The sequence below is a fragment of the Tinamus guttatus genome, unplaced genomic scaffold (genome assembly GCF_059628265.1).
Source record: "Tinamus guttatus ecotype Peru unplaced genomic scaffold, ASM5962826v1 Tinamus_guttatus_pri_ptg000202l, whole genome shotgun sequence".
NCBI lineage: Eukaryota > Metazoa > Chordata > Aves > Tinamiformes > Tinamidae > Tinamus > Tinamus guttatus.
In genome coordinates this window covers 3675518-3819696 of record NW_028288736.1, presented here as the reverse complement: position 1 = coordinate 3819696, position 144179 = coordinate 3675518, and the positions used below count along the sequence as shown (strand labels likewise).

The window sequence follows — 144179 nt, the reverse complement described above, 5'->3', positions numbered from 1 at the left end:
GTGCTCAATTCCTATGCAACTGCTTAAGGAGGCATTCAGTTAAGATAGCTCCTTACTGCACTAGAAAGTCCACTCTGTGCTATCCCCACCTTTTTCTCCCATGTTTTACTACGGCTCTGGCTTCATTCTAGACTTTTTGCGTAATACTGGTGCAGTATCTATGGTCTGTAGGTCTTTCCAGGATTTCCCAGGGTGGTCTTCTCCCTTTGCTGCCATCTGTTTCTACACATTGTAAGGAATCACTGGACTGACTGCTGTCCCTTGTGAGGGACCAGGTCAGTATGGCACCGTGACGTGCTGCAACAGGATGCAGAACCCAAGCCATGTCGCACATCTTGGGTGAATCACCCTCTACTTTGCAAAGAGATTCTTTGAGCCTATAGTCGCTGCATACCATGTTGACCTGTTACTTTCAAACTAAGAGGGGCAAAATGATAGATAACAGATCTTGAACTAGAAGACAGTGGAGCAAATGAACAAGAGGGATCAGTTGGATTAAAGGTTTTTAAAAATAATCTGGAAATTTAGATATCTCAGCAGATAACAAAACTGTGATTTGCTATCGAAGATTTAACATTTTTCAAAATGCAGATGCTATAAAGTAAATTTCTGCACATTTCACTAGCAAGTTTGCACAGCAAGGAGCGTTGCCCTAATACAGGCAATACTGGTTAAAATGATAACTTAGATGAAGGGAATATGACAAGGACAAACCTGTTTTGCTTCTTTAAAAAATAATAATAAGTCTTGTCCAATCTGTTAGATTCCTTTGAGACTGCCAGCAAGAGCAAGCAGATAAAAAACAAACGACAGAGTATTCCCAACTTCCCAAGTGTTTGACGAATTCCCCATCAGAACATCATTAAGGAAAACGAAGCAGTTTTACATGCATAACACACCGTAAGTCCTGGCTCGGGGAGAGGTAAAGAAACTGCAAACAAAAAGGTTGCTGGAAAACAAAGGGGATTCCTATAACTTGTCCCTTTTCAATGGCACAAAGGCTCATATGTGATCACCACAGAAGCGATGTCAGAAGCGGGGACGAGCCACCCACAGCCGCCCTCCGGAGAGCCATCAATCACTGGCCTCCGCTTTTTCCTCCCTGTCCCCCCGCTGACCCCGGGACACACAAAGGCCCGGGGGGAACAACCCATCGCGGGAGGCCCAAGCCACACGGAGCGGTCGTGCACGGGAGCAGGACGCGGGGCCGGGCAGGCCTGGTGCAGGCGGGAGGGCAGTGAGCTGTGCACCGAGGGCGCCGGGAGCACACGGCGCAGCAGCCACCCATCCACCCCCCGTCCCTCCGGCCGCCAGGTACTCGCAAGGTGCCTGCATAGGGCTCAGAGGGGAAGGCCCCCAAGTGAAAGAGCCTGCCAAATTTAAAGCCCAGATTTCCATTTGCCATGGTGGTTTTCGTGCTATTTTAAACTATTTTACTAGAACGAACACACTGAGGAAACGTTCTGTATTCCAGCCACGATGCATTATCTGCGTATAAATGCATATCTGTATTTCACATATTCTTTTTTTTTTTTGCAGGTCAAAATAAGGTCAAAAGACTATGCATTAGTATTTCTTCTCCCTCAGTAACCCATGACACTTCTCAGTATACTTAACAGTATCCATAACAACCACTATTCCTTGAGGATATTTTAATTACAGCATTCTTTGGAACTGTTGATTGTTTATTGTGACAAGACAAAGAATATTGGAAAAGAAGATTCATTGAGAAATGTGCTTCAAACTAGGCTGAGGAAGAGGTTGCTTTACCCTTGTGTTTGTTTCCGATGCAGAAAAATCGGCATTAGACATAGGCTTGGAAAAAAAGGAAAATATATATATATTTATATTGAAAAGGTCCCTGCACCTACTATTGCTCTCCAGAAAGTGATAATGTTGAACAAATTACTAGCGAGATGAAGAAGTGGGAAGATGTGCTGATCCCAAATTAAAAAAAAAAAAAAAGAAGGGGAGGAAGAAGAAAAAGAAGAAAAAGAATACAGAAACAGTGTCGGTATTTTCTTACTAATACTGAGCAATGTTTTTGCACCTTTAATCATCATGGGCATTTATTGCAGTGGTACAAACACCAGAAGGAGGCATTCTTAATGTAAATTAAAGTAAAAATTACATCACATCTGAGGAAGAGCAAATAGAGGTACAGACTGGAATATATATTTGAGGAAAAAAAAGTATTAAGGAAGTGAGAATGGGAAACTGATAATAAAACTCATTAAAGGGTAAATTAACCAGTTAGAAAAAGAGGAAAGAAATGATCTGATTAGTTTAAAAATAAATAAGCAGATGATTCGTCCCTCTCTCCTTCCTTCCCCATTGTTGGCATCTGATCTAGAGAATAAATCCAGCCACTGCCTTTAAAATATGAGGTGTTCGTTTCTTTTCTGAGTATACAGGATGAATCCCCATTAACTTTAATGGGCAATAATATGTGCTATGCAGAGCAGCATGTATCCTTGTCCTGGAAAGAGAGGGCTCCCTGTCCTGTCCTGGCTCCCTCCTCAGAGATACGGCAGCACAGACACACAAGAAGATACTCAGAATCACAGCTGAAAGCAATTAATGATACTGAACATATATTTGCAGGATCATCTACGTTTGGAAAAACTTGACTGCAGCTCTGTAGCTGATGTCAAATCAAAATTACACCAGTCAGGGGGTTCACGTTTCATGCAGCAACAGCCAGCAGATCCGGCCATGTTTCAGCCAGGGGTTACAGCACCTTCAGCATCAAACTTCAGCCACTGATCCATAAAGAACATTCTGAAATACTCTGGCTGCAATTGCGTTATGAAAAATTGAAACCCCTCGTGGCAGAAGATTAGTAGAGAGGACTTGGACATTGAGGGAAAAAAGAAAAATAAAATAGTCCAGTATTCCCTCACACCTTACTTGAGCAGTGTAAGAGTCTCCTTAGGAGTATCATATACGACGGGACACCCCACAGCTACAAAGTATATGAGTTGGAACTTTGATGTAAAGAACATCAACTGCCCATGCAAGGATCCAGAGAAAGAAATTTCAGAGGAGGAAGAGGCACACTGCAGAAATCTCAGGGAAAAACCTTTCAAAGTGATCTAAGATCAGAGCTTTCCATCCTCCTCCAAGTTAATTTCTTAACCTCCAAGAAAAAGGAGCAGAGAAAATGGCTTACACATGACCTATAAAGAACAGGCAACATCTGAGTGAAAGAGCAAATCAGAGCGAGGAGAGAGTGCTTTTGCCTAGAGGCTGGGTAATGGTGGTGGGACACACAAAATTATGATATATTTTTACTGGGGTTAGCACAGTGGGACCCCACTTTCTAAACTGGAATTCTAGACATCAGCACAAGAAAGAGAAAAACAGACAGATGCCGAGTTTACATGTCAAAAACATCTCAACGGCTACCTTTAAAAAAAAAATGTGCATAGTTTCTCTCTCCAGTATGTGCTCCTTTGCACCCGTTTGTTTCCTTCTTCACATTCTGAGTTTTCTGTTACTTACTCCACTACTGAATCTCACTCTTTTGCCTGTGAGCAGACGCAGCATTACATTTAAATTCCTGTTCTCATTTAGTTTAGTATTTCAACAAGGTACATGTCTTGTTTCCAGGCTGACAAGCCTGCTGAGGAGTGGCCGTGGCTGCAGAACACGTCCCACATACTGAGTGATTTACGGTAATTTGAAGAGAAAAAGCTATTTAAGGGAAGAGAGAGAGAGAGAGGAGGAGAGAGGCACCTTTCTTATGCTTCCCCTTTCTGTCAAAACTGAAAAACAAGTGTCAAAAGCCTCGTTTTGTGTTTGTGTCAGCACTAATTATATCCCGGCTATAGGCCAGTTCTGAGCAGGCGCTGCATCCCCACTGAGGGCAACATGTTTCACATACCTGCGGCAGCCAGAGCCTCCTCTCCCTGCCTCCCGGCGGGAATGCCCGCGAGGGGCGAGTGCGCTGCGCTGCGCGCACAACCCTTTCCTGGCCGCCTGGCACAGCTCCAGCTCCTTTCAGCAAACGCAGGATTCCTGCGCTTCGGCCTGTATCCTGCCCCGGCTCCACAGTCCCCCTGCTCGGTTGCCCCTTCTCATTTTCTGTAATCTCTCATTTTCGGTTTATCCCGTGGAAACAATGGGGACAATAAACTATAAAAATCCTCCCGAGCACAGACATGGTATCTTTGCTTCACAAAGTCTCAGGAACACAACCCAAAACTGAGCAGGCTGAGCTTCTCCTTCGCGCGTGTGAAAGGAGCAGACTTGGGCCCTTTGATAGTTGTCAATTTTGAGTAATCCCGGTAGATACATTTAAACCCTTGTTAAAGGCTCCCACATTCATTAAAAATAAATCCACTAGTTGTTTGCCTGTGTAATTATTGGGGATAATTTGCAATTAAGCAATTGGCCTCTGACGAAGGGACAGGTAATTGATCAGCCTGGTGTGGTATTTTAGGATGGGGAGGGGGATAATTAGAGAAATGCTGCCAGTGAAACCGCTCCCTTCCACTGCATGGTCTTCCCCCACCTTTAAATGAAAACCAGACCTCATGCAGCTGTGCAGGCCACGGGCGCCTAAGCCTATTAAAGGAATCTTCTAATGACTGTAAAACTACCACTAATTGAAATAAAAATATTTTCACACTATTTTCTCATTGTGCAAATGGTTCCAAAATAATTCTTAATGCAATACGTGGTGCACAAACTGCTCTGCCTGACAAGTGCAGCATTTAATTTGCACTAATTAGCCCAAAGCGGGGGCAGTGTGAAATTAACATGATTCATTAATTCTGCGGCATATGTTTTACGCACTCAGTGTTTACGTTGCAAAACGCCTGGCTTCTCCCAACCCCCACGCCAGACTTGGGGGAGAGCTGGGCGAAGCTGCTGGGATTTCCACATCTTTTGGGGGGCATTTGGATGTGATTTTTCAAACATGCCGCTTACCTCGCTGCCAGCTGGCATCAAAGCAGCTGACGGCTTTTACGCTGCGTGGTTTCCCTCCCTCTCCTCAGCTGGGTCCGAGCTCCGCTCCCTCAGGATATTCCTCTCGGTGGCTCAGGTCACTGCGGGATAAGCACAGCCAGAACACCAGGTGAAGTTGCTCAAGAAGCAATTTTCAAACTACTTTATATTCTAAAAAAAAAAAATTAATAAATTTTCTGTATTGACCAAACCTGTAGTTTTCATGATGCTGTTCCAATATTTGCTCCTATAATGATATCAAGAGATGTTCATTAAAGATCTAATCCAAGGCCTCGTGAAAGTCAACAGACAGACTTCCCCCGACTTCATAAGGCATAAATATGCTATCTTACAGTTATGCTATAAAGAACAGGACTCCATGAATCATAGAATCAAAGTAAATTGCCTTCAAGTGAGCTGTGCTGAAAAGCATTAGAAATGTACCAGGCGTAACTAAATACTGCATTTTGGATATTAAGTTGTAACAACTGCATTTACTTTGTTGGACATATTCCCGATACTGAATTTGGTCCACTGTTTGCTCGGGTACAGAATACATCTCTGAAAAGGCCTGGAGCAATGCTACACTGACAACTCAGAGGCACCACAGCCCACAGAATTACCAAGAACCTGGTTTCCTTGGCCTCAGCAGTGTTTGGTACAGAAGATATAGCTCTCTGCTTTGTATTCTGGAAAATACCTAGGGTGTACCTGTCCCTGCGAGCTCCTGAAAATGACACTGGCACTTTCCAAGCTTGTCTGCCTCTTGCACCTAGGTGCTAACCCACACAAATTACTCTTCACTAGCCTTAGAAATACAGTGAAAAGATGTGTGGAGCTTTACCTATGTCCTGTGATCAAGAAGAGATTACAGAGAACAGAAGTTGAGACTGACTGTCTTTCATACCTTAGGGACCACAAGCAAGTAGCCCTGAAGCATCAAAGAGCAGCTCCAGCCTCAGGGGGAAAGACAAGACAGAACAGCAGAAAGGACGTGGGGATTAGGCCATATCGTGTTTGAGGCAACAAGCAGACGCTCAGTCCTAGATGTCAAACGCGTGAGCTGAGGGGGTGGCTTGGCCAGAAGGCCGCATGAGAAACCAAAGCACCTCAGCACAGATACCTGCTGAAGCGGTACGACCTGGAGCTCACCCAGCTGCGGCCCAGGAGGACAGAGGAGGAAGGTGTTTATTTGGGCCCTTTCCCAGAAAAGTCCTTCAAGTAATGTTAAGGGGACAACAGAGAGAGATAACATTTTTACAACCTAACCATGAAGGGACCTGGTGTCTTCCACCATACATATGGTAATTCAGATATGTTTGCAAGAACCAGCTGAGCTAGAAAGCAGTCAGATTTGGAGAGATTGTAGGTTCTGAAAACAACAACAACAAAACAGTTTAAACAGGAGCTTTGAGGGTGGCTTTCCTTATAATTTTTTTTTCTTTCAGTGAAAATCCAGTGTATCTCTTGGTCAGCAACTGATGTCAGAGAAGTAGCAGGAGTGACAGATCATTTTGTCCCCCACGGAGACAAACTGAGCTCGGGCCGGTCCCGTCCGGCAGCTCAGACTGAACGCGCCCACATGAGTCAGTTGCTTGTGCGCAGCAGGGCCAGGCCACGTCGGAGCAGAGCTGCGCACACAGCGTCCTTGGTAGCACAACGCTACCAAACACACAGGAGACTGTTCCCAAACCAGACCTCCATTCAGCAAAATTTCCTGCCTGCCTGGGCATCTTTAGAGGACTTCTATTCATGTCAGTATGTTGCAGGATTCGTCTGGGGCAGACAAATGTCACCAAGAAGTGCTGTTTGATTATGGCACAGTCCTTCGCATGGCTTTTAGGAAGCCACAGATTATAGCATTATCGTGGAGCGTACAAAACATTGCTATGACACTTAGCAAGGATGAGGGCAAAATGAATACTCTCACCTTGAAAATACGTAACTAAAGTGCTGCCTGGTGGGTTAATATACAAAATGGCAAAGTTTAGTGATCTTTCAAATTCTGGTTCCCTGGCAAATGCAAAAAAAATCCTTATGTACAAAGCTTTCTACCAGCCATCACGCTGTACATAAAGGATACTACATTTTCAAGGGTGCTTTGGCTACTTAGAGTATGAAAGGCACTTAAAAGAAAAATTGTATCCTTTGGTAAACTTCTTTCAGCCTTATTTTAAGCCTGTTCTTAAAGTTACAGGCGGGCAAATGCCCTTGCAGGTTGGCAGTATGGTGCTCAAATATCCTGACTCAAAGCTGTGCAAATACAAAAACAGTGGCATTGGTTTATAAGCTAGGCACCTTCACAACGTGTCAACTAACTACATTAATTTCTGCTCCAGTCAAAAATTAAGCAAGCTGCCTCTTTATTTTAAAAGGAGTTACTACAAACTTTGAAATAAATATTATTTCTATGAGAAGATTTTTTCTAGTATTGTTAGAAGATACAGCTGTTGGTACTTTGTAACTATATGGAAATGTAAACTTTGGGTGCCGTTGTGTAAGAGCTTCAATGTGAGTTATTTAACACAGAAAATTAGCCTAGCATTTTTATTCTTTTCTTTTCTCACAAATTTTCAGCAGAACTTTTGTTAAAATGAAAGGCTGACTCACATGGTCTCTATTCCAATGCCACTGTTGAATGACTCCAGTGGGACACTTCCTGTGGGTAGCATGAGCATGACTGACCTGCAGGCAAACACTTCTTATATAACATATTTTAAATGAGCTACCTGATCAGATGATACTTGGTTATTTTTAATGTAGGTAAATCCAAATCACATTTGTGTGCTATTCTATGAAGAAGTTAAAAAGCAAGAATAACTACATAATGCCTTGCTACTTAAGGTGCCTTTTTTATCTTATAAAGTGCATTTCTTAATCTCAAAAAGTGCTTGCTTAAAAATGGATCTGCTTGGTCTGCATAACCAAGTGCACGTTTAATGGGCAGCAAGCTATTATTGTTATTTCTGTGCATGTGTCTATCTCTCGTACTGCTAGCATTTCGACACTCAAACCTGACGAAAGAGGGTATTTTCTAACCTGGCACTGGTGGGTTTTTTTTTGTTTGCAGTTCCATACTACGCCTTTCTAATGCAAAACTTCTAAAATCTTGCCTGCTCTCCTGGAAATGATTTGCACAGCTTTAATACAAATGCTAGACAAAAACGGATGGGTCTGGAGTGTCACATGGCCTTCCTGAGCAGAAGTTGTGTTACTAAATCAGCATATTGATCTGGGAACACAGCGTCCTGGAATCCTGAAAATGTCAGGCACAGTCTCAGTGCTTCACTTCTTAAAATCAAATTAATTTAGCCAGCTTACTCTGGAGGAGGAAATGATGATACCAGATACAGGCAAACTGCAGGGCACCAGGTACTCCAAGCTCTGCTGTTTTTGACCATTTTGAAAGAAGACCCCCCACAAGGAAATAGCTGGGTCACCACCTAATTCTCCCGTGGTGGAAAGAAAAGCCACAGGTAATCTGCATCTCTGCCTATACCGAAACAGGCGTCCTGAGGCCTCATGATTCTCCATGGATCTTTGGGAATTCCAATCCTGACACTCTGTCAGCAGGCTTGAGAGGTAAGATTATATGATTAAGCATGACGATACTAATCCATCTACCTTACCCAGAGGGCACATTTGAGATTAAAGGCTCGTATACTACATGCTCTCCTGCCGCAACCTCCAGTTCTGCTTGTATGTTTAATCAAATATGCTAATGCGCAGGGCCAGGGCTGCAGAACCTGGGCTGAACAGAGCACGGAGGAGGCAGGACCACCAGCGCTGAGAGGTCTGTAGCCACCAGTGCGAGGTACACACAGATATCGGCACAAACCTCTTCTGCAGAAAATAAAGCATGGTCTGCCAAAGGATAGTTACCAAGACCCTATTTTCTTCTTCCCTGACTTTGCAAATGCAAAAGGAAGATGTACTTTGTACACAGCGAAAAACAGCAACGGGGAAGTTTCACAGTCTTGTACTAGAACAAAATTGATCTGTGTTCTCCACTTCAAGTACCGGTATATCCTGTCCTGTCCCCACCAAGAATACACACCCAGTGCTCTGATTTCTACACCGCAGAGACCATGTGCAGCATGCGACCCCAAAGAGAGACAAACTCCAAACCTGCCCTTTCCCACTGCATAGGAAAAATGAGGCTGGAAGGGAGTGCTGGTGGTAAGAAACCTTGCAGAAGGTCATTCAGCTCCCTAGCAAAGAAGGAGTCACTGAGGCCAGACGCAGAACAACTATCCTGATCCTCTCATCTCCTTGACGGGTCTTGAACTCCCCCGACCTGCAGACTAGTTTAGTCAGAGGTGGTATCAGACACGTGCTTCTGGGCTTTGTTACCCTCGAGCTGAGCACCTCTGTTCCATGCTGAATCGCTTACTATTGCTACAAGGTAGGCCTCCAGCTAGATCACCTCATGCTGATACAGGAACGCTTCATCAAGCCACCGCTTACTGGAAATCCTGGAGGTGACCTAGCAATCAGTGCAGTGATCTGGGTCACCAATACAGAAGCAGGTACCTCAGGAGGATGCAGCTACAGAAAGGGACAACAGGACTTTGTCCTGCCTGGACCCTTGGAGATGAACTGGCCAGACTGGTATCTATTGCTAGTGAAAATGCACAGACACAAGCTGTTGACACCCCAAGTTAGCAGGAGGAGGCTAGAAAGCTGAATATGTTACCAAGATGACTGTAGTTCTTCGCTAGGTTTCAGCAGAGGAAAACTGTACAAAGAATTTGCTTGGCAGCTTCCTTGCCCTGCTTCACTGCCGAGGGAAGGATAAAATAAAACCACCCACATTTCCTTGTTAGGATAAACTGGAGGATTCATATTGTTCATATTTGAAATGAGATTATGCAAAGGAGGGCTGGATTGCAGGTTGTTTGATGAGCAAGGGAGCAAAGCTGCTCTGGGTCCCAGCAGGCTCAAACCTCCAAAACTCCTTCAAAGCAATATAAACAACGGTGATGTTGCATTGCCTGGAAAATATTACACCTCCCACATTTGCAGAAACTGTGCAAAAAGCAATACAGAGCCTAGGAACTGACAGGATTCAGGGAAGAGGGTAGGTAACAGGCAGCAAAGAACTGCCTAACACATCGCACGAAGCCTCGTGCACAGGGCAGCAAACACCAGCAGCCCTCACCCATGCCACCCGTTGCTTTGCGCCTGTCCCTCTCGCCCCTCAGGAGCCCCCCATGGTTTTGCTAAATGGGCGCAGCACTGACTGCATCAACAGCCTTTTGACTGCATCAAAACGGCGGCGGTGCAGGAGCCCATCCAGGACCCTGTGTTTAATTCCACTCCTCTTGCTGGTGTCAGGAGATAACCCACATTTCCCACTACCTTCATTTCACTCTAGGATGTTTCTCACCATCTCCCGTTGGCCCCAGCGAAGGCAACTGCTTAGTGGCAGCTTTGATCTCCGCTCTCTAGAAGGTTCTGCATTTGGGCTGCTCAGGCGCACGGAGACGTTCAAGAATATCATTAAATCAAAGCTAATCAGATAGCTTCCTGCTCATCTCAAGATACTGCTCAGATTTCTTCATTTAAAGCCCTGCATAGATTTGGCTTAATCTGCTTCGCAATTCTTTCCTTTCTGATTCCTCCACTTATCTAATATCGCTTTTTCTTTGTCATTTCCCATGCCCTTGTGACACAGCCTTCCTGTAAGTTTTCACCTCATCTCACCATTGATTTTCCAGCCTTGTCTGAGGCCGCCTTCCCTTTCTCCTTTGTGTCTTAATTTCTCTCCTTGAAAAGCCAGATCTATTTCAGCTCGGCTGCCTCTCTCCAGGCCGGGAACAACGCAAGCGTGCTACAGTCACAGTTGTGTCCTATCCAGAGAGGACGCTGCTTGCAGGATGAATTGAGATGCCACAATACAGTCGTTCTTCTCTGAAGCTTTCTATGCTCCTCGGGTGGTCTTGCACTGGACCCTCTGCACAACCTGAGATTTTACAAATTGCAAGTTGGTGGCTTTTGATGCTATGCTGCTTAGATCTTACGTTGAAGAGGATAAATCATTCCTGTTCCTTATTCGTGATTATTTTCCCTGCTATATTGCATCGAGTAAGCTGGTATTACCATAAAATATGAAATCCCCAGGACTGTATCTAGTATTTCTTATTTTTCATGCCCTTCCCCCCAAACACTCATGCACCGAACCTCACTGTTCCTTTGTAGGCAGTCATGGATTTCTATCATCTGAGGATCAGAGCACTAGGCATCCATCAAGAAGAGTAAAATATTCACAGGAAGAGACTACAAGATGAGGAGAGGGTCCAGAATGCATAATGTGTGTCAGAAGAACAGATGTACATAGAAAATAAAGTTCTGCAGACCGCAATAAAAATTTATTCCATGACAAAAACTGTGTATTTTTCCATGACTGTCATAGATTTCATGGAACCAGTGAAATCCAGCCATTTTTAGAAATCCTATGAAATTTACCTTTTCACCTGAATCCATATGAAATCGGAATTTTTCCCTAAGAGACCCCATAAAAATGGCATATTTCTTTAGAAAGCCCCATGAAATTATATAAAATATTGCAGTTTCTTTTAGTCTAGCCTCTCCCCGAACATTTTTAAATGATAACTTCAGTTATTGAAACTTTGCAATTCTCCCTTTCAAAAAAAAAAAGATTAAGCAAAAAAATAACACGAATGAAAATTGTCTTCCATAGGAGAGAAACTAAGAGCCCTCATAAGTATATTACAATTAGCACACAAAGTTTGGATTTATATACATTAATTTGTTGCCGAATTCAAGAGGAATCCCAACAGAACATTCTCCTTTTGACTACAGAGAAATTGATATTATTGATATTACAGGCATTTGGTGGGAACGAAAAAGCACAAAGGCTTGCAAGGAGGCTCTCTACTTCCCTTTTTTTTAGGCAAGCAGATAGGGACTGAAGTTAGAATTCTGGTACTTGAACAACACTGCAGACCTGCAGCAGAGAAAGTGCCACCACAAACAACATTAGGAGGCAAATACGATTTTGTCAATTTACTCTCCAAACACACTATTTGTTAAAATAAATTCCCAGATCTAGCAAAGAGGGGCAGATGCTGTGGCACAAGGATTCATTTACCTCCTACAGTGACTGTTGAACATTTGTTCTGTCAGAAAAAAAAAAAAAATCAATACAGCAATTCAAAGCCTGCTTTGCACAACTTGGTGAGCGTACATCCCACATCCCAGGCCGCCACAGCTCCAACACTGCCTTTCTCAGCTTCATTCAGGCTCCTGAACTTGCCCAGTAAAGCACCAGAAACTGAGGAAGACTCTATCCAGCCTTGATGTAAAAGCAACACCATCCATTAGCGGAATTTTTGTCACTGATGATAACGGGATTAAGCTCAGGCTGTTGACCTAAACTCGGAGATCTCATGGGAGGCAAAATAAAGAGTTAAGGAGAGCTGGTTGCTCCTCTGAGAAGCTCCAGTGCAGACAAGGAAAGAAAGATGCAGCTGCAGGAGGATAATGGCCTAGAAAGAACAGATTAAGACACCCTTAAATAAATTAGAAGCCTTCAAATTGACTGGGCACAATGAATTTCAACCTAGCATTCTTAAATAGCCCTTACATAATCTCCGAATCACTGGACAACTACCTCGGAGAATGCATGAATAGAAGATGAGGTGCTGGAAGGGTGGAGAGAACAAATGTAATACCCACCTCCACATGGGGGGACAGCAGAGCTAAGGAGTTAGCAGCCAGTAAATTTGTCTTCAATCCCCAGAAAAAGAGCAGAAGAAATAATCAAACTATTTATAAGCACATAGAAGATAACATGGAAATGAATAGCAGCTAGTATGGATTTGTAGAGAATAAATCCTGTCAGATCAATTTAATTTCCTTCTGCCATAGGGTAATAGACCTCGTGGACGGAGGCAAAGCAAAAGATATCACGTATCTTGATTTAGCAAAGCTTTTGGTTCTGTCTCACATGTCACTCTCAAACACACGCTAACAAGACATGGCCTGAATGAAATGGTTGCAGAACGGGCAAAAGTGCGGCCAAACACGGTGCGCAGAGAAACCCACCCTTGCCCATGGTCCAAGCAAGCCAGTGGCGGGGACATGTGCGGGCAGGAGGACTGCAAACCTACCGTGTGTACGATTCTCCTCGGTACTCGCATCTCGTTGTGACAGGGCTCGGTCACTGCATTATCGCACAGTAAAAACGGGGTCCTCGGGACAGCTGCAAGCATGGAGGCTCAGAATCTGAAAAGATGCTGAATCCCTAGAGTGTTGTCAAGGGAAGGGATGGAATTCAACAGGAGAGGGGAGGAGAAGAGGCAGCGATGGACTAATTGGAGACACCCAGAAGAGCAGCAGAAATGAACAGAGGTTTAGAATATTTATCTAGGAGAAAAACCTTGGAGTTTTCTCACAAACCTTGGAGTCTTTAGAGAAAAGAATTTGTGACAAGGCAACGTTAAGACCTTAAATGAGCCTTAAAAGAGTCTGTCGCACACAGGATGCTTCCTCGTTAGAAAGCCCAAACACTAATGGGATTTTGCAGCAAGATGGATGCAGGTCAGCCACTAGGGAGAAACATCTGTAATAATTAAGATAGTAAAGCTCTGGAATAGAGCCTGGGAAAGCTAAGGAATCTCTATCACCAGATGTTTTTTAAGAACTGCCTAGAAAAACATCTGCCAGGAAGGACAAGTATAGCTGAGCCTGCTTTGCAGAAGCAGGGGGGAGGGTGGCTTCTTGAGGCCCCTTCTAGCCCTACTTTTCTAAATGCCAAGTGTCCTCTAGTGCTGTAAGGCCTCAAACCACTCGAGCATATACACATACAAGTAATCCCATTGACTTCAAAGCAAGTACACGTGGGATTTAAGCATATATTTAAGTAATTTGCTAGATCAGAGAATATATGGCTAGAATTTCCAATACAGCCAAAGGAAGCATCTTGCAAGAGTGGGCTGCATTTGTTTAAATCGCCTTAGGTATCAGAGCTGCATTTAAAACACGGTTTCCTGGATTTTAGTGACCGTATGTAGAAGGAAATGTTACAGATTCATGCTACAGCCTTTCAGACCATTGTTCATTAGCACAACCCTCCTAACACAGTGCTTGTATTCACTGAGGCTGCCTGGGAGAATAGGCAGAAACAGTCCAAAAGTGGAAATAACAGGTTAAAAATGGCCAAATTTTATACTCCTACTGGCACTTTTTTTTTTCTTTCTTTTTTTTCCAACCAGGTTGCATACAGACATTTTAAATATGTAGCATCTATAATGTTGAGGACACTAGATTATAAACACGCACTGAAAAGTAGAAGGCTTTCTCTAACTGTCTCCCACACCTCCTTCCATATGTTAACACCAAATGGTTTGTTGTACGCTGATTTCCAGCAGAAATCATTAGAAACAGTATTTATTTAGCACACAGTTCTGTGGGATTTCCTATGCTCTAGTAGGTATTCTGCTCCTTGGTGTCCTCCGTGTTTTGGAAAAAATCTGCCTCACGCATCCAAAACGTCATCAACTACCTTTTCACTGTGAAGGATGTAGGTGGTTTTAAGCTACCCTTGTGCAGCCATTGGGCTGGAATACATATGTTTCCAGAGGACTGAAAGAAACTATGATATGCCAGTAGCCTTAAAAAATGGTTGAACAGGCAAAACACACCGAACCTGAGCCTTGCCCTTGACCTGGGTGCAGAGGAGCTGTTATACAATAAATCCTCCGACAAAAATAAAGTACATACGTTACAAACAACGAAAAAAATATGTACCCCCATCTATCCCAGAGCTGGAAAGAAATGATCTCCTCTAGGAACCCATCCCTTCCTAAAGGAGCACCCGACTGAAGACCGGGCACTTCTCCAGGCTCCCTGTTGATGTAGCAAGGGCTGAGGCTGCTGGAGCAGAGGAGCCAGTGCCCCAACCACCCTCGAGGAATAACTCCAGCATGTCCTCCCGCAGCACGCTGAGCTCTCAAGCACACTTAACACACAAGTTCAGGGGGATGCCAATGTGTGTGAGGATGTCACATAGCCAGAACCCACATGACCAAGGACAGCAAAAAGGTAAAATCCGGAGCTGCAGCTGGAAACAGACAGGCAGCCCTGAGGGTTACTGAAATATCACTCTCATGCATAGAGAAAAACCCATAAAATCGTTATGTTTCCAAATTTCTGGTCAGGCACAGGTCAACTCAAGTTTCCCCAAATCACAAATTCCCACAAAGCTGGGAGAAGCGGGAACGCAGAGAACAGCAAGGCGACCAGGACACAAGCACACAGCACAGGAAATGACACGTGAGGAGAACCCTTCACCTTGCGTCCCCCCTTGCTACTGCTTTCCCGCTACCTGGCTCCTAGCCACTGCTGCTTGACTTCTCCATCCCAAGCAGGAAATAACTATGGCTTTTTTTCTGTTTTTCAGAGGGAATACACATGCATGCTCTAGCTTCAGGTTAATCTGAAAGCGTTGCTTGCCTGACCAGCGGCCCCAAGCAGGGCACCTCTGCTGCTCACGTCTCCCATTAAGAGAGCTAACGAATGCTTGAAGTCAATAGCATGCTTCGTGCTCGTGACCGGACATAAGAATTTCTGTTTGCTTCTACAAATGATTAATTTTGAGGCATTTAAGGGTTTGCTATCCATTTTGGAGCAATGTACCTTTAACATATGTTATTATTATGACTTATAGTCGACACGGAGAAACAGAACGGGCCGCAGAGCTATCATTTAAATCCACTGATACTTCACATTTCACACAGCTAATACAATCTTTGAACCTACCAATCCAAATAATGTTTAAAAGCTTGAGTGGCAAGAGACTGTCTGTCTATTCAGGGCTGCTGATACATCTAGTCCCTGTATAAATCACAATATCACAGAAGTCACAAAAACTGTGAATTTCAGTGTCAGCTGTGAAAATATTCCATCTGGTTTCTGTCTCATGGAAAAAATGTTTAAAATCTGTCTAAGTACAGGAAGTTTATTTTTGCTTCATCGGTGCAGCAGAAGGAAGCCGTAAGGCTGCTGAAAGGAGCCCTGCCCTGGCTCCAGGTGCTTGCAGCGTCTCCAAAAGAACATTTCAGGTTTCGTTCAGGCACCAAATCACAGTGTTATTTAATTTCATGCCCTTTATTACAGGCTGAGCAACCAATCAAGGGAATTTGTAAGCATTACTCTGGAGAACACAATAAAAGCAATAATTGCCTCCATAATATCAATTAGTTTAAGCTCACTCTGAGAGTGTATTTTGGGGGTAGGAACATTTCTCCATGCAGATAAATGTGCATTTACTTCCCCGCACGTTAGGAGACTGGTCACAAGCGAAGCCAGCCCTTTCCCTGGAACATCTACCAGATCGAGTTGCTGAACACTAGGACCTTGACTCTTTTATGCCATGCCTGACAGGGACTGATTTTATATTTTCACTTTATTTCTCTTTTTCATTTAGGTCATTTATCTATTTAATGGAAACTGTATAGAAAAATTATGATAAAAAAATACAGGAGAGATATATTACTTTTTAAATCCCCATCACTATCATTACTCCATCCCAGTCAATGTGAAGTTCAGGGAAGAGCCCAATCTCCATTTTACTTGCACCCTTCTTGCCTGCCTGAAAATTCTCAACACCTTGAATCTCTAAACGACATCAGTTAGAACTAGTATAAAAAGAGTCCACGAAGCCAACACAGAGAAAGACAAGAAAGTGCCACAAATGAAATTCAAGATTTTTGAAGGCACTTAAAAGCAATTCAGAGCTGTTTCCTAAGGAATGCAAATAGCACGGGTGCCCAACAGGATCGGGTCCCTTACAGTCCTTCACAAAACCATAGATTTCTTAAGGTTGGAAGGGACCTCTAGAGATCATCTAGTCCAACCCCCCTGCACACACAGGGTCACCTAGAGCATGTGGCACAGGACCGCGTCCAAGCGGGTTTGGAAGATCTCCAGAGAAGGAGACTCCACAACCTCTCTGGGCAGCCTGTTCCAGTGCTCTGGCACCCTCACTGTTAAGAAATTTTTCCTTAAGTTCCTGTGGAACTTTTGATGCTTCAAAGGCCATTTCCTCTAGTTCTGTCAGTGGCCACCAGTGAAAAGAGGCCAGCACCATCCTCCTCACTGCCTCCCTTGAGGTACTTATAGACACTGATTAGATCCCCTCTCGGCCTTCTCTTCTCCAGGCTGAACAGGCCCAGCTCATTTCTCTAGCACTCCCTTCTGCGGGGACAAGCCCTTTCCCCAGTACGATCATCCTTTCCAGCCTTTGGTAGTAGAGCTTGAAGGTGGGTGACCAGCATGAGGAGCATTTCATAGCTCATGGGGGTGAGGATCTAGCTAAAATGGCTTATTAGAGCCTTTTGGACTAAACATCTGCAAGGGACCTGTTTAGGATCAAAGGGAACTCTTGAATGATTTCAGAATTTAATGATAACTTGGATCGCCTAAGTAAGCCTTGCCAGTCCTCGGGTCCTATATCACGGCAAGCCCTTTAAAATGATGCATAAACTCTCCATCCTTCAATCTGAAAGGCCTCTCGCAGGAGAAAGCTCATTTCCAGGCATATTTTCATGCCCGGGTAGAGGTGCTGCTACTGCAGTTTCTTATCTCAGATAAAATAACCTGTGCCCTTCCGCGGGGTGCTCTGTGCTCCCGCCGGCTGTTTCCGCAGCGGGGAGAGAGGAGGCTCTGTGGGCAGGAGGCACTCACCGCCGGTGCTTTCCTTGCCTGGGCGGCTCCCAATTTTCCTTTCCCTACTGCACTTTTTGCACACGGGAAAGAAGGGAAGAGAGGCCTTTAAAAAACAGAAGGGAAGCGCCATGGTGATTTCAAGATGGAGCATGCAATTGCTATTTTTGATTGTGTTAACCCAGGCATAATTATGTAATTATCCACAAAAATTTAGTCAGAGCTTTGCATATCTAAATCATTAACTTTAACAATTGACAGGCTGCTTTGATTAGTATTTTCAGAGACTAGCATAGCATACATTTGTCAGCTTTCCTATGATTAGTTGTAATTTGGAATTTGTTTATGCAAAATGTTTTTATTGCTTGTTTAGGGGGGAGGGAGGAAAAGGAGGGCAGAGGAGGCATGTTTATCCTGTCAGTAAATCCTACACAACTTATTAGGGTTGCTGCAAACGTATTTTTGCTGTGCTATAATGTCATTAATTTGGTGAACCGATACTGCAAACATTGGCTTGTGCTTCTTAATGGGTACGAGAACTCTGAACTGGCACCATTTGCCAGTTTGTCCATTTGTCTTTGGATTTTAGAACAAACTTTAAGTAAATGAATTCAGAAGCACCTAGCACTTTGTGCAACACCATCTTTTAAGTCTATTGCTCTCCAAAAACAACATTGATGCACAGTGCAATCAGTGTAAATATTTTAAAATACTGCCTGTGTCAAATACAATAACGCCAGCTCAGCCTTTTCATTCAACATTGTAATCGATATCATAATTTAAGATGCAGTTTATTAAGCCAAGCAATAATAAATGATTCCATCCTGCACCTGCTCATGGATCAGTTTCTGTTTTAAGCTCTCTGAAAGCCACACAGTTCATTCTCCACAAAGCAAACCCTTATGTAGGGGAGCTGTGTTGACATGAGGGACCGCAAGGACTTTGAAGGGCTGCGCTGGGAGTCTGGGGCGTCTCAAGTTACCACACGGAGGTGAAGTGCCATTCGGGAGAGGCCTGAAAGGTTTCCACTTCCTTAGGCGGCCTCCCAAGCAACGACCTCATGCGACAAAATGCATCTTAAAATGATGCATATGCTGCCTCTACATATTTTGACCAGGAACGCCATATGTCACCATTTTTCAGCATATGATGAGAATAGCCTTTTCTTCCTGATCAGTGAGGAGTTCCGGTAAGATCTTTTCTTGCCTTGCACAGCTGCTAGAGCCTCCAAGGCTTGCAGCATGAAGTGTCTTTGTGTCATCCTAGTTTGTATAAGTCATTAAAAAAATGGGGTGAATTCACTGCTTTTTGTGAGAAGATCCAATCCAGCAGACTTTGCTCGCTAGACTAATTCGTCAACACTCACATGACTTCTGAGAAGGCAGGGAGCACGTTTGGTACCCAAAGACAGTTTCTGATTTACAACTTCATCTGCCCCATTTAAACTTGCCCCTTTCCTCTATGATCCTCCGTACCCCAGTGTTGGGCACAGGATAAATCCAGGCTACGGAGATCCCACATATTTCTAATAACCTCATCTCGTTAGGTGTCAGCATTGCCCATCAGAAGGGGTGTTCTGCTTCAGAGATTCATTAGCAGTTAATGTGAAAGGCACATTAGATGGGAAAGATCTTTTTTTTTTCTTTTTTTAATCCGAAGTCCTCTTATAAATATATAAATAAACACCAGACTCTCATTAGCAGATATTGAAGACTCGTTTTTCAGCATTTGCTGCTCAGGTACCCGATGCTTAGCTTTCAAATCTGGCTTCCTAGGTACAGCTGACTGCTGGCGTATTCACTGCCTCAGCTCTCCAAAGGTTGGCTTGCTGCTTGGAATTCATGGGGAGCAGCCCCGTCTGCTTTGTAGGAATTTTGGCTGCATGACTGAGTACATGAAAATCAGGGAAGCCAGAAGAAAAGAATGATCTGTTACCTGAGTTTCTTTCGCCATTTGAAATCCACTGAAAGACAGGCATCTTTGTAGCACAAGCTGTTGGCAACTCCTCTCTCCAGAGCATATCATCAGTCCCAAGCTTGCAGTCCTTTATTCTTTTAATTTTAATTGGTAGCTCCTGCCTAGAAACCAGTTGGGAATTGAATTGCCTGTGCGTTCCCCATGCTCCGGAGCAATTGCCTGTATATTCCGTGTGCCTTCGAGCAGTTGCCAGCCTGCTCCTCGTGCTTCCTAGTAAATGCCAGTAATCTGTGCACTGGTGTGTAAAACTTACAGCGCATGATTACGTCAAGAAAAAGAGCAGCAAAAACCACAGTGCATGCTGCTACTTCCACCTTAGCTGTAGAATGTGCCCCAGCCTGCAGCCACAGTGCTGTGAGAGGAACTCGGCTGGGGCTGTAGGCATAGAGGCACGTTTAGAGGTGCTGGATTTGCACCAGTTTATCAGTGTCCCTCACACATGGCCCTCCTGGCCCCCCTGGCCTTCTTGTACTGCCCATCTGAGCCCCTCACACGCCCACCCCACCAGGGCTGCCAGTGGGACAGCTTAGCACTGCCATCAGGATGGCCTGGGGCTTGCTGCTCCCCCATGGAGCTGAGCAGCCTCGAGTCCTGCCCGGAGGGAAAGAGCAGAGCGTTTGCTACCCTACAGCCCCTACTCCTCCTTTAGCTGGTAGTAATGGCAGGGGTAGGCGAGGATGGGTGGCAGGGATGAACAGAAGCCATTGATTAAATAGCTGATCTTTCCCTTTTAGAGACACTTGTTCATGGATTCATTTAAAGCCAGTCATTTCCTTTGTCTAAATGGGATGAACTAGGAGAAAAAGGTAGAAATAGGTGCAGAAAGGAAGGATAGAAAACATGACTCTTCTGCAGCATGCTCTCCTTACCAGAGCACCTCTCCAGGCAAACAAGATAAAGGCAGAATTGACTTGCTCCCTCCATGCTTAGACCAAGAGAGGAAAGAAACACTTCTCTCCCAATCACCAAAGCTTTCACAGAGCTCCTGTCAAAGTAAGGCTCTCATTACACATCAGCCTGAGCTGAGCCTAGAGGCCAGTCGAGCCTTGTGCCTTGTTCCCTCACTGGGAACAGCTGCTATTTACAGGAACCACAGTAACTCAGACCGGATAAGCAGCAGTTCAGAGACCTCTTTAGAGCTGGAGCACCAGACAGGAACCCCTGAGTCAGGCACTTGCCAAATCCCAAGTGAAGTTATACAGAGCTGACTTGTGTTTCTTCTGGGGCACAGAGGTAAATTTGTTTCCTTCTTACTCCTTTGCCCCTTTCTCTGTCATCTGAAGTCCTAAATGTGACGTTTTGAAGTGACCACATTTACCAGTTTTTTGCTCTCATTTCTTCCTCCCCTTCCTTCAAAAAAAAAAAACCCAAACCCTGTTCAAATACATTACAACAGTGTCAAAATGCAAAGCCAGGCACCTGTACAAGAGGTCCCGAGATGCCCGGGTGTGGTAAAAAACATCACTCTGGCAGTAAGGTCATTCAATTGCAACCTCAGTTCTCTTCAGTGGGAGCGCTTGGATATACCTGGAGGGAAAACAGTTCCTCTAGAAAGGTTCTCCCTCCCATAACTGTGTGAACCATAGAGCACATCCCCTGAGCACTAGTGTGCCACAGCACTTGGCACAGCAAGCCAGCTGCTTTCCAAAGTATCAGCCTTCAGCCCTGAGCCTGCCCTGGAAACTGTCCCAGGTTCTAACATGCCAACAGATCCCTCTCCTCTTTCTCTCCAAGACAGCCAAAAAGGATCGCGTGTTCTTTTCCACTCAGCTCAGGAAAGCAGGGATATGTCTATCCTTGTCAGCAGGAAAAGCAGGCACTGTAAAGCACCTAAACGTAAGCATCTTCACTGCATTAGCGGTGCAGGTGTCAGCGATGGGCTGTTGGGTGGCCGCAGATACAGCTTTCAAAAGCCATGAGAAATAGAGCCATGCAAATCCATGTAAATCCCATTTAGCGACATACGACCACATCCATTACTCCTATATGATATACCAACCCAAGAAGTAGGGCAGCAGATTCTCCCGTCAGGATCCCAGTGAAGAGCAGCTTACCCTCTTGGCACCTCCAGGGAGCTGCCTGCCTCACACTTTAACAGAGGTCACCAAACACGATTCCTTGGCATGGACGGGACCCACCGCGGCGCTGCGACAATAATGCTCGGGATGTTATTCAAATGCTTCCCACTGACAGTGCCTTTCACTTGCACTTAACGATAATGTGACAGCCTATTCTCCTGGTGTATCATCTATCCACACACAGAATTCTGCATGTGCCTCGGTCTGGAAGCCTATTTTTATCAGAATAGACATGTGCACTGAGGCTTTAACCAACAGCTGAGACGGGGCTTTAGCGTGAGATTTTCAAACCTGTCTCAGGTATTTAGAAGCACAAACTGCAGTGAAAGACTAATTGAACTGTGCTTCTAAATCCCTCAGGTACTACTGAAAATCTCTTCCTTAATAACTTGGAATCTGCTAAGGAAGAAACCTCATCGAACTTAGATGGGTATGCAGATCCGAGGGTTAAGATCTTGAAAAACGCTCTGCACTGGCTTAACTCCCATTGACTTCAGTGGGAGCAGAATTAAGTTGACATTGAGCCTTTTTGAAAATTCCCCTCCAGGTGTGTTTTCTCCATCTGAATTTGAATAATCTGTTAACTGCTAAGATTGCTTTTTGATTTATCAGTATGAAGAATTTTCCAGGAGTTTTTCCCCTTAATTTTTGATGAAAGAAGAATCATAAAAACCCATAGCACATTGCCACCAAAACCCTATTTGCTAAACCTACAGCAAGAACTATGTTTATTTTCTGTACATGTTTACTATTATTGTTATTATTTGTACTTCAGCAGAACACAGGAATTGCAACCACAGATATTATTGTGGGAGGTCCTGTGTGCAGCCTGTTAAAATATTTGTACGATACACAGGCAAGCTGCCTACCATAATACTAATAGTCAGACTCTGGAGTAACCTACGAATTATAATGAATATCCCCAGTAGGTGTAATTACACAGCAGCATTTTAGTTACTACTCCACCACCTTGCAGACATTCACAGGAGACAGGGATTTCCTTCAACTCCCTTGAATGTTTAGTTTACCTTTTGAATTAGCCCTAATTATAAGAGTTGGGGAAGATATTTTTAAATGTTGCTGCGCCCTTCACTGCAGCTTGGCAGGTGGCACTTTATACTCCGCAATTCAAGGAATGGGGCTTTTAGGGGAACAAGCCACACACCATTTCAATCTGAACACCACACTGGGGCTCCAACTTCTGCGTCTCCTGTATTAATAATACAAATCTGAGGAAATAGATGGTAAGGAGACATGTATTTTGCAACAGCCTCGCTGTGGACAGGCCTGCCAAGCTCCAGCCTCCGCGGGAGAACAAATAGCTGCACTGATAGCACCCGCAAACAGCACGATAACCACCTCTTTGTTCCCACCAAAGATACAACAGCAGAATCCTGTAAGAGAAGTCATCTGATATGTCAGCTCATTAAATTAGTCAGAATGAGTGAATGGGGACGAGGAATATACCATTGTAATGTATGTTAATTAACAAATGCTATAAGAGAGGCATTTAAATGTATGAAAATGAATATTAATGAGATGAAAACACCTAATTATTGTGCATCTAATGGTATTATCCAGAGCATCCAACAGAAAATGCCTAATTGTCATGCATCTAAGGCAACAGTGCAAACCTTCAGACACAAAGATTCAGTGTACATATAGATCATATTATGACCTTAATTACAGACATTGCAAAATATCTGCAGTGAAATCGAATTTGGAAGGTGTTTTTTTCTTTTTTAGTTCCATTCATTCATCTAGAATGTTAAATTTCACAAATTTCTTATCAGATATCATTGCTGCACTTCAAGACTGCATGGTTTTCCTTGTTAAGTTGCACTGAGGTGTTCCCGTGTTTCCGCATACCCGTGCCCATCTTGCCAGAGCACCATTAGGAAGCTGCAAACTGGCCTGCCTGAAGTTGGGAGGACTCGTCCTCATAACAGTAAACCTCACTCTGCATGCGACTCCTTCCTGTGCGGGGGACTACCCAAAGGAAAATCCCGAGGTAAAAATAGTATTGATTCCTGGAATTAAACACTACCTTATACTACATATGCATTAGGAAGCAGAAACAAAATTATACAGGCCACTTGAATTCTATTATTTCTTAATTACTCACCGGCAGGCTTTACAACCTTAATGTTCTTTTAATGCAAGTTTTTCAGGGTTTTTCTAATGTAATTGTAGATACAGAGCCAATCCCTTGACCCCAGCTCGAAGGGCAGGGAGTTTTGCTTTAAAGAGCGCTCCCAAGATGGCCTAGCTGTACACATGGAGCCTGCCTGAGGCTCCGGGGCATATGCCAGGGGCTTGTCCACAGGATCATCTATTTTAATGACTACTCTCTCTCTACACGGTGTTTGCAGTCACGACAAGACTAATATCATTCACACATGTGATCAATGAAGTCTTAATTCTACCATCAAAGTAATTAATGAAAATAGAGCACATTAACTTAGCACCGGAGCCAGGATTGATTCCTGAAAGACAGCGCTCTGCTCTTCAAAACTGAGCTATTATTATGTATATAAGCACCAATGTGACAAGCACTTTAGATATACCTTGACATATATATTTACAGTCACTCAAAAAGGCTTACAACTGATCACATTTTATAAAAATTATATCTTATCCATGCTTTTAATTTTCTTCTGAGACTACTGTAGATAAATGTACGAAAGATATTTATAAAAATGAGATATACTATTCTGGTGGATACGCCACCTTTTCCACTACACTTTGTATCCTATCAGAGAAAGAAATTAAGTTAGCTTGTATGCTTTACTTTTGACAAACCTATGCTGCTAACTATTTACAATGCATTTCCCATAGTTACTTCCAAACTGACTGCTTTTTAACAGCTTCAACATTTTACTTGCTACTGAATTCAGCTAAAATGTATGGGCTTGACATCACCAGTTTTCCTCCCATTGCCATTAGCAGATAGCTGCCGTTCACCTTGACGAACCTCACGGTTTGAGCGACAGCCGCAGCATATTCCCCTTCACACGCTCCACACAGACGGACTCCCCAGCCCGACACACACAAACCGTTGCGGCACTTCTGCCACCACAATTAGCAGAGGGCAGAAGGGATCTGTCAGCAGCATTTTACACTCTCTGGGATACAGTTGGAATTTCTAACTAAACAAAAAGCGCGTCTTAGCAGCTACAAACACTTGAGTTAACTGCTCTCGAGTCAGCTTTGCTCCAGTGAGAACAGCCATGTTGCAGGGCTGTGGTAAAATTTGCAGGGAAGTCATATGAGCACCAGGTGCGTTGCACTGACTCAAGTTTTACCTTAGACTCTCCAAATGCACAGACAATGCTCTTCAGCTAAATTAACTCAAGTTAAGGAGAAAATCTACAATGATACTGCATTTTCCTGCAAATAGCTATGCTTCCCATTCCTTTTACTCTCCTATGTCTATTTGAATCTACGGCAATGTACCATATGGGTCACAGTCTCCTCATGCATTTTTGTGTGCGACTTTTTTACGAGCAAATAGAGTAACTCTACAGTGAAGGCAAATCTTTTAAAGAAACAAAAGCAAATCCTCACACTTATTGGAGTGTAGAATCCTTGTACTTCATGGGATACAGTTAGTTGCCCTCAAAAGGGTTGCCAAGAACAAGTCTGCCAAAACCAAATGTGGGGGTCCAGGATTATCTCTCTCAGGTATAGGGAACAACCCTGGTCTGAACAGAAGACGGTTCTGAGCAGACATATCCAGGATCCTACAGTAGTCACTCATTCTCAGGAAGAATGTAAAGAACCATAAAAACACATCCTCCATTGAAAATATAATGTAAACTCAATCTGACAAAAATAGAAAAAAATGTGAAAAAGTCTAACATTGTGGAAAAAAAAAAAGTAAACCCCTTCTTAGGAGCTTTACACAGCCAATGCTAAACTAACTGTGCAGAAGAGCTAAAGATATTGATAGCCAGTAATACAAACTAGATTGCAGTTAATTGTTAACATCTCCTGGGCTACGCTTCCTATGTCCCCACACAGATGATGAATAAAATTATTTACCTATGCAAGTAATGAGCGCTATGCATTTTGATATCCACATAGCCTGTAACTCAGACCTCCTCTGAGACCCCTACCTGTAATTAGGAACAGATGTAGAATCTTGTTCCTGAACTGATAAAAACAAATTTCAGCCCTCCTATGATGTATGGCTGAACGGCACAGGGAACGGCAAGGACACCGCTGCAGAAAGTTACCCCGCCAGGCGCTGGGTCAAATCAGCTCCCCTCAGCACCAGAGCCCTGCACGGGCTGCTCTGCATGACGGTTCTCAGTGCTTCTCTACCACTGACTTGCGACACTCATTCAAACATTCACAGATGACAAGGCAAGTGCATAGCAAGAAAGTGACAACCAACATTTATCTGCCTTCACCTCTGATGAGGAAAACCACAGATCTGTATAATTCAAACCAGGCTAATTTTCTAACACATACAGACTTTTCCATGGTGGAGCAATTTAAAATTAAGCCTACACAATACTACGTGCTTTCAGCAACAATTCTCACAGCTCAGCACATGCAGTTGGGGAAACTCGTCAGATTACTTCATGGGAGAAACTCAAGATGACATTCAGCGTAACCTACTCATTTGATTCTCCTAAACGTCACTGTACTGCAAGAAAACACATCTATTAAAAGCATTTCATGAACCAGAAGAAGCCACTTCTTTCTTTTCATCAGCTATTTTAACAGCCATCTGAAATAACCTAAGGGTAACAGGAAACTACCTGTTTTTTCACTCAGGCACATAACTACCAAAACCAAAGCCTGGCAAAGACAACTGAATGTTTCAAATAAAATTTGCCATCTAAAGATGTGGCAGGTTGACCCTATCCCAGTCTCGTGTCTTGGACTACTCCAGATGTTCCCACTGCACCTGATACTACGACAGCACCAAGACAACACTGAGGGTCAACAACAGGCCCAGTACATTGACAGTACTAGGTCTGAAGGGGTTCAGAAGAGATCACTCTCTGTGGAGCGAGATAAACAAAACATCCCTTTTTCATGTTCCTCCATGGACCCCTAAATGTCCCTCGCAAACTTGCTCTGATCCAGAGCAGATAACCCACTGGCCCCTGGCTTAGGTGGGTAAAATCACCCTGGAGAAAAGCCAGAAAGAACTGCTAAGCCTCAGGCCTGTGGAAAGTAGAGAGAAGTTTGTATTTACTAAGGTGACTTCCATGCAAGAATGTTTCACTGGTTTTATTTAACTCCGACTGAAACAATTCAACTTAAACTCATGTAAATGATCTTGTACATCTCTATTTAAAGATGTTAAATGGGATTCACTTGGTTTACAGAAGTTACCAAATAAAATAAAACTCTCCACCTCAAGTTTCATGTTAGTTTAGATGAGTAGATTTATCAGTAAGTTTAGTGCAACTCCCTCATACAGACGAGGTCTAAGAACACATTCACTCTCCAGCACTATCCTGTTTCCTGTCAGGAATTTTGCAGCTGGAATGGCCTCATAGAAACCTCATTGCCTAGAAATAAAAGGATCGTGGGGGTACTCATAGTTGTGTGCTCACAGACCCTCCACGGACATTGCCTAAATTAGGGTAATTAATATGGGAGAACGGGTCTATGCTCTTCAGTAGTTTATAAATGTTACAAAAAGAGGAACGTTTTATATGTCCCCTGATGGGATTTAAATGTTAATAAATGATGCGCAAGGAGGTATTTTACGTCTCTCCATTTAAGAGTGAGCTGACAACTGCAATTATAGGCCAGTCTCAGGTCCCAGCAATCCCACCAGGAACGGGAGCAATAAATGCAGCTGCAGGGTAACAAAGCGCATCAGGATGCTAGCTCAGCAGTACAACATGTGGAGACAGAGCTGCGGTGATACATCCTGGCACCCTAGGAACTCCACTTGCCCACAGTTCCCACTTGCTAGTCACTGGTACCCGTTACCTGGCCACCAGAGACGCGTGGCTCTTCTTCCCGTGGCCAGAGCAGCTCTTCATGGGCACATATGGAAGAGTGAATGGAGGACCCCAGCTCCAGTTCCTTGCAATCTTGCACCTCTGCTGCAAAACAGACAAATGTCTATTTTGTACCTGGCACATCAGGGGCAGTGTGAGAGGAAATGGGTATTGCACAGACCACTATATGCTCTTTTGTTCTGCTTTTGGCCATAAACGTACCATCACTGAAGCACTGAAAGCATTTCCCTGCTACCAGGTTTCTCTAAAGGGATAAGGAGACATGGGCTTGCATATCCCTCTTCACCAGCGCACACAGACAAGGAGGAACATGCCTGTCCACGTTTTTACTAAGCCACAGCTACTTCCATTCGCTCAGCACCCTCTGAAGAGCCCCCAGTATAAGGAGCCCATTTGAAGTGTAACCAACCTGGAAACTGTTATTTTACTTAGATACTTTGCAGCAAAGGGTGCAGGATGAAGCATAAGAGCAGAGGGAAAAGACTCTCCTTGTGGCAAGGTCCTAAATCTGCACAACATGCTGTATTCCTACATGTCTTTGCACCCTCTCCTTTCTCTTAACTGAAAAACAACCTTCGGTCTTGAGCTTCAAACTAGCCACAATTCACTGTTATTAGCGTGCACATTGATTAGTCCTGTTAACCATGGAGGTACTGCCTAAGGAGCATACAGCTGTTTTTAGGCATCTATCCCATACCGTGTGTGTTGTTTTGCTTTATGGGAATTGCACCCCACTGATGACAAAAGGCAGCTCAGAAATGAATGAAACCAGCAGAACTGTGAGCAACATCTGGCATTTCCACTACATCTTCCCAAATGCAGGGAAATGGCTTGTATTATTATATATATGATATATATTTATACATGCACACACACACTACTTTCTGCCACTACGAACATCTTGCTTTCTGCTATTTGAAGAGGGCAGAACATTATAGCTCAACATACTTTATTCATTTAAAATCCTGAATTTTAGTCTTTCTTCCCACCCTATGGTTTGTTACATAAAGGATATGAGGTAACAGATTTCTTTTATCTTCTGTTTTCCCATGTTGGGCAAGGCTGGTGACAAAAGGGCCTGCCAAACTATTAGACTTATACTTTGCTTTCAGTTACTGGTTCCCAAACTGCACTTCAGGAAACTTAAGAGGAAAAAGCTTAACCGGTTATAAGAGCAAGGCTTGGTTTCAAATTTGGGACAGAATTAGGTTAACATTTTGACTGTATTCATGCTGCATCCAATTATAGCCAAACATCATCTGACATCTATCACTTACATATTCCTTCTATTTTGCATAAAGATTTCTCAGCTGCATCTTAGGAATGAGTCTATTTACTCCTGTTAGGATCCAAGGCTTTAGTACAGAATTTCTGGGACTAAATTATAGCTTCTCTTCCACTCCTGTCTCTGTTTGTTTATACATATCTTCTTGCATTAATTTGTTTATAAATGGTTGTGACTGTCCTTTCATTCTTCACAACTGCAGGGCTACTGAATACAGCCAGGTTTGCAGAGCTTTTAAACATCCAGCACTGCATGTTAACAGGAAGCTTGTCTTGGGCATTATGTTCATCTCATTCTCAATACCTTATGTCAGGCACCTTCCTAGCAAGTCAAATACTATTGGTGTGGCCATCCGAGCTACTATTTACAATGAAGTATGAAAGTAGGCTACTATAGTTGTCTCTCTGGTTATTACAATTGCCTGTTTACTACATTCAGCTGATAAAACCAGAGGAGAAGCAGCAATGCTACATGATTAGTCATATGTCCACAGAACAATGGCTAGAGGTATCTCAACAGCCAACAGTCACAAGCTGTAACAGATTTCCCACGGGAAACACTACAAGCAGAGTAGAGTCGGATGCTGGGCGCTGTAGCACTGGGAAGACCTGCCTAATCCTGGCTTCCTCCAATGCCAAATCTCACTGACACCTCGCAAGGACCCGTAAACAGTCAAACCTTTGAGAAGCAGCACTTTAGTCCGTGCTAAATTCCTACTTCTTGCCTAAATGGTGAGAATATTCAGTACCAACCAGTGGTTCTGGTATGTATTATTTTCTCTTAAATTGTATTTAAGAATTTAATTTAAATAGTAACAACCTCACTAGAAAAAACAAGTTTGTAGGATTGTGTCAAAAGCATGAGAAATGATACTATTCCATGATAGAAAGACAAAGCAGGGAGATTTACACATTCAAACACCTGTTAACACTCAATGCTGAACATCTGATGATGGCGATCTGAGCTGCTGCTTGGGCACAATTATTTCCTTCATGGACTACCAAGATAGCCCACAGCAATCTGGGTCACCAGGCCTGTCATTCAGATGCCTAACATGAGGAGGTATGTGCAGTCCCCAAAAGGAATGGAAATTACTGATTCAAACCTGCTTCACACTAGACAGAATCAGCTGAGTGCCTCCAGGAAATACATTCCCAACCTTTGCCTCCCATGAAGGTAAATGCATCCCAACACAGAAGCACTGAGCTGCATTCCCGTGCCTGCCACAAGGCTCCAGTATGGCTCTGAGTAAACACTAAGTGAGGGACTTTCTAGCAATCAAAGGGCAGCTAGGAAGGTCCCTGGAATCACCCTCTTATCTGCAGCTTTGAAAAAGTCATTTAATTTTTCTCTGTCCCCACAAAACAGGGACAACACCTTTCTCCTCTCTCCCTCCATTTGCTCCATTTGGGAATTCTTGTGCATTGTGTCCATCTCTCTTACGGCGTCTGAACAGGGTGCTCAGTACAGTGGTCACTCATGCTAGCCCTCGAGGCACTAAAGTAAAGCAAACAGAGGAGTGACACCTCAACTGTGGTGTGTTTCTATATACTGCTCACAAAGACAGGTGGAAGAAACAGTTTCCCTCTCATCTCCCAGATGTACATTTTGAAGAGTACGTCTTTTCTGAACAGGGTCCTGGGTTTTAAAAATGACATTTTGAGTCTCCATGTTTCTTGTCACTCAGTAATTTCCATATGCACACTCACCACAAGGAAAATTAGGAATGGAGAAAAATTGGGAGTGGAGGCCTAATTAAGCGCTCTCGCTCTATATTTTTTTTGCCAAAACTTGAATCAAAACAGATTTCTAGTCCAATAATTGACGTCTACTTTTTAATGCATGCTTTATGCATTTCTAGACCTCATCTATATTAGAACTCAATAAGCCAAAGCAAATACCCATGTGCACGCACAGCACTGGGTGCATTTTCTGTGTGTGAGTGCAAGAGAAAAAAAAGAGTTTGTTCTCCCAGTATTTCTGCATCTCTAAGCAGGAAGGTTTGAAAATCTTGCAAAGAAAAGTCTGTTCCCATGAGAATTCCTGCCTATTTCTCTGCACTTTCAGGAAGCAATTTCTGGCTACTGTGCACAGGAATCCCAGCATTTTGGCACAACTCTAACATCAGCATCATTAAAAACATTGATTTATTTTAATTGTCACCTTGTGCCCTATACTGCCAAATGCAGTCAGAATGTCAATTCTTTATCAATGCAAGCTGTTGACATGGAAACAGCGCAGCTGTAAGGAAAGCAAGAGGAAAAAATGTGTCACTCCTCTAAGTTATACTTAGAAGTGGTATGTGTGTGCTACAATAGATTTAAATACTCAATAAACTACGCGGAAGAAATAAACAACTATTTGGGGTGACAGTCATTTTAGTTATTTACATCATAGACTGCATTTAGCAAATCTCCAGCGTTACTATGGCAACTGCTTTTGCTTAAATGTAGCTGTGGCCGCACTTTAGGTATGATCTAAATTAAGTGAAGATGGAGGAAGAGGATGGGGGGGCGGGGGGAGAGGACAGCAAGCAGCTCTCCTGCCTGGCAGCTCTTCCGGGCAAGAGCGCAGAGCTGCAAAAAGAGGAGCACAAGCTGCCTGCCAAAATCCACACCTTGGAGCGACGCTGCCACACGATTAGTGTCGCGGAGCTAAGAAACGGCCCTAAAAGATGCCGTGCAGACCTTTGACCAACGCTACATTTCCACTAGAAAGATTAAATCTCTGTGCTGCTAAAGCTCGTTTCATAGTCATAGGGAATAAGGCCAGAGGGGCCACTGTGATCTGCTGTTCTTAATAGGGATTAAAGGAAGTGCTGGCCTCCCGCACACCTGCCTCCCAACCTGAAAGCGAGCAGTGGCGCGATGGAGATCACTGAGCAGCAAATGGAGGGAGAGGCTCCTCTGCCCTCTTGCCAGGTGCCAGGGCAAGGGGCAGCACAAGTATCAGACACATTTAAAACAGCTTCTCTAAACAGGATCACGGAGGTGTTTGGATCCAAAGGCTCTTCAAAGGCCCTGGATCCTGGCAACACCATGAGGCATTCAAGTTCGGAACTTGCTAGGGAAAAAAATCCCCCTTCAACTGAGATAAGACATCAAGGGATGGGCTTTTTTTCTTGTCTCTCTTTCTCCCTTTCGCATTTCTGGATAGATAGGAATACATATCTCCCAAAAGCTCTGCATCAACTAGCAGGGGAAGGATGGACACACACCATTAATGACATACTGGCCTGTGAAATACGCACACAGAATAAGGCATAACTCTCTAAAAATATCAGGAAGGTCTGTCTTGTTTAGGTCAAGCTTTGTTTTAACTCCTGTAATAAAACATTTCTATTAAACAATGAAGCGGAAGATACATTCCCATTTGGCTTTAACGAGTGCTCCAGATGTAGCTGCTATAACTTAACCTGCACGCTGGAATGCAACGCCAAGGAATGCAAGCTTATGTGAACACTAGGCATAATAGTGCCTTAAGCTTATATAGCGTGCATCAGCCCGAGTGATCCCAGGCTATCTATCTACGTACCCTCTACTTCACACACCATATGCTGAGTAACTGAAATGCTTCCCCTGTTTTGTCATCTTATACGCCATCACGTTTGTATTTTGGCAAGGTCTAGGATCTCTTAGATGCAGGACCAAACTGCTGACATAGCTACCTACAGTCAGGGAGGAGGAGGAAGGCTGCGGGTTGTCACAGCTGCTCACAGACATGGTTGCATAGAGGAAATGATGCTCTTCCTAAACAGGGATGAGGGAAGAGACCCTGATGAGGAAAGGACATGCAGGGCACCGGCATCAGAGGCAGACAGTCAGTGTGAGAGAACTGTATTTCTTGGCCATTAAAGCACGCATATTGGATGCATACATACTTCAGGAATGACAGACAGCCTCTGTCTTACACTGCTTGTAGGCTAAGCAAAATAGACTGATAAAGGAAGAAGAAAATCACCTTGCTTATTCCCTGATATCAGATAGGGATTAGTAATTTCAAAATCACACAAGAATGTTACAGGCGAAAAAAAAAAAAAAAAAAAAAAAAAAAAAAAAAAAAAACACAGCTGCTCTAAGCAGCTCCTGAGCATAAATCACATGCCCTTTTCTTATATACACACAAGCTCACACACCCTCCTTCTTCACCCTCTGATGTGGATCATGGCTGCCAGAAAAATGTACTGCAGAGGGGTAAAGAAAAAAAGAATGAGTGCAATTATTAGTGTAGACTCTTACTCTGAAACATGCCCCATAGGCAACTTGGTTTCCAGTTAGAACATACAAGATTGTCATTTTCAAAGCCTCATCTGAAAATAAAAATGATTTTATTCTACACTGACTGGTGATAAAGGCAGCAAACTTCTATCTCTGTCGCAACCTCAGACCTTAAAAACCCAAAGTATTGTTTCCAAATGCCCTCAATATGTCTGAGGAGCAGATGCTCCCCTAAAAGTCACAATCTTTTGATCTTTCAGAAACTGGATGATTTGAGAATGTCACCCAGATTTCTCATGTCGGTCCTGGGAGCACACAATCTAAAATAGAGGATAATTTTGGTTTTCTTCCTGACTCAGCAGATGAAGAGATAATTAGATATGGAAAATGAGCCTTCTTGAAGGTAAATATACCTGCTGCAAACCTCCTTTCAACCAAATTAAGGTTTGCTTACTGCAGTATGGCATGCATTAACTCAGCATCTGGAGAAAAATTAAGATTTGTTAGATTTCAGAAGCTACTCGTGGTCCTCCACATTTCATAACTTAGTATTTTAGACCATAAAGACTGAGATGGAGAGGGAAGCAGAAACATATTTGTCCTCCCATCTGTGGTTATGAACAATAGCAGTAAAAGAATCTAGACACACCACAGAAGACTAAAGAGGGTGGATTGCCTATTCTTTTCCCCCCATTAAACCTAAGGGGTTCCTCTCATGGACCGGTAACGTGAAGCCGGCTAATTTTTTTCGAGTGCTCTTAAGCCTAACCATTGGAAGCCACCTTTGGAAGTGGAAGAATCCCACATGCCAAGTAAGCAAAGGCAGGTTATCCTTCTGCAGTGATAGCTCAATGCTGATTGAAAGTCTCATTTGTCAGCAGAAGGAATTGTTGTTTTTCTTTTTAAATTAACCCAGAAGAAGAAAAAGATATTTGTCCAGACCCAAGTGCTTTTTCATTCCTCAAGCAGCTGCTAGTTTGAGAGAATTTTAAATGGCTGGCCTTTATGAAATGAATTGGTAATCACAGCCCTGTGCCTTGCACGCCGCAGACTGAATGATTCAAGGGACCCGTAATGGGATAAAGTCTTTCACCTCACGGGCTGTGGTTCAAATCTAGAATAATTCTTTACTTACTAAACACCACTACTATAAGATGGGCGTTGGAGTGCTATCATACAAAGAATCAGGTGTTTTTCCTAATGGAAAAGTATTCACGCCACAGACAATATACTAATTATTGCCAGTAATGAGCAGCACTCTTGGCAGTGACAGCAAAGAGACCTGTAGAAAATTACCCATATGCTCATCCCTTGGAGGCTGCCACTTCACAGCAGGGGTCAAGCCCTCTCACAGTCACTGTGGCAATTCCTGCAGCTCTTTCCCAACTTGGGTATGTTTTGTGCAAAAACCGAGTTCAGCCTCCAGAGCTGTCAATCTACCACTTTTATTAGCGCTAAATTACTTTTGTTTCAAACGCTGGAGGCAACTTTGAATGCCAGGTCTAATTAGATTGTAATTGTTGGGAGATCTGAGCAACAGTGACAGGTTTGGGTGGAGACTTTGTTGGTTCATAGTAGTGCAAATGGCTTTTACAAGCCCCAAATGTACAGTTGCTTATCCCAGTGGACATTTGCTTGGACAATTCAGATTGCTGACTACCTAAGCCAGCCAGGCAAAACTCTGATTTCTGTATGTTAACTGGGTGATCTGCAAAAGCTGCCTGTCCAAGTGGGCAGTTTCACAGGTCAGGCCATTTCCATGAGCCCAGGATGCTTTAGTGCAAACAGGAAAGGTGGGTTTAATTAGCAACAAGCACTTTTGTACAGTCACAGTGAGGTACACTCACCTATGCAAGAACCAACAGCCAGAAAGATGGACATGCATATATTTACATCTCTACATATATGGAACCCGGTTTTCAGAACAAAATCCAAACTAAAAAGAAAACAAATCTCAAACATATATAGGAACAAACTGCTATTTAGCACTAGAAGCCTTATCATCCCCTAAGGGAAAAATACCAATGAACAGTCTACTGGAACTCAATGCCCTGTTGCTGAATAGCATTTTTCCTCTGCCTTCCTTTGGAAAAGTGCAGGATCTTCAACGCTTCTATTACAGCAGAGCCCAGAGATCTGCAGGGAAATCCTGAAGATCTGAGAGCGAGCACTTAAAGGCCAGGGAGCTTCTGCGAGCAGCCCCCGTGCTTCCACGTTGTCTCCCGAGGTCTACCTATCATAATGACAGCATTACCTCTTTGTGCAGCCCCAGGGAGAGCTGTGCAAATATTGGATTATCTGGTTCAACGGCCAAACAAAAAACAATTGTGAGCAGAAGACATTTCCATTGAATCCACTTGAAATAAAAGCTAAAGGGGTTGGCTTGGTTGGGGGTGGGGGGATCTTTAATATATTAAATCCTCTAATTTCTATTTTTGACATAAAAAAGGAAAGAAAAAAGTCATGCTGAAAATTAAATAATTTCACAAACTTTTTCCTTTTCTCTGTTTCTTTTTTTTTTTTCCTCTTTTTTTGACAGATTTCACATCATACCAAAACAGACCTGGTCTCCCTGGAAAGTTGCATTCTTCAGCAAATTTGCCATTTAAAAACATTTTGCCTAGGTCCAGCTCTAGGAAGAATGGCATAATCTGAAGTTGAGAAGAGCAGCTGCTCAGATGTTCGGCTAAAATGCTAATTTATCAAAATCAGTTAGAAAACCACACTGATCTACTCTGTCACTAAGGGACATGAAGTTATTGTCATTTTTTTCAGTCCCATGAAGGGAGAGAGAAGCAAACACTGTTCTTTGAAGGGCAGACTAGTAGCCTCGCTCATGCACTGTACGCACTGCATCTTTTGCTCAGCTTCCCTTTAAATACATCCCCAGCCACAGTTATTCATCCAGAAGCTGATTTTTGCATCTGCTGCAGTGCCCATGTGAAAGGAACCATACAGCTTGGTTCCACTGGTGGCAGTGACAGCCACGAGACACCAACACCACCCGTGTTCCCGCATGCTTGTGCGGCTTGTTACTTGCGCAGCAGGCCTGGCAGGAGCTGCATGTGGAAGCCATGGTGGCTATCAGTTAATTAGACTGCTCTGTCAAGACTGGTTGGTGCCCCATGACAGAACGGGAAGCAACGGGCACATACAGGAACACAGGAAATACTAACTAAATGAAAGGAAAAAATAACATTTTACTGTGTGACTAAGGACTGAAATGGCCGCCCGAAGAGCTTGTGCGCTCTCTGCTCTGGAGGCGCTTGAAATCCAGCTGCATACAGCCCTGGACAACCTGCTCAAGCTGGTCCTGCTTGAGTTTGGGGATTCAGAAGTCCATAGAATTGGCATTGGTAACTACAGACAGATCCCAACTCTTATAGAGAACAGACACATACATATATATACACCAAAATCAGAACAGAATTTGTTCAAATTGACAAAAATCAGAAATACTTAGAATCCTCCGGGTCAATCCAAAATTATAAACCGCTCTTCAGGACAGTAATGGGTGGGATGTTTAAACCTCTTTCTTGCAGACCTGTGTTGCAAGCAGGACAAGGCATCAGCCAGTTTTCATGCCAGGTTCTATCAGCATGTATCCACAAAAGATTCCACTCCCATAGATCACAAGATCATGATGCACTTTGTTGTTTACAAACCCATCTTCACAAACCTCCCCTGGACAACCCTGGCTTTAATGGACAGATTATTAAAGCTATGGAAAGCCACAGTTACTGAATACACAAACTAGTGCAGAGCCTGCACAAGCATTGGAGGAATAGGAGCCCATACTCCTGAGCAGCAACACTGCTGAAGACAGGCTGCGCAGAGGATGATCCCCAGCTTGCTCAGCATTCGTAGAGAGATATAAATAATGTAGACAATTGAAAGAAAAAAGAAATCTATCACACTGCAGTGACCTACCCCATGTAATACTCAGCTCCAAACTGAAGGCCACAAGGCATAGGCAGACCAAACACCCTAAAATCAAAATCAGACAACGCAGCAAGCCCTTCCAAAGTAGCAGCTTTGCCTGGGCAACATTTGCATAAGAGGAGAATGGCTAAAATGTGAAGCTGTGAAGAGGAGCCTGACAGTCAACATGGAGAAGCTGGAAGACACAAAAGCAAAGCCAAATCAGGGCTCCAGCCAGCCACAGAATGAACACAAAAAAATTAAGTAAGAATTCTAGAAAGTAAAGGCAGAGGTTGGAGAAGAGGAGGAGGAAAAAGAATTCATGAATTTCAAAAAGAAAATAGCTAAAAAGGCATTAAAAATATGATGGGGCTGGCAGTGCAATTAAAGTCCAAGACTAAACGCACAGAAAAGGAAAAGCAAAATTGCTGTTGGAGAATGTTGGATGTTCTTTGGCAGTGTAACAACAAAGATAAATAGATACATTCTTGCCTTCTTTTCTAGGTGAGTACAAGATACTAGATAAGCAAGTAAGCGTTATAGGGGAAGAAAATCACACAAAACCAGCAGTTATTTAAACACATAAATTAGAAGAAAAGCAAACCTAATACTTAATTAAGATATTTAGGCTTTTGTAGAAGGCCAGAAAAAAGAACAAATGCAGAACTACCTAGGAATAGGGCAGTCATCAGACATATCCCAGTCCCCAAAGCTGGAACACCAAAAAGGAGCAGAGAACGGTGGAAGGATCTCTCTCCACGTTTTTGGGCTCAGTAAACGTCAGAGATGCCCAGCTTGATACACAGTACTTCCTGGGAGTAGCGAGCACGTCAAAGGGGAAGGCAGATCCTGATCTTTATCATGCCACTAACACCCATTTCTATACCCTGGCAGCAGAGTTGCACAGTTCTGTCCAAAAGGGTACTGCTACCTGTTGTAAAGGGCTGAGAGAGATCTTTACATGTTATACTCCCGCACTAAAAATCAGCAGGAAATGTAATGTATAGCACCAGGGCTTATGGGACCAACCTGGGGATATAAATCTGCCCCGAGAGAACAAAGCTGCAGAAGAATATGTCCATTAATCTTGATTTAATAGCTTATGGCACACATGAGGAGACATGTAATGGCCGTTCCCCATACGGCCGATCCATATCTATAACATGTCTGGCAGTGTATCTAATATTGCAATTCCGTGGGTAAGGCTCTAGTTGCTGGTGCTCTGCCTCTAAGACATCATTAAAACCCATACACACTTCCATGCAACGTGCAGCTATTGGAGCCCTTGGCAGAGCCAGGCAAAGGCTTCAGGGGACCTCGCTGCCTTCTCAGCCACACTCAGCAGGTGACAAGCACTTGCAAGGAGAGGACCAGATACTTCCCAGATATTCTGCTTACTGGCCAAGCCTAAGGTGCCCTGCTAATTCACTGCTACATTATTATTTTTATGTCTCTGACAGTTAGTTGGGTTTGTTCAGACATGCACAAAGGTTTTGTGCCGCCTAACTCTCCCTTCAGTGGAATTAATTCAAGATTTACATCTGTTTAAGATGACCATCCCAGCTCTTAAGACTGAGCTTGAATGATTCACACTTCCACTTGGGGCAGAACCTGTTCAAACATGCACTCCTGGCAAAACTAGTGTTTGCTCACACACACACAGAGGAAAGAGTAACTATCTGTGTGAATACACAGGCAGGTCATGCTCACCTGGGAATACTGACACCAACAGAAGGGTAGGTGAGTGGACACAGCTGTCCCTGGTGCGTCTCCTCTTCCACGCACACAGCATCAGCCCCAAGGAATGAGCTGTGCGAGGCCCCACAGAACCCAGGACCTGGGCAACAGCTGGTGAGCAAAGGCCAGTTCAGAAGCCAAACAGACCTATGGGGCATGAACCGCAGAAAGTCCTGCTTTGGGTTTTTGTTTGCTGTTTTTAAGGATTCTTCCTTTTCCCACTAGCTGGGACAGTGGTACTGCCCTACCCCAAACCACTCAGGGTATCAGCCAACAGAGGATGCAGGAACATTGCTAGCACCACGCAGGGGCCAAGCCAAATGCGGCCCCAGAGAGGAGGTGCAAAAAGTAGGCTGGATTGCTGAGTTTCTACCAGCTGGAGCTCTCCATACACCTACCTGCCCTTGCTTCCCAGGCTGTGGAGCACTTTGAAACTGCCCTCTCCGGCCAAGCCTCGGACACATTTGGCGCACCCCACACTGAGCAGGGCATGGGCTGCCTCGCTGCATGCGTTGGAGCCCACGGCGGGACATGGATTGGCTCTGGAGACAGCTCTGGCATCAGTGAGCTGAGCTCAGGCTTTTTCCTCAGAGGACCAGGCTGGGGCTTGTCGCTGGAGCCTCGCTGCCACGATCTTTAATATTTATGCACACAACGCCAACACGCCTGAGCCGCGCGTGCCAATTAAAAAATAATAACACTTAAAAATAAAAGGGAGCTTCTTAGCTTAATTATTAACCCCCAGGGAGCAGCCGGCGCGGGGCAGCACCTGCCGCGTCGTTTCACGCCGCGCGGCCGTTAACGGCCGCCGGGGCCAACATGGCGGCCGGGCCCCCCGCGGCGGCGGCGGCGGCGCCCGCAGCAGGGCGCCCCCCGGCAGCACCTGCCGCGCCGCGCGCAGCGCCGCGCCCGCCCCGGCACCGCGGGCGGCGAAAGGGGGATGTCGCCGGATTACGGAGGAGCCGCGCGTCGCCTCCAATTAGGATCAACGCGCCCGCCCCGCCGCCCCCGCGCCGCGCCGCAACGGCGGCGCCGCAGCGCCCCCTGCCGCCGCCAGCGGCCGCCCCGCCCGCCAACGGCCGCCGTAACGGCCGCGCTGGGGGAGCGGGGGCGGCCCCGCCACCCCCTCCCCGCCGGCTGCGCAGCGAGTAACGAGCCGCGGCGGGATTTTATATCTTTTTTTTTTTTTTTCCCCTCCCCCTACTTTCTCCTGTTTTTTTTTTTTTTTCTCCCTTTTCTGGGATTTAAAAAAAAAAAATCGTCTCAGGGCGGCAGAGGCCGCAGCACCGGTGACGAGGCTGTTAAGATGGTATTTATGGGGTAATGGCTTATTTTAACTGCCAGCTGCATAAAATTTATCCTGGGGGAAAAGGAGAGGAAAAAATAAAAAAGAAGAAGAAGAAAAAACCCTCGTGGAATTTTATTTTATTTCTTTTTATGGCAATTTAATGAACGGCCTTCGCAGCACCTGCTTTCAGTGACAGCTGTGAAGAGGAGGCCGGGGAAGGTGGATGTTCCCGGGGGAAGGTCCCTCCCCAGCCCCTCTGCCAGGGAAGGGCTCCCACAGGGCTGGGGGAGCTCCCAAATGCAGAGCAGGAGCGTGGGCCTTGGGGGTCCTGCTGCTCCCCGCGGCCCCAAAACGTAGAGGGAGCAAAGGAGGGGGGCACAGAGAGGCAAGCAGGAGCCCAAGGGTGTCCCTCTGGAAAACGCCACCGCAACCAGACTGTGTTCTCCATTTCTCTCAGCTCTCATCTATGCAGGAACAGTGGCCCCCAGTGCCACCTGATCCCTCCATTGGCCTTCCCGTGGCTCGCAGGGTGGAGCTGCAAGGAGATTTCCTAGAGCTCAGGATGGAAAAGCAGACGGCCGTGTGCCCTGCTTGGCCCAGGAGCTCCTCACCTTTCTCCCACGTCAGCAGCCCCCAGCAGGCATGCCCGGTCACACGTTACCGCTTGCAAAGAAGCTGGCGGTGGTTCAGCAGGCCTTGAGACTCACAACCTTGCTGTGCCATGTCACTTTTAAGCTAAAATGAAAGAAAGTCACTACCTTACAGCTATGCAAATAGGCTGTTTAGTGTGCTAGGCTTCACACGCTAGATCTCAAATGTCATCAGTGCCAAAGTAGAGGGACAAGGACAAGACAAGGGATTTTTTTTCCTCTTTTTGAAACACATTATAACTATTTCTGGCATTTTCTGATTTTTGGTATCCATTTTGGATTTCCTGTCTATTTTCTTAAGAGAGCTTCCTGAGTGTCTTGTCTAGCTAGCAAAATATTGGCAAGTAAGCAGGTTTGGCTTCAGCATTACTAAACCAGATTTGTGTCTGCAGGTGAAGCTTGCAGCTTCCCTCAGTGCCTGTGAGCCCAGAGGCACCCTACGGGGACGCTCCATGGCTTGGGCATGCCACGGATCATGCCACCAGTACAAAGGAGTGGTGTTATTTTACCACCAAGAAAAACACACAATTTACTGTAGGTGAGCTTATTCCAGGTGCAAAACATCTGGAAGGAACATTATGTCATCTGTTCCATTTTCTGCTAAAGTGCCTATTTGTCACCAGATAACCTCACTCGGATCTGGAGGCAGAGCCACTAGAGAATATGAAAATCCTTGGAAAAGGGGATTCATTCTGTTGAGAGGAAAATTTGGCAATACAGCTTTAGAAGTCATAGAACAAATATAATGACTCATTATTTATCAACAAAGAAATGGCCTTGAGCAGGATGTAGTGGTCTGGGACAGGCTGATGTCACAGAACGAACTTGGAAAATTGTAAAGACAATTAAAGTATTATGACTATCTTTAACCACATAGTACAATCAGACACTTTATTACTATTATTAGTCACTACAATTCTGTAATGCTACAGCCCACTCCATCCGTGTACGAAGTTGTGAAAAATTTATGCAGCAGATCATTAGTTTTTCTTACAAATTCCTTCTCATTTAAGTTTCTCTGAGAGATGTCTAAACTGGGCAAAGTGGTCTTGGGAAAAAAAAAAAAAAGGCCCTGAAGTTATACCTTGGGGAACAAAAATATAGTACTGCCAACACAATCCATTGAGAAGAATGAATCAGCCTCTTAGAGAAAGAGTGGCTCAAATGATAAGCCTAAATAAAAAAGAAGTGCTATTCTTTATACTTGGCTTCTGTTGCTTTTGCATATTTAGGGCCTACATTTTCAAGCTTTTCTGTGCAATCACAGTAGCTAGAAAAGTATTCTTCTAATGGAAAGTGCGAATCCAACTTAATCGCATGAATCCCAGGGCTAGGGCTTCAAGGAAAGCTGTGTTCCCCCTCTGCTCGCGATTTGGCAGTGGAAAAGGTGCAGACAGCTTTGAAACTTCCAGGGACAGCCCGCAGAAGATCAGTGTTTAAATAGTAATCCTTAGCAATACTAATGGCCTCCAAAGGAGCGAGTTTTCATTCCTCTAGGGGGAGGGAACTGAGCGCTACAATACCGCATTTTTTTCCCTTTGGAATCACGTAGGAGAAGATGTGGCACATTGTAAAAGCAAGCGGCTGGAGTATAAATATCTCCAAAGGCTTATCACTTAAAGGAGAAGCAGAAGCCAAGGGCTCTCTGTGGAGCAGGGCTGCCCCCAGCCCTCTGCTCACGCACCATATTTGGACACAAAAGATCTAATACAGATTTTCTGAGGGTCAACACATCAGGCAAGGGGCTCCCTCTGACCTTCCTCTGAGCCACACTGTGAGGAATGCTGCCCGTTTGGAGGAGTTTCACAACTGACCTTGGAAAAATCGGCATCCAGCCACATTGTCCTCTTGACCAAGGTGAGAAGCCAATCTGCGACTTTTGGGTTCAGGCAGGGTGGTTACGGCGAGGGACCCAAGTCCAAGCCACTGAAGTAACTGGACTTGGATTCAGAAACACTGAACTGCGACTCAGGGACTGCCTGCGTTGGCTGGAAAGCACCGGTGCTCACAGTCCCTCATGGGCCTACTTTTTGAAGACGTGCAGGTGCTTCTTTATGAAGTGAGCTGGGTACCTAAGTGCCTTGAGAATCCCCGATTTTCACCGTTTCCCCTTGGGGCTTACTGGCCATACTGGTATAATAAGGGTCAGCTCTTCATGGCTCAGCACAGATAACAGATGCCACTAGAGAAGGATGTAACAGTTTGGATTTTGGGAGAGGTTTTCTTTAGGCAAACAGAGACAAGGAGCCGAGGGGCCAGAGCAGCTACTCACTACATTGATTCACCTCCCAGGGCGTCCATAATGGCCATGCTAAGGCAATGGCTCAACAAATTTCACCACAGAAGCAACCAGGAGGCCTCTTAGTTTTTTAGCACGTAGTACCAGTTTCAGAACCAAGGAGGGGAAATCCCCACATCATATGATAGGCAAACACTTATGAATCATATGACAGGCAAACTCAAAAGAGACAAGGATGCCAGAAGAAATCTGCAGGAAGTGCTGCAACAACACAGAAAATGTATCACGAGGATCTAAGAGGCTTTATCAGAGTCAAAATTTCTCTGCTTTTTCTAATCTGCTTGGGTCCTAACAGAGAACGTTATCAGTTCTAAACAATTTGTGCTGCCACTTGCAAAAAACCCCTAAACTAGGGAGATTATTCTTCATTAGAATTCACTTTTTCAATTAATTTCTGCCCAGTCTTATTAGATTGCTCCAGTTATCTTTGATACTCATTACTGGAGGCTGTTTCCAAACAGCGATGTCTCTGACACACGCGAAGGCGCTCGGAAGCAGCAGTCCTCTCCCCGGGAAGCCGCCGCCGCAGCCTCACCTTGCCGCGCTCACCACTGCGACGAGGAGCAAAGCCTCAGCCCCTGCTCGCCCCGCAAGCCGCACAGCAGCAGCACCCCAAGCTTTAAGGCAACAGCACGGCCTGTCGATACCATATGCTCCTTCCTTATAGACTGCCTACATGATAGCCCCAATGCAAAAATAAATCACGGGTTTAGCCTCGTGGGAGCTCTCTGAATTCACAGTGGTCAATGTTGTTCCTCTGGGAGGGAACTCAGTATTTGCCTTTTTTTTTCCCCTTGTTTTTCATTATTCCTGTGACCTGGCACATTTTTCCTCTCCTTTCCTTGGTTATCATCTTCTGACAAAACCAAATCTGTAAAGATGAAGCTGGTTCTATTATCTTCTGGGGGTCCATATTACATCTGTTCCAAGCTTTTATCTAGCCAATCAATCAGCGTGACTCTTCATCGTGCCCCCTTTAACCTCTGTTTAACAAGGCACCGGCACCAAAATCTATTTTGCCAACATCTTGCCCCACATTTACCCGTCCTGTCTAACTACATATTGGTACTGTGCCCGGCGCAGAAAGCTCAGGATAGCACGCGGGGGAAGTGGGAGGCACAGAGGGAACCGGGGGATTTTCTTGTTACCTGCCGTTTTTCTGTAACATTTTTCTTTTGCTTGATTTCAGGACAAAAAAAAATGCATTAGGTCCATGATTCCCTGGAAGAGCGCTGCCGTCTTCGAGCACTCGGTCGCTCCTGCTGGGAGCCTGGGCAGCCCAGGACCGTACCCTGGGGGTTTGGCTTGGCCCGTTTTTCACAAATTCGGCCCTTTGGAAGGATGTCTTGAGCTCTGCTTGCGCGACCCGCAGCCTTGCCCGAAGGCAGCTCCCGCACGCGAGCGTCCACCGTGCCGGGAGGCCCTGGGGAGGTTCTGCAGCCCAGGGAGCGAACGCAGCCGTAGGGATCCTTCCTCCCTGCAAAATCAACACGTGGCCGTTGTTAGAGCACCACGCGCGACCTCGGGCGCTGCATCCCCGGCTCCGGCACCTTCCCGTGAGGGACACAGGCTGCTGCCCGCTCCAGCGCCTGCGGAAAGCGCAAAATGACTTTTACCTCCTGTCAATTAAATAGCCTCTTGGTGCTCCTCCAGCAATTACACCAGTATGTGTCTTTGTAAGCTTTTTTTATTATCCCCGGTATTCCCCATGGCAAACAACCAAGGAAAACGCCAATTTTCTACAATCGCCCTGGCTTAAGCTGGCCTCTGGTGATGTAATGTGGCTATCCCTAAAGTGCACAGAGGAGAACTATAATCAAAATAGGATTATTTCTTGTTCCCCAAACAATTTCTTTAGCAGTAACAAGAAAGAGACCATAGGAAAGAAACTACAGCACCGAGCTGCTATTTTTTCAGTGAATATAGAAAAGCATTTTTTGAGGGTCCATTATAAAAAGTGTACCAGTAAAATGCTTATTTAACAAAACTCTGTTTCTGCTCCCTGGCTGCTGCCAGCAGAGAAATACATATTCTCAGTCTTGGTGTTGCTACCAGTAGCTTGGCATCTGCAACAAGAACAGTATTTTCATTCACACGGGAAGTTTTAGCATTTATCCACAAACGATGGACAAAATGTATTTGTGGCGAAAGAAGAGAGGAAGAGCAGCGTTATTGAAGAGTAATTTTGCCCAGTTTTGAGTATGTTCTGTAAGATAATGCTATGGGGTTTTTTTCAATGTTTGAATTTACAGGAAGAAGCCCTGCTAGAAAAGGTACCAAAGCACTAAGGATTAAAATGCATTGAGGGGCTCAAGCTATTTGACTTTCTTTTTTCTTTTTTTCTTCTTTTTTTTTTTTTTTTTGAATGGATGAACAGATATCAAACTGATCAAAGCTGATACGACTTTTAAACCACGACAGTTTAACACCACCAGAATCAGCCTGCGGTATTCTGTGGGTCTGGTACTTCCTTAGTGATTTTTGTTTTTTCTTTTAATAAATGCACTGCTACTCCACCTATACTATCCTAGTCTGGATAAAATGACGTGTGCTTACCTCTGATAGTAAAGCAATCTCTTGCTTTACCAAATGTTCCTCTGAATCTCTCCTATTAATTACTGTTATCCAAAAAACATGTAACAGCTTACGTCCACGGAGTATGGATTGGCCACTCGGAAGGGTTTCTTGTTGTAAAATAGCCCCTTATGTGTGTCCACTGTGAGACCCTGTGGCGAGATCTGAGACCAGCCTGGAGGGGGAGAAAACAAAAAAATAAACTTTTCAAAGGTTTTGCAAATAAATTTCAGAGTTCAGGAATTGGATACCGACCCGCTTGCAGCCAGGGATTTATGGCGACTTTCTATCCCCTACAAGTCCTGCCGCCGCCACGAGCGATCAGAGCAGACACCGGCGCCACGAGCCCCTCACGACACCCCCGGGAATCCCCAGCCGCTCCTACCCGCTCCGCAGCCGCCGTCCCCGCGCAAGCGGCACCGGCCTCCCTCCTGCAGGCTGAGGAACGGCAGCGTCCACCACCTCCGGCCTTCCCCTTCGGCTGGGTACAAAACACCTGCCTGCAGTAAAAGCATCGCTGCATTTTACCCACCAAATGTCCTTCTCTGACAGGTCTCCAGCGTGCCATGCTTCAGTCTAGTTTATGCTTATTTATTGCCACTTTCTGCTTATCAGCAGGAGACTGTCTCCTTCAGTCACAATTAGCTCTAATGGCAAACAGGTATATTTATAAATTAATGCGACGGGCAGCCAGCCTGAAACTCCTTGTCTACCCTTTCCCGAGCATGGAAAAGTGTATTTCCGTGGGACTTCTTAGTCTAGAAATTTTTCTTTGATAGGCTCCCTCGGACACCGTGCACGTACTTGCAGTTTCCGTGCTTCAGAATTTGCTTTCACATTGACAGAGAACAGGAGAAGCCAGACCATTAAATCTGGATTAGTAAAGAGGCCCAGTTCCTTCAGCTCTTTCTCCAGCGAACACCATACCTCCGGGCCACGTTCCTCCATTCCTCAGAGGTATCTCTAGGTTACCCAAAGGTTTTCCTAGATTACCAGGCTCCAGCTCCCCCTTCTCAGTGATGGCGTGTCCAGCAGCACAAGGTTATTCTGCACAGAGATACCTGGACGAGGCTGCATAACGCTCAGTAATAGAGATGTATTAGCATCTCAGCCACCATCCAATGCCTTGCTGTTCACTTAGGATATACAAATATATATAAAGAGCTGCACACTATCGAAGCCGCGCTGCGCCCAACGTATCTCAGCTGGCTGCCTTAGGGCTGTGTTGTGCTCTGCAGACATGCACCATTTTTCCGGTGCTTCGCTCTGCAAACAAATTTATCTTCACCTGTATTTTTCAAAGAAATATCAAAATAGCCAGGAAAAATCACTATTTAGCCTTGTCAAAGGCTCGGTGCTATTTCCTCCTCTTAGCTGGTTCTGGAGCTGAAACTTGGGTTTAAGAAAATCCTGCGGTAGGCATAATGTGGTGGGCACTATTACCTCTTTATGTTCTTTCTCACCACGTTTTTGTGGAAAATGTAAGACTTAAGGCACTTGAAACGCTTTCCAGCCAACATTAGGAAAACAGCCTTTGCTGAGCTGCATTTTCTATAGCATTTGCATAAAAATACAGTTCAGTTCTGTGTATATGCTGCAAAAATCTGACTCTTTCTTTTCCATTAAGCTGGAAACTGTCCATATTGCCATATGTAGTCATTTTATCTTTCCTCTTTTCTTCCTTACAAAACACAATTCTTGATGCCAACTTTCTTTATGTTTTTGCCATTTGCAGGGAAGTAAAAAATAGCAATACAAGTCCCGAAGAAATGGCAACAGAACAATAACCGTACTGAGAATCCAAAAGAGTAACTCACAAAGCAAAAATACACCAGAACTACCTAAAGCACCCATTTAAGACTCAAAAAAAAACCAAGGTTCAAACTGTGCACCTTCCTAGACACTACTGGTTTCAAAACAAGCTCTTAATACTTAAGTGATAGCAGAATTTCCCAATGCATCACAAAACTGTGTGTTCAGGAGATGCTCCTTTCCTATTTGATGCCGCTGCCCTACAAATTCAGTGCAAAATATGAACCTCAGCCAAATGGCAGAAGCTCTCTGATTATTCAGAAAGAACAGGCAAAGCAATTCTGAGGTATTTTGCATCTCTATTTTAAAAATCAAGATCCGCAGCCCCACCAAGTCAGCAGGATTATGCTGGTAGCAATGGCAAGAGATCAGATCATGCCAGCTGGAGCCGCGACGCCGCAAGCACGTGCAGAGGCGCTTGGCCCTTGGGCAACCGCTGCGGCGGCGACGCTGCCTCCTGGCGTGACAAAGGCCAGCGCGGAAGAGCGCAGAAATATCCGGGGAGCTCCGGCCCCCGCCGCAAACCGGCCGGCTGGGCCCGGCGCGGCTCCGGGGTGGGCAGCGCCGCCGCCTGCGCCGCTCCCGCTCGCCTTCCCTTCCGACCGCCCTGTTTTTAGAGGTTGGGAAAGGGCTCAAGCTGAAGGAGAGAAGCAGCCGCTTGTAGGTGCATTTATACAATGAAACACTGAGTCTTTTATTTCCTTGGGGTTTATTTCTGCACGTGCTCCGTTTTCTTTGTGGCATTTTTTGCTTGGTTTTCAGCTTTCTTGGGTCTTGTTTCTTTTCCTTCAAAGGAAGCTGATGAAAATCCCCTCTCTGTAGCCACCAAGCGTTATCAGGTCAGATATTTGATAAAAGGAGGCGCGAGGAGCCTTCCTCCCGTGGCCTTCGCCAGGGCACAGGGGAGCCCGTGGCCGCCTGCGACAAGCCATGAATACCCAGTGTGACAAAAAATACAAACCAGAGCGAACAAAATTGCATGGGTTGTTATTTCAGCTCGAGATAATGACTCCACCAGCATCTGCAGCCTGACATGCCACCTAGATTAATGTCGCCTTCAGGAACGTGGCTTGATTTCTCCTTGAAACATTTCTCTTCGCCAACAAGCGCCTCACCTCAGCGCCAAATAATTGACTGTGTCTTGAAGATACCGGAGCTTGTCGCAACGTTTCAAACATCGGGCCTCAGCGCCCACGCAGCCAAGGGAAGTGCCCGAGGAGCTTCCCACCAGCGTGGACACACATCTTAGGTATCTTAATATCCAAATCAGTGCTGTAACTACATTTTGCTGCCAAGTCCACTGGCCAAGATGGCCAAGTGCAGTCGTTGCATGCGGGAAGCCGCACGTTCCCTTTCAGTCACGTGCCAACCTTCCTCTAAGCAGGAGGAAACCAGAACCAGCAAGAACTTATTAGCTACAAACTACGTTATCACTTCCTCAAAAGATATCGTTTTAAGCATTATTTAGAGCACGTAAAGAAAAAAAGAGAGGAAATTCTTTAAAGTCAACTACACAAAGGCAAGATCTGTTCAGATAGATGTATACGTGACTGCAGAAGACTCTTTGGTCTTCTTTCTATCAAATCTAAAAAATTATTTTTAATTGATTCTTGAAGCACTTTTTGAAGTTCAATAAATGCTTCAGAAATCAGTTGGGAGTCCACAAATGTTAATAGTATTTAGCTCATTTCAATAAAAATGGCCTCATTAACATGCCAGCTGCTAAAATGTGTGATACCAACTGTGTCCTTCTGCCAGCCTGCAGGGAAGCAGTCCTACTTACTACTCAGTTTTGCTTTAAAAGAGGCCCTTTGGAAAACATACAGATTTTTCGGTATATCCGTGCGTTCAGCTAACAATTCCTTCAGAACAGGCCCGCCCCAGAAGAGTGTTAAGGGTTTCGGGCGCCCTTTGAACACGGCGAGCTTGCTTTGGCTCTCTTCGGGGGTATTTTTCCATGGGAAGCAAACCCTCGCTCCCAGCAGTCGGCACAGGAAGAGCCAGGTGAGCGCAGCTCCAGTCCAAGGCAGTGAGTCTTTCATGATGCCACATGGAAATAAATAATTTTCGCTCCACTCTGACGCTGCCGAGGCGCAATGGAAGCTCCCCCGGCCACGTGCAAGCACCAGACCTTCCGCTCCAGAGCTGGAGCATCTCGTTGTAGCTTGCACGAAAGCAAACCCAGGCCCTGCCTAAGGATACCCCACACCTTGGCTTTACGACCACCTACTTCTTCAATGTCTGCACATCGCCACGTGCTTTCTGAGATCCTGGGGTAAAAACTAGTAGAAGCTGCAACGTCTCAGATCAAGAACGATTCCTGTGTTGGAATGAGGACCATACTCACCCTGAAACTTCTAACCTGTGACGTTAAACCTCCTCCCGCCAGCGCCTGCTGCCCCGGCAGCCCCAGGCAAACCTGTGGGGCTGCAGAAGAGAATCCACAGCCACGACAATGAGCCACCAACCAGGCGGTGTCATTAGGCCACTGCGCCAGCATTGCCAGGCAAATATTGCTAGAGAAAATGTGAGGGCTCTCACTCAGTAAAGCACTGAGTGAGATGGACAAGCTCAACGTGAGGAAGCTGCTAGCAGCTGGTAACACCAGCCGTTCCCACACCCCATGCCCATTTCCAGTGCCCAGACGGCGAACGATACAAGATCCTGCTGCACGCGGCTCAACTCAAGGAAAAAACAGAAGGAAACCCCCTGCCGTGAGCCAGCTTTCCACACGGGGAGCAGGGAGCGCCCCGCGGCGGGGCTCACGCTGGTCGCGCCGGGCAGAGGCAGCCCCCGAGCGCAGCGCGGCCGCGCGGAGCTCCCACGCTCGCTGCACACGGCGTCACGCGCCCACCGGGACGGCGCCGCAGACGCCCCCGAGCCCTGTGAGGCCCCGCAGCGGCTCCGAGCCCTCGGCCGGCGCGGGGCAGGGCCGGCGCCGTGAGGCACCCGCCGCCGCGGTTCCCGAGCGCTCAGGGAGCCGCGATTCCCACCCGTTCCGGCTCGCCGCAGGCCGGCACGCTTCACAGCGTGCTCCTTCCTGCTGCTCGTTAATTACGAGCCTGGAAAAGCCAGGGGGAAGCGTTTAGCGCGGATTACGCCGGGGCGCCGCACGGAGCCCTCGCGCCGCAGGCCCCAGCCGGCGCGCGGCTCCCCCAGCACCCATCGGCCTAATAGCTTAAGACGAGCGATGACGGCTCCAGCCAAGATTTATTTCCTCCCTCCCGCGCTGGAGCGAGCCTCAGGGCCAGTGCTCTCCTAAAGCTCCAGCCGGGCTCCTCCGACAGCGCCAGTAAAAATCAGAGCGGAGCCGGGGAAGGCAACCGCGCGGGGCTGCTGCGGAGGCCGGCGGCGCAGGGAGCACCCAGGGCGCCTCGGGGCCAGCGCGCCGCCGCTCTCGTTGCGGTCCCGCACATCCCATGGGAAAGGCCGGCGTGGGACAGACGGGGCCTGGCCTTCCAAAGCGCTGAGGAAAGGCAAGCGCTGCAATTAGGGGTTGCGCTTTGACGGCAAATTTGCATTTTGAATTACTTTTTTTTTTTTTTTTTTTTTGGCATAATTGTGTTTCATCTTTATTTCTCTCTGCTGGTTTCTGCAACTCTTTTTGTCTGAGGATGGTTAGAAATACCAGGTAGGATTACAGTCAAAAAAGAAGAAACTTTTTTTTTGACAGCAATCCTATTTTTCCCCCCCTCTCACCAGCCAAAAACACCCCCTTCCTCCCCAGATAATTAATGCTACCCCTGAGAACCAGGCAGGTGGCTCAGCAGAGATGCCAACAGCAAGAAAACCCCAGTGCTGTCAGCGATGGTCCCTGGCTGCCTGAAGCCCACCAGTGTGCCAGCAATGGGAAGAAAACTGCACACAAGGAAAAGAAAACGCACCTCAGCTTGCAATAAAATAACACAGCTACTGCTGCCAAGCACCTGGACCGAAGAGTGGGCACACGCGTCCCGCGTTCCGTCGTGCCCGGGACAGCGTCTGGGCTGCGTGTGGAGCTCACGCGACTGCTCCCCATCTCAGGGCCAGGCTGGGGCAGGACCTGCACCAGGAAACGACAGGGTATCCACGTGCCCTCTCTGCCAGCGGGGCCAGTTCCCTCGCTTACTGCCCTCACCTGGAGGCTCAGGCCGGCCGGCAGCCGTCGGGCTTGCGGACGCACCAGGCCTGACTTCTCAAGCCGAGTTAAGCCAGGGTAAATTAAAAGCAGCTCCCTTAAAACTCTGGGGGGCGGGAGGGAAGCAAAGCAACGAGCAGCTCAATAAATCACAGCTTCGTTTTGCCGCGCGAGCAGCGCGAGGCTCGCGCACCATCCTTGGGATATTCCTGATTAACGACCCAATCCCCGCGGCTCTGTGGGGCGAGATCTGGGCGGCTCCGGCCGGCGGAGCCTCCCGCCCCACGGCGGCCGCGCGGGCGACGGCCGGCGCCGAAGCCGGCCCCAGGCAGCGAGCGGCAGCTAAGGGCGCCCCGAGCTCACGGGCTGCCTCCAAGAACGGGCCCGTCGCACCAGCCGCGCGCAGAGCCCGGCCCGCTCCTGCTGTTGGCGAAGGGCACGTCTTGTGGTCAGGGGAGAAGTCAGGATGAGCTGCAGCCACAGCCCCGCTTCAAACACGTCCTGTCGAGAGGTCATGGTGAAAAACGCTGCCTGGCACCGACACAGAGACGGCAGCTAATTCTGCATGAATTTTCTAGCTCGTTGGCTAGTTCCTTTCCCTCCCGCCCCAAAAATGCAACTTACTCCCTACATAAGACCATTTGAGTGCCAAGGGAAGTTCTAAGCCCATTTTAGAAAGTGGCTTACATGGGTTTGATGCCAGGCGCTCAATAACAACAATTGTACTTCGGAAGTCACAGAAAAGGCTCCACTATCACAAGGGCCACCAGCCCGGGGACCCAGCACCTAAGCAGCTTCTTGAACCAGAGGAAAGCAAGATCTTTTTGGAGGATCCATTTCTGGCAAATTAAAATACAGGGAATAGGACAAAAACACAAGCCCGGAGGGAAGACCCTGGCAGCCCTGCGCTCCGGGACGCGTTCCGGGCAGCCCGCCGTGCACACGGCTCCCGCCACACTTGTGCGTCCCTGGGGCACCGGCGGCCCATCCTGGGCCACACAGCGCCCACATCGTCCTGGTCGAGGGCCGGATTCTCCTCTTTAACTCCACAGACCCCAAGTTCAGTCAAACCTTAAAGGGCTTCCTCAGGTTTGCTGTGCGAAGGGTCTCCCCTGGGCCTACCACGATGACGGAGTCTGGCTGCAGGAATGACTTGCACTCTTTCCTCAAAGCGGTGTCATTTGGTACGTTATTGGAGCAGCCTTCTTTTTAAACTGATGAAGATAAAGCATTTGATTTTGCCCTTTAAAATCTCTGCTCCATATCGTATCATGGTTTAAAACGCCTGTTAGGATTAAATTTAAGCTTTCTCTCCATTGGGTCTGTTAAAGCTCTTGCAATTTGAACCTGTTTTTTTTTGATAATGCAAGAGGATGCCACATAAATCACCAGAGTTTATTACTTTTAAGCAATTCTCCCTCACCCTCACTAAGGAAAGGATAATTCGAATTTTATATTTTAAACACTGATCTCATTTGAGTCTCCTTTTCTAGGTAGTGACATCACCCTTACTGTTTAATTACGGCAGAGAGGGATTAAGCGGGAGGTTTGTTACCTACCTCGGAAATGGCCATAACCAGTATTACGACTGCGAAGTCTGCGTCCTGCAGGGTCCCTCGGCCAGCGAAAGGAGGGCGCTTTCCACCGCACGACCCGCTGCAAAGACGAGGGCGATGAGGGCGCCCGGCGCTCTCGGTGCGGAGCGGCGCGGAGGGGAGGCTGCTCCGCAGCAGACGGGTCAATCGGTTTGACATGAACATCCATGGCAAACGTAGGCCGGTACCCGCCCGCCCATTAGGCAACTGGCCGCCGCATCGGACACTCACCCTTCCAAAAAGCCCTGACTTTCTTTCGTGCCCCAAAGACAACACAAGCCTCGCTCTGCCCCGGAGAGAAAACCCTATTTCTAGCATAAGGCATTTGCGGAGCTTCACAGGGTATTTCAGCACACGCAGATACCACAACCACAGCCACCTTACAAATGCGCCAACGCACAGATCAGATCAGTCTGATGAAATATTTAAGCAATACCAAACAGGTTAATTTTAGCGTGGTTAAAATTTCCCGTGCTGGTCCATTAGTGGGGATGCTGGCGACACATTAGTGTGAAACATGTCTTGCAATAATTCACGGTGACCCTTCCTGCCTCCTTTCATTCCCGTCTTCCCAGTGGCAGCAAGTTTCCATTGAAGCCTCTGTTCCTCCACATCAAATCCTGTAAAATAACAAGCAGAGCATCTTAGAAAGACCCGAGCTCTTTTTTATTTGACAGCTTCAAATTAACATTAATGAGGACGACTCTGGCTCAGAGTGTAAAACAAGCCAATATGCTGCTAAGTCCTGCTATTGACAGGGGCAACGTAAAGTCACCAAACCTCCAGACGATGAAAATCGCGGCTTGCCAGCAATTAAACTCACGGCAATGAAGAAAAACCAACCTCTCAGCCATTAAGGGCATTGGTCGTTCCTCATTAAAAAGCCTCACTGACCTTTCGGAAGGGAAAATGTCCTGTGAATTTTCATGCTCTGGCCCATTTTTGCGGCAAGGAGGAGGGTCCCGGGGAGCCCAGGCCCCGTGCGGGTACCTGTGGGGATGTGGGGGATATAGGGATATAGCGACAGGGACAGGCAATACCCTGGGGGCAGTGAACTCCCTGCGAGCGGCCACAGCGAGGAGAGGGGACGAGAGGAGCCGCGTGGCTGCCGCCGAGCCGCGGAAGGGAGGGAGGAAGCCCCACGCCAGGAATGGTCCCTGTGTACAAACAGAGACCCGGAGGGAGGAAGCCCCGCACCAGGAACGGTCCCTGTGTACAAACAGAGACTTGGCTCGGCACGGAGGGCTAGGAGACATCTGCGGGAAGTCTGTCCAGCGCAGGGAGGAATTTGCTAAATTCCTCCATCTGCTGCAGTGCCTGGCCACCAATTTGTCCATATAAATTCCTAAGTGCCGTTGCTTTTCCAGCATTTTTTTTTTTAAAGAGAAAAGCTGTGTTTGTCAGAACATTCAAGCCCATAAATATGACCAAGCATATATATACATAAACACACACACACACACAGTGAGAAAACGTGTGGCACTTAATGCAGAGGCTGGATGCTGCCAATTAGCAAGAGGGTTTTCGGAGCGCTCACCACCTCCCCGGGAAAGTGACCTTTCAGCAGGCTGACATCACCCAGATGTTTTTAATTACAATGACTCTGGGATTAATTTCTTCGCTTATCTGTTACTGCCCTCCAGCACTGGTTCCTGTTGATTAAATCTGCCTCCCGCCACAGAACGAAACCTTTGCTCCTGGATACAAGATGGCTGGGGGTCCTGGGCTTTCCTGCTCATTGCTCCGCTGTGTTTGCAGGTCCAGCCCCATCCCAGCGCCCCACGCAACCCCTCGTGTGGATGGGGACCTAGCAGCAGGATCTCCTCTTATCCCAACAAATCCTGCTGTGCACCATCGTTACTAAGCTTGACGGACTTCCCTTTACATATTTAGAGGGACTCTTCTTCCCCTAATGAGTGTAATTTTCCAGAAGTCCATTAATTTTGATTTATTAACTTAGTTTATTTCCCATCTTGCCCACTCTACAAGTAATTTACTGTTTGAATATTGTGGGTCAATACTAATCATATAATCTGTAAGTTGTCTAATTAATAACAATTAGCACCTCCCATCAAGAGCGCATTTGCCTGCGTGAACGCTGCTAATGGCCATTTTTCTTTTTTTTTCTTCAGAATAAATCTACCTGCTCCCTCCTCGACAGCCCCGTCAACTTGTTCCGTTTCCAATGGCTGCTTTAAGCTGCCACAGTAGCTTGCTCACATCCATGATTTTATCAAGTATTTTGTCATATTTGTTTTTCTTAAAGTGCTGTCCCTTAAGTCAAGCAATAGCACAAAAAACTGCTTTTTATGGCAATAAAAAAAAAAGTTGGTACAGCATATGTGTGTAGGAAAAACCCTTGCAAACATAACTAGTCCAAAGATACAGGAGATGAATAAGAACTAAAATAAAAATATTCTCTTTTTTTTTCTTTTCATTTTAAGCTAAGTTTTTGTTTTTTTTTTTTCCTGAGACATCATTTTTCTAACACTTGGCATTGGCATTATTGCAAGATCTAGCGAGGAATATTCTGATATAGAAACGTTTAAGCTCCTTTCATAAAGACCTCAGCAATTCCTCTAGAGCATGGCCACTTAATCTTGCATGTCAGCACAAAAATAAATAGCAGAAATTAATAATACACTTAATCAATATCTATTTGCTGACCAGAGACTCGTCTTTCCAGAAGAAACTTAAAGCTAGCTATTAAAGTTGGACTTGCTTTGCTAAGCTTAACCAAACACAATGCAACAAGAGCACAATTGGCGCGGGCGCGCGCCGGCTTGCCCGGCCACGCAGCAAAGGCAACGAGCCGGCACGTCCCCCGCTGGGGCCGTCCCGTCCTCGGACGCAAACGCGCAACCCGAACGGGAACGCGAGGGCGGTCGGCTGGCTGCAGACGCAGAACATCCCCTCGCCCGGCGCCGGCCGCGGCCGTCGCGGCTTCGCCGAGGCCCCGAGGAGGAGCAGGACGCGGCTCCCGCAGCAGCTGCTGCCGCTGTCGCATGGGGGTCCGCAGGGACGGGCGAGGGAAACGGGGCTGCTGCAAGGACGTGTTTATCCCAAGAGAGGTGTTTATCCCAAGAGAGGAGGTGTTTATCCCAAGAGAGCGGGAAAAGGTGCTACCGCACAGTCCTCCGCAGCGGCTTTATCTTAATCTTCCATGTTAAAAATTAAAGACTGTATTAATGCAGTGTCAGACTTACTTAATAGTACTCTTTTATCAAGTTGATATGATAGTAGCTAATTATTAAATGAGTTAATGTATGTCTTGTTATTTAATCTACCATGACTGATAATGAACTATGTCAAATACTTATTAGACACTCGTTCTCTCTACACCTAGCTGACACTAACACGGCCCACAATTAAACACCAGTGCTCCCTCACTGCCAGGCACAATTACGCTGTCAAACATTATTCCAGGAGCTATTCTTTGGTCCTAAACAGACGACATGTCATCCTCCATTTGTCTGGTCCCACACACTGTCCAGGAAAGAAAAAGCCAAGGAAAGTCTAGTGGGAATTAGCCCAACAGGGGTAGATACATCCAACAGCGGCCAAAGCCATCGGTAAAGGATCAGCCTCAGCGATGACAACCAGTGAAATTACCGTGCTTGGGTCTCAGGTTTGTACCACATCTCCTCCGCCAGGACGTGCGGAGACGCCGACTGCACTCACAAAGGAGCAGATCGTGAGGCAGGGCTGGGGCTCGGGCGCACAGGAGCTGCCCTCTCCTTCCAAGGAGGCAGGACGGCCCCTTCCTCGTCCAGACACTGATCCCGGGAGCACAGCTCAGCACAGGCCATAGCTGCATCCGGGAACGTGCTCCCACAGCAGTGCAGACTACCCTCCATCAAGCCCTCTGCTCCTCACTAGACCTTCACAGTCCCACCAGGAGAGCTACAAGAAACACACATGCAGCAACTTTGTCTTACATTGACTTTCCTTTTGCCAGTTCAACACCAGCTTTCCTACCAAGGCGGCAGGAGAGACCCAAACACAGCTGAGATACCCAGGAAAGCTGAGTGCTCAGCAGGCTGGGACATCTCGGAGCCCTCGCTGCAAGAATCCATCCCTACGTGCCCTTCGGCCAGAGCACGGCCAGCTCTGGGGCCTCCTTCGCCCACACGAGCGTTACCCATTACAGCCATCACTGACCATCACTCTCTGGCAGCTCTCACAAGGCCTCCAAGGACGGCTCCAAGCACGCAGACTTCTGGGGCTCTGCTCTCCCAGCCTGCTGACCTCATCTCCAGCCAGACTGAACCCCTCCTTTTGGGGCTACCATCAGTATGACCACTGTGAGGCTGAAGGCACAAGAGATGCTGTTCTGGAGCAAGACACTCCAGAAGGAGTGGAGAAAGAGCAAGACACACAGCTCAATAGACATGAGTGCTCTTGCCATTCCCAAATAGCTGCTCTCCCAATGTTAAAATATCAATTTCCAATCACATTATGAAACAGCTCTCTATTGTGGCCACTTAGTGCATTAAAAATGACGTCCCTGCCTAGCAGGACTCCCTGGAAATGCCTCACTGTCACGCGGAGACCCATCCTGCAGCGGGATTTTCTGCCAGAAGGAGCCCTTCCAGGGTGCCTGCGCGGGCCGTGCCGGGAGCTCACCAACCCGCTCCACAACGTGACCGTGTTTCAGGGAGCTGCAACGGGGCCAACCTGCCGCTGCCTTCACCGGCGCGTTACGGCGCTGCCCTTCGTCCGCCTCCGCTTGGGAGGCAGAAAGGCCGGGAACAGGGAAGTCTGGGGTTATGCAGCTATTCCCACCGCCCACAGTGGTTCTCTTGAGAAGAGAACCTAACCAAAGAGAGTCCTAACCGAACTCGGTTAGGACAAATCTCAAGGAGGGCTTCTGACTCCTATCCTGTAATAGAGTCTTGCAAGATGTTAGGGGGAAAGTCAATAATGAAGCAACGAGGTATTTTATTCTATTTTCTGATTTACCTGGAGGAATGGGGAGATCAGAAAGTAAAAATTAAAAACTAATCATAACTTCAGCTCATACGAGGTCTCAGGGAAAAGTTTAGTTTTAAAAATGAAAAAAAGAAAAAGGAAAGCTGTTTGTTTGCTCATCAAGAAGTCAACTGAAAATAAATTAAAAAAGAGCCTGTATGAGAACTTCTTCCTACCTGCCTGTATGTGCCTAAGGGAAATTACCTGAAAATGCATAAATTGTTATACAGATCAAACAAAAGCACTTATCTATAATTACTGGACTTATCTGTTTGTCTCAGGACTAGCAGCAACAGCTCCCTTTGTCGGGAATTAATTTGGCGCCACGATTTGTATTCTGCTCTTCTATATCAGTTCCACCAAGATCACTCAGGAAAGATTCGATTTATAGAAGAAAATGCCTTCCTTAACTTTACCAAATAAAGGCAGATTGAAGAGATTTGGCCAGGTAAATGAGGGAGGGAAAGAGAACAGGAAAAACAGCCACAAGCTCTTTAGGGAAGGGTGTTTTTCTTTCTTTTATTTTTTTTTCCCTCTCTTTTAATAACTTTACAGCAGGACTTGCTAATATCTCAAAGGGCTTGGAAGGTCTCCTGGGAAACTCCTTGCATTTCTGTTATGTCCTGGCTCTCATCCTACCTATTCAATAAATAATTATTAAAGTTTTAAGCATTCACAGAAGAAACTTCCTGTTGCTAAGACCACATGGGGTCCTGCCAACTTGACAAGCCAACACTGCACTGACGATGTAGCATCAAAGCCAAGGGATAATTACCCGGTTTATAAGAAGCTAAAGGAAGCAGGTGCCCCTGCTAGTTTGTAATCATTTGCCCTTGGCCGGGGGCCATACGGACTCGTCTCCGCAGCTTGCTCCCGAGTTCACAGTTTTCTCCTGAGAACGGCGGTGACGAGGGTCTCCCACCCGAGTGGGTGCGCGGGGGATCCGGCGTCCGCGCCGGAGCAGAGGGCAGGGACCGGCCAGGCCGGGGCACGTCTGGAGAGATCGGGGGGAACCTGGTGCAGAAAAGCAAACGGCACCAAGGGTGCGAGTGAGAGCTGCTCCGAGGAAACGGCGAGTTAGGAAACAGCCCTCTCAGGGAGCACGTAATTGCTAGAGGAATTAGTTAATCATCGGGGGATGGATTCATTAAAAAAAAAAAAAAAAAACGCACCATGCAAGGCTCCCAAAAAAATCAATTACTGGAAATGGTCTGCTGGCTCTTTGGAACTGCTGTTGGCTTAACTGATTATTTCTAATTTAATAAAAATCACACACTGCTTTTCATCCTTTCATCCAGCCACTTCCCGGAGGTCGACCTGATGCCTGTGGCTGGATGAAACACTCAACGAATCCCAAATCAGCACTGCCATTTCCTTACGGAGACGCGAGTTCTGCTGTCACACATTTGCAAGGACTCAAATATGCCTCCTGGCGCAATACACAGCATTAGCTTTAGAGCTCTCTGTGTAAGGGTAGAAGCCAGGAAGCACTTGGATGATTACTCCTTTCCAAAGAATAGATCCTCCTTTTTTCTCTCTTTCCAAAGAATCAATCCTCTTTTTCTTCCTTCCTTTTCCTTCCCCTCTGCCCAGGCATGATAGAAATAGGTGTTGTGTACAAACAGAAAATTACCTTACTTTTCCTTGGAGGAAGGTTTCCAGCTTTGTCCACTCTCCTCTCACCTATTTTTCAGTGAAAAGACTTAAACACATACAAGCCTTCACACGAGGATCAGTAACATTTTTAAACAATAAGAAAAGGATTTTAGGAAAGAAGCAGATTTTCCCCTGAGCAACTGTTTTTGAAAAAACATTTTCAAAACTTCACTTTTCACGAAAACCTAAGAATGTTTCATCCAACCCATTTAAACCCAGGATGTTGAACAGGAGGGGCAAGGCCACCCATCGCACCCAGAGCCCCTGGCGGTGCCCGCGGAGCACCAGACCCGCAGGAGCCCGTCCCCGAGGGGCAGCGGCTGCTCCCGCGCTCCAGCTGTCGGGCATCCCCGTCACTTTCTCCATCCCCGGAGGCGCAAATGGGTCAGGCCGGGAGCTGAACAAAATCTCCTGGATGGAGGGGAGAAATATTCCCTGCTCCTGAGTGGCAGAGGAGGAGGAGGCAGAGGCGACAGCCGGTGCGGAGCAGCTGGGCGAGGGAAAGCAGGAGCAGCCTCCCCACGCGTGCCCTCCGCCAGCCCCACGGCCCGGCGCTGCCGAACGCGCAGAGAGGACCGAGAGGCGGCGTCGCGCAGCGGGGACGGCGCTGCGGGGCCGCGGAGCCCGCACAGGAGCCGCGCGCACCGTGGCCACGCCGCCTGAGCCCGGCTCTGTCCCACTCAGTCACACATATACATGTCATACATGCAGGTTTTTTGTTTCATATATATTTTATCATTTTATTTCTCTAAGCCTCTATTTTTGCTTGAAAATTGTTGGGTTTTTTTGTTTGCTTGTTTTTCCAATACACAGAAAGGAGTATTTTAGGAAATGCTTTCTTCTCACAGCTCTTCTTTTTTTTTCCTTCTAATTGTCAGCAGCCCTATTTTAAAACGCTGAGTATATGCTTGCTCAGATAAACGTGTATCTGAACACACGACTACCGACTACCCCATTTTCACATAATTATTTTTTTTTTCTGATTTTGCATGTGCGTTTCTTGCTCATCTGACCATGTAATAATTAATTAGCATTAATTACACTGGATCGCGCCTTCGCAGTCTGCACACACAGTCAATTAGAAAGGCGGGCGCTTTGCAGAACTCTGGTTTTCAGAGGGGAAAAGGGGGCATCCACAAGGAGCGCGGAATTAACCGCCAAAAGGACACAATTCACATCTGCCCAGGAGAGCACTCTGAGTAAGAAACCATTTCTATTTTTAAGGCATTTAGGCCATGGACTGCAACGAATTTCTTCTCCTGTAATTAAAAGGTGTGAAGCAAAGAGCAGGGCTGCCAGGCGCCGCAGGAGCGCAGGTCCCTGCCCCATGCGGGTGCCGGGCTCCGGCGCTCGGCCTGAGCGGGGTGCAAGGCGAGCGGGGCGCCGCAGGGAAGCCCCCGGGCCGCCCTCGGAGCCGCTGCTCCTGCGCCCTGCTCAGCTCCCTCTCGCGCCCCGTTCCGCCCGGCGGCCGGGCGCTACAGCAGCCCCGGCGCCCGCCCGCCCTCCCACACCTCCTCGGGCCTCCCACGGCCGCGCTCACCCCTGCGGCCGTCACTCCTCCCCGCGCGCATGCCAGCCGCTTTCTGTTCCTCATCCTGTGCCGGGCGCTGTCCTGTCTTTCCCTCAAAGGCAGTGAGAACTTCCCCTTCCCACATCCCTCATGGTCACTATTTCGGCAGTCTCTGGCTCTTCTTCTCTTTCTGGGGAGACATCTCCGGCTTCAAAACCCTCTCAGCCTTTCTGAGCTCATTTCACAACTCTTTGCTCTTCCTGTTTGCTGCATCCAGCTGGTGCTCAGAAATACCCTGTTCAGAGTCCTCATGCCCCCGGCTCGAATCACCTGCAGTAGCTCCTTCTCCCCACCATGCTGGCCGGCCTGGAGAAGACGATCAATATTTAACCAGCATTACTACTAATAGCTGAGAAGACACCGTTTCAGTGCTCTTGAAAGTTTGAAACATGCTTTGTAACTCCAGAGGAGCTCCATGAAGGGGTGTTCAGGGGAGATATTTCTCAAGAGATGAGACTTTTCCAGCCAAATGCACCACTTCCAGCCAAGCGCTTCAGAAGCCATTTGAGGAACAGTTTCGTGAGACCAGACTATGTTGCAGCCATCATTGCAGGCAGCATCCCACCACACTGGGGGTTACATGATGGCAGCTGGCCGCCCAGCACCACGTCCGTGAGGACATCCCTCACCGCCAGGCCTCTGGTGTGCTCACTTGGCACTGACCCCGCGCAGCGCCTTGGGGAGAAGCCCCCCCAAGGGCCCGCGACTTCGCCGCTCATCCGCGCAGGTAATGCTGTCTCTGTCGAGAGGCGGTGGGAGCTTCCACCGAGGGTTATGCTCCTTCATCTTCCCCAAGCATCACAAGCAGCTGGCGCAGAGGGCTGCTTTGGCAGAGTGTGCTTAACACCCTCCTCCCCTTGCGATGCAGGCCATGGCGGGTGCTCAGGTGTCGGGGGGCACAACACTCCCCCGGGAGCTCCTCACGAGGGTTATGAGGGACTCCTCCCATGGCGCTGCTGGGCTCCCGGGAACACGCAAACACAGGAATGGAGCACCCAGGGCCTTCGCCACGGCCGGAGAGGGGGCTGGCTCCGAGGGGGCTGCCTCGAAGGTGGTCCGCAGGAGACTGTGCCCTGGGGACCGAGGCTTCTGAAGCACCAGCGCATGAATCATCTGGAGATTAAAAGGGAAAGAAAGCACTGGACCTGAGCCTGCAGCTGAAAATCACAGCGATTCTAGGGATGAATCACCTGCCACCTGCTCCGGCTGGGAGCCGCGGCGGCGGTTATGGCAGCGGCGCAGCAGGATCACGCGGGGCGTCCCGGGGGGCGCGCGGCCGCCTCGGCTCTGCGGCGCTGACTCAACGCGGCCGCCCCGCACCGGCGCGCGGCGCTCCTGCCCCTGCCCGCGGCACCGCGGGGCGCCCGTCGCAGCCCGAACCCGCTGACCCTGCGCGTGAAGCCCCCGCTCGCCCAAGGGCGGCCCGCGGTTACGTGCAGCCCGCGGAGCGCCCGCGGCCTCACTGAGGCCACTCCATCTAGAACAGCTACGTATACGTATGCCTATGCTTATAATTACATACACCGGTGTCCGCGTACGTCCTCACACATGCACCACATGGAAAACACGCGCCGTCGCCGCCGGGCCGCCTCGCTTTCCCAGCTCGCTCCTCCTGCCAGCGAAATCCTCCCCGGCGGCTCCCCCTTGGCCGGGGCTGGAGCGGCAGCGCCCGGGCGGCCGCGCTCCCGCGCCCCGTTTCTGCCCCAGCAATCCATCACCTCAGCCGCTATTTGTCAGGGCATCCTGCAGCTCGTGGGGAGGTCTGCGGCTCTCCGGAGCCGTGCCAGCACAGAGATTTTACCTTCTCTGAAATCTCCTCCTTTCTCAGAGGCAGGTCCCGTTTTGTGGTGGAAGTGGCTTTTTTTTTTTTTTTTTTTTTCTCCAAAGAGATGTTGCAAATAGCAAAATTTCCCTCCAGGACTAGGAGCACCGCTGCGATCTCCTGCACCTGGCAGAGACCTCAGCTGCGGCAGTGACAAATTTCTCTTCCTCCAGCAGAAGTGAAAGGCGATCCAAAGGAAGAGGGAGAAGGCAGGATGAGCCACTTCCGTCTGAACCGCAACAGGGAAGGGAAAGGAATTCGAAGGAGCAGGGAAAGGCAAAGAGTTGAGGCTAGAGAATGGTTAAGGGCGGTTCCAGATGACAAATCCCCAAACTAATTGTTCCAGCTAAAAATATGGACATACATACACACACACACCTAAATATATACATACACACATATAAATACACATGGTGGCTGGCGCTGGGACACCGCAGCTCTGTCGGCGCAGGCAGTTGTGCTCCCTCTTTTCAGGAGGGAGCTGTCGTCTTTTGCTACTTTCCTGCAGGAAAGTCATGCAATTTTCTGCAGCTTTTCCTTTTTCCTTTCCAGCTTCCCCTCTCTGTGTTGCAAATAACAGCTACCCTAAAAATAGCTCGTGTTTTTTCCTAGGCATCCCCAGCAGCGAGGCTTACGGGCCGGTCACGTGCTGGAGCACCAGGCCTTGCACCCAGTGTCCCGTGTTTATTACCCAAAGCCCAGAAACATGGACTAAATGGAGAAACCTGGCAGGCAGCTTCCTTCCAGCCCGACTTCTCACTTTCGATGACCCAAGGGCATAGAGGTGACCGGGCCCTTCATGGAAAGGTAGCCGAGCTGTTAGTTTTCCTCCCTGCTGCTGCCTTTAAGCCGCAGGATTTCTGTTTGTGCCCTGGGAAGTAGTGAAAACAGGAACTTGAAGGACAGGGGCTGTTGCAAAGACTTGGTAGCAACAGGACAGAGGCAGCTAGAAAAGGCAGAAAGCAGGGAAATAACCGCGACAGCTGACTTTCCTTCTTTCTTTTTTCTTTTTTTTCCCTTAAATCCTTAAAGCTCCCAGTAAGAGGATTGTGTCCCTGGGTTTTATTCCATCCTGCTCCCAGCTCCATAAGGCTCTCGCTGCTGTAGGCAGCGGCCGTCCTGTTCCGAGGTCGTCTCGCCACAGGACACCTGCATCTCACTCCAGTCTGGGCTATTTGACCAGTGTGAGGACAAGGAAGTTCCCCCCCATTTCGAGGGGAGAGACATTTTCAGGCCTCCTGCCACCCCAGCCGATTTTCCTTAGGTGGAAGGAGAAATCTTCTCCTCACATCCCTCCCTTCCCAGGATGGGGACGGAGGAGCTTCACCCACAGGAGCTCGGTGGCCTAACCAAGGAGGAGCACCATGAAACCCTGCTTCAAAGGCACAGAACGAGCGGCCTGAGCACAACGTGCGTTCTGGTACCTTTTGGGTGCCAAAAGCATCAAAAGGCAAGAACGGACTTTCCTAAACTCTCCCTCCTGGGTCTGCTGGCCGCCCGTCCCTCTCCAGGCTCGGAGTTGACGGCTCCGAAAGGTGACTCATTTCCACACTACGGCTCCAGTTTCAGATTTTATCAGCAAAAAAAAAAAAAAAAAAGAACAAAAACAAAAGAGAAAGTTAAGTGGGGAAGATGAGAGAAACAAAGGAAAAAAAAAGCCCTAGAAAACAGCAAATAGCAATAAATCTATCAGGCCTGAATGCTGCTGCACTGCAGAACTCTGGGCTAGGCCATGGGGAATCGGCCCATGCCCTCCCGTAACGCCGGCGCCGCTCCGCTCCTCTCCGCTCACCCCAGCACCAAGCTGCCTGCTGCCTTCCCCCCGCTCCTCTACGAGGGTGAATCTGAATTTGCGCGGGCAGACGCTCCCTGGGTCACTCAGACACCAGCAGACTAGGGGTGAAGCCCCCAAGCCCCCGCAGCCCTTCACCCCAGAGCGGCGCCCTTGGGAGCAGCCCTGGGAAGCTGCAGCTCCAGGTGCCCCTTCTGGGAGCCCGGAGAAGCCTGGGGCTCTGGCGACCTCCCCACGCAACCGCGGGCGCCGCGGGAGGCGCTGGCTGGGCTGGCACCCGCCAGAAGCGGCATCTCCCCGTCCTCCGAGACCGCCGGGCGCCTGCACTTCCACGGGCAGGTGGCAGGAAAATGAAAAAAACTTAGATCTTTAGAAACCTAAGATCTAAAATCTAAGAAGATTTCAAATCTAATCTAAAATCTAAGAAGACTTAGAAAAAAAAAAACAAAACTTAGAGGCTGTAATCTCAGCCCTTCTCAAAATAAGCTTGAACTTTTAAGGGTGTCTCTGAAGGACACAAGTTTCCCGGAGCTTGGAGCATAAGGGCAGCTCCCCTCTGAATCCCTCCCAATCTGTCAGTCCCGCTGGACATGCCCTCCCACTGCTAGCACCGCATTCCCGGCGTCACTTCGAAGGTCCCTGCTTTCCCATGTGCCTCCCATGAGAGTTTCATTCCCTGCTCATTCTCCAGGGGGACATGGAGGGACATTGCTACGGCCGCCTGCCCCGTCTGCCTCCAGCTCGGCGTTTTCCCCAGGTAACTTGTCCCAGAGCTTGACCATCTGCATAGCCAGAAGCTGCCTTCTTGGCACGGTGCCTACATGTACCTTGCTCCCAGTTACTCCAGCTTTTTACTGTTTTATTTCCACACAAAGGCAGTTGATTAGCTCATTTTAGCAGTACTTAGGACAGAATAGCTGACTTCCCATGTCCTCAGATCCCCTAGGCTTTCAAAGTTCATATTCAGTAATCTCAAATTCTTTCCCTTCTCTGGGGAAAAATATGTTCTAAATTATCATTCCTGCTCATCATCTTTGAACTCTCCCTCTCATCTACACATTACTTAAAGTGTGGTGCTTCAGCTGGAAGTATTTCTCCATCTGAAGCTTTACCAAACACACAGAGCACAGAATAATTCCCATTGCTTGAAAAAAATCCCGGTGGTAAATACACTGCAGAAGATAATTTGCCTTTTAACAACACTATGTTGCTGGTTTTGGCATAGTACCCACCAATCTCTTCAGATCCTTCTCTGCAGCCCTTTCTCTCGCTCCAAACACACGTTTTCCTTTTGGTCATTAGATTTATTTTCCAAGCACAGAGCCTGTCCTGTGACTTCGCTGATAACTTCAGGCCTCGTTTTTACAGTGTTAGGAGCACTGAGGTCATTAATCTTTCGTTCCCCGGCGCTTGCAGCTCTTCCCAGCTGGCTGCCACCTTCTGATCCAGAAGAAATTTAAGTCCTGCTGCCACCAAGAGATGGCTCCTCTGCCACATGTCCCAGCCTGGGACGCTTCCAGCGATCCCCCTGCGTCCCACGTTTGCGGTGGGCATCGGGCTGGGGAGATCCTCGGCACCTCTTGGCTACCGCGGCAGCCGCTCGCGCAGCATCTTTCCCAAGGCCGCCCTGCTGACCGCAAAAACCCGAAACGTGGCTGTGTCTCTCTCCTTCCAAACTTGTGCTGTAAATCTTACTCCTGCTTCTTCCTGAATATCAGACGAAGAGTACCCTTTCCTGAGACTTGCTGCAGAATTGAACTGATTTTTCCTTGGCTTCGTTTTCCCAAGCAGGCTGCATATCCATATTTCCAACGTGTGGTGCGTCCCTCTGAGGTGCCCGTTAAGCTGCAGTTGTGCTCAGATGCCAAAACTCCAAATACTTCCTGTTTGTTTTCTGTACTTCTGCCATGATTTCTGAAGGAATTAAAAGCAAATCTGTTTATCTTCACTAAATCCCTCCACTGATAAGGGTATTAGTGCTCTCATTTAAGAATTGGAAAGCAAGGCAAAGGGGAGCTGGATGCAAAATTGCCATAAAACAGATGCCTAATTTGAGATGCCCTGAAAACACCCAGCGGCCGAATTTTCTGCAGATGCAGAACATCAGCGTCCTCCGAGACCCTGCCCTCCAGCTCCGGCATCTCCCGCGCGCGGCACCCCCTTCCTCGGGGGCGGCACAGAGCTCACCCGTGGCTTCCCCCTCAGATGCCAGAAAACGCACTGCAGAGGCGGTGGCAGCCGCCGTCCGCAGCCAGACGAGCTCCGCGTCTCCAGCACCGCTTCTCAGCGCGTCGGAGCTCTCCCGAAGGAGGGAACTGGCCGGGACTGCTCCAGCCGCTGCAAGGCACTTGGGTTTTTCGTTTTTTTCCTTTCCCCCTCCCTCTCCATTTTTATCAGCTCCACAGAACCACCCCTGCCTTGCCTTTCAACGCTTCGTTCACAGAGGAGAAGACGGGGCCGGCTGTCCCCGCCGGGCGCCGTCGCCGCCGTTCGTCACCCCGACAGCCGCGGCACCACCTGTGTGCAGGGCACTGGGACCCCCATGCCCTCCCCAGAGCCCGCATCTGCTTTTCCAGTTCCTTTTTGGAAAAATCCTGAGTTCCCGTGGGAAGAGGGGGAAGCGCCACGCCAAGGTACGCCCGGCGCCACCAGGACTTTTGCCTTCGTCGGGGAAAGGCGCGTTGCAACCCCTGCCCCTGCCCATGTGCTTGCCAGCTGCAATTCCCACCGCCACGTCACGCACCACGGGTGCCTTCCACCTGTGCCCCAGGCTTTTCCAGCCTGCTTTTCCACACTCAAAAATCTTGAATTCACCAAGGGAGCGGGCAGGTTGGGGAATGCTTATTGCTTTTAACTCCAAAGCTGGAGCTGCTGCCTCCCCGGCAGCCTTTAACGCTGCGGCTGGCACCAGCCTGGCCAGCTTGGCTGGAGGAGGGGACGGGACAGGAGGCAGCAGGAGGCTGCGGGCGCCCCGATGCCGCCCGCCACGCGTGTCCCTACGCTGCCAGCTGCAGGCAGGGGCGCCCGTGCACATCGAGAGCCCGGCCGGGGCGCCCCGATGGGTAACGAGACAGAGGAACCCAATACACAGCTTTTCCCCCCGATAGAACCGTGCTGGCCTTAGGTCAGCAAGCAAATGCAGCCGGTCCCGTGTGCCGGGAGGCTGCAGGTTTCCCGCGATGGCAGGACCAGCCTCTCTGCTCGGGCTCCTCGCGCAGACGGCCCTGGGAGCGAGGAAAGCAGCCAAGTCCCGCTGAGCTCGTTAAAGAGACAAATGGTGATTAAAAATTAAAAGGCGAAGCTCTCTATGAATCACACGGCCGCTCAGCTCCCCGCCGCTTCGAGCGCTGCCTCCTCCCGTGCTTCCCCTTTGCAAGACTTTTGCAGGACCTGGGAACATCAAAATCCTCCTGGAAATCAGGGGCCGTGTTACAAAAAGCAGCAAATTGCGCTGGCTTCTCCCAGCAAGCAGCAAGATCTTCTCCCTTCCCACAGTGAGGTGAACAGTACAAAACAACCAAACTTCTCAAATCAATAGCCCTGCACTTACATACGTACTGGGATACATACCCCTATAAGAGCAACCTAGGCTGATTTATCTGGGATTGCTATTAGTGGCAGCAGCGGATGCTACGCTAAGGTGAAATAAAGGCACCTCTCGCTGGCACCCAGCTACTCGCACAGGGAGCCGGTCTCGAGCCACCTAATTTAAAAACGTGGCTGCACAAGGTAAGTAAGTGCTCCATGGAGCCTTCGTGCTCTGCCGCTGCCCTTGCGCGAGCCCCAGTCACCTCCCCAAGAGCAACGCGAAGAGTGTCTCTCCGGGAAAAGCGCCTTCGGGAACTCAGCCCTTCACACCTTTCCTTTCTAACTGATCAGAAGCGAAGTTCAGAGACATAGAACAGGATGAGCCCTGGAAATAAAATACTTTTCTAATTACAACTGTTACTAGTGAAGAAGAGGAGAAGGAAGGCCCGAGGACCACTATTACGTTGGCCAGAGCTTGCACTCAGCATAAACACTACCCATGCATACATCCATTCGAAACCCAAGTCCCAGGACCTCCCATGGAAGCTTCCCTTGCTCCGCTCGCGTGTCCGTGCCCGCTCCGGCAGCTCCCAGCGCCGGTGCACGAGGCTGCGGCCTGCCCTACAACTGCCTGCGGAGGCCGCGAAGCGCCTGCACGGCCAGGGCCCCGCGAGACCTCGGCGCCTCCGCCGCGTATCCGGTGGGAGCAGCGCAGCACCGGGCGACACGGAGGCCACACCGAGAGCAACGTCAGTGCTGCAGGAAGGGAAAGACACGGACTCGCTAAGGGGAGCGTGGGGACTATGGCATTGCTGAGGCTACGCCTGGGGCAGCGCTGCAGGCAACAGTCACGTCATTTGGTTGCGCGCGGGGCAGGTTGCTGCCTCCCCTCAGCCACCCGGCATCAGGAAAGCGCTCCCGCCTCAGGGCACGTTACCGGCTTCAGTCCTCCGGGAACGGCAGCACCCGTCGCTGCAGCGCAGGAGGGCGGGAAGGCTGGCGCAGCAGGGCGCTGAGGAGGGGTAGACCTGCTCCCGCCGGGGGCTCCGGCTCCCCAGGCTCAGGTGTTCCTGAGCCTCAACCCTCCACTCACCGTCAGGCTACAGTCACCTCCAGAGCCGGCCTCACACAGACCCACCGGGACATGTGAAGCCCCGTACACCCCCCAGCACGCGCGCCCACCCCTCGGCTCCGCAGACGGCGCACACGGACTCCATTCCATCCAAGCGGAGACACCAGCCTCCCAGCTGCTCTTTCCCAAACTGCACCCCGACCCCCCCGAGCAGGACAACCTTCCAGACAGCCTCGGAGCCGCAGGCGCTTCAACGAGGCCCTTTCCGCCCTTTCCCGCGTGGCCGGCGGGGTCTCCCGCGGGCGGTGTTTCCTCACCGGGAGCGGCTGCAGGCGGCGCGCGGGGGCGCGGCGGGGGGGGGCGCCCCGCGGGAACAGCCAGAGCGCGCGGGAGGGGCCGCGCGGGGGGGGGCGCCGCGCACGCGGCAGGGCGGTGCGCGCGCAGGGCGGGGCGGGGCGGGGCCCTGGGCGTGGCCCGCGCGGGGCGTGGCCGCGGCGACGTCACGGCGCCGCGTGCAGCCTGATGCGGGGGCCTGGCTGCTTTCGTCAAGGAGCAGAAGGAAGCAAGATGGCGGCCCTGTAGGAGCGGGGAGCGCGGCGCCCGGCGGTGCGAGCTGGATGTCGGCCCGGCTGAGGGACGCGGCAGAGGTCAGAGCGCGGCGCTCCGCGCCCCCTCGCTCTCCCAAGCCCCCCGCTCTCCCAGCCCCCCTCTTCTCACCCCAAAACCGCGCTCCCGCTTTCCCCGCATCCGCGCCTCCTCGGCGGGGGCTGCCGCGCGGCGCCCCAACATGGCTGACTGACGGGGGGGGACGCCCCCCGGTAACGGCCAACGGTCGCCCCCATCCTCCCACGGCCGCGCTCCGCCAGGGCCAGGGGCCGCCCCCGGCGCCGGCTTTGTGCTACTCCCCGGGCCGGCGGACACAAAGGCGGGCGCTGCCCGGCGGGGGACGGCGGCGCGGAGAAGGGGACAGGGCGAGGCGGCTGCGGGGGAAGCGAAACCCGGCGCGGGGGGCGCGGGGAAGCGCGCGGTGGGCTTGCTGGGGAAGGGGGGAGCGCTGAGAGATCTTATTTCCTACACCCCCCTCATCCCGTTTTCGGCTTCACACACCCAAAAGCTGCCGCGGGCACGATGTGGCTGCGGGGTAGAGGGGGAGTCGGTGCGTGTCTCCCCGTTTCGACCCCAGAATATCGTCCTGAAGGGCGGGGGCTCCCTTTATTGGAGGGGGGGGAGGGAGAGGTGTCTTTTTTTTTTTTTTTTTCTCCTTCCTCATGCTGGTGGCGGTTTATTTATTTATTTATTTATTTATTTTCCGAGTCGCGGAAATTTAGCGGATCTTCTCGCTTTTGCTACGTGATTATTATTATTTTCCCCCGCGCTTCTCGGCACGCGAGGCTGGGGGAGCAGCGCGGCGCTCCCGCCGCGAGCCCGGGACTCGGTGCAGGGTCTGCTCCCCGCGACGAGACGGGGGGCACGGGGCTATGCCCCCCACCCCTTTTTTTTCCCCCCATTTTTTCTTCTCTCGTGCGGAATTTGGGAGCGCGGGGCGCCGTTGCCCGCAGTGAAAGCAGGTCAGCGGGTGTTGTTTGGCGCTAATGAGGCCATCGCATTTGCATGTTAATGGCAGGTTGACTTAGTGCGGCGGGGGGCGAGCGCGGCAGCGTGCGGAGCCGCCGCGGCGCTTTCCCCGCAGCGCCCAGATGTGAATGCGCGAGAGCCGCCCGCGAGCGCGCGCAGCCCGCGCCGGCCCGCTGAAAGGTGGAGGGAACGGCACGGCGGTGCCCGCGCCGGCCTTTTAAGAGGCGCCCTCGGCGGGGCGGGCTGCCCCCGGATTATAAATCATTCCTCCTCTTATCTTTGGGGAGTTAGGCAAATTCGCTTAACGGGTGTGTGATGAGCGTGTTAGCTCCTTCCTCGATAGCCTCAGAGGATGAGCACGTTTCTTTGGTGAGTCCTTGGGTCTGCTTGCCCTTCTACTATCATCACATTTTCCAAAAGTGCTTTCATTCTTGGATATTTTTTTCTCTCTTTCACCCCTTCAAATAAAGGTAAGACTATGCTTTTTATACATAGTTTGCCATTTGTATATTGCTTTGCTAAAAGTCTGTAACGAGTCATGGCCACGGAACGGCTTTTAGTAGACCATCATGCAGAAACACTGTTTCTTTCAGCTCTTTCTCTCCCAAATGCATGCCACTGGTTGCTACTGTCTTTCAAAGCTTCCTTCAACCCCTCTGTTCTTAGTTACTAAATATCTGATATTCAAAAGACTCAAGTGTAAGGATAAAACATTGATACTCTTTTGTTAACTCTGAGATGTTTTTGTATTTCTTACCCTGCTCATTCCATTCTGTAAGTCCATTGTGTCCTGAAAGTATTGGTGAATCAAGCAGGGCAAAAACTTCTGCTGTACTGGATCTGGTGGTGTTAACACGTTGAAGGAATGTACACATCTTGGATTTTTTTTTCCTGCAGAAAACAACAATTTGGAACCACTGTAAATAAATCACTGCTGGGCAATACTTTGTCTCTCTCTCAGCGTCCCAGAAAGTGTAGTGGTGTGGACCCTGACACTGAGATCTTAAAACACTCACGTGCAGCAGCTGGGATGTAGGGGAGAAAGGAATGGGAGGGTAGAGACTCAGAAATAACAGTGCAGGGTGGCTAGGTGGTAGGATTAGGCTGCCATTCACATGCAATGAAGAACACAAAAATCACTTTTTAGTGGAAATGGCGGGTTTGTTTTGGGAAGTGGTGGCATCCACTTTGTGAATGATTCCTGTGAAGAACCTCAGAAACTAGTTTTGTATTGACAGTTTCAGAATTATTAATTAACATATTCAAAAAAGAAAAGGTTGAGAAGGAGACTCTTCAGATCACAAATTTGCCCAACTATTGCTGTTCCTAGTAAGGCTTTTAACTAGGACTTTGTCATTGTGGTGCTTCCTGGCTCTTAGCCAGGGAAACTGGTGTTGTTTTGATATAGTGCCATGGTTCTATACTTTAGCATGTCAACTTTGCTTAAAGAATGAGAAATGTGTGCCTGCTGAGAAGTTACGATGGTGGACAGATTTCCAAGGTCTTTTGTTGGCACCAATGCCACATTGGGGCACAGGAATAGGAGCTTATAAATGTTTTGGTTTCTGCATGCAGAATCAGGGGACTTGAGTCACTGCTGGAACTGGGGTTTTGGCTGCCAGAGGTGGAAGGGATCATACATCCTCCTTTACTGCAAGCATTTTGGATACTTCTGAGACACTGCCTCCCAGTATGGTTCCTTTAAGTAACAGTCAGAGCCGAAGGGCCCTAAAAATGCTATAACCATGCTTTGGAAGAAATCTATAGCTCAGGTGTAGCAAAATATGAAGTCTGGGTTGAACTGATACTATTGACACTGTTGGGAATGACAAGAAATGCTTCACTTTTTTGCAAATAGTTTAGTGAGGAAAAAAAAATATAAATGGCAGCAGAGTGGCTTTCTCATGGTGTACTTAGTCAGTTGCTCTGTCTTACCCTGAGTGGTTTTTTTTTTTTTTTTTTTTTTTTTTTCCCTACAGGAGTCAAATGAGGTGTTTTTAAATTGCCCGTTTCTCAAGGAGGAACTTCAGATGAGCTGTCAAATTTGGCTTATCACAGTAACCCTTTTACCTCTCTCATTTGACTGCCACACAGTAGTTGAAAGCGTGGTAGTAGCATCTGTAAGCCAGCTTCACAACTGGAGCCTGAAAGTGGCAGAACAAAGTTGCCAAGTTTCAAGTAGAGCTGGTGGTTATCTTGGAAACTGTGCTGGAGAACACAACCACAAATGATTTTGCCAAATAATATACAGTATTTATTTAGTCCAGCTCCCTGATTGCTATTAAGGCAGTCAGCCAGCAGCAGCAGTAAGTGTTGTGACATCATTTTGAAAGGCAATGTGCTGGTTCTGAAATGGAGTAGGATGTACTATGATTCATTTAAAAGGAGAGGGGAAAAAAAAAAATAAGGCTGTACTCTGAGCAGAGATAAAGCATATGACTGCATCATGGCTGGAAGCCAAAAAGGGAATTATGTGAATCAATCATACTTGTAGCATTATTCCAATCCCATACTCTTTATAGCAGTGAATGTCTTCCTACTCATTTAATGAAATTCTGCAGGAAAAAAATAATTCCTTTTAAACACTGAACAAGTAACTAGTAACAAGTTGCCATAGTTTAAGCTGCAATGTTTTCAGATCATCATTGGTTGCATCTTCAATTTACATAGCTTGTCCCACTATCCTAGCTAATAAAATGTTAGAACGGAAAGTACCATGAGTAATCACATTCTCAGTCACCCATTTAAAATAAGTCACTTCTGCCTTCCTTCAGAGTAGAAATAAAATATATTAAAAAAAAAAAAAAAAAAAAAAAGATTTCCCAAGGAATTACTCAGCGGTGCGAGGGAGGGTCAAGGAATAAAACTGTAAACTTCCAACATCAGCTGGACTAATTCCAAGGAGAGCTGACGACTGAGTGACCTAAAAAGGCTGTTTGGATTAAAATACTGGGAATGTGTCTTGCATTACATAGGAAGCAGGTAAAAGGAGGAAGGTAGATAAAACTATGGCTTCAGAAACAGGAGGCAAAACTAAATAATTTCATCCACATATCTTGCACAGTTCTTGAAATGAAGGAAAAAAAAGTCCTACCTTATAAGGGGATCATAAAGACAGCTCTACTTGTCGTTCATAATTCAGGATTTGAAAACTGGGAACAACTTAAAGAAACTTACTATGCTTAAAACACGTTAACAATCAAAAACCTTGAAGATTTGGGTGTTACTGTACTTGCTGTTTACCTTTCCAAAGGAGATTTGTTTATCTCTGTCAAACACCTTCCAGAAGGCTGAATCATCCTAGCAACCTGAACAAAATTCAGGTTTTCAAAAATAAAGCTTTCTGTGGAGGTGAGGATTGCAAATCTGGAGTGTTGTTACTGTGTAGCGAACTTTAGAAAGCTACTATTTCCAAGGTGCCTACACCAGACAGTTAGAACCCCAGTAGGATTAGCCTTGCAGAAAAAGGTTGCAGGACTGAGGCTTCAGTTTGACCTAATTCTTAGTATGATGTTTTTCTCTCTTTTTTTTTTTTTTTTTTAAGGCATTTATTTTATGGTGTGCAGAGGAGTTGTCCTAAACTCAAGTTCATTCAGAAAGCAAAACTCAGCACCTTAATCCTAACCAGCACGACTTTTTAGACAGTTTCTCAATGTACCTTGTATATAAAAGGTGTGTTTCTGCAGAGATGTGTTTGAATAGTAAAACAACAAGTGAAACTTCTGTGAGGAGGTGCAAGTTAGTGCTTCCACAGACTTACACACTACTATTCTGCACCCCCATTTACTGGAAAAGCTTTCTGACTATAGCTATTGAGATTACCCAGTGAAAGACCCTCAATAGTTTTGGATGAGAGAACCATTGTTTTCTTTGTGAGAAGAAATTCTATATGAGAAAAGAGAAATTGATTTTATGAAAAGTATCTTGTGTTTGGAAAAAAATGTTTGTGCTCCACTTGCCTGCTCCCTTCTCTACTACCATTTGCAAAGGTTAGATAGCCATAATAACCAAGAAGTACCCCTTGGAAGTGCTTTGCCCAGGTCCAGCTTGGTAGCCTTGGAATTCCCTAATTACTATCATGCAACTTAACTTGAAATAGCTCCACATGTTCAATAGTATTACTGCTAACCTCCAACTTATTCCACACGGGTTTGTAGAAGGTGAATATTGCCTTCAAGGAGTTCACGGATGGGTGAGGAGGGACTTGCAGGTTTAAAGTAATTTTTCAGATGTACAAAGAGGACAATAACTTCTGCATTCTTTGCTCGACATGGGCTGCACTATCCTTAAATTTACATTTCAATGACTGAAACTTAAACAACTTTTGTTTTAATCATCATTCTAATAATTCATAAAGAGCCTGAACTTTGTCTTCTAAATGCCCTGGAATGAGCTGCTTTAAGTCAAATCATGCTGGAAAAGGATTTGGCTCCACTGCAATAATACCCGAGCTTACCAAGCGGGTGGATGTTTAGGTCAGGACGATGACTCCCCATGCGGTTGCACGCACGTGGCTAAGTGTTTACAAACAGAGTCCCAGCATCCTCAGCAGCTGTCCTGCCGCAGCCTGCGACGACAGAGTTCTAGGAACGTCCCTGGTCCTTGCTGGGGAAAAAGAAATGGGGAATGTCAAAATCGTCAGAGTTTAGAAAAACATATTGTAGTTTTGGTTTCCGGCTGCACATGCTGCATCTGTATTGCATTCTAGATCACTGGTTCCTTTGTCAAAGGCTTCTGTTTTTCCCTTGCTCGAACGCAATCTGGATGGAGGTGACGTGTTTGCTTGGACTACGCTGACGCTAAACCTGAGACGGGGTTAAGGGAACTGTTGCAAAGGTTTCAAGTGTTTTTTTGCCTCCCCCCCCATTCTTTTGAAAATTCATAGAGATTTCAATCCCCAAAAGCTTTCATGACAAAACAGCACTTTGCAATACAAGAATCCCACCGTAGACTGTTGCGTATTTTTTTGCTCAACTGGGAATGACTCACTGCTTGTTTGAATACTAGCACAATGCCCTCTTTAAAGAATAGAGAAGAAATCATGAATCCTACTAACTTTATAAGTAAAATCAAATAGCTGAAAGTCATTATTACTTAATGAGACATGTCGACACAGAGAGGCGTTGCTGTTACGAAAGCTAATACCGCTGCAAGGCAAGTTTTAGACCTCCATTAGCCATAAGAAGTTCTTTGGAGATTTCTGCATTTACTTAACTGAAAAAATAATGCCAAAATATCTGCTTTAAAAAAAGAAAGGAGAAAAAAAAAAAGGCAATGGTAATTATTGGCTTGTCTTGCCAAGAGCGTTTCAGGAAGTACAGTTGAAAATATATCTACTTGCTACTCAGAAGCCTGCAAACTGACAGCCTATGTCATGTTCTCTTCTGCGGCCCCAACCTGAGCTGCCAAACAGGTTCTGCTCTGTGACATGCTCTTAGCCTACCCCACATGCACCGCTGGGCCTTGTTAGAGGCCCTGCTGTGCCTAACCCAGCAACATGACTTCCCAGCCCTGAATGCGTCTTTCAGCCTCTCTCATACTGCTTGCTTTGAAAAATGAATCCAGAGCGCTGTTTTCTTCCATAAAGACAGGAGGCAGTTGGGACGCTTGTCATTTGCATGGGCTGATTTTGCTTAAATGAGTCACAGTACTTGCCATTGTTACAACAAAGTTGCCACATACAACACAGCATGAAGACCAATGCATGTGCCATGTTCCACATATCACTTTTGTTTGGGTGTTGCATTAATGCTGATTATGATTGCCTTCTACTATTATAGTCCTGCGGGGTCTTTCTGATCTATCCTCTTTTGCTAGACACCACTGTTTGTGGCCCATGCAGAACCTGCCTCTCTTTCACCAAGTTCCTTACCTTCTTTCTTTTTCCCTTCTGACCTTTTTGCTCCACACTGCCCATTAGTCTTGCAGCAGCTGGGTAGCAGAGAGAGGCAACTAAGAATAAAGAAGATGGAAAAGAGAGTATGTGGAAAAGGCATTTCTGAGTTTGCGCTAGCTATATGTTCCTGCCCTTGTGCTGCCTTGGTGCTGTTGCAGAGATCAAAGGGGATATGTTAAACCTGGGCCTGATGCTGGCATGAGAGTTCTACCCTGCTCGTGGTGTCCTTTCATCACTTCCCACGTTCCTTCCTTAGCATGGGAGACAGCAATTATTCATGCCATGCTTACTGCCATTTTCATGCTCTTGATACTAAAAGTTTTTTTTTTTTAATCTTTGTTTAATCTGTTTGTTCTTTCAGTGCTACTTCACTTGCGTTTGAAGTCATGTACTTTGAAGTTATACAATTTTTTGTATTTGCTGAAGGACATAGAACTCTTTCAGTCTCTCTGTAAGCAAAAAGGAGAAATGAATGATTGTGTATTTCCTCTTGTGTGAAAGTGTCATTGCTGTCCTGTTCATGGTAAAATAAAGCAAAAGAGTTGTTGCAGTAAAGCAGGAGTTGCCTCCCTTCCCCTAAAGTTGCCCAACTTCACAGAAGTGAGATATTTCCTTGAAACTTAAAGTATGTGTATCCTTTAGTAAAAGGAATGCAATGTGTCCTTGAAAGAGAACATATGAAAGTTTAAAATGCACTGGAATTTGCCTTTCCCTAGGAGTTGGGGGACTGGAAGGTGCCTGTGTTAAAGACCTGCTTGTTTGTTTCTTTTAAAATTGAAACCTTTTTGTTTCCATTATACTCCTTTGCTTGCTTCCTTGTCTATCTGCCTTTCAAGTTTGTCTGCCTCAAAATGTCTGAAGTATTACTAAAATGGCAGCAGTAAAAATCAAAAGCATGGAAGCTGAGCAACTGAAAAAAAAAGTTGGCTTTAGCACTTACTTAACTCACATGACAAGCAGACATTTTGAGGACAGAAAATCTATGCTAATGAGTCTCCATTCCACACAGTCAATTTTTGAACATGCAGATCACAAATCAAGGAACAAAGATAACAATATCGACCAAATAGGAAAGAACACTCTTAATATTTATAAACAGGAAAAAAAACCGCTCAAAGTAGAAAAGTATAAGGTTTGTTAGTTCTGATAGTCCATAGTTCTACAGACTCTCTTCTATATAGTTCTTATGGTTAGTTCTGTAGAGCCTCTGTACTTTTCATGGAGCAATTAATTGTTCTCTTTAAGTAAATTTGGACCTGTGCTTTTCTGCTTCCATGTAATCTCATACACAGCAAAAAAGCCTTGTCGGTTAAAGAAAGAAGTAGGAAAAATAAGAATTGTGCTGATTTATATTTTCTTTTATTGCTCTGAGTGATGCCTGAGAAGTGAAAGGGATTAGGTGGGAAAATACTTTAATTTGTATTTTTCCACTGTGTTTATGTTGTGCAGTTGTCGATTCCAGTACAGATAGCTCTGCTTTCTTGCCCTAGTGCTGTCAGTTAATCTGTGGCCCTGCAAACTGGTGGCAGCCTCTGCCGTTTTCACAAAGCCCTATTCATTTTCAGTGGGCTTCACAGAGCTATAACAGTCTGCCCAGACTGACACACTTGCAGGACTGAGGCACCCAGTCACATTTCCCCATGCAGTAACTGCAGTGAGAAAATAGTTCGCAGAGTATTTCTTGTCCTTTCAGGAGGAGGGGGGAAAAAACAGGAAGTGAACAGACAGAGGCAGGTATAGAGTAACAGGTAAAGATTCAGGGTACAGAGGCTGATAGCTAATACTTAATTAAAAACAAAACAAAAAAGTCTTTAATTGCAAGTTAACACATTTTTTCCTGCAAAATATGCAAACTCTGACTAATGGATTGGAAAAAAGCTGTGCCCCTGAAAGGGTGAGTCTAACCACCTAGTGAATTGCTGCTTTTTTTATTGAAGCAACTGCTACTCCCTGGTTGGAGATACATTGTTGGACAAGCTGTAGCATGAGTCTAATTCAGGATGGCAACTCTGATGCTTCTAAATATAAGGAGAGTGGATAGAGTGAAATTAATTTTTGCAGACTTACATTAGGAGGCACCTCATATCCCAGTCATGAAACAGAATCCCACTGTGCTTGGGGCTCTACAAGCATAAGCCATTTCTGTTTCATTTTGCTATTTAATTCAGCAAAGGAGACAGTTTAAAAAGAAAAAAAGTTGGTCTGGCAGTGCACAAGGGCCAGAGTGTTAGTAGCTCTTGTTTATAATGCAAAGCGGAGGCAGATAGATCCCTTCCAAAACCTAAATATTTGCAGTAAATAACCAAAGCTGTTATTGCTACTTGCTGTGTGCATTAGTTAACTGGAGTTCCCAACCAGCATTGCTGCAGAGTCTCTTCCCTAGGGTGCTCATATTAATGAGCAGGCAAAGCATGCAAAGAGTGAGAGAAAGGGTATAAAATTAATAAGCAACCACTGAGAGCCAAAGCACACACAACTTGTACAAACCTTGCTCAAGCCATTCATTGCAGTACTTTTTTTTAAAAAAAAAAAAAAAAAAAAAACTAAAAGACATACAGGAAAGCTGTGGTATAGCTGGGAACTGAACCCATATCTCCTAAGCCCCAGGGCTTTACCCATGATACCCTCCTTCCTGCTCATTCAGAGGTTTACAGATAGTTTTCTCTGCTTACTAAGATAACAGAACTACCAATTTTAAGAAACAGAAACTAGAACCAGAAACAAGTAGCATGTCACTTTTTCTCAGAAGCAGGTTTTCTAGTAGCGTTTTCTGTTGATTGACAATACATCCTTTTTTTGCTGGACAAGTCCTCAGATTTTTAAACTGGCAGTGCTCATCCAAAAGGACAGTCAGTTGAACCTTAAATGTCATTTCCCTTCTCAGAGGAAGGGCTGGTTTTGCCTCTGCCTTTGACTGCAGCACTGTTGAAACCCACACTACCAAGTGAGAAAGGCTGAAGGAGAAGAAACTCTCTCCATTTTACTGGCACTGCAGATGCTTCTGTGTGTCTCCAAACAAACAAGCAAAATCTCACAATGAGCTCATTACAATTAAAAACAGTATCTTGCACCGATTAATTGCAGTTGTGTAATGTCATTTCAGTAAGGAGGTACTCCAGTAACTCCCATTAATGTTTAACACCTTTGATGCTCCTCTGCATTCAGGCAAGATTTCTCACAGACAGCAAACTATGGCCATACATCAGCTCAGGGCTACCATGTGACTTCCATTTTGATCTGGTTTATCATTAAGGCTCATCACGGTTCATGGACCCTCCCACTGACATCGAGCTGGCTTAGTAGGGAGCTCAAAGAAAAAAACTCTTATTTGCTGCCAGAAACGATCCCTGCTGGAGATGGAAGGTACTAACTAGGGCTGGTGACACAGCTAAGGAGCACTCGTAGCGTGTCACCCACTATCTCCTAGTTGTGAATCACAGGCAGAAAATAGATCTCTCTTTTTTTTTTTTTTTCCTGTGGTGTTTAGTGTTGCATCTCTTTAGTCTTTACTTGGGAGCACCTTTGCTGTAGGTAGTCACAGCTCAACGTGGCTGCTCTAGTACAGAGTGCAGGTAGCGGAGAGCGTTCCCCAAGGAACTTCAGCATGTTCAGAGACTCATGACACGATCCTGACAAAATGCATTCGGAAATAAAATCCGGTGGGTAATCTGGTTCAGGCAGCACTCCCTTGAATGCCGATGGAGACAGCTGGCCATGAAGGACAGATGGATTTTCTTCCCTTGCACGTTTAGAGACACAGTAGTGCTGTGCACCGCTTTGGGGAAGAGCAGGAGAGGCAGCGTTGGGGCTTGCCTCCTCGCTTCCTCAGCTCGGATCCTTCTCCAGGGCCATCTGGAGGTGCAGCCAGAGTGGAGACCGCACGTGGCTCGCGCGCACGTGGCCGCGCTGTTTACAAACAGTGGCCCGGGCCTCTCCGGGGCGCCGCGTAACAGGCAAGAGGTGCCACAGCGCAAGAGTAGCCGCAGTGGCAGAGTCTGAGGCCATGGGTTTGATCCGCACTTGCGGCTACCGGCAGCAGTCACGGCAAAACCCGGGGCTGTGAAGGGCAGACGTCGTCGGTTAGCGCAGGCAGTTTTGCTCACTTTAGGTTTGAGCAGCGTTCAGGCCCAGGGTTTAGAGCGAGGTCGCGGACGGTAAGTCAAAAATAGAAACTTTATTGCTTGGTAGAGTAGTAGCGCTGGAGAGCGCTAGCTAGACGTGCATGCAGTGGGAGGAAGGTACGTTTCTGCTTTCCAGAGACACTCTTAGGGAGCCGGGTAACACTTATTACTGTAGCATTTCAGAAACCCTGCGGAAATGAGTGGACATGTTTTCTGTTAGCAAACTGGGGAGCGCTCCTCGTCCAGATTTAAGAGTGGAGCCTCCACAAACATGAGCCGCTTGGAGCAGCCAGTATGAGAAGCCGCATTCCTCGCGTGAGCATCGGGAGAGCCGCCTGGGTCCCGCTTCGCTTTAGCAGGCCAGAGGAGCATGGCGAGGAGGAGGCTCCAACAGCTGCTGCTTTAAATGGCCTCCCAGCGCAGAGGCATGGACAGACAAAGCCCGCTTCTTTTCAGGCACTCAGCTAAAATGGTATCATCTGACTTTTTGCTGCTCTCCTCGCGAGTTCAGAGTTCAAGGACTCCTATATCTACTGTACCTTGAGTTCAGATAACAAGATATAACTACACAGAGAGAAACAAACAGAAAAGTCCATGTTCTTCAAAGACAGACATTTTTCTGTGCCGGCTCCCCTGTTTTGTTTTGGGGTGTGCACTGTTTATTCTACTCCTTTTGTTTTCCTCTCCCTCCGGGCACCCCCTCCCGCACCCTCTCCCACTGCCTCTGCTGTTCACGCGCTCCAGAAGTGCAAACTCAGCAGGGACTGGTAACACTTTAACTCTTTGTCCTATTCTCAGCTCTCGCAGCAAAGGTCAAAGCAAACGAGACTCGCAGCTGCACTCGAAACAGAATCACTAGGGGGAGGGAGGGAGGGAAGGAGGGAGACACCGGACTATTCCCTCCTCCCACGTTGTTTTTTAATTTCTTTTTTAGCACATGAAGTGTACGGCTCCTGTGAGACGAAACTCACCATACGCTTTGGGTGGTTGTATCTGCTAATTTTGCCTTGAGAGGAAATGAAAGACTTGACTTTTGTTCACACTGGCCATATCTAGCTACGTGCAATCTCTACTGATAAACAGAAACAATTTAGGGGCTACTTCCTCTAACGCCTGAAACGTGGTCTTAATTTCATAAGCGCAAAGCCAGCAAAAGGCTATTATAGACATGATGTCTGTGTTATCTGTCTTTGAAGTCATTTTGGAAACTTTGGCAACGCGCCATTATACAATTCTTTTTCTAATAGCCCTAGTTTTGCATTGTGTGGTGGGACCACACTGGCTCCAATTTCACAGACTTGGGGCAGAAAGGAGCTTTGTTTTTCAGGAGGACAATCCAACAATGTCATTTGCTTACAGCTGAGGCCAGGAACCTGCCTTGCCACGATCAGCATTGCCCCGCACCCGCGGGTGCCCCGTGCGTGCCGGGACAGGGTTCCATCTGCCCTTGGCGCAACGCGCAGCGCGTTTCTCACGGCTCCGAGGCTGACGGGAGAGTTGGCGCTCGCTGGCTTCGCGACATTGATACTGGCGCCAAGGTTTACCTCTCGGCTAGGCGCTCTAGGTCATTTTGATGTCTCGCCATGTGCTGGCGCGCACATGGCTGCAGTGTTTACAAACATGACCCCAGACCTCTTACGGGCAGTTATGAAAGAGCCAACAAATGCCGCATCTCGCGCGCTACGATGACTGGATCGCCAGCCATTGGAGTGAATAATGAGGCACTCATACAAAACACACAAAACTGCGAGAGTACGTCAGATTCGGGCACATGATTTTGCTTCTAAACCGCTTTAAAATATCATTGCTGCCACAAGAGAATTTTCCAACATGAACTAAAAATAGCAACTATTAAACTAGTGGGAGCGGGTAAGTGATTCAGCAACTCGGGGATAGAAGTGACTGTGTTTTTTGGTACCGTAACTCTGTTTCTTCATTGAATTGACTCAGAAAGTACATATAATTTTCAGTCATAAAGAACTACAACACTTACTTATTTTGGCTAAAATAAAAGAGCACTCTGTGATCTTGTGGTTCCCAGTGACAGTTCTTTTTTTATTCCTTTATTGATGCTTGCATTCGGGCACTGATGAATACTTTGTAGTCAGGTAGTGACCAACCATTTACAAAAAAGGTGGTTTAGTGGTCTCAAATGAAGCACCTCCATCTATAAAATATGAATACTATATTGTTTGACATAGGTCTTATGGAAAAAAATGCATAGCTGAAAACGCCTCTGTGCAAACCAGGCTTTACACTTAGCTATCAAATGCCCTCACTCTATGTCAATGTATAAGTCATGGTTTGGAAACACTAGATGTATATCAAAAAGAAAATATTTGCCTCTGCTTTACCCTTGAGTCCTTAAAGACAAGAAGTTTGCATTGCCCTCTATATTACTCTAAACCAGTTTCCTTCCTAGAAACTAGCTAGCATTCATTCTAAAATGGAAGCATATCGTCAGGCAATCACTTTCTGATAAATTCTAGTCTTCTCTAAGTTTTACAGAAAATACCTATAAATAGAAGAAGACAGGCTATGTATAACCCAAACTTTCCTGAAAAGGCTGCTAAGCTATTAAAAGTAGCCCATGCTTTTTAATAAATCACTTCCGGTTTTTACTGCTGGAATTGAACAATTTAATCCCAGCTTTGTGAGAACCTAGTAACTGATGAAGCATTTTTTACCCCCTAAATAGAAATATTGACCTTTCTGAGGTAGACGAGATAGTTGGGAAAAAAAAAGCAGTTTTATTTGATATTAGTTATCATGATACAACTGCATAAACACCACAATGACACAGCCCTTAGGAAAGACACGCTGGAAGCTTCTCCATGCCTCTAGGCTAGTAAGCCTCTATCCCATTACAGAATGAGACTTCCATCAACACACAGCTGGGCCCTTGTCTCCACCTTTTCCATACATGTTCACGACAGCTCAGCGTTAGGATCATCAAAACTGCTGCAGACTTCCACTACCGGTATTTTAACATTCAAAAAGGCTGTCCCCCAGCTTGTTCTTAGTCTGGTCTCTAACGCAATTCATGTGGTCCCATAGCTCTAGCCAGGGCAGGGGAAGCACAGCTTGGACCCTGACCCAACTCTGCTGTTTTTTTCTGCCTCTCCTAGCTAATTTTTAGTGCTGCATTCAGCATATGAGCAAATAACTTTGCATTGATTACGGGCATCTTTCCCCTGCTGAATGTTCATTACACTGTATATAACTGACTGAGAAATAAGAATGGAAATACTGAAAATAGGTCACTACTATGCTCCTCTTTCTTTTAAGAGCTCTTTGTGGGTATTTCTCATACCAAGGAAAGCAAATCTGCTTTACTGTCAATCTGTACAACTTCAAACAGACTTGGAGAAGGGACATCTAGAGTCTAGTATAAAAAGTTCTCTAAATGCATAAAGCCTATTTACTGGGTGCCTCATAGTAAATTTTTGGTATCTTTCCTTCAGAAGTCTTGAAGTGCACATACATACATACATACATACATACACACATATATATGTATTTGCACCAGAAGGTATTGAGGTTTATACGGGCAAGCCTGTTAGCGCTGAAGATGTCTGCAGGCTTTACTGCTACATTTAACTTATCCAGTGGAAGACTATACCTATATACAGATGATTTCTCCAGTGCATTTTTCACTCAGAAAATCTTCCTTCATTACCACTACTGATATTTCCTTACATAGGGAGAGCCACTTTCAGTTGCCCCATGAAGAAAATCATGCGAGAGCAATACTGCTTATGCTAAAGATTACTTTATGCAGTGCTTTTAGGCGGGGGCAGGACGGAAGGGAACAGTGCAAGATTAGCACTGTAGCTACAGGGTGAATGCCGCCATTGTGTCAGTTTAGATGAATATCTCAGAATAAATACAGACTCTGTCATGGGTTTGTCCTCTAGGTAAAGTAGTAAAGGAAATCTTGTTTAACAAGTTCAGCAAAAGGCACACCTAAAGTCTAATTATGTCTTCAGATGCATGGGTGCAATTCTTAGTGCAGAGTTTTACCAGCTACCAGAGATCAGACTTGGATTTCTTTTACATTAAAAAAAAAAAGAAAAAAAAGTGCTGACCAATAATTATCTCAATACATAGTTTGGGGAAAGTAATTTATTTGCTTAGTAAATAACCACCCCATACATGAGAGAGGGAGATTCCTGACCAAGTTGCAACTTTCTGCCAGCTCTTCCTCTCCCCCACCTGAAAAAAAACCCAAGTAAGTCAATCTAGCAAAAACATGGGAAGATGGAAGAGACATGAAAGACAGAGTGTGGTTTTGGCCTCGGGGATTTTTCATCAATGTCTCTTTATGAGGTGGGAGCTAGGAATTGTGGATGGGACCTGAATTGCTACTATCAAAGGCTGCAGCACGGGCTGAAGCCGAGGGAGAAGGGCTCTCTGACCAGCTCCACGTTGTTCCTCTGCCTGCCCCACTCGTGGCTTCCTGAGCAGAACATGGGAACACGGTTCCCTAGCAAGTCAACTTTGTGCCCAGAGAAAAAATCCCTGGAACACCTGCTGGACACCACATTAAGTTGTTCTGGCAACATCCCATAGCATACAAAAGCAAGGCACAAACATGCAACAAGCCTGCAGAATATCTGCTCAGCACAAACCACAAGCACAAAATGCTTCACATCACCCTGTTGTTAAAAAAAAATGATAAAAATGCTGTTAATTCAAGAGTCACAAGAACAGCAATGTGTGGCAAAGCAAGAACAGGCACAATGAAAATAACAATGAGATTTTTGCAGTACTGGTGAATGTATTTGGCAAAAATGCCCAGAAAAAAAAATACTGGGCAACAGAGAACCTCTTGCAGTATAGAGTAGGCTGAAGAGGGGAAAAAAAAAAAAGAAAAGAAAAGCAAAAGAAAAAGAAAAAAAGGAAAACTTGGCCGAACCATCTTAACCGTGGCTCTTGTTCATCTTCCCAGGATTAAAATAGTGAGGTGCTTATGTCTCTCCCAAGTCTTTCAGGACTACAGCACAGCCTTGCCCTCAAGCTTGCCTTTGGCTATGGCCAACCTCCAAAACTTCAAACTATAATGGAATACCCACTTCTGGAAGTCAAATTATACCTAAGTGAAATGTTAAAAGAAGTCTTTAATGTGTAACACACAAACAGTAGAAATCCTGGTGTATGAATTCAGTAGAAATATAGCAGAAGCAGCAAAATCAGGATTTATCTTATTCCACTCCCATTCCACTACCCTAGCAGATCTTTTTCTAATTGTTTTTCCTTAATGGATCCACAGATGTGGAGGAAATGGGTGTCTCAAGCATAGGCAAGATTACAAAACTCCAAATAAAAGCATGTCCTGCTCTTGTGAAAAGTTTTGTCATGGGCCATAGGGGTTCTTTTAACTCTGGGGGGAACAGTGGTCATCATCTTCTAGGCCTGAGACCTAACAAATTTGGTAGCCTCCTAATCCAGAGGAGCTCTCACACGGCATACTAAATGGAGCCTGTCTGTATGAGTGCATCACAGTGAGAAAGATGGACAAGGTGTTCATAAAAGCTGTATGAAACACACCTGGATTGAATCTCTCTTCTTCCCCCAAACCAGATCAGTCATAACTCTGTCAATCTTGACAAATATTTGGATAATCTGTTCTTAAAGACCTCTGATCTAGTTTTCTTCCAAGTCTTCTCTGGACAGATAGAGCATTCCAGCTGAGGCTCTACTAAGGCTGAGTAGAGAGGCAAGATAACAGTGCCTGACAAAGCCACACAAGCAGGAATATAGCCTGTGCAAAACCTGCCTTTTTTCTCAAAAGCCTTGACATCAGCCATTCAGCTCGATGGCCTGAGTCATTTTTTTGCAGCCACCTAGGCAGTTGTGCTGGTTCCTGCCTCACTGAAACGCTGCCTTTGGGTTATTAATACCAGGAGCCCCAGAAGAACTGCGTTAAAAAAAAAAAAAAAAAAAAAAGGTTACTGCCTGAAAACAGAGAAGTTGGTGTCATCTAGCAGGAGGAAATGAATGCTGGCTGAATCTTAAAATAAGTAATCACGCATTAGTGTGAGGGTCTGGTGATCCACTGGCCTGTAAATGTCTTGGACAAGGGCTCAGTCTTCATTACCTGGGGGCACTGCTGTCTGGGGTTCCTCACAGAGAATCCCCTCTCTTGGAAAGGCAGATAGGCAGCATCACGTGCAGTTTAGGCACTTCATGGGGCACCAGTAAGAAGTGGGAAAAACAGATGTGGAACTGAAGTAAAGGAATATGATAATTATTGAATCATGCACTGTTTCATTAAGTGCTACTGTTTCAGAGAACCCAAAACACTAGAAAAGACTTTTCTATAGCTCAGGAGCCTGAGGGCTGTGGTTTTGCCATGGGAAGATCTGAATTCTCCTCTTTTTGTTCCAGTGAAGTTTTAAGATGAAGTGGGCAAGTTATAAATGGTCCCCAGTATTATTGCTTTGGATGCACTAACCTGCTGTGGGTCACAGAGGCTCGCACAGAGCTGGGGAAGTGCAGGTAAAGCAGAGCATGGAAAAAAAGGAAGGGTGAGCCAGATAGCAGGCATTAGAAGCAGTGAAGGGCTCTCAGGAATTTGCCCTTACTCAGCTCGATAGTAGAGTCTGGAGAAAGAGAGCATTTGCTGAAGTAAAAGCCAACATATTTCAAATTGCTAAAAGGAAACAAATGCAATCTGGTTCACTCAGTCCAAGGACCTTGCTGTCACAAGGCACTGCTGATGCAGGTTCTTTTTAAATAGCAGCCATTTCTATGAATTACACCCCTGCTCATTGGGATAAAATCTAGCGGAGTGGGGGGTAGGGGGGGCTGAGTCTCACACTTTTGGCTCTGTGCTGGAGGTTGCCTGCACATATTGCCCAGTATTTATACCTCTCTCTGAGGCATCCACCCTTTAGCAGACTGTGCTAAAACAGGTAATTACTGCAGCGTGGCACTTCTCAGCAGCTGACGGCTGTCTCCTTGTGTCTCCCTTCCTCAAAAGAGACTGCTCTAGTATGTATGAGAGTACTGCTCTGAAAGCAGGGTATAGAAAGCCTGTTACTAGGATGAGCGTGCACAGAGTGGCCATCTACCCAAGGAAGCCATTTTCTTCATTCATTAATTTCTACAACAGGCAGAAAGTTGTATTTTATTCCACAAGAAGATAGCATGGCCACTTAAACCATAATAAAGTTATTTCTAAAGCAGTGGAATGAATTGTGCACTTACTAGTTACCTAAACAACAAATACTGGTACTGCCTTTTTTTTTTTTTTTTTTAAGATTAAATTGAAGGAACAGGAAAAAGCTCTCTCCTGTAGCTCTCCCCTTTTGTTTCTAGTTTTAATATTTAATGAACATGTGATATTGTTTTAAGCTAGTCCTGATGGTCTTGTGAAGTTAATATTTAAAGCAGATGGCTGCAGTGCTTTAATAAGATGGTTACTATAGAAACACAGCACTGTGAAAGCAATAGTTTCTGTAATGCATGGTCTCCTCACTAAACATTTTAAAGACTCTTGATGTACATGTAGCAGGCGCAAAGAGCACTAACCAAGGAATGGAAAAGAAAGGCAGTGCAGTATTTACTTCAGCCAGGGTCCCCTTAAACCTAGCTGGATAGCTAACATTTTTGTGGCTCGCTAAAGAGCTGCTTGAAACAACATGAAACATGAGAAGAGAGATAAGCAAAAATACTGATGGGGGAGATGACTGTGGGCAGGAGACAGATCATCTCAGTTATCTTTTTCTGGAAAGTGAGTTGGACTCAGACATTAATACAAACAAATTTAAAAGCACAAAACACCCACAAACTGTTGGCTAATACACCCAAATATTTACTTTGCAATCCTCATGCTTCTTGTTTACTTCATCCTTGAGTATCTAATGTTGCCTATCAACAGATTTGTTGCAGTTTAGTTAGTGGGGAAGGACACGCTCTGTACTTTCAGAGATTTTTCTATTTTATCAGGATTTTGCTTGTAGTTTTCCTTATTTTGTCAAAATTATTTTAGCCAGAAAGTGCCCAAATTCTTCTGCACGTGGCAAATAATTTTATCAACTATGACAGACTTTAGAAATGCTTTACATTTTTTTAAATTATATGTAAGCTTGCATTAAATTGGGGTATTTAGGGGGAAATGGCAGGTCTTTCTGGAAGGATGAGAGATGCTCTTGTGCAGAACTGGACAGGAAAGCGCTGCCTCATCTGCATGTGTCTCCCTCCAGGGAGTTCAGAAGTGGCTTTCAGCAGGCACAAAGGATACACAGCTAGTTCACTAGCACCCAGCCATAGAAACAATAAAACAACAAAAGTTTTAAAGCAACTATGGAAGTTGATATGCCATGGGAGTCCATTCTTCTAATGAACGGGAGTACATTCATCTAATGAAAAACCAGCACTTGCAAGAAATACCCATGCTTTCATAAAACCTGGTATCTTGTTGGAACTCGCACTTTGCAGTTTAGCAAGCAGAAAGTGCTCACCTGGACTAGCCTCTGAGAGAGCTGGAGACAACTTGGCCTTTCCCTTTGCTGCAGCCTGCCAGTTTCTTTCACTTCTCCTGAACTCAGCAGCTGCTTGTGCATGGGTGTTTCTCTTCCCTTCCCACTTTAAAACACATTTGAGAGCTTCACTTAAGTTGGGCACGTCCAGTTGCATGCCTGGCCCTTCTTATGGAACTGAATACACAGTCACTTGGAAAAAAAACAAGTTGTTAGAGGTGCTCAGCTTTTCGGGTTTTCCTCTACCCTCCCGTTTAACTTGTTTCATTGGTTCCTGTTTCTGTGTGGTCACATCTGATTCCTCTACGGGCTTTTCCTATGACATATAAAACTTTTGGAGAATGAAAACCACACATGACTTAGAATACCTCCCACCTTTCTGCTTTGTCACTACACTTCTCACCACAAGAATCCTCAGGAGGCCATCCAAGTACATCTGCCCTGCTTTGCACTGCCCTCTGGTTCCTTTCCTTAGAAACACTCTCATACTGCGCTCCACCGCACTGGGGGGTCTTGGACTGCCCCACTCCCGCTTGGGTTTTTCTCTTCCTCGGTTGTACAAAGCATTACTATGAACAGCACTGCCCACAGCTTCACAGAGAAAGTTCAACAGGTATTCCTTGCCCTGCCTCATACATTATCTGCTTTGTTCCAGATCCACATATAGTGTAGCAGGAAAGCTAAAACACACTGGAAGATCCATCAAGCCCTTATTCAGCTCAGTTTTAGATAATTCCTCAATACAACTTTCATGTTCCATGGAGTAAGAAGCTTACCCTTAGACTTAACCCACATGCACTTACATATACACTAAGCATACAGGCACAGTACACACAAAAACAGACATAGTATCTCTGTCTCTATTTTCATAACAGGAATATTTTTAGGCATGACAGATAGTACGAAGGAACTCTGCCCAGCTGTACTCAAGATGGATGGGGCAGGCTATTTTAGGTCATTACATAGTGATTCTCAAAAAAGAAAGCTTTGTAACATGCAGGCTGGAGCTCACCAGGAGGAATCAGTCCCTTGGACACCAACACAAGGGGCACCAGGGCAATGGGTAGCCCAAGGTCTAGGTGTAGCTCTGCCCTGGAGCTGCTCTGGGGCCTCGAGTGGGCTGGGGCTGTCCTTGAGCACCTCTGTCCAGGCATTGCCCCTGCTCTGTTCAGATTGCTGTCCCTGCCCTGGAAAGCTTTATTTTATTTTTCTTCCCTTCTCTCCATTACCTATAGACATGTGCATGAGTGCTTGCAGCTCATCTCACAAATGGTTGCACTGACTGCAGAGAGATCACATGTGATTTTAACTGCTTCAGTGTAAAAAACTCACAATATAGCCTTTTGGGAAGGAACAGATAACAGCAAGGGGAATCAAAAGCACTTTATACATCCTTGCAGTGTCTAATAGGAGGAGGGCCCTTTCTCAGCTTAGGTCCAAAGATATTGCTGTAGCATACAAATAGCACATGAATGAGGTTCTTTTCTGTATAATCTGTCAATTATTTGTAATTGCAAGTACTGGTTAGAGATGCAAAACTCAAGACCCCAGTGTGTGAGAAGATGCAAAGTTGAGAAAATCCTGGCCTCCAGAGCTTAAAATATTGGTTTTATGCTAGAATGCAACAGGCAGAAGAGTCAAAGACCTCTTTGCAGGAAATAACGTGGGTTTAGCAGGGTTTGCAGCAGTAACGCACTGCCCCGGCCTGTTGTGCAATGGTTTATCATTCACGTGAGCAGAGGCAGCCGAGTAAGCCCAGGATCGGAACGTCGGCGAGCACTGGGGCTCTCGTTATTGCACAGCACTGTCTGCGTTAGTCCAAAAGGGCTGAAACTCTTTTCTGTTGATGCAGTCATAATTAAATGTGATCTCACTGCAGTCAGCGGAGCTATTTGTAGAATTAACTAACCACCAGTATGAGTAAGGGGCTCATAACTCAGCCAGCAGTTACTGTGGAAAACCTTTGTGGGTTAAACTGAAAGCTGTTGAGAAATGTTGATATTTAAATGGCAGACAGTAGCTCAAGAAGGTGGGGAATAAGAAACTCTGCTTCTAACATCCTGGCATATGACAATTCTGATAAGGGGATTACTCTAAACAAAATTCTCAGGTTGCAAATATGTTCACAGCTTTAATTAGACCAAGTGTAGATGGAAATTTACAGTCTGCTTAGACTTCTATTTAAATCTCTCTGATACGTTCCCTTTGCACACCTGTTTGAAATAAAGTATGAGTGGAAAGTATAACCTCGTGATGCTCTTTCAGGCTTTCGTTGTACGATATAGGTGGTTGTGTCTGGGTAAGCTGTTGTTACTTAGTACAAAATTTTTAGAGTTTTTTTTTTTTTTACTAGGAACAAAGACCGTCCACATATCGAAAATTCCAATTGTTAGTGAGTAGAGTGGACATAAGCATGTATAGAGCCTGAACGTAACAGGCTGTAAGAGAATACCATGATACAAGAGCAGGAGGACTATACCCTAGCTGCGTTTCATGAAGTTGCCACAGTAATTATGTAACCAACGTATAATCCTATGTCAGTTCTGTCTGGGAGATTATATTTTCTTGATTAAAAATATATTAATCTTCTAAAACCGCATACTTGAGTGTTATAAGCCATTTTTTTTACTTCCCATAGGCAGGACCTACCCTTGTAAGTAAAAGTGTGGCTATCAAGAATTTAAAGGTGATTTCACATTAACTTTGCAACACTTATTACATTTGCTCAAGCAATTCTTAAGTTTTTTACATCCTGAAAAAAAATATATGCAAGGGGTTTAAAGATCCTTACTAAAAAATAAAAGTTCACTCGTGTCAGACAAAACTAAAGACCGAAGTAGCAACTGAGAGATTATGGCATTGTAAAGATTGCACAGCTGCCCCCAGCACACCTACCTCCTGACGAGGAGACTGCCACCGCCGAGCTACCTGCTCAGTTACAGGCATTGCACACGTGCAGACACCCTATATATGCAAATTCTGGAAAGACTCTTGATTTTATAAAATGGAAGAGCACTCTCCCTAACTGCCCTCCCCACGGGCGTGCGCAGACACATACACACACATACAAAAACACACGGTGCTTTTTAGAACTTAACCCTGAAAGCAGTAAGGTGAATGACATAAATCTGATTTCAGTGATCTTAGGATCCGATCATTAAGTCTGATTAAGCAAATGCTGCCTAAGACACGAAGAACAGAAGTTAGAACATTCCTGTTCTTAAAATCCCACTTGAGCTGTGTCTGTACCGAGGAACAAGAGTCCAGCAAACTCATGCATCTAAGTTTCTGATGATTTACATTTCCGCAGTAAACTCACTTGGCTACTGCATATGCTCTTTTCTCTACTTGCTGACTTCCCTTCATCCCCCTTTTCCTCCTCTGTTTACTCTGTTCCTTTCCTATCAGTACGTGCCACTGTACTGTACATTGTGCAGTTATATTACCAGTTATCTGATAGAGCTGAAAGCCTAGGTCTTTCTCTCTAACTTTCACGAGCCAAGCTTTAAAAGCTTCTCCTCTCCTCCCCCTCCCAGATCCCTTCAGGGAAGAAGAAATATGAACAAGAATACACACAGATCTCTCAAGAATACAAATTATGTTCTGAGCAGAAAGTTGGCTCGTGCATGTCAATTACTTGTTATAAATAATAAAATGTTCACCTATATTTAACCTTTAGAGGGAATGGAAAAAATAAAGTTATTGCTTGCTATGTGCTGTTTACTAAAGCGGCAACTGGCAGAGAGAAAAAAACTGCTGCTGTAGAGGATCCTGGGAGTATAATTTTGAGCAGGCAGAGAGTCTCACAGCAAAAGACAAAATTGATTTGTTGCCAGGGTGTGCAACATGGGAAGAGGAGACATGCTCAGCAGTGCTGCTTAATTGTCCTTTTTATATTCAGTACACTGGCTGTAGCCAGGCAGAAAAAAAAAAAAAGAAAAAAACAAAAACAAACCACAGTCAACTAATGCAAATCTATTTTGGCCTGCCTATTGCCGGGCCACTTCAAGCTCATTGCTATGTTAATAAAACACCGCTGGTTTTTGTCACTAGAATATACAGCATAGATAGTCTACTTCAGAAAAGCTTGTTTTATATACATCTATCGGGAAATGCCTTTTAAAAATGACCTTGCTTTTTTCTTGAAGAGAATCAATCTTCTTGTATTAATGCAATTAGATTAATACAATAAGAAAACAGACTCATACCCTGCCCCTACGTGTTGTACTGTGGACCCCTTCACACACAGCAAGGCCAAGAACATTCATTACATATTAGCTAAACTAAACTTCTCGAGGCACACTGTAAGCTACAAGTGAAAGGTGAAAATTTCTACACACTAGAACACTTCACATAATAAAAACACCATTTCCTTGGGATAGCTCTTGATTCTGTGTGCAAGTCTGGCTCTGAGCAGGCAGTTAATGTGTGAGTTTATTTGATGGGCTAGATCTTCCCCTGACGATGTGCACCTCCAAGTGCGTGTGAGGTAATCGAGTCCCATGCCTGCTCCACACTTTCACATTCCTGAACAGAGAGTGACTGGCAGATAACGTAACATTACCCGTGCTCCCAGTCAGGTGATGGGGGTGTGGCTGCGCTTGTTCAGGTCTTTATATTACTCCCGGTTTCTGCTTGGGGAGGTGACAGCAGAGCACTTCAACTAGGTCTCCAGCTAGACCACTAGGATATCAGAGGATACAGGAATTGTGGTAAGTCATTCCTGGTTTGTTTGGGGTGGAAGGTGTTAAGCAAGGGCATTTCCTTCTTCGGGAAATGGGTACTTGTAATAGAAAGTTATTTTTAGTCACTCTCTGCTCCAGGAGTTGATACATAGAGCCCTGACCTGCCTGCTGATAACACATTACCTCATTTGCAGCTCCAATGTTGACGTGTGCACTATTCTGTCCTTACGTGAACCTGGCAGGCCCTGCGCGGCACAGTTGTCATGACATTGTTTAATGGGTTGAGCCGCAGCCGGGAGGCTCCTGTCTGCTCTAGGCAATGCCAAAACCCAAAACAGGCTCGGCATCAAAATGTCTTAGTAATAACAAGCAAGGGGACAAACTCATATCCATGTCATGTGAGGAAGATCTGCCATGGTATTGTTTGAGATGCTCCAGCAAAACAGTCCCATTGTGCTAACGCAACTGTGCAACCTTGAGCCAAAACGCAACACATGCAAATCGGGATGGCCTAAGTGAAATCATTGGAACTACCCTCAGCTACAGCAGCTCAACATCTGTCCTGTTGTCTCCCCCACTTCTTGCAAAAGCATCAGGATGCATTGGCCAAAGCAAACAGGTCCACTGGTGTAAGCGTTCACTCTCCTTAGAGAGCCGGATACGAAGGGCCAACGGCTATCGAATAGTCTCCTTCCTCTGCTCCTGTTCGCGACTGCTGCCGGCACAGTGCCACATCCATCTGGACAGCCAGACAAGTCCAGTCACTCCCTTTGGAGGCAGCACAGTTGCCTTTCCATGAATTGGCACAGGGATGGCGTGGCCGCGTGCCGATCGGCTGGAACCCTTCCGCCGAGAGTAAACGCGTCACCTCTGTGACACGCTCGACATCCCCTGGCCCGCGGCCCACGGCCTGTAATCCCGAGTCAACGCTCAAACGTGGCTTGTCACCCAGCTGACAGTGTAGTGACCTTACTCCATGACACAGATTCAGTTCCATGGGTCACGGGAAGATATCGTATAAGCCACTTGATCGTTTTGAATGGGAATTCATACCGCCTCTTATAAACCAGCTAAGTGTGCAAATTTGTCCTAACTCGTTCTCTTGGGTTGAGCATTTTTTTCACCCATGCAATCATTAGAGACATTTATATCACTGTACTCATCACTATATTATTTGGTCACACCATACTAGCCTTAGAAGTAGGTAAGAGCAGCAATCGTCATTCTTAGAAAGCCAAACCTCACAATTTTCATAGTAGCTTGGCTATAAAAGGAAGGAAATGGAGTCTTATTTCTTTAAAGTCTCCTTTCTTGGCTATATAAACTTTGTTTCACCTCTTTCTTGCTCTGCTCACTTCCTACAAGCTGAAAAGCATCTCTGCTTTATTTCTAAACTGGCCTTCATGGCCTTTCTCCTTCACTATATCCATAATCTCTATCTTTTACATCTAAACTACCGCATTTCACATTCCCATTCATCCATTCTTGCGCTTCTTTAAGATCCTTCCTTTTATCTTGTCACTTTTCCCTCCATGCCCAAAGAAGGCCAGGCAACTCATTTCTCTAATCTGATCAAGCTCTGCATTTGTATCTGGGTTGTATGGCACATACCCAGATGAATTCCCTGCAGTCTGCTTGCTCCCAAAGCACCTACGCATTTTCTGCTTGTGTCACTACACTGTTTCCCTTCACATCCTTCAAGCTTCTCCAGTTCTCATTACCATGCTTTGAAGCCACCTCCAACAGTTTCCAGAGGAACCTAACTTAAACACGAGGAAGGGACTTACTCTTACCATACTCCTGATTTCCTTTTCCTTTTGGCTCTGAGAACTTCAAACCTTTCATTTTAACAGGTATTCAATGGTTCTCAGGGACAACTCGAAGACTGGCACAAATTCCTTATCCTGCAGTCGTGCGACTTAACAGGTGTAGCACAACACAGTTTTGCTAAAATGCAGCACCTCTTTGCATTGCCCCTTTCCAAAACACTGCTCTGACTGTAAATCAAAAGCTTCTGAGTTGGTTTCCTCAAATCAGGAGTTACTAAGTTTCTCTCCATACAAAACAAGAAAACTTTGCCTCCAAAGTACGACACTCTAATGAGCCAGTACCAAATTATAGCAAGTCTCTTGCTTGAAAAGGTCTGTGCTTCTTACCTTCTCTCCTGCCCCCATGAACCCAAACATAGGCTGTCTTGCATGAAACTCTTCCAGTTGCCTCCAGAGAAGCTTCTCTTACCACATTTATGCCAGTGACCACTCTGCTCATGCAACACTACCTACTACCTCCATACATCCCTCCCATAACTAGAAAAACATGGGTAATACACCATCATACTGTGCATCTGTGCCTGTCCATTCCTCACAATCCTCTCAAAAAGGGTTTGAGTCAACTGCCTGGTTCCAGCAATGCTTGATAGCTTGCTGCTATAGGCTTTGGGAAGATGGGAAGCTGGGTAAGGAGAAAAAAAATCTGTAAATGTCCTGAATGAGAAAAGACCTAGTGGATAACCTCACATGGCATTAAATGCCAGAGAATCGTCATGGGAGAGAGCCCTTATATGTGTTCCAGCCATGGGAAAAGCTCCTCTTGGCTCTTGCAGTCACCCTTAAGCTGCAAACCCATCAGCTAATGAAGCTCATGGGCTTCATTAGTTCTACTGATCCCAAAATTACCTGCTTAAAAAGGCGGGAATGATTACCATTCCCATCAGAATTTGCATTTAAGCACAAGAACTCAATGCTGGTTCACAGCCTTATGCTTCTAAACCTCAGAGCGTGGAAACTGCTCATGTGGTGGCCCTGCCTGGAAAGGCTGTTAGCTAGTCAGAATGAGAACAGACCCGTGCCAGGTCCAAGGGAGTCGTAGGCCTGTTGGTATATTCATCCACTGACTCTTAGGTCATAGAACTTCAGCTCTCATCTAGAGATCATCTTTTCTGCTCACTGCAGAATAACTGATTCCATGGGATAGAATTACAGCTTTAAAAGATCCTAATAAAGTATTTATTCAGTAGGAACTGCAAGATAAACTGGGCAGTTTTGAGGAAGTCTCCGAGTACATAGTATTCATACAGAAAGAACTACCATAAAAGGCAACAGAAATTATTGTAGATAATGCTTGAGTGATTTAAAGCAACCTGTGTGAGGCTGGAGGGAAGGAAAGCCTACATGGCTGAAAGCACTGCGAAATATTCTGCTTTGCACACACTGTCACGTTCACTCATACGATTACTCGCATTTCTATATATAGCACTGTGTATCCCAAAGGTGTTCTGTACAGTTTATATGGATTGAAAAAAAGAACACGCAGAGATCATTCCCTTCACTCCCTAACCTCTCCTTGCTCTAAGCAAAAATGTAGTTAACTATTTTGAAACAGGACCGTTCTTTGTGTGAGAAGCAGATGAAGCTGCTTTGTCTTTCTGCGTCAAAGATTCAGCGCTAAGTAAGGGAAAGTGTCTTACCTAGGAGCAAGTCCTAAGGATTGTCCCTACTGAGGCATATGGATGTCTCAAGGTGCAGGCAGGTACTTCTGCAATAATTACAAACATGATTTCATAACCCCCCGCTAGATGCCCATCTGCATGGCTATGTTAAAAAACTGTTCATCTTGGCCCACCTTTGGCTCGAGTCTGGTCCTCAGCATTTACTGCAGCTGCTGAGAAGAGCTACCTCCACCTGGAGCCCGCAGGGAGATCCCCAGGCCACTCCAAAGCCCTTTGCTGTCCCGGACAAGGGACGCGCTGCTTCCTCTCAGCCTCCGCCACGCTGCGGCCACCTGATTAATAGCCTGGCTACATGTGGATTTGAGGGCTGCTTTCTCAGCATGTTCCTATCTGGTAACTGGCTCCGACCCAGAGATGAGACTGCCTCCAAAGCACGTGGATGCACATGCAGCTTTTTCCAGCACAGCAAAGCTGCTCCTCTCCAGCTCTGGGAATGAAGGTCTTCCCGAGCAGCCAGTTCCTTTCTGCCTTGCAGACTGCCCACTGTGCTTACAGAGAAAGGTCTCCATTTAAGCAGAGCTCAAGAAAATTCCTATTATACTTGAAGTTTCACATCAATTATTCCCAAGCTTATACAGAAATGAAGTCACATTCAATGGACTCATTCTGCAATTTTTTTTTAAACGCAGAGTTTATACATTAGTCATATGCAACAGCTAAATGAAAATCCAGTGCCTGTTGCTTGATGAACTCAGACCAAGCTGAGAATCCTTCTGCTACCCGTTTTGCAGCCACTGCTTGCTGCCCTGCATTCACTGTTTTCCCCATTACACAAGCTGGTTATTTTTCCTGAATTAAAGCTACTCCCATTCCGTGCATGTTTCCCTGATTACACCACGATTATCTATGATGTAATTAAGGACACTGCCTATTTGGCATTGCATGTGCTTTGTGCAGTGAAGCAGCCTCTGTACTCCTATGTTGTCTCTTCTCGTTTCCAAGCAAGCTGGGAGAGGACAGCACTAAGTTCAACAGAGCCCATAGAATTTGCTCATTGAAAGACAGTTTTCTTAACAACCCTCAGCTCGCAGAAAGTCAGCTTATTCTCATGTCACGTACCCAAGTGGCTTGAAGACAACAGAAAAACAACTCTGAAACACATTTCCTCCCTTTCTCACTGTGTTTACGAGTTGCCTGGAACGACCCACCTTTCCCCATTCACCCCCTTCCTGCGTGACTTCCTCCCAGCTCTGCCTTCCCAGGCAGGCAGGCTGAGGCGGCTGCCCTTAGCGCCACTGAAGAAAGCAAAGGCACAAGCACTCCTGGCGTTTTCTGCAGATGAACCTTTTCCTCAGCCGCTCCTTCCTTAACCTGCTTACTCTTGCTCATAAAATACTGAAAGAATAAAAGTGCCAACTTGCGAGGGAAGGAAGCGGGGCAAGGCACATGTTTTTAATTAGCTATTTTGTGAATGTTTGCGCGAGGACGCAGTCTGCTGCCAAACAGCATCTCAGCACGCCCCTGCAGGCAGGCTTTGGGTGATTGGCTCTGTGGCTTGCAAAGGTGGCAGGCAGATAAGATAGAGAAGGGAGGTTTTTTCCTTTCCAACCTCTCCTTTCTGTATCCCTAGAACAGGAGACAGTGGTATCTAACTGAGAGCAGCAACCCTCTGTTAGTCAGTACCTTGGCTTGGCCAGTGCAGGAGCAGAGCAGCAGTGCAAAGCAGCCGGCCGGGACCGCCACGCACTGAGCTTTGCCCCTAAACACACACGAAACGTCAGCCAGCAAGGTGAGGACAAGGAGGGCCGGAGCAAGCACAAGGGCACCAAGCAAAGACACACAAGCCCGGCCAGCAGATTTTGTCACTGGCTGGTATTTCTTTGCAAAGGCCACTGTATTTATAAAGCTCTGCAAAGGTTGCAAGGTTGTGTTTGCTTTTTTGGGAGGGGGAGAGCGAGAGGATAGAAGGGATATTTTTTCCTCCAGAAAAAAAGTTCATGAAGATTTTTTTTTTCCATGATGAAAACAAGATGTGCATCCAGGCCTCAAAAACACAGCTTTTTTAACACTAGCAGGTTTCAGCTTTTTTGTCACACAGCAAAATAGTGTTTTGCATCACTGAAATTCCCTGAGGAGCACAGTAGCATTTCTCAGCATGTTGCTTGTCAGATAATGCAGCCGGTAGTGGCTGCTTGGAAGATGGGGGTGGTAGTGAAGAGATTAAAATGATGATTCAATCAAGAGACTCAGAGAAATCTGCCTAGTGACAATTTTTTTTTTTAAAGACGTGGCTGTGTGGCATAGTTACAAAGGAGGAGTCTTAATTAAAATTAGCAGGCAGAAGAAGCATTTGAATGGGCATCTTCCAATTCTTTCCCTTTCAGCTCGCAATAAACTCTTCTCCTTTGCTTTTTCTCACAAGAAACAGTTTAAGTTTCCATCAACGGTTTCACTTGTCCATTTTGTTTCCATCACAAAAAAGCCCTTAAATTATAGTCTCATTAGAACGTGATGCAAATAACTTGCATTTCTATGATTCCTTTCAGCCAGGAGTAATTTAAGAGCCAGTTCTGCTTCTTATCAGCCTGTGAGCTGGTCCGTGTGTGCCCATGCAGGGAAGCAGGCACAGCACCGGGGGGCCCGTGCCCTCATTAGCCTTTGCGTGTGCCCACGCGTTTGCTGCCACGTCTGCCAGATCACAGCGGAGACCTTGCCCAGCTCTGTCTCCTGTTCCTTCTATTTCTGACACCTATTGACAGCTAGGGATAAAATTTCCTGCACTAGGAAAAGTAAGGAAAAACTCAGACTGCAGAAAATAAAGCAACATTCATTATATACGTGTGTATGTAACGTTTTACCGTTAATGGCAAAGTCATGACAAGTGCAGGCCTTGGGCAGTGCTGTCTCCCCGAGCTGTAGTGCAGGCCCTCCGCTGTGTGAGTGTCAGCTGCTCACCCCATCGCCTCCTCTCACCTGAGAAACGAAAGCTTTTTCTTTCAATAACATCACTTCCTTAACCCAAGTTATCTTGGCAGAGAAGATAGCAAAGAAAGGCTGCATTGCTGATTAAGTGATGACATTTAAAGAACAGACTGATGGAATTTATTTTCAGATTCTCATCATTTTAAATCAATTTGGTTCAAGGGAGCATGGAGCCAGGTAACTTGGCTTTAAATTTTATTCCATTCCTGAGTTTTGGAGCAGCCTTCAGGCCAGTGACTTGTTCTGTATGAGCATTGCTAGGCACTGCAAGCCAGTTTGCTTCATGTCTTGCTAGGATTTGAAAGTAAAATGTAGATTCAAAGCAGATGAGGAAGTTTCTGCAGCAGCTGAACAGAAATATACAGAAATCGAGAAAACTCCCTCTTCCTTCCCTCCCCCCTTCAAAACAAGGTCAGCTATCATCTAATTCTGGCCACAGCCTGCTCTTTCACAGAGCACATAAAAGGCCCTATCTGGTGAAGCTCTGGGTTTATGGCCTACGAGGGCTTCTTGTGAAGTGCTGGAGAGCACCTTGGCCAGCAGCACAACTGCTCCCGACAACACAGCGTGCCAGGAGGGGCAGGGTGAGCCAGCTCAGCAGCTCCTCTTTAGCATGTACGGAGAGGAGAAGGCAACGAAACAAAACAGAACACGCAAAAATCAATGAAACAGAAAATGACTTCCTAGGTGGCTGATAGCTCTTCTGCAGCTCCGTCTAGCCCTTCTTTACTGGAGCAGCAAAGCACAACAGCCCTCTCGGATTAGAGGTTAGTAAGCACAGACAGCTGCTCTCCCCCCGGATTTCTCTCTGGCACTGACCTTGCACAGGGAATCCCTCCTCCTTTTATCCTTAGATAAACTCCCATCATCCCTGCAACGGGAATAAGGGTGGCAGGGCGCAGTCGCACTGCTGCTGCGTCTGTCATGCATCACTCCGAATCACCTTGGTTTTCAGCAGGGAGCTCCACTCATTACCTGCTAAAACAGCATCTATTAAATGCATTAGTAACTCTGAGGGATTTGTTAAGCGAGACACAGAAAGATTTCCTACTTCGGCCTTTTTCTTTTCTTCTCTAAACAAATGTTTCATCAGATGATGAAAAAACAAAACAACAACAACAAAAAACTCTTCCTTGTTTCCGATAAGAGCAGTTTCAGCTTGAACACTGATCTCTGCCGTTGCACCACTGGTGGGTACATTTCCCTCCTCCAAGCTCCAGCTTCCCTCCACACTCCACCTTTCCATTTCTTCTTCTTACAGTCTTTTCAGAATAATTGATCTCTGTTGTGACATTATGATATTACACATTTTCTCCTTCCTTTGGGCAGCACATCTCCCTAAAACAGTTTGCTTTCCCTGCCCCCTGAAATAGCACCCTCCCCTAGCAGGAAAGCACAGCTCCCTCCCCTGAGACACCATCTTCATCTCCTACATGCACAGCAAGAATAAGAATTTCTGCATCTCGAGAAAATACCCGTAAAGCCCAGGGGGGAACAAGGTCAGAGGTTCTGCATTTCTATAATTCTTTATTTCTCACAATCAAGACAGATTCCTATTTCATCTCCAAACTACATAATTAGAATTAGAGTTTTCCTTGGAAAGTTAATAATGTCACCACTCTATCCATATAGCCTACAACAAGGTGAAGCTATTGCTTTGTTATGACAGATGCTTCTTTAGCTGAATTTCTTAAATACCACCCCCTAAATATGGTCAAGAAAAGATATTTTAAAAATGAGAAGAATAAAAGAAAAATGAATGTTTAACTTTTCTCATAGGACAAAGATATAAACACATGATTTGCATAAATGTCCTTCCTTCCTCAGTGACTCTAGGAAGAATTTTCAGGTTTCACTGAAATTAAAACAGTAATGATAAACCAACGGTGAGGACTGGGGACCTTAAGAAAGAAAGAGATGTGTGCCCTTTCAGTACTGTTTCCAGCTATGCTGCTCGTAATAAAGACACTGTCTATGGCTCACCGTTGCGTGGGATACAGCTTTGCTGGATCTTTTAGGAAGTTCCTTTTTATCTAAGAATTCGGTGCGTCATTGACTTCACCTAGGGCTTTGACTCAGACTCCGAGACCCCAAGTTGCTGGGGCTGGTAATGCCGCCGCGCGCCCTCGGGCAGCGGGGGAACGAACACACGTGCAGTGGGAACGCCGTGCAGGGCACGAAACTCCAACACTTTGTGCACTTTAGGTCAGTAGGGATTTAAGTGAAGTGGTGCGGAGTTTCCCATTGCTCATAGTGGTGACTTTATTTTAGCGAAGCTCTGTGTCATAACCAGAAGATAACAAGGGAGAGAACTGCATAAACCATGCAGGACGAGCTGTATGAGCGTTATGACTTTGTCAATGTACTTCTCTTGTAACTGCGAAGGAGAAAGTTGATGATCTTTGCTCTTTGGAGGTGCCAGGTACTCAATATTAGCCACCATTTTTGCTTTACTCAGATGCTAGAAATCTACCCTTTCTAAATGAGAAACAGAGAATGGACCTCAAAATTAAAGTATATTTAAAAAAGGTAACAGGAGAGTTTCCTTTCAAGCCCAAGCTACAAAGAATGCAAATAAACACTGTCAAGCAGTGAAAGGCTCGGTGTTCAAAGCGAGAGTGCTCAGCAACTTACTGGGACACGACCAACACAAAAAAAGAATACCACCGCTGACTGTTTTCCTGTTACTAAAAGTAGCACCTCTAGACTACCAGCGTCTGTAAAAATCTGTGTGTAAAATCTACTCTCTGCTCTGGTCAATGCAACTTTTCCTGTCGATTGCAATGGAGCCGAAAGTTTGGAGACAAAAGTTGGCCTTTCCATTACCTGTAAATAACCCTTTAAATAAAGTTACTTATGACTTTGCATTTAATTAGCAGGTGTATGCAACACAGAAACTGCCTAAAACTGAATCCAAACAATGCTGGAAACACAAATGAAGACAAAAAGTTAAGAACAGAGGGTGCAGCTGCCCCTATTGAAAAACAGAGGGCATCTACTGGAAACCTCATTAAATATCAAGCCAACAATATTCATTTAGAATTTCTATGCATAGTTACCACGAGCATAGGTGTCTCTCATGTATACAGATGAGGAGCAGTGTGTAGATACAGGGCTCGACAGTGAGGGAGGAGATGTGGGGTTTCCCAGCTAAAGAAACCCCCTTGCGGTGGCAGCCTCACTGCCCTGCAACCTCGACAGACACCCAGTGTTTAGCGTAACACTAGTTACAGCTCTCATGAAAAGAGAGAAGCTCTCTCGTGAAGAGAGCTCTTGTGAAAAGCCAAACTGCTCTAAAAAGATACAGTTGGCATTCCTTGCTTTGATGAATCCAGGTCTATACATCACAGACACGTATTTGTATGCTTGACTGCGTTTCCTCCATTGTGCACAGTGAGGTACCCACGTTACTGTAAGTTACTGCGAGTCTGCATCAGCGACTGTGACCTGTGTGAGCAAAACCATTAGCCAAGGCTGATGCCCTGTTCCAACTGGGATGTGAACCGAAGGCTACGCAGGGTCACATGCAAGCCATGGGCTGATTCAGTACCTGCTCGCTTGCTGGAGGCAGCGAGAAAGGTTACAGTTAGGTAGCGTCAAAGCAGTGGCTTTGCAAAGCCTGAGCTTGGCTCCGAGCTCAAATGAGCCCCTGGACGCAATGCGCCAGGTCGGATCGGAGGAGAGGATTTCAGGATAGTGTGGAGAATCCGGGAGAGCGCAGTGTGCTCTGCACTGGAGAGCACAGAGGGTCGCACAAAGATGGATTTGAGTCAGAGTATTTCCATTACTCGGAACTGAGCAGTGTAGTGGCAAAACAAGAACTTAACTTCCAAACAAAAAGGAAGGCTTTTCTCATCAGCCTTATCCAGAGGAATTAGGTCTATTCTCCTGCCTTCTTGAGGCCTTTGAGCCACTTAAAATTCCAAGCAGAAGACAGACAGAGAACCAAGAGATAAAACGCAGCCCTCATTTAGCATGGATTTCATCACAGTCCTCCTCTGTGCGTATCCAGTTACTTCTATAGGTATTCTTTTGTTGTTTGCAAAACAAAGGCTTTTTATAACCTGTAAAAACAGTGGTAATCTTTGGTTTCACCATCAGCACAAAGCATACAGCACACTCCTAATTTTCATCATTCCTGGCTACTTGGGCACTTGAGCAAGGGGAAGCCTGCTGTAATACACACCTAGCAGGAGCACCACGCGAAGGGGACATGGAAGCCCAAGGCACATGCATAGTAGTGTTCGCAGTCATCCTAGGGCAGTTCAGTTGCTTTAGCTTGTATTTGTCACGCTCCTGCAGCTTCCTGCAGCTCCGGAGCACGTTCCCCCACTTCCCCAGCCACTTCCTCCTAGTAACCTTGTCTGGAAAATCTCTCTCAAACTCTGCCTCCTCTTTTCTTCCTTGCTTCTATCTGCAGTGCGCCAACCCTTCCTTCAGCATAAATACGAGCTGAGACAACAAACAGAAGGAGTCATTGCTGCTGACCACGTGTTTTAATCTGTTATAGCAATTTCCCTTGTAATCCCAAACAAGCTTTTCAGTGTTTGTCAGATGCAAGCTGTCACATAGAAAATGGGTCACAAATCTTGGTAGTTCTTTGCATTTCCCTCCTTACAATCTAAAGTAGCACCCAATGAGAAGCCCGATAGCCTGTTTGACCAAATCAGAGAGCAAAGCCTAAGTCCAGAGAAGCCCTTCTTATTCTATTAGGGATATCCTCTGCTCGGCAAGGCTGTGTGTGTCTATATAAAGCTCTTCCTCAGCACTAGGCTGCTTCTAACACCATTGCAGCATCTTTCCTTCAACTCATCCGCGACAGCACTGCTTGAGTTAAAGTGTCTTGAGGTTTGGGTTTTAGCTGTAACATCTTTCTGCTGATTCCCGAGTATCTTGTTTTACAATAGCTTCCTTCAGGCAATAGAGTCCAGAGCAAAATTTAATCTTCAGAGAGTATAACAAAGGAAATCAGCCCTAGTTACCAAAAGATCATTAAGTAGTAGCAGCTGTTCTAAGACACTGATTTTTTTTCAATAAAGTCAAAAAGCTAAGGCATGGCCTAAGATTTTAGGCTGCCTGGTTACATTGCTGTGAGAAGGAAGCAGGGTGAAAGGAAAGGGAGCGAACACGTATTTCACATGAGGGCAGCCAGCCCCTTGGCCTACACGTCACCCAGCGCAAGCCCCTGGCAGCTCAGAGGAAGCACTGAGCCAAGGGCCGGGAGCTCCTGCATGGCATCGGCTCTGCGGCACTCGCCCCATTCCAGCCCTGCGTGCGGGCTGCCCCCATCGCCACTCGCTGGCCCCCACGCCTTGGTGCCAAGGGGCTTTGCTCTAGTCCTCTGCAGACTTTACTCTAAAGCGTATCTGCAGGCACACTGGCATCCCTTTCCCCCTCTCATTTTCAGTTCCCAGTGTAGGTGCCATTCATTCAGCAGAACTTTTGCCTGATCATCGGTACCCATCTCACGCGCTGAAGGGCATTCTGGCCTGGGGAGCTGAAGTGCACGGCTCCTTTATCACACACGGGCTACACACAGGCACCTGCGAGTGGGAGGAGGACGCGCCAGCAGCCCCCGCAAAGGGATCAGCTCCTTCCTTGCACCGGCTGAGCCGGCCACGCTGCTATCAAAGTAGAGGGCTGCACACGCAGCACTCGACCGCAGCGCGCCGGCTTCAGCAACTGCACTGGGCACTCGGGAGCCTGAGAGCTGCCACTACTCCACACACCCGCCTTTTTCTGTTCCTTATTTAAGGCAAAGCAGCTGTTCTTTTTCCCCACAGGCTGTGCAGGAGTTGTACTAGCAAATGCAGGCTGGGCTGGGCTTTCTCCTACGCAAAACTAGTCGGTATGTGAGAGCTTAAAGGCCGTCCTGCTCACTTAGCCCCGCTGCCTCGCCCTCGGGGCTCTGGGCTGGGGCTGCAACGGTGCGCGAGGGTCTGTGCTGGCGAACGCGCAGCAGGCCGCGCGCAGGCCTGGCGAGCGGGGCGCGCCGTGCGAGGCGCTCCCTTCACTGCGCACCTGAGCGCGAGAGCAGCACGCGCACCACGCACCGGGCCGGGCCTTGCCTGGCAAACACCCCGTGCAACCTTTCCAGGCAGAAGCAGCTCCACAGGGCCTGTGGCACCAGCTCCTCCTTGCTGAGAGCGTTCGCCTAAACTAGAGAGAGGCGCCTGCTCCTCTGGAGCAGAGCTCACCTGCTGCCCTTTCACGGAAACGCAGAGAGAGACGTTTAAAATACATCTTTTCAGTGCCTGTAGGAAGATGTTGACCTAAGCTGCAAGAATCTCAGCTATGATTAATAAGTTTAATTCAAAGAAGTCAAATATCTTAGACCCCCAGCTTTCTGAATCGAGCGGAGCGTGCACTTTACAATGGGGAGCTTTCTACCAACACTGCCTCTTTGTAGCCCACAAGCACCGCTGTGTTAGGGCCACACAGTAATCAATTAGTGAAATAGGATCTCGTGACTGAGAAGATGAAGCCGACTTCACGGGCACTCACAACGGTTCTTTTAACTTACCCATTTCTGCATGTCTCTTAATATCCCCAAATATCAAAAGTCTCTCATTAGAGCTTTGGCGGTTTCAAATTCTCTCAAATCCACTTGGGCTACTGGATACCTTGGAAGATCACGAACTGATTTGAGCTGGCAGGAGATGGCAAGGTGCCAGAATGAAGAACAAGCGACTGTTTTCAAAGCTTTGAAAATATTTTAAAAGGAATGACAGAGAGGGGAGTGTTGAAGTTCCCTTTAGGACTCTTCAAATATCGCTGTTCCAAGTGTCAGCTGTGGGAGTCAAAAAGTCTCAGCTAGAGTTAAAACACAATCTGCCAGGTTTTTTACCTCTTTCAGTTTGGCGGCAGTGAATTTTCTCTCTCTTCATGTTGCATCTTGTCATAAAGAGAAAAATTTAAACAGGGGAAAGAACATGCTTTGAATTATTGGAAATTAAAGGAAGGCGGGAATGCTAGCTCATTCTGTGAGTCCAGCCCTTTCTCAACCCAGGAGTCCCAATTTTTCTGGTCTTATAAATCAGCAGGAGAGAAAAGTCTTGATTTTAGAACTGTACTTTTTAAACATGCCCTGCCCATAAAAACTCAGAATTTTTACTGGTTTCCAGTTTCCCTGAAACTCTGGAAGCAAAGTTCCCAGAGAAAGGCAAGTATCTGTCCCTCTTCCTTTTAACTCTAGTCACTTTTTGATCAAATGCTTCTTGCCACAAAATACGTAAGTTCACTCATATGCTATGAGTACATTTCTAAAAGGTATGAAGTTTTAAACCTGCCTAAGTATAAAGCAAATTCTACATAAGTGGGAATGAGAAAGACAAAGATGACATCCAAAATTGCCTCCGTTTTGTGGAAACAAACTGGAGTCCCTAACTTGATCCCCAGAAGTGCATTGAGAGCAGCCTTGCAAAGACAAAGAATAAAGCTCTATTGTCAGAAAATAAATAGATAATATTAGAAAGAGGGAAAAATACTGCAGCCAAGATGGTAGCTACAGAAGATCAGTGTTTAAACCAGCTTTAAGAAGATAGGTTGATAAACCTAGTTTGATAAATACTGGCATGATACAAACTAGGTGTCTATTGGCTTACAATTTGTTTGGGCTGTGCGCCATTTTGTCTGAGATTGGTTGATGACCAGGTTCTTTTCAAAATAAGCACTTAGTCCCACATCTTCAACTCCAAGCTAAAATGGAAGGGGATGGCAGCGGTACCCGCCAAACAATTCTGCACACTCCGAAACATGGCAAGGCAGCACCGACGGCTAAATTCCTCTCCCAGAGCTGTGCTTTTATGGGGGTCAGATCTTTGATTGCTCTTGGGTCATCAGCTGGCTCTGGTCACCAAAAACACCCCGTTTTTCATCTGCCTTACATCTGGTAAGGCAATTGTAGCTATTTTCTCAGATACAGATTTCTGCAACGATAATCCATGTCATTGTTGTGCCTCAATTACAATAACCCACATTAAAACTACTCCTGAAGACCACACACAAATGCAGAAAGAACCTGAATGGCAAGTGTAGCTCCAGGGAGCATCTTATAATAGACCTCTAAAAATGCATTAGATTCTTATCTTCTGCAGCAGTCTAAGTCAGAAGACAGGTTTGTGCCAGCACTTCCAGACTTCAACATGCTAAAGTTAAAGGCTCCCTGTCTTTAAGAAAACAACCTCCTCTATAAAGCATCATAGTCAGTTCTGAGCTGTTTCTGTTTGTTTCCGTGTAATTCATACAGTCTCTCCCTGACTGAAGGAATAAAATGGAAGTTTTAATTACAGGGCAGCATTAATGTATACAGATAAGACAGTTAAAATATTGTCTAGAAACATACTATTAGCTGTTTGCATATCAGATATCCTAACTTGGGGAAAGCCTAGCAAGACGCATACTGCATGGATATAAGTTCTCCAGGCTGCTGCCTTTGCTTCATGACCTTAGCACAGCTGGCCCGGGAGAAAACGGCATGTGCATGGATGCTCCCGGGAAGGCGATCCTGTGCTGTAAACGAGGTAGTTTATTCTGCCAGAGAGGGGAACATGACTAATGGTCTTCAGTTACACGGCGGGTGGGGAAGGGCCATAGCGTAGAAGAATGAACTGTTCTACGTGTCTCTGGCAGATGGGAAAAGTCGAACAAGGCTCACAGTTTAAGTAAGAAAGGAGAAGCTCCCTAATAAATGAGGTTAGGGAAGCACCTTAGTTAACACAGAGTATGATGCAATCTCCATCCAGAGAAAACTTTGCAAACAGGTTGGATTGGAAGGATACAGGAATGGCGGGTACTGCCCTGGAGCTGGGCACTCATCTTGGCAGCTCCCTTACAACCCTGTATTTCCCTATAAATCTATGAGTTATTTTTTCTACACCCCACATGCCACAAATTGAAAAAAGAAAAAATCACGAGTAGACATGAAAATACATCAAATTCTGCAATGATTGAAACAGCCCAAGATCTTTCCAAGGAAAGTAACCCTGGTTTTGGCTCAACCCCTCCATCTTCTGCACATGGAAGCTTTAAATCCTTAGAACGACCCAGGAAACCAAAAGGGAGCAGCAGCTCCAGCTGCACGTGGCATCCAGCACACCGGCAATACGGAGATCTGCCCCGGAGTCCCAGCAGGGAAAGCCAGCACCTGCTGCGGGGCGCCCCGGAGCGCTCAGGGCCTCTGTCCGGCACGGGAGCAGCCTCTCCTGGCTGCCCGCCACTGCCCAGTGGCCAAGGCCTGCAGCCAGCGAGTCGGCTCCTGAAAGCTCCTGCCCAGGCATACCAGAGGAACTTGCACGGGCTGGAAGGGCCTCGCGTACGGGAGGGGCAGTGAAAGGGTGGAAGCTGAGCCTCAGACTGAGCCGTTCGCATTTGGGCACGTGAGCACATCCAGCAGAGCAACCCCAAGCCTCACTGCAGCCCCTGCGCTTCTGCCAGCCCCGCTTTCCTCTGGGCATGACGGCAAGCTGTGAGATAACTGCAGTTCATCCAAACGCCTCTTTGGTCAGAGCTGGGAGACAACCCATTTCCTACCTGAGGTTCAAAGGGCAGCAGGAGCCAGAGCTCCAGAACTGGCCTTTCTGAGGACACTGCAGCCTGCAAAATGTTACTCTCTTCTGTCAGTTTTGCCCCCACACATTGAACAGGACCACTTTTGTTCCCACGCTCTTGTATTTCTGTTTCAATACAATGAAACCCTGAAGTCTTTAGCAGGTGTTACAACCTGCCAGTTGTTTTCCTTTGGGTGCTCCCTTATCTCTTTATAAAGAGGTGTAGAGAGCCAAGGGAATCTCACTCACTGCCACCAGTTCTCTAGGACGATGCACTATTTAATAGTGAATTACTTGGCGCTGACGACAGCTGCGATGAAATCACCCTGGATAACTGGCCTTCATCTGCCAAAAGGAAGTGATCGACCAAAGAAATCCAAGTGGTATCCAGGTCTGAGGCCAGATGGACAATGATCACAGAAACTGGAAGATGACGATGACACTGACCTCTTGATAACCTCCCCTCAACAACAGGTTGATAAAATCAAGTGTATCGAAGAACAGTTCAGCCCCCAACACTAGCTTAGCCTGGCAAGCTCCCGCGTTCACAGAGGCACACGCTACTCTGCAGAGCCCCAGATCAGGTCTCAAATGTCTCCATTTCTAAAGGAGCCAAACGAGGCCTGGGTACCAGTTCAGTGTTGATGCATCTGGTAAGAACACCACCCTACCTGACCGGCCCTTGCTCAGGAAGCCTAACGGAGCATAACAACTGACTGGAGAAAAAAAAAAAAAAAAAAAAGACTTAAAGTCTCTTTCCACCTTCCAGCCCCAATGTTATTCTTATGCAGAATCCACAGGCAAAGATGAACTACTAAACCACGCCCTGCATCAGTCACAAACTGAAACAATCTGGCTGGTCCAGATCACCTTGGCACTTAAGAAAAGGAAAGCAGATGTTTTGCCAAGGCATAGAACCACCTGACTCTGAGCACACCTATTTTAGCCTCCCCTGCTTTTGGGACTCTAACTCTCATCCCTGCAATTTTCCTATCACAATTATAAACTGCAGTGACTCTCCGGAACCGCAGAGGGAAAGGGCTGTTTTAATTCAGCTCCCCTGACTTTGTGAGAGTTGTGTTAGAGTCAGGGTGGTGCTCTTGCTGCAGCTGCAGCGCTGCTCTCGGAGCGTGCCAGGAGGCAGCACCCAGGGCAACGCCAGGCAGGAGCCGGGAGGCTCCGTAGCCGCGCGCAGCCGTCTGGCAGCGAAAGCCACCTGCATCCACCCCCTGCAAAGCTAACCCACAGAAACGGACGTGAAACCAGCAAGAATAAAAGCAGATGCCAGCCAACCTCATCTCTCATGTCCTGGTCCTTTTGTCTCCAAATGCAACCTGGTTCCAAAGGTCAACTTTCAGGAAACTTTTCCAATCCAGTAACACTTGGGCAGCATTACGAGTGACTTGAAGATTTGTGAGCTTCCATTAGAAGTGGTACAGGTTGCAACTGGGTGCAAAGTTTGCGCAAGGGTACAAATTAGGTCTCCTGCTGCTTTCTTTTCACTATGTCATGATACACTATAGTTCCTATTTACTCACATTTTAGATTCCTGAATTCATTCTTGTCAAATAATTTTTCTCTCTCCCCCTTATTTTATCTGTTACTTAATTTTGACTCTCCTTGATTTTATGCAATTGCTAAAATAGTGCCAATTCTCATGCCTGCACAGATATTATGCAGTATCCAGTGCTGTTAATGGTTATATAATGTAGAAGAAGAAACCACTGTGCAGACCAGGTTACCTTACTTTCTTTCACTTTGTTTTAAGGTCAAGACAGCAAACTGATTCAAGTACTTCTGTGATTAGATCACTACATCACTGAAACACAAAAACTGGTGTCAATATATTGAGGGTTTCTTAGCACTCTTTGAATTAAAAATGCATGCATTATAAGACTTCAGGCTTGGATAAGATTCAATGAATTATTAATCCCCATATTTCACAAATCCCATGCTCTTCACTCCCTTATGTCTGCTTATATCTATATTAGCTAGTCATCATTTTCCCTGTAAATTAAGGATAAATTAGCTATAAATTAGGCAACAGATCTTAGCCATCCCACATTTTCTCTTCTGCTTGACACAGAATATTCCTAGATGTAAATACCAGAGAAGACAATTATATTCATGTAATATGACCTCCTGCAGAACACAACACCAGTCTCTCATCCAGTAGTTTCTGTATTAACCCCATAACTCCTACTTAATGCTGAAAAGGGTATTCTGGAAAGAAAGAGCAGTCGTGTCTTTCTGGAGCGGCCCTTCCTTCCGCACTGGCGTTTCAGCGGCCACCTTGGCTGCGCAGGCTGCAGGACGCGGGCAGCGATCCCCAGGGCGGCGGGGCTCACGCTCCAGGCGTCTTCGGCATGGAGGCAGCCTCCCTTTTGAGCAATAGATCTGTCTGGAACTTAGATAAGGACAAAGTTTTCTCTTTGCCCTGGCTTCTGAAGAGCAAGCTAGATCTGTGTTTAAGCAGCAGAGTTGTTCCCGCATGAACATGCAGCATGAGTGGCTCACGGCAGCGTGCACTTCTGTGAGCTACGTTTTCGGGAGCACCTCCTTTAGGGGCCAGAAGGGGAGGCGCTTTCTGAAGGCACCGTATTTGTCACTCTGCCTTAGGGAAAGACTGTTCTACAAACTAGAAACTGTCCAGAAAGCGGGCAGCAACAACCCTGCCGCTAGGCTCCATGTGAAAGCTTGCTCTGTGTATAAACACAGGGCAGCTCGAGGGCAAAACAAACACGAAATCCTGCAACTACAGGCGAGTTTTCATGTGCTCAACATCTCATCCCAGCCTTAATGAAACCACATTGCTGATAACGAGCTGGGATGTGTTGCATCAGCCATTAGAGATCCGAGCTAGCACTTCTCGCCCCAGTGGCATTTGCAGCTTGCCTACAGGCCCCAACCCAAGCACAGCTGAAGCAACTAGAATTACACAGGCCAGAGAAAAATAACGTGCCTTGATAACCACACAGTTATGAATCACAGTCTCGAGCATCACTGTAACTGCTTAAACCATTTATTCCATAATAACTTAAAAAAACATGTGACCCTGTTCATCAGAAACAATTTCATGTATGTACAAGTCCAGGAGATTGCAGTTTTTAGAGTTGAAGTTTTTACTGCTGCTATATAAAATTAGGTCTGAATCTCTAGCACTGGCTTAAAGCAAAGAAAGATTTTCCATGAAACAAAGCAACATAACTAAGACTACTTCTGCTGTTGTTATAGAATGTTTGTCTTGTTCATAATGCTGCCATCCACAGTCTTTCTCCTTTCTAACACCGAGAGAGGTGACAGGATCGTGACAAATTTGTCCATTAATTTTTTTTTTTTTAAGTCTCCAACTGTCTTTCAGAGCCTGATTTCCAATTTGTGCCCCATATGTGCCAAAAAATAAAGGCATAAAGCTTGTATTTCAAAAAGTCAAAGAGTGGTGGACTGAATTATAACTTGAATGCATATTGGTGGAATGAGACGCTGATCCATTTGCACAGTAATGTGCTATATTTAAGTCACGCATCGTGGCATCTTCAAAGAGGCCAGTCATAATTATGATGGATTAGACTGCAGAGTCAGTCCTGGATGCAGTAATTGTTTCACAGATGCTGCTGATGTGACTTGAATTTCTAATGAATTATAGCTGAAGAAAAATGTGCAGTACTCCTAAATGGCCTGGATAAAACATGATTATGGGAAAGAGAAAAACCTAAGCGCTCTGCTCAGGGAAAGGCAGATCCAGGCTGCCAGCCACGCAGGTCGCCCCGCAGCAATTAAGAGACGACTGCAGCGACTCCGCGAGCCCGGCCGGTTGCGCCCAGCCGCAGCGCCAACAGCAGCGTCGCGGGGCCACAGCCCGTAATAAAGGTATCACTGCCATTTGTCTCTTACCAATTTGGAATTACAAGTAATTGCTGCGATTCGTAACTGCTTGGGCAAGATCTGTGCTAAGATGTGACCCAGGGGGATTGTGAGTAACTGAGTGCAGACACAGAGAGCGATGAGTAAGGCAGAGTCACCCCAGGCCCACAGGGATTTCAACAATGCAAATCTGGCACTTTTCATCAATGAATTAACTGCAGATTTTAAAGAACCAAATGATTACGTTGTCCTTTGCAGTGCTTGCTACCCTTTGCACTGGAGGGAATCAGCATTCAGGGGAAGTGCTTGACTCATACTGCGAGGTTTTTGAGAAGAATGAATAAGCATCCACGTCACGCAGTGGAAAAAAAAGCTCACGTTTTTTAACGATGGGGTGAATGTAAGACTCTCTGAAGCACAGATGCACGCCGCTGGGGGGCTGCATGCCAAGCTTAGTGAAGCCAGACAGCTCCCACTTCTAAATAAAAAGGTGGCTTTACCTCTCGGGAAAAAGATGAGTAGAAAGACTGCCTGAAAACCCATGGAAGGAATTAAGTTTTAACCCACCTGGTCGGTCAGCACATGAACAAGGCTTACGCCACAAGACAGACTTCCAACAGCCAAAGGAAGTTTTTCAAGGTGCAGCCACACAGATTAAATCTTTTTTTTAAAAAAAAACCCATATATTTTAGAAGTAGTTTGACAGTGCAGTGTTAATTACTATGCTACTTTTAATTTCATTTTGTATTTGTGAAATAGAGCAGCCTACACACTCATGTCTGGGCTGTGGTTCAGCTGCACTTCCTAGCTCTGAGAGGTGTGAAGGCAAAGAAGGGCTTTCAAATTAGGCTGACATTTTATTTTTGAGAAGCTCTAGGAGCCTAATTCAGCAGCCCAGCCTAGAATGACACATCAGAGAGATCCTTTCTGCTTGGTGAGAAAGAGTCTCCCTGGGAAAGCTGCAATGGCTCCTGTCTCGTGGTACTTTAAAGCTAGATTGGGAAGGATATTAAAATAAACGGAGAAAGGAGGATGCCTGCCTCATTGGGAAAATTGGTAGGATGGACAAACAATCTTTTCCATCTTCTTATTCTTAGCTTTTACTTCAAAACTGTTTTGTGTGTGTGTGTGTGTATGAGTATCAGTATTTGGGAAAACAGCTTCTCTCCTTCCATCATATGAAAGGTAATCTGAGAGCAGAGAGAAAGAATTTCAGGAGGTTGTAAGTAAATCTAAGACCAGGTTTGGGACAAGGAGAAAATAGGTCCAAGTCTTGGCAGAGGTGCTTGCCAGTCAAAATTTATGTTTGAATGTCCCGGTACTGAAATCAGAGCTGCAGAGATTCTGCTGTAATGAATCTCATGAACTAATCTTACTTTGAAAAGCATTTTAAAATTGTATTACTCACTTCAGTAATGCAATACTGCCCTTAAAACTGTATAAATGAGATATCCCTTGGTATCATTTTATAAAAAATACATGTAGGATAAATATGCAAGCAGAGCAGCTGCGATGGGAGAAGTTTTCCACCCTGCTATTTCTTCCTGTGTAACAGCAATAAAAGCCAGGGGATTGTGCCGACTTTGTAGTCCCCCCGCGCATGACCTGGCAACGGAGAACCTTTTACACTTCTCTTACAAACCAAAACCTTCCTGACAAAGCAGGCACGAGCCCAAACTTTCCCTGTGCAACCTCACATCTGTAAGAGCCTCTGTCGGTCTGTCTTCTGTCATCTGTGGCTGTTTGAGAATCATAAAGCCAACATGGAATAAATTACAAGTAGAGTCAAACAACAGCTTTATCTGTGTTTACGGGGCTTGGGGATCCGGGGAAGAGCGATGCGAACGGGATTACATTGTCACTGTGTGGAATTTGTTCGCTGCACATTGTCAGCACTTTCATGCAAGGAATATTTTCATTTTATAAATAAAATATAAAGGTTATACAAGAAAATGGGATTTTCCACCCAAACAGGGAAGAGCAAGTTTTAGTTCCACAGCTGTGAGGCTCAGAACTCAAATGCATAGCTTAAGCCAGGTTTGGTGGCCATAAATTAAGAAGAAAATTAATACATGGAAAATGTCACTTCTCTGAAACCCTTTAGAAATCTCTTAATTTGTTTCTATCAACATTATTAAGACATTGGTGAACTGTAAGGATTTCTGGGGCTGGCAATCAGGAACGGTTTTGTCTCACATGTCTGTATTGTGCCCCTTGTATGGCGGGTGGAATGCCAGCACTAAAAGACCCTGTCAGACAGCTTAAGACGTAAAAAAGGAGGGTTTTTCCCCTCTAATTGGCAAGCTTGGTGGTAATAATCCTTCAAGTCAGACAAAAGAGGGGTGGCACACTATAATCAAATAACAGGATTAGCACCAAGTCTGGGAACCACAGTTTCTGTATGACTTTCCGCCTTACTGAGGAGCCTACACACAAGTCACACAAGAGCAGAGAACACTTTTTGCGCTGCTACAGGCGATTTTTTGTTAAAATGTCCATGTCTTAAATGGAGATATGTAGCTGCTGTTTTTTTGCACACACCCTTTTCATCTCAAAGAATAAATGGGTGAGAAAAGGGATGCACATGGGGGCTGCAAAACTGGACGGCAAACGGCAGAGAGCCCCTGAGGTGTGCGTGCGAGTGCACGTTCCGTGCGGCAGCAAGCCAGGACGTAACTGCTCCAACATGGCAAAAATCGCTAGTGACCCGCTGTCCTGCGAGCCAAACCCCAACCCTATTTCTTCTCTCTTTCAGATACGTTCAGAGGGCAGCCTCGTGGATGGCCCCGGAGCAGGCCAGATGGAACAGGACAGAACCAACCATGTTGATGGCAACAGATTGAGTCCATTTCTAATACCGCAATCTACTCACGTTTGCCAGGCGGAGCCTTTTTCAATGAAGCTACAGAATGGAAGTCCCGTAACAGAGAGGCCCAAAGTCGAAGTCAATGGTGACCATGAGTGGCTATTCATCAAAAGCAACCATGGAGTGTCCCACGGGAAGGGAAACCCAAACAACCGAGTTAGCCCTGACCTCTTACAGGAAAAGAAAGTATATTCCAAATACATGCAAAACGGTGGCATAAAACGCACTTTTAGTGAGCCCTCTCTGTACGGACTTCATCAGAGCAAGAAAGTTAGACAAGACAAAGAAGTAAACGGAGACAAAGCTGAGCCAGAAGATAACTATGAAAAACCAAGTGTCTCCAATTGTTACAGTGAGAAGAAATACGAAGGTTTCATGGGACAAGAAAATGAAGAAGCTTCAGATTTGAAAGAGACTCCGAGATACAACAGTGGTGGTTCAGAAAGCCCTCAAGACCTCTTGGTGCAAAATGAACAGGAGCGGGAGAATGTTCATTGCCACAACAGGGACATTGTCTTACTACTTAAGAACAAGGCGGTGCCAATGCCTAATGGTGCTACAGTTTCTGCCTCTTCCATGGAAAGCATGCATGGTGAACTCCTGGAGAAAACACTGTCTCAATATTATCCAGAACATGTCTCCATAGCAATGCAGAAGAACACATCTCATATCAATGCCATTACCAGTCCGGCTACTAATGAGTTGTCCTACGAGACAACGCATTCATCCCATACCTCAGGGCAGATCACTTCCCCACAGACCTCAAGCTCAGAGCTGCCTCAAGTGCCAGCTGTAGTGGTTACTGAGGTCTACAGTGCAGGAGACTCCAGTATACCACCTGCAATGCCAGGTAGCTATTCGCTTCAGAAACCAGAACTACAGCTACAGCAACCAGTTCCAGGCTACGAGACACACCAGGTATCTGTAGGAAACAGTGCTATCCATGGAAATACGGGGCAGGCTCTCAACCAAGACCTCTCTCTCAATTCCAGCAGTAACCTGCAAGCTCAGAAGGCCGCTCTGGAAAGGTTTTCTGAGCAAGCAGAAAATAATGGTGCTTTGTTTAAACAGAACTCAATGTTTAATAATGATTCCTCCACTCCTCCTGCTCCAGCAATGAACAGTGCACTATCCGCCGCGGCGCGAGAAGGACACCGGTCCTATGACGAGCGATGTAATGAAACTCTCCCTGAAGAGATTAAGGATGAAGGGCAACAGCAGGGACCAATATCAGAAAGTCCCGGCCTCAGCCAGCAACAGCTCCCCGCGCAGCAGAGGCTTCCACAGCAGCCTCAGGCGTCCCAACAAGATGTCGGTGCAAGCAACCCACAATCTGCCGCGGCCGCCACAGCTCAGCAGCGCCCAAAAGAAGCAACGCCGACATCAGAGCTCCCCATGCAAAAACTGCAGGCCTATGGAAGTGACAGCGAGTTGCAGCAACACTATCAGCACTTCCCAGGACAGCGAGAACCTGATATGCCTCCTGAGAAAGAAAAGGACCAACTGAAAGAGCCTGTGCAGCAGACTGCACGTTACTCAAAAGCAGCCTGGATAGAGTTGGTCTCCACTCAGTTTCGCCAGGGAGAGCCCCCTCAGAAGCCCAACGAAGTGCTATTGCGGTCGATTCTTCAATTCCAGGCCAAAGCGACCGAGCCACCCTACCCAAAACAGTATGCTGGATGTCCTGATGCATTAAAGGGGCCAGCAGGACAGCCCCAGAGCCAGAAGATAATGCAACAGGAACAAATTCCTCTGCTGTATAAGAGTGAGACCTCCCAGCTACAGCCGCCTCCTGCAGCTGACCAGCAGCTGCCGTTCCAGAAACACTCGCCGCAGCCGCCGCTCGCCAACATGGATTCCTTGCAGAAGGCCCCGGCGCAGCAACACCCTACGCAGCAGCTCCATCTCCAGCAAAGGCCAGAGCCAAAAGCCGAGCAGCCGTTAGGGGCTCCCCTGAAACAGCAGCTCTTGAACCCCCAGCCCGGGGAGAACGAGCAGTTCCTGCATTCACACATTTTGCAGCAGATGCTCCAAAAGCAGGCGCAGCAGACCCAGCTGTCGCGCAGCCCGCAGCTAACCCCAACCCAGCAACAGGCACTGCAGATGAAAACTAAAGAGCTACCCCAAGCCATTCCCCATTCCCAAAGCAACACCGAACAGCCGCTCGACAGGACATCTTTCAGTCTGCTTAAAGCAGATGAATGTTTTCAAACTGGGAATAAGTACATGAAACCAAGCGCATTCCCGCTGCATAACCCTCAGCTAAGACTAGAGCAGGTCCAGAGCATGAACAGTAAAGCTCCCCTCTACAGCCAGAAGGCGAACGCTAGTCTGCAGCACCCCTGCCCAAACAACGTGCACTTGATTCCCGAGAAGAAGGAGACTGCTGCGAAGATGGAACGCTTTGGAGCAAGCAAAATGCAGGACTTGCAACAGGCACAGTATTTTTCAAATAACTTGACCCCAAAGCAAGATGTGAATCACGGTTTTCACGAACAAGAACAACAGACACAGCAAGCTTCAGTTATACAGCTGCCACTCCAGCAAGCCCAAGGCTATGGCAGTAGCCTGGGCCAGGATGTCCCTAGCCAACAAGCCCCGCAGGTTCCTCAGCGGTACTTACCCCCCGGCCAACAAATGCCCCCACACTCGCAAGAGCAGCGAGGCTGTCACTTCCAGGCGCAAACCCATAAGGATTTTCAAAAGCATGCTGCTCTCAGGTGGCACCTCTTACAGAAACAGGAGCAACAAGCCCACCAGCAACCCAAACCCGACATTGGTGCCAGCGCCGTGCGCAAGCCCATAAAAATCGAGGCTGGCTCAAAGTCTAATGCCTGCATGCGTCCATCAACTGGACAGCTGGAAAACAAAATGTGGAGAAAAACAATTAAACAAGAGAATCAGCACTTTGGCTGTGAGAACATGCAACAAAAGAGCATCATTGAGACAATGGAACAGCAGCTAAAACAGATACAGGTCAAATCACTGTTTGATCACAAGACTTTTACTATCAAATCACCCAAACATGTGAAGGTAGAAACAGCAGGCCCTATCACCATACTATCAAGAAATACCAGTGCTGCAGAATTTGACACTCAAACCCCCGTCTTAGATCAACAAGCAAACCCCACTGCTGAGAAAACCCCAACTAAAAGAACAGCTGGAACTGTTCTCAATAATTTTTTAGACTCACCTTCCAAGTTATTGGATACTCCTGTAAAAAATTTATTGGACACACCTGTCAAAACCCAGTATGATTTCCCATCTTGCAGCTGTGTTGGTAAGTGCTGAGAAATGTGCTAAAATAGTAGTTCACAGTAAGGAAACTGGCCTTCAAGCTGCGATTGTGGGGGATAGTTGGATGTTTTTGTTGAAGTGTTTTTATTTTTCAAAACACTAACTAGTAAAGACCTATAAAACTGCAGTTTTACACACTTATGCCTACTACACTTATCCAACACTAGAAAAGGGCCCCTCTTCTCCATATTTCATAAAGCAATTATCTGCCTGCTTTTTGAGTCAGAATGTTTACGGATGGCACAAAAATATCTAATTTATCACCTCATATCCATTCTCCTTGAGCAGCAGACAGATAATGACAACATCCTGATAAAGAGTAGGTCATGACTTTATAATCTCTTGGCCAAGGTCAAATGTAGCATATATAAAATATGTTTGGGTCCAAAGCTGGAGATCCTTTGCTCCAATTTTTATTCAAACAGTGCAATTGCTGAAGTTTGCCTTCACCAGGCCCAGGCCAAGAGGGTGCCAGACTCCCAGCTTGCTGCAAAAGTTGTTCCTTCCTTTCGCTTGCTCGTTATATGCAAAGCAAACCAAGCTGCCCTGAGGAGCTACAGGAGCAGCACCAGCAGAGCGGCGCGGGGACTCTGGTCCCGCAGGCCGGGGGAACAGGGCGGGCAAGCTGCGGCACTGACGGCGTACCCGGCCAGCTAGCTCCAGCACACGTGCTCCGACTCTGCTTCTCTAGTTTTACACCGCTAGGTCAGCCTGAGCCAAAAGGTACATGTGCTCCACACCAGCATCATCATCTTGGTTGCGGTTTCACTTGCTGCTAGCCCCTGCAAGTTTGGGATTTTGTACCAATTAAGAGAGTTGAAACTGCAAAACTGACCTTTTGGCTTTTTGAGCGAGTGTTTGGGGTGTGATCTAGATCTGTACTAGACCAGTGAGGATCTAGGGGAACGAGGTAATGCATTTCCACCACCTCCAGGAATATAACAAAACTGGAAGTCAGCTCCTTGCTGTTCCTGTTTGCTTTATAAAAAGCAATCTACAAAAGGTAGCTTTTAAACTCAGTAGTTGCTTGGGCTGTTTTTTAAGACCATTTCTGCAGAGAAGTTGGCACAAGTTTTTCTAGCAACCATTGCATTCTTCTGCTGTCTTTTCATCTAGCACAGCAACTGGGAGCTAAATCAACGATATTCTCCTCTTACAATTTTAATTCTTCAATATCCATTTTAGCAGCCCCTCTAGGAAATAATGAAACCTAGCACCTCTCCTCTTCGAAGGAGTTGCTCCAGTGCCATGGAGCAACTGAGAGGGCTTATTGATCTTCGCTTCTGGTATTTCCTTTTTAGGGAGATTTAAATTAAACCATTTCCTCCCAGACACGTTCTGGGGTGTTCGTCCCATCTCCAGAGGCCGCTGAGCGCCACATCACCTCATCTGGCCTTTGGAGTTAGCATGGCCCAAAGCATAGGGCTGGCTCCTGCCCCTGCCCGCTGCTGCACCCTGGCAGAGTCCAGCCATTTCTTCCCTGCCTCCTGGCACCAGCATGAGCCTGTAGCACCTCCTGCGAATGCCCACACGCGCCAACCTACACACGGAGAAGCGAGACACCATTCTCGGCATGCAAGTGTTCTGGCCGAGCCCTGGGAGGATTTCTTTCAGCAAACTCGCTTCTCTCATTTCACATGGTCTTTCTGCAAGTGGCAGTAACTCTGTGCGTAATCTTACCAGCCACTTTCTCAAGCTGTAGGTCTCTACATGCTAACACATCTGCTGAAAAACACGTGCCATACAGCTCACAAAGGTCAATATTTACCATTGTTATCCCATTTATTCGCCTTTCTAGATACTGGGAGAGGAGGAAGTGGGAGAAGGAGAAACAACTGTTCAGTGATAACTGGAAAAAGCCTTTTTGATTTCAGCATACAGCCTCAGTGTGAAACAACTTGTGTTAGCAAAAGGCACCCAGGCAGCATTACACTATTTGCAGAATTAGCCACGTGCTTTGCATGTTTTGTACAAATTGTATGGGCATACTTTGAACAAAAGTGTTTGAAACCTCTGCACCCCCAGCCCAATACAGCACTATCCCAATTAGCTGGATGTAAAGCTTTGCAATTTGACTTTTTGCAGTAAAGAATTAAGCTTCAAAATAATAACCTTTATTTTGTTTTAAACAGAGCAAATTATTGAAAAAGATGAAGGTCCTTTCTATACCCATCTAGGAGCCGGTCCTAATGTGGCAGCTATTAGAGAAATCATGGAAGAAAGGTAATTAGTGCAAAGGCACAGGGCAGATTAACGTTTATCCTTTTGTAGATGTCAGAATTTTTCCAGCTTTTGCACATAAAGAAATAAACAATTGCAAATCAAGTAATTACTTGTAGGCTTAGCTACTCCAGTGTTGCCAACATGACGCACTGCACTATTCACCAGAGTCACAATATTTGACAGGGCTAACAGCCCGCTGGCTGGCACAGGCGGCGCCCTGAGGCAGATGCCAGCGAACCCGAGCAGGAACAAGCATTCGCCAGCCTGCCAAGCCCGGCTGCTGGTGGTGGCTGGGGAAGCAGGCACAGGTTGGGGTTCCCTCTGCGCCGGGAATGCCATGGTGTGAGCAACACGGAGAGCGGAATACCAACCTCTAACACCTCCTTCTCCCCTCTGTCCCTTATTTAACACACGGTACATACCTGAAGAGAGAAATCTAACTCAGCTACTTCCAGAGGACTGCACAGTTTTGGAATAGGATTTTAACCCAAGAAGTCCTAAGTAGCCTTCTGACAAAACAGCCCCCTTCCACAGAGTACTGCATATAAATTACAGCCTTCTCTTCAGTGAAGAGAATTCCCATACTGTGTTGCATCCTGTGATATATCTATTACATCAATCCAAGCAAACAAGTAATTTTGGAATGGCACAGAATGGACACCTCATCTGTGCTACTTAGGAAAAGTGCAAAAGTCTAAGTGCAAACCACAATCATCATTTCAAAGCTACTCACATTATGTGCTCCGCCACAGCAGCGTCCCCTTAGCTGCACGGGGAATTCTGCATTACTTGTATCTGCAGGCACACATAGGCAGACACTACTGGCCAGATTTTTAGAGGTATCTGGGAATTCAGCTCCCCTCCAAACAAACAAGCAATTAAGAATCTCCCCAGTAAGTTGCAGGCAAATGGGAATATGATTTGTTACTACCTTAAAAATCTGGACTTCCAGAGTTGGGTAGGAGCTCGAGCTGGCCATACCTGAGCTCAGCAGCGCTGTTCCTCAGCGAGGTCTGCTGGCCTGCACTCATCACTGCGTGACCACGCACCACGGAGGGCATTTCGAACCCTGTGGATTAACTCTAGGTGGTTAGTCCAAAGGTTAGTCTTAGCGCTTCTGCCCTTGTATTTCCTGTGCAGGGTTTGCCCCAATAGTGATACTTGTTTTTGGCTTTGAGAGAGGCTCGGATGCATGCAGGCTACCTAAAGCTGCTCCGTCCCATGCAGGGGAAGCTCCTCCCTCCTGAGGAGCTTGCTGCGACTTCTTATTTCCAGAGCTTGAATTGCCCTGTTTATTCTCTCCTGTTTACAAATAATAAATAAAATAGGAAAGTCATTCATATCATGCTGGCAATTATTAGATGGAATCATTTGCATTTCTTGACTTCAGAGTGATTTTTCATCCTTAATATTGACCTCACTGTTTTTACTTTTTTGGTAATTACTTTCCTTTTATGTTGGCAGAACGAAATCCCAAGAGACAATAGGTAACATGCATATACTCAGCCAGGCTCAGCAGAGTGTAAGAGAAGGCAATTGAACACCAGCTAGTTTACAATCACTTGTATTATAGGAGCTGTGTGATGCCATCATTGGGGAACCCTCAAGCTGTTTCTTATGGGTGCAGTTGGTGACGTTACTAACAATTGAGGCATTTTTTAAACCACCTTCCCATGAATGTGGGTTGATTTTTAAGGTATTACCCCTGCCAAACAAACCAAAATTTAAATTCCTACTTACTTACAGCTGATATTTTAGCTCTATTAGAACAGATTTCTTGCAGAGTCTGTGGGAAAGCCTATGTTTTACCTCTTCCTTCTCCCAGGCCCTGCTTTGCACAGGGTGAGTTTTGCTGGGATTGCCAGGCCAGTCAGCTTTGCTCTGAAAGCAAGCATGACAAACATCAGGCACAAATTCCTTTGTGACAGCTGAAAAGATTTGAGACAAAGTCCATTTAATTTTCTGTGCGTAATGTACAACATATTTCTATAGCAGCACACAGTTGTGCTGCAATCCAGATTAGCAAACTGATAGAAAACATTAAGATTTAAAAGCGCTTTAATGTGGTTAATTAAAGAAACAAAAGGTATATGAACATGCTAGACTAAGTAGGAAAAAGTGACTTAACGGTGGCCTGCAGAGCATGTGTAGTACAACTCTATTTTGTTTGTATAATTTCCTGTGACACTGAAATTTCACAATGAGATCACATCTAAGAATAAGCATTTTTCATTTCCTTTAAAGGACAGAACTTTAAATGCAAATATTAGCCCTTGAGCATGTCGCTAAGTGTTTAGTGCAGAAAAGGAGGGATAAGAGGTGAGAAGTTCTCAAAGCAGCATTAGATTTGAGCAAATACTGTATTGTATTGGCAATGAGCAGAGAAGGAGACTATGCTTTAGTCCGCACGCTTGGTTATGTTAAGCAACATAGCACCAGCGAGAGCAGCAGACTTTGAGAAACACTGTGGGAGCAGAGCTTGCGTGGGGCTCCGCGCGCCGCTGCAGCACCAGAGTTTGCACTGCTGAGGTTTGTAACACGCAGCCTCCGTGCAACGGGGCACCCCGGCTGCAGGGGGAGAACGTGCTTGGAAATGGCCTAGCAGCTCTGACACTTCTCTCACAGAGTCAAGCGTTGCTTCCCATAGCATTTGTCACATATTTCCAACTGGCATATCTGAGGACACAGAGGGGTGATCCCATTTGTTCCAGGAACAGTTAGCACTGCTCGCATTTGGGGCTACCTTCTGCCTCGACTGAAGCGTCACCTCGATGCTTCAGCAAGGACTAGGCTTGCCTGCCGTACTCTCAACAGATACAAGTCATTTGAGGGCATCTTGAGATCCTAATTCAACATACAAGTGAGGCAGAAGTGCAGAAATCAACATTATTAAATGGATGAAGAAGTAAAGGAAATAAATATGATGAAAATTAATCATGACTTAACTGATATCAAGCACAGAGGTGCAACCACAAAAAAATTAATGGAGTGACTACCACATGCCAGCCCTTCCATGACAGCTTTTTTATTTATGTTGCAGAGTAATAGCTTTAAATTTAGCCCAGACATTTATATACATATATATATATATAATCTCCCCAGAAATAGAGAGACTTCAAGTCCACTTTTCAAAATGCCAGCTGTAACAAATTCTCTAAAGAAACTGTTAAAGGATTTCTGAATATTAAGATGATAAGGACAAATTTTACTAATCTATGATGTATTAAAGACATTTGCCTATTTTAACACATCAGTGCACTACCATAAAAAAAAATCAACAAGATAAACTGTATTATATACTCCTTGCTGCTTGTAATTAGTAATGCACATATTTTTAAAGTAAGACTGACAAATGTGCTCCATCTTTTACATGTTCATACAGAACCAAAGGAATCTGCTTATTGTACATATTTTTGTCTGTTTAAGATTTGGACAGAAGGGTAAAGCTATAAGGATTGAGAGGGTTGTCTACACTGGGAAAGAAGGCAAAAGCTCCCAAGGATGTCCTATTGCTAAATGGGTAAGTGGTGACCACAAACACTAATGCTAATGTAGTCCAGTATGACCAATGCTCCACGTGAGCAGACGGGAGCGACGCACCATCATTTTAGTTGACGCTAAGAAACTTAAAGCAGCTGAACAGAAAGTCCCTAGCCTGCTCCTGCCACTGCTCGCACTCTGTTTACTCAAGTTGTCTGGAGATCAGCAGGTATAAAGTTTGGCCTGAAGGTATCAAAACCAGCAAAGGAAAGTGTTTTCACTTAGATTTAAGATGCACAACCTTAGCCACTCTCTTTCCTGTTTAGTTTTAGCTCAGAAAGAAGCCCTGCAAGTGCACCACTGAGGTTTTTAAAATGCACTCCCGGCTCAAGGCAGGCATTAGTACACCCTCTTAGCAAACACTGCCTTGTTTTGGCACAAACAGTACCGAGTAGTTTGGGTGGGTTGGGGAAACACAGGATGAGGAAAAACCTGATACATAATTACAGTGTTTATGTGCCAGACTGCACCTTCTTTTGGAAAAAAAACATTGCTCAGGCACTGAGAGGCAAGGACATCTTTTTTTATTAGAGCAGTTCTGCTGCTTTGTTGTCACTGCTGGAATGCTGGTTGGGGCAAGGGCGGGCAGGGTTACCCAATTGGAGGCTAATCACAAGTTTAGCTGCTTAACTTCAGGAGGGAAAGGGAAAACCCCCCCCACTTGGGTTACCGAGTCCCTTCCCCACTCCCTTCCTGGGACCTGCCTGAGTGCAGATATCAGCTCTGGAGGCCAAGCCCCTTGGCTGCTGCTCTCCCCTTGCCCCAGTCAAAGCAGGAGCTCTACCATGATTTCGATGCAGGAGAATATTTTTGCTGAATCCAAGCACAGGGGATGTGTTGAGTGAGCTCGTTTCCACCATTGTGGTTTTCAATGATCCTGGCAGGATTTGCCTCTCAGAGCCTCTCCCAGCTTCATCAAGCAGAAGGGTGGCCTTGGCCCATGTCACTACACAAAAACAACCGGGGCTGCTGCGTACAAAGAGAAAGGCAGGAGTAGAAGCAACTACCCCTCCCAGTGCCCAGTAGCTGAGGCTTCCCCCTCTCCCGCTCTCCTGTTAAGCCATGTGGTGTTTGTGTTGGGCTTGGGGGGCTGTGTTGCTGTGCATGCAGGTAGTCCGCAGAAGCAGTCAGGAGGAAAAGCTGCTGTGCCTGGTGCGCGAGCGAGCGGGCCACACGTGCGAGACGGCCGTGATCGTGATTCTCATCCTGGTCTGGGAGGGCATCCCCACGAGCCTGGCCGACAAGCTGTACTCGGAACTCACCGACACGCTCAGGAAGTACGGCACACTCACCAACCGGCGCTGCGCCCTCAACGAGGAGTAAGTGAAGCCAAGGGCGCCCAGCCAAGGGCAGCCTGACAGCACTGCTGCTGCCATCTCCCCTCGCTCTCCTACCGCCAAGCACATGCAGCCCTCATGCTGGCCCTTTCGGACAGTTTGAAAACCCACACACCTTGCTCAGAAAAGCAAAGTGAACGTCTCTGGAAATACAGGAAAACATCTTCTTAGGGCATGGCTCCTCACAGCACCAGCAGAATGGGACCCCTCTGCAAGCACTACAGGCCCCCGCGCCTGCTACTAATCGCTATTTTTTCTCCCTCTCTAGACGGACTTGTGCATGTCAAGGGCTGGACCCTGAAACTTGTGGTGCTTCATTTTCCTTTGGGTGCTCCTGGAGCATGTACTACAACGGCTGTAAGTTCGCCAGAAGCAAGATTCCAAGAAAGTTTAAGCTGATGGGGGATGACCCAAAAGAGGTGGGTGCTCGTTTTTAACTGCCTCTTTTGCACTGAAATGTTTTCTGTTGCTCTGCAAAGAGCGACACACTACAAGAAATCAGGGGCCAGAGCCCTGCTAGAACTGCACACATGTAGATTAATTAAACAACCGCCAGTCGACACTAGTTGATTCCAGTCACTGGAGCAGCCTATTTGACTGTGCAAATTTTGGCAGCTGGTTAAAGTCCCGAAAGAAACATGCAACACGGTGTGCAGGTTTTTGCAATTAGAGGAAAGGGCATGGCCTGAGTAATGGTGCCTGTATGAGGCCTGCAATTGGACATTCCCCTGCAACAGAGTGGAAGGGTAACCAACTGAAGGCACACGAGATTGCAACCGGCAAGCCGAGGAGAGGGATGGCAGACAAGTATGATAAAACTCTGGGGATTACAATAGGGAGACTCATTCTGCACTCCTGCCCCATGGATAGTTTCCAGGCTGAACTCTGCAACACAGCAAGCTAGCAACAGTATCAAACAAGTCAGAGTAAAGCAACACTGATCTTACCCTGGACACAGGCTGTCTTTGAAGCTGTGGTTGCGGCGAGTGCTGGAGACCTCCAGCTATTCGTGTACCTGGGCAAGTCTAATGGCCCAACCTGGTTTTAGCACGCCCACGCAAACCGCAGCCCCAGACTGCTGCTCAAGCACTCTGCACAGGTCACAGCTTTCAGTGTGTTCTGCCATCTTACACAGATCCAAGCATTTATTTTACCAGCTCAGGGAGCTGAGCATGTTTGCATCATATGGACTGTGCTGAGAATAGCATCATTAACATATTTTTTTTCCCTTCCTGTCGCCCCTGTCTCTCCCCCGCAATTATAGAATTGCTTCGATCATGTGGTGGCACAAAGCCCTCTATCATACCCTGGAGTCGTCAGCCCCTAAATTTTCTAGGCTGGAAATCTGGTCAGAGCCTGCTAGGGCACCCTCTGAGCCTGTGTGGAAGGGATTTACTTCCCTTCTGGAAGCCAGAACTGGGTAACGAAAGTATATTTAGCTCTCAGTCTTGTCCCCACACAATGTCAGGGGCAGCAAACACACACATCCAGTTCAGGGGCTGGTCAACATGCAACAGAGCAACACAAATAGGACCCTCACCGACAAAAACTAGAAGTAACACAAACTGTAACCTACTGGCTGTACAAAAGCAGCAGGTTTTGGCAGCAGCCACAAGGTCACAAGATATTTTTGACCATTTTATAATGTCATTTTGGATGCCCATCAAGTCAAAGTTTTACCAGGAGATATAGAATTGTAATGTACCAAACATGCCCTCCAAGCACATAGCTTTTCAACAGCTCTTCACACCTTCACTGAAATATACAGACCCCTTAAAGCAAGTACAACACTCTTACGCCTCTGTTTTTCATGCATTTGAAATGAGGCCCTTATTTTTAATTTAAGTGAGGTTTTGAATACGGGGTTCTCATCAAAATGATGGGGAATATCTTTGGAGTAGATTATTGGAGCACTCTTTTTTAAAGATCCTTTCATTTTGAAAGGGTACCTCTCCTTCTGAACGAAAACCGGTCATTCCTGCCTCCGCTTCACTGGCTGCTAGACATGTCCACAGTTCTTGATTGCTTAAGAACTGGGAAATCTGAAAAGTCTGAAGTATTCCAGTAATTGTAGACTGCTGCATGAAAAAATAATTTAAATGTGTTGAAGTGTTATTATCTCAGTATGGAAACTCCTGAAATTAGTCAGATTAACCTGATGGAGCATTCTCCTATTACTTCTCTTGAGTTTTCTAAAAAGAAGTATTATTTTCTCAGAACTCCAATAGGGAAAATAATGAGGGTCATCATTCTTTGATCTAAAACATCTCCAAGACGGAGAACGTGATTCTTTTTAATATAAATCAGATGGAGATCATGCCATATTATGTCCTCTCACCAGAATCACAGTTATGATCAGCATTAATTAAAAGAAGATTGACAGTAGGTGTTGTCTAAACAGGAACGACAATGATCTAGACCTTTACACATCTATCTGACTTGCTAGATTCCATACATACAGTATGGGCATGTCATTAAATTTTCTTTTATCTGTTCACAGGAAGAAAAACTAGAATCCAATTTGCAGAACCTATCCACCCTGATGGCTCCCACCTACAAGAAGCTTGCGCCTGATGCATATAATAACCAGGTATGCTGGGGAAAAAAAGGAGTGAGAGCAGTCATGTAAATAACTGGATTTTTACTATGCTTTGTTAATACGTCATCTTTAGGTCAAACCAGTATGTACATTTTGTGCCACTACTACTTTGACATTGGGATAAAGCCAAATGGAAATAAATAAAATGCTATATTTCATTTCAAATGCATTCAAAAGTAAAAGCAGCAGAATATGCTCCACTAAAGTAAACTATCTCTGTACCTACCTAAAGGCAACAAAGTTCAATTTCACGCTGGAGCAGAACACTTCAGCTTTGTAATAAAACGTGCATGGATTTAGCATGATTTGTGAGCCAAACTAGCAAAACAGCCACAAGGATGGCGTGAGATTGCTAACAGTGTCAGGAGGCAGCGTATGGTGTTCAAGGACTTGAGTCTTCAAACCACAGTTTCAGTTCTGCTCATGTCACAAATTAATTTAGCTTTTACCAAAGTAACCATTATAGAAGTGCTTTTAAAACGAAGCTTCACATTCAAACGCACGCACACACGCACGCAGGTGCCTGTACCAGCGCTCTTGCACCATGGCATGACACAGGCCCCTCTCCTGTCAGGCAGTGTTCACGGATGTTGGAGGTGAAAGACGGCCACAACTGGGGAACCTCATGCAGCTTTTAATGCACCAACTCTTTTACCAAACGTCTTTCAGATATTTGCATAAAAATTTGATACCGTGCCCCTTGCAAACGTTTAGCTCGTCTTCTCTCTTGTCTTTACTGAGGCTCGCAACCCCTGCAGACATTCGCAGAGCTTACAGGCTCCAAACTCTATCAGCATCACAGCAAACTAGGATATCTTCTTGCTCTCCTATTGACAACACTTATGTTTAAGCAATCCTTAAAACAAAAACACTTACTACTGTAGCAGTCATTCGAACAAGCCAGACTTTGCACTGCAATAGACACAGTAAACTGTAATACAAGACTGTCCAGTTAGGGTTTATCTGTGGTAAAATCCCCTCTTTTACTGCATGTTTAGTGACAGCTAGGCAGAGTAAGCAGGTTCAGTTGAGACTCACCTGATTCCACTTACTTGATCTGATAATGTTTGGAGACTCGTTATGGAGGAAATTGTGGCTCTGTGCCCACTAGCTGTGGTTATCTCTCCAAATATCCGAGGGCCACTCTGCAAGAGAAGAAAAAAGAGGAAGGAGAAAAAATGAGGGGGTGGTGAACAATAAAATACTTCTGTGCTTGGGCTGCTTTTCTTTTCCCACAAAATTCTCTAAAGAACTTTTCTCCATATAAACCATAGTCCTGCCTGACGCAGGTTGATAGTATATGGTTTTACTAGTTTCAGGTTTTACCTCATGTAATAAGTCATTTATATAGCTTGTCTATTTCAGTGATTTCGTGCAAATCTTATTTTTGTAGGGAAACCCTGATCAAGCTGCCATCAATGGCTTTAAAGAGAGATGATCAGGGCCAACTTCTCTAGCGGCAGTGAAAGGATGTACAAAGAAGCAGCCCTAAAACCAATAACCCTTTGAATCCTGAAAAGAAAGGCAAATTCACAGATTTGTTCTAATCTAAATCTGGATTGTTGCTGGATCATAAACCAGAATTAGAAAGTTTCTGGGTTTGTTTTTTTAGTATTTTTTTTCCTCCATTCAGACCCAACAGAACATCTCAGAAAATTTGCCCCAATATATTTTAATCAGACCCTTTAAATCTAAACCAAATTATAATATTTCAAACTATTCTTTTAATTCCAAAGAAGTTTATAAGTTTCAGGTTTTGTTTTGCTTTTATGCTTCAATACTAGTGATAATAAATATAGTCGTAAGTGTATGCTCCAATTTAAAAAAAAAGAGCAGAGCGCAAGCTAGGCATTTTACTAGTCAACTTGTTTCAAAACTTGGCAAAACCTCTGAAAGATAAATTTCACATTAACTTTTAAAAAGTTCCATTAAGTATAGCCCTTTCTATTTGTTTTACACTACCTACAAAAGTTCAGTAATTTCAGCAAAGCATATTACAAGTTTGGTTTAATTTTCTAAACAAAATATGAAACCATAGTTTGTGCAAGGCTTAGTATACTTCTGTGTAAGGTTTATGGTTTCATTATATACTTTTTGCAAGGCTCCTTAACAGTAAAAACACATGCACAAAACACAGTCTGGTCTGAATTCTCTATCCTTTTTGGTCATGGGCTGGTGTTGTACCCAAGCTAATGAAATATACTCCTAGTGTGCCAAAATATTACAAATCAAAAAGCAAATTTTTTTTATGAAGTCATTCTGAAGTCAGTTTTCCAAAGTCATTTTCTCTTAGTAGTTTGGTATTTTTCCAGCCTACTCAAACCTATCACTCTTCTAGTGCCAGCCACTGAAACCACGCTATCTCTCTGCCATGTGAAAAACCAAACCTCTGGCAGAGAATGAACAGTAATATGTAAGAAAAGGCATTGCTGGCTAATTTCACAAGCATGGCAGCAACAGAAGGTAAAAAGGTAACACAGCAAGGAACAAAGAATGAATAAGAAACTGCTATAAAATAATTGCTTGCTTTTATTTGCTCTCAGTTACTACCTCCAAGATGCTAGGAGACGAGCACGTTACGCAGAGGGAGTGTTAGGGGCTAATTCTGTAAGTACAGGAGGACACGCAGGGGGTAGCAGTGACGCCTGTGGCCCGTTTGCAGATCGAGTACGAACACCGAGCACCGGAGTGTCGCCTGGGGTTGAAGGAAGGTCGCCCGTTCTCGGGGGTCACCGCCTGCCTGGACTTCTGCGCTCACGCTCACAGGGACTTGCACAACATGCAGAACGGGAGTACACTGGTAAGCCAGAGATGTACAGAGCCTCCTTATTTCGCCTGTAATTTCCTGTATTTATTCATTATCTTCAGCCTATTTAAATTTATAGTTACATATGGAGATGGCTAAAAAAAGAAACACTAAGCAGTAACTGAACTAATTTGTTACCCCCTGCACTATTGTTCATTCAAATGAAGGAGACTTACGATGAATTAAAGAAAAGTTTAATATAGAACTGGGAAAAGAAATAAACTGTGGAGACAACGGGAGGAAGGTTCCAGCAGGGCCCAACTGCCCATTTCAGCATTTCTGGAACAAAATGTTTTATAGTTGTCCTCTTGAAATATTTTTTTTCTAACTATTTGGGATTATATCTTCTAATAAATTAAAAAAGGAAACAAACGTCTTCTTTCCATAATTTTCTTCTGAAGAGAGTTTTGGAAGTTGGGATTTTATTCCTGGTTGGGATGAGCAGGTCTGCAAACCTTGACATAGATTTTTTTTTTCCCCACCCACTTCACTCTCTTCCATTCTGAACTTGGGCATTTTATAGTCCAGGTTCTGTAGAAAATACAAAAACACCTGGTTTTCAAGGTACTCTAGATCACTTCTCCGTGACAATACGGTTGGGTTAAACACGGGAAAAAATAATCTTCAAGTTTGAATAATCATTGTAATTTGCCAGGACTGTCTTGCTTCCTATACATAGTGCAGTTCTTTTTATGACCAAGGAAATCAGGCACTTTAATATCAGCTAAATTTGTCCTGTTTCCAGAGTTTGACTTTAATGACAAGTCAACCACCACCACCACCAAAATAGGTATTTCTAGCTGAGGTTCCTTCACAAGATTGATGCAATAACTTTCCTATAAAATATGTCCGTATTGGCCTCTTTTCACACTGGGATACTCGCAGTACCTCTTTTACCTAGAGTTAACACAGTAAGCCTGCTGCACGATGCAACGATAAATTCTTCAAACCTCTATGCAGTGATTAAAGTGACTTGCTCCTTCACAGGTCCTGGAACCTCCCACCATAAGGAGATGGGAAATACAATGCCAGCATTTTATATTTCCCACTATTTCCAATGGGTAGCTAGCTAATGTATTGTAGCCAAATATATATGTATATAATATATACAGGTTGAGTACAAAGTCCCAGTTTCTGCTGTCTTAGCAGGTCATTTCACTGTAGGAAATATGTAAACATACTGTAATTTCAGCACAAACGTAAATACAAAATATCATGTTTCTTACATGAACACTGTCAGAAAGAGCAGGCTTGTTGTGCTACACCTAAGTTGCACAGAAACTTGGCGTTTCCAAATAACGTGCCCCTGAGGGTGCAAGAGGGAGGTGAAGCGCACGGGCCAGCACCCCAGGTCTGCATCTCACGTGGGCTCCAGAGAGTTACGCTAACCAGCCCTCTTGACAGGTTTGCACACTAACTCGAGAAGACAATCGTGAAATTGGCCAAACACCAGAAGATGAGCAGCTGCACGTGCTCCCCTTGTACAAAGTCTCTGATGTAGATGAGTTTGGAAGTGCTGAAGGCCAGGAGGAGAAGAAGAGGAATGGCAGCATCCAGGTCCTTACCTCCTTTCGCCGGAAAGTCAGGATGTTGGCAGAGCCTGTTAAGACCTGTCGGCAAAGGAAGCTAGAAGCAAAGAAGGCAGCGGCAGAAAAGCTTTCCTCCTTGGAGAACGGGGCTAGCAAAGCTGAGAGAGAGAAGGCTGCTGCAGCACGCAACAAGCAAGGCAATTCAGAGGCAGCAGGTCATGCAAAACAGCTAGCAGGTAAGTACATGAATGTGATCAAGATCTCTATCAGTAGTGGTAAGCTTCATAGAGACTGTGGTCATTTAAGACATGAGTCTTAAAAAAACATTATTCTCAACACAAGCAGGTTTTCAAGGAAAAAGCAAAGAGGATTATTGAAAGCAAATGTGGATATTGCACATTTATGAACAGCAGAGTGCCAAACTGTGGCCCACTCTGTAGAAGCAGAAAGGTGATGCTGTAGTGAGAATTATTTCCCTGTTGGATAGTTAATACCTGAAGAAGGCAGCTACTTTTGCAAATCCTGCTTGTCAGTCAGTGCATTGCTAAGTATCCTTAACTGACTAACTGCCAAAAGCCAGGAAGAAAACTGTGTGATGCTGCTTCCAAAAGAGAGTGATCTACACATCACTCACTGGTTGCTGCTGTCACAGAGAACCTCAATTCTATTTGTATTTTCTGTTTCAAGACCAAAAGCAAAGCAGGTTCTTCCTCTGTGGAGTCAAAGTTTACAAATCCACTTAATCCCTGGCAGTTTTCATCAACAGATCTTAAGAGTCCAGGGCACAGGAACTCATCATGACTCTTATTGTTACAGAAAATTGTCAGAGAGGAATAATGTGATTTATCCAAGGCCACTCAGAAGGTCACTGAAATACAATGGAAGTCAGCCTTTCTGTGATCCAGTCTAGGATTCTAACCAATAAACTATGCCATTTCACTCTAATGAATATTTTTTTTCTTTTCTGAGTTTTCAGCTATTCTCAGTTGTTACTGACCATCATCTCCATCAGTGAAAGTCAATGTTGCTTTTCACATACAGCTAAGGACAATTTTTTGAGACAAATCTATTAATCTGGGTGTTCAAGAGTTATTTTTTTCTACTTGGTGAAAAAAGTTACCTTATACTTGGCTATTTGGGTGCACTTTGATGTTTCATTTCATGAGCTACTTAAATGACAAGTCAGCTCTCTGGACTATGTGCATGTGACCACGCAGACGGCACTGCCCTCTTTCCCTCGTGGCTGCCAGCACCTGATCTCCCTGGACGTGTGCCATACAGGAAGAGTAGCTTTAGTAGGCATTCAGCTTCTGAAAGGATGGTATTTGAGATACTAGAAAGGGAACCACTGTTAATATATCATATGACATACTGTTTCTTAGAAATTTCATAGATGCTTATCATGAAGACCCTCTCTAATAGAAAGCATGCATGTTTAAAAAAAAAAAAAAGAAAGAAAAAGAGAAAAGAAAAGAAAAGCTTGTTTATTTCTTTTTACATCTACAGATCTTTTACGTCTTTCAGGACCGGCCACACAGCAGCAGCAGCAGCAGCCGCAGCATCCACAGCGCACTCTCCCAAACAACCCTCAGCCAAATCCTGCTAACTCTTACTCGGGTTCGGGTTCTGCAAACCTTTATACGAGGTTGCCTAATCCAGCCAGTGCTTACCCAAGCTCTTCGTACGCTTCAGATCCTTACAGAGGGTCCAGCCCCATGAACCTCTATACAACCTCATCACAGCCTGCAGGGTCTTATTTGAATTCTTCCAGTCCCATAAACCCTTATTCAGGATCACTGAGTCAAAATAATCAATATTCACCCTACCAATGCAATGGAAACATATCTATGGACAACTGCCCCTCTTACTTGGGCTCCTACTCTTCCCAGCATCAGCACATGGACTTGTACAGGTGTCAGAGCCAAGACCCTATGTCTAAATTAAGCCTACCGCCCATTCAAACATTATACCAGCATAGGTTTGGGAATAACCAGAGTTTTGGTCCCAAGTACTTGAATTATGGAAACCAAAATATGCAGGTAGATTCCTTCAGTAATTGCACCATCAGACCAAATGTACACCATGTAGGGTCTTTTTCCTCTTACTCCAACCATGAGGCTGATGGCCACTTTATGGAGGTTGCCTCAAGGTTAAAATCTAATTTGAGTAATCCAAGCATGGACTATGCCTCCATGAGTAAAACAAGTGATCACCACCACACACAACCCGCACCGCATTTAGCACATGACTACCATTCTGCTCCAAGTGTATTTAGTGGTGCTCCTAATTCGCTGCATCTCCAACATAAGGAGAGCGAAATGATTTCACACGCAGCTAATGGTCTGTCTAACATGCTTCCAGGTCAGAACCATGATAGGACTACTCCCCAGGGTGGTTTAGATAAAACTGATGTGCTGCATCCTGAAAAAGCAGAGGATCCCGATGAAGTCTGGTCAGATAGCGAGCAGAGCTTTCTGGATCCAGAAATCGGAGGAGTGGCAGTTGCTCCATCTCATGGGTCAATTCTTATAGAGTGTGCAAAGCGTGAGCTCCATGCAACAACCCCCCTAAAAAACCCCAACAGGAACCATCCCACCAGAATATCCCTTGTCTTTTACCAGCACAAGAGCATGAATGAGCCAAAACATGGTCTGGCTCTGTGGGAGGCGAAGATGGCTGAGAAGGCAAGGGAGAAAGAGGAAGAATGCGAGAAATATGGTCCAGACTACGTGCCTCAGAAAACTTACGGCAAAAAAGCAAAGCGAGAGCCTGCAGAACCTCACGAACCCTCAGAACCAACGTACGTGCGCTTCATCAAGTCTCTCGCACAGCGGACGCTGTCGGTCACCACAGACTCCACAGTAACTACGTCTCCATATGCCTTTACACGGGTTACAGGGCCTTACAACAGATATATCTAACATCACCCCTTTGCCGGTTACCTCATCGGAAAAAGGCAGCGTGGCGGTAGGGTAGTTCTTGTTTAGGGTCGGGGGAAGACAAAGTTGGGGAAGGAAACAGTGTTTTCATGAAACTCATCAGTGGGAAAAACCTCAGCACACCAGCAAAAAGAGGTAATCTTACTAGCGCACTTATTTTCTGCTGATTTTTAAGTGGTCACAGATGGCACGTAGGAAACAAGACCAAAGCATTCTATGCAAAAACAAAACAAAAAAGTGTTTTGCAATTTACATTTGAAAACACTGGCTCCATTACTGAAAGAGATAATCTGCAAATGGATTTTTTTTTTCTTACGTTTTGCACATCTGTGACCACTTTTAATGTCATCAAGTTTGCAAAGTCATGGAACAGGAGCAAAAAAAAAAAAACCCTAAAAAAAAATACTGTAGTATTACAACCGCAGGAATCTTAAAATAACATCTGGTGCTGAATCTATGATGTACTGAAATACTGGAATTATGGCTTTTTAACATGCAGTTTTTACTGTAATCTTAATAGTCTTGATTTTATTTAACAAAGTAGATACGTAAAAAAACATAATGAATAGACAGAAAAAACACTGAATTTGTTTGGATATTCTAAAACATGGTGCTATCTAAGAGAATGGTGTCTTTATTTTAACAGTTAAACAGTTAATGCCTTTATAACAATTAAAATGTCAATGATGTACTCAAATGTTCTTCAGAAACAAGGAGGACCTTTTCATTGATGTATGTATTAAATTCACCTGATGTTAAAATAAGCTTACTTTTTAACATATGGGAATTACGAAGACGTCTGGATTTTGCTCATCCAGTCAAGTCCTAGAAAAGGACAATAAAATATATAGAGAGATATTTTTTTTTAAATAGTGTTTCAAAAGCACTTTGTCTACCTAAGCTTGGCAACTTGAACAATGCTAAGGTACTAAGACATTAAAAAAAAAAAGAAAAAAAAAGTTTACTTTGATTTTAAAATGCAAAGATAATTTTTTTAAAAGAAAAAAAAACTTTTAAATACTTTTGTTTTAGCCGTGCATCTGCTAATGGACTACATATCCATTTTTAATACAGTCAGTTACAGTAAAAATGGGGCTTACTGGATACAAGGGAATACTTTAGTACACAAAACACATGTTTTTCTGGTGCTCATCTCACAAGCTATACTGTAAACTGTTTTCTACAATTATTATGACAAGTTCATTGCTCAAATGTGTACAGTTTTAAGGAAGGAATTTTATATTAACCACAGGTAATAATTAGCAGCATGCAACCAATTACAACTAGTTAGCTTGGGCTTCTGCTGTTTTTAAAGATCTGTACGCTCTTCAAATATTGAATGGCAGATTGCTTTTGTGTTGATAATTATGTACATTGTGGTGCAAGTCATTTCTTGGTGCAAGTGTCCTCTTTTCCAGAAAGATTGAACAGACTGATGCCTACACAAAATGAATGAAACAGGGTTAGTTCTGTGTGATTCCGTTGATTAAATAGAAAAAAAAAATAGGCAGCTGGCTTGCTGTGGTGGTTTTAAATCATTAATTTCTATTAAAAAAAAGCAGGAGAGTTGTATAGTAAATTAAATTGTAAACAAAACTTTTTTTAACGCAATGCTTTAGTATTTTAGTACTGTAAAAATATTAAATCTATATATATTTGGGTTTTGAGCTGAATTCACATCATGGTGCTACTCAGCCTGCTACAAATATATCATAATGTGAGCTAAAAATACATTAAAAGGTTTGAGTGATGTTCCTACTTGTCATATACCTCAACACTAGTTTGGCAATAGGATATTGAACTGAGTGTGAAAGTTTATATATTGTATACCATCTTTTCCCCCCCAATAGCCTTTAAAAAAATAAAATAAATAAAAAAAAAACAAAGCAAACAAAAAAAAACTCTCTCAATACTTGATATTTTAGCAAGTATCACTTGAACTTCAACTTTTTTTTGGTTCTAAAAATTCAGGGATATTTCAGCTCATGTTCTCCTATGCCAACGTGTCACCTGTGTGTATGTAAAGCTGTTGTAGGTTAAATATATTATTCTTTTTTTTTTTTTTCTTCAGGGATTTAATGCTTTTCTTTTGAATCCCTCCTCTATTTTTTCTTGTACATGTATTGATAACTAATTTTGTAAATTCGTTAGTTCTTTTTATTGTAATGAAAGTGTTCAAGAGATTTAGAATGTTTTGCCTGTTTTGAATAAACAAGAAGAAAGTAGAATGCACTGAGCTGATTAAAAGGAAACATGTAAGGCAGGGGTTTGGCAAGTGACTGTTTGCTAGAGTTCTTCAAGTCACTCTCTAAACAAGGCTTCTCAGATACTGTAATGAATAAAGTAAAATATAGAAAGGTACAGTCTGTACAAGGGCTTCCCTAAACATGCAAACCTCCATGTCCCCGATGTATCTTGTGCAATATACTGTAAGATTAAGTTTGGTTGAAAGAAATTTTATCTAACAGAATCACAACCTAACTCGAGCGAATCAAAGGAGGCCTTTGGGTTTAATGGTCAAATATTTATTATGGCAATTTTGTTTTTTAATTCTCAGTCTGTGACTTTACCCACTGCATTGAAACAAAAGTTTCATCTTTTTAAATTTTTTTAATGATGGCTATATATCAGATTAATTAAATCATTATAAATCTTCATCTTTTCGTGAATTTTTTTAAAATTCTATGTTACTCATGTAATCCATAGTTGCTTGGTTAATATGTACACCGTCATTTGCCAAACTGCTGGCAGCAAGAGCAGGAAGCTTAGCTGGTGAATCAATTATGTATTGTAAATATCCAAGTTTGCAATTTTTGGTGTACAGAACCCTGCCTCAGTTGGAACGAATGACAAAGCAGACAGATTTGCTTGTATAGGATTATCAGGTTGACTATAGCCATACTTGAAGATGCTTCTGAGTGGTGTCAACTTTACTTGAATGAATTTTTTCATCTTGATTGACGCACAGTGGAATAAAGTTCACTCCTAAAGCTAGTGGTTAACTTCTGTAGGAAACTTTAGCAGTTTGACACTAAGGTAATGAACTTCTGTGTGCATTTTCTATGCTTATGTTCTACTTTTTTTTTTTTATACTTCAGTTTCATTCATTTTCATGAAATGTTGGTATGTCTAAAAGAAATCTGAGGATGGTTATAAATACTGTAAGTATTGTAATGTAATGCAGGTTATTTGAAAGCTGTTTATTATTATATCATTCCTGATAACGCTGAAATGTGGGTGTTTTTAATAAAATTTATATTTATTTAATGCACTCTAAGTCTGGCTTGCAGAAACTTGTCTTTCACAATCATTTTTATCAGTTTTGAACAACAAGGCCTGTGTGCTGGAATGGTCTCCCTGGCACAAAGCATGGCTCAGGAGTCCCAGAGGGACTGCGCGAGGTCTAGGCATACACAGATGATCACACAGGGCTGGTGAAACCGCTAGCCTGAAGAAATTAAATCTAATGCTGCATTACAGAAGACAGAGGAAGCTGCTTACATTAGCAGCCCAGAAACCAAACTCATCTGCTGCCCTCTCGGGATAATCCCTTTCTTAGCTTCAGGAACAGCAGGACCAAAGGAGGCCCAAACATTTCCACACACATGTCTAACTGCGTTAGCCCAACTCCTCCTCCTTGGCGCACAAGATTAAAGCCTTATCTAAGGATGCATTTCATAAATATTGAACAAACAAAAGGAGTTCTCAACATCAGGCTTTTCCTTAGTTCTGCGAGGACTCCTGCCTTTGAAGGGTTCAGACACCAGCTACCAAGCCTTGATTACTGGGGCAGTGGGGGGAGCGGAAAAAGTATGTATCACTACCTGTTTGGGCATTTGCAAGCTTATTCAAACTCCTCCAAATGGTGGGATGCTTCAACAGACAACATTAAAAAAAAAAAAAAAAAAAAAAAAATAATGTACAATCTGAAGCACACAATTCCCTCCCACAATCAAAAAGAGAGAGAGAGAGAGAGAGAGAGAGAGAGACAGAGAGAGAGAGAGAGAGAAATGACCAGTGTCTAAATCAGTAACATAATGCATATCCTTACACTTGTAGACACAACAGAAAAGATTGTTATTGTACCTTTTAATTTCACGGGGTGTCAGGACCAAGTCCTGAAAAAAACTCTTCTGTGAGAAAAGGCAGAATTTGCTCTCCCCACGGCTGCAGAGCATTGCTGTGACAGTTGCTACTACAAGGCTTTGCAAGGTTTTTTTTTTTTTTTTTTTTTTTTAGTCCCTGAGTTAACAACTGAGCCCGGCTACCCTCTCTATGAGCCCAGCGCACAGGGTAAGCCTCCCTGCACCGCGCACACATCGGAACAGATGGGGATCCTGGGGAATGAATGACTCTGAACTCACAACCCCCTCTTTCACGCAGCTTTATCACCCCTCGAGCCTTCCCAGGAAGAGCCCTGCCAGTGATGAACACTCTCAGGAGTTGCCTTTCCACATGAGCCACTTGCTCCTTGACAGAGCCCATGTCAGGGGGACCTCGATTCCTCAGACACACACAGCACAAAACAGTTTCTTTTTAAAAACAGGAATGACCGAAACAACCATGATGGCAAGCCGAGACAGGATGAACAAATCCCAGGCAAAGGTGACAGCAACTAATGGGATTTTGCTGAAAGATATGGAAAGGTATGCAGCGTGGCGAAATGGGGAGAAAGAGGGAAACCTCGCTGAAAAGGACCCATTTGGGAGAGGGAAAACACCAAACCAAAAAGGCAGGGATTAAGAAGTGGCAGAGTGGTGCTTTCCCTGCCTGCCAGTCCCGCCAAAGCTCACCGTGCATGCAGCAGATCAGAGATTAGAGCTGGCAGCTTTTGCTCTCTGAGCAGTGAGCCCGTACTCTGCTATTTACTGACACAGTAACATTTTTTTTTCTGGAAAACATGCATCTGTCAGATTCCTGCTCTCCAGAGCTATGTTTGCTAACACAAGCAATAATTGAGTTGTTCGGCACGTGACAGCTCTGTCCTGGAGCACTGACAACCTGTGCCCCTCCGCACATGCTGCAGCAGCAGCGCTCCCCTCACCCCGCTATGCTTCCTACCCAAGGCCACGCATGGAGCGGGTCTTCCTCCTGGGAATGATTCCCCAGGTTGGCTGGCCTTTGCCATAGCTGCTAAGGGCCATCTGCTCCCATTTGCCAGAAAGCCCGTTTTCCAAACATAGGAAGCTGGCCTGTGGTACCTCACTTTGCCCTAGAGCATTTTTCCATTAGGTTAATGGTTTGAGTGCTCCTGACTTTCAGGCCCTCTGTCCTGCATCCAGGTCCATATAAAAGGCTCAAGATGTTCTGGGGACACAGAGATAAACCACTTGCCCTCCTAAGGCTCTTCCACTTCACCTGAATGCTTCAAGTCTTTACACCACAGCAGGGGTAGGGGAGAACCGGCTGCTCTGCTTCATTTTAAATTGCGGTTTAACCCTGACTGCAAAGAGGGACTCGCTCCGGACTCCTTATCCCTGCAGAAACAAGGCACTTGTTGCTGGAGGCAGCCACAAGGGAGCCCGCAGTATTTCCCCCACAATCTTGCTGAGCTAATTAAGGTTAACGCATTTCACCTGCTTGAAATTTGCTTCAACTAGCAAATTAACCACGTTGTCCTCGTGGGATGTGAGCTGGGGAAGCTACTGCAGGGTGAGCGGGCTCCTCGCAGCACAGCGAGGCAGAGCCGCAGGCTCCTACCCGGGGCAGTGGCCACAGGGGACCACGCTTCAGCTTTCTCGGGGTTGCCCTGCATTAGCGAGCACGATCTCATTGCACTTCCAGGCGCAATCATCCCCCCTCTTGTTTTCCTGCCCCTGTGGTGATTATTTGTAAAATTGACAGCCCCATTATCTTCTTGTGCACAAGCCTCTGTGCAGACCACTTTGGTAAAGAGATTTAACTGGAGGGGATGGCTTGAAGTGCAGCCTGCTCTGAAAGGGGTCAGGCAAAGTGGCATCCTGGGGCTCTGGGGCTGCATTTTGGTGACGGCTGTAGCTGACATGCCTCATTTGGCATGGGGTGGTTTCTTCCCCCCCAACAGCTGTAGGGCAGAGTCCCCAGGAGGAACCCTGCCCCACCTGTGCAGCCCAGTTCTGTTGACATTTGCGAGGCAGAGCCGGGCTGGCAGCCAGCCCACTGCTCATTAATGGAGCAAATGGCTTGTTATAAACAGAGGAAGGGCTGGGGTGGGGGAAGGTGGCAGATGTCAGGCAAAGGGAAAACATCTATTAACTGTTCCCTCCACTGCCACCCCCAGCACATTGGCTTTGCATGAGATACCTTCAGTTCAGCCTGGTTTAAAGCAACCCGGCACCTTTGCAGGTCGGTGTTTAAACCTTTGCGGGGCCGACACAGCCTTCCTAGGGCTGCAGGCCCTGGAGAGAGCATACACGGGAGAAGGTTAAAACCTCAAGGCTTGCCTGCTCATCAGGTATTTATACAGCTGGGTAATCAGTAGCGCGGCAAACCCCTGCTGCACGGCACGCACGCTGCTGTTAGCGCTCACCGCACCACGAGAAGGGCCCCGCTTCACCAGAGCGCCGTGCTTTCCGCACATCTGCTCTCCTGGCTTGTCTAAGAGGGAAATGACCGCTCTTTACACTGTCCCTGTCACAGCATACAGAAAACAGCTTGTTTGCCCCTCCACAGGGGCAGCTCCTGCAGCACGCAGGGCACATGTCCCTCAGCTCTGCTGCTCTGCCCCAGATGGGGCAGTGCCCATTGTCTAACGTGCTCCAGTCCCACAAGTGCCCTGCGGACTCCCCATCCAAACCACAGCACCAAAGCTGACTGCGCACCCACAGCTGGAGCAGCGGGATACAAGTCCCAGACGTGCACA

The 144179-nt window shown here is 46.0% G+C and overlaps 1 protein-coding gene across 1 annotated transcript; it reads left to right on the top strand.

The window, feature by feature from the left end:
• The first annotated feature begins 70137 nt into the window (after window positions 1-70137).
• Window positions 70138-140615, top strand: TET2 (tet methylcytosine dioxygenase 2). Its single transcript, XM_088523990.1, has 10 exons — window positions 70138-70244; window positions 116958-120348; window positions 122498-122588; window positions 126015-126108; window positions 127239-127447; window positions 127734-127884; window positions 129966-130055; window positions 132727-132864; window positions 134275-134635; window positions 135906-140615. The coding sequence occupies exons 1-10, from the start codon at window positions 70215-70217 to the stop codon at window positions 137318-137320; spliced, it is 5970 nt and encodes a 1989-aa protein (XP_088380116.1). The 5' UTR covers window positions 70138-70214; the 3' UTR covers window positions 137321-140615.
• Window positions 140616-144179: the final 3564 nt, after the last annotated feature.

What these genes read in the sequence shown, in the direction of transcription:
- TET2 (XM_088523990.1), top strand. Translation starts at nt 70,215, where the DNA reads ATGTCGGCCCGGCTGAGGGACGCGGCAGAG. An exon ending in GGCTGAGGGACGCGGCAGAG is followed by an intron (nt 70,245 to 116,957) that starts GTCAGAGCGCGG and finishes TCTCTCTTTCAG; the next exon opens with ATACGTTCAGAGGGCAGCCT. An exon ending in TGCAGAACGGGAGTACACTG is followed by an intron (nt 132,865 to 134,274) that starts GTAAGCCAGAGA and finishes CCCTCTTGACAG; the next exon opens with GTTTGCACACTAACTCGAGA.